The sequence below is a fragment of the Scyliorhinus canicula genome, chromosome 13 (assembly GCF_902713615.1).
Source record: "Scyliorhinus canicula chromosome 13, sScyCan1.1, whole genome shotgun sequence".
Classification (NCBI taxonomy): domain Eukaryota; kingdom Metazoa; phylum Chordata; class Chondrichthyes; order Carcharhiniformes; family Scyliorhinidae; genus Scyliorhinus; species Scyliorhinus canicula.
In genome coordinates this window covers 46828423-46972601 of record NC_052158.1, presented here as the reverse complement: position 1 = coordinate 46972601, position 144179 = coordinate 46828423, and the positions used below count along the sequence as shown (strand labels likewise).

The following is a 144179-nucleotide window of genomic DNA, read 5'->3' as shown; positions in this document are numbered from 1 at the left end:
TTCTCCCTCTCCACCTGTCCCTTTCCCCTGGGGTTATTACTGGTAGTCCTGATCGAGGCGATGCCCTTAATTAGCAGGTACTGAGGCAGTTTGCCGCTCATGAATGACGAGCCCCGGTCACTGTGAATGGACATGGGGGAACCAAACAGAGTGAAGACACTATATAGGGCTGTAATGACGGTGGCAGCGGTCATGTTGATGCAGGGGATTGCAAAGGGGAAGCGGGAGAATTTTTCATTGATGTTGAGGAAATATGTGTTGCGTTTGTGGAGGGGAGTGGCCCTTTGAAATTGATACTGAGGCGCTCAAAGGGCCGGGATGTCTTCACCAGATGGGCCTTATCCCATTGATAGAAGTGTGGCGTGCACTTCACACAGATCGGGCAGTCCCTGGTCATGGTTCTGACCTCAGTGGAGTAGGGCAGGTTGCGGGCTTTGATGTAATGGAGCAGCCGGGTGATCCCCGGGTGGCAGAGGTCATTGTGGATCGTCCGGAGTCGGTCATCTTGCGCGCTGGCGCACATGCCGCGGGACAGGGCACCTGGGGGCTCGTTGAGCTTCCCAGGATGATATACTATATCATAATTATAGGTGGAGAGTTTGATCCTCCACGTCAAGATCTTATTATTCTTGATTTTGCCCTGCTGTATATTGTCGAACATGAAGGCTACCAATTGTTGATCAGTGAGTTGCAGGAGGGGGCACATACGGTCGGGGTCGGGTCCTAGAACCCCATTAACCATGACATAGCCGCGGATGGCTGGTCTGGTTGTGCTGAAAACGCATTTCTCCTTGGTGTAAGCGAGGTTAAGGATTTGGGCAGTTTGGAGAAATCTCTGGAGGTTAGCATCGTGGTGCTGCTGATCATGGCTGCAGATGGTGACGTTGTCCAATTATGGAAATGTGACCCCCAGCCCGTACTGATCCACCATTCAGTCCATGTTTCTTTGAAAGGCCGGGACCCCGTTTGTGACGCCGAAGGGGACCTTTGTGACTTCCTCAAAGGTCGTTTAGTGGTGATCCTCCAGGCGGATTGGGAGCTGGTGGTTCGCAGACTTCAGATCCACCGTGGAGAACACCTGGTAGTGTGCGATCTGGTTAACCATGTCTGCAATCCGGGGAAGGGGGTACCGATCATGGTGCACGTACCAGTTATGGTTTGTCTGTAATCTACAACCATCTGGTTCTTTTCCCTGGTCCTGGTGACCACCACCTGAGCTCTCCAGGGGCTATTGCTGGCCTCAATGATTCCCTCCCACAAGAGTTGCTGGACCTTGGACCTGATAAAAGTCCTGTCCCGAATGATATACAGCCTGCTTCCGGTGGCGACTGGCTTACAGTCGGCGGTAAGATTTGCGAATAGCAGGGGACTTTTAGTGTCGCGAGACTACATACAGTGTGCGGGTAGGAGCCCGCCGAATTTCAGAGTTAGGCTCTTGAAGTTACATTGGAAATCCAATCACAACAGGAGAGGTCGGGGAGTACAGATAACTTAAAATAGGCGTACTCGGTGCCCTGTATTGCTAGGGTTGCGGTAGTGCACCCCCGGATCTGCACCGAGTGTGACCCAGAAGCGAGGGAGGTGGTTTGGTGCACCGGGAAGATTGGGAGTGAGCAGCGTCTTACCATGTTACATAGAATTTACAGTGCAGAAGGAGGCCATTCGGCCCATCGAGTCTGCACCGGCTCCTGGAAAGAGCACCCTATCCCCATAACCCAGTAACCCCACCCAACACCAATGGCAATTTTGGACACTAAGGGCAATTTATCATGGCCAATGAGGAGGAAACCCACGCACACACGGGGAGGATGTGCAGACTCCGCACAGACAGTGACCCAAGCCGGAATCGAACCTGGGACCCTGGAGCTGTGAAACAATTGTGCTATCCACAATGCTACCGTGCTGCATGTCTGGATGAATAAAGCTCTCCATTCTCCCGGAGTCGAACAGGCAAGTTATTTTGTATCCATTTACCCAGACGGTCATCATGGAGCTCCGGAGGTGTTTGGGTCGTGACTGGTCCAGGGTGACCGCGCTGAGTTGCGGTAGCCGGCGTGGTCGGAGGTGCCGGGGTGGTCCTAAGATGGCTGCCCCCGTCGGTCGCACGTGCTGGGCGACGGCGCAGATGGTGGCCAAGATGGCGGCCCCCATCGGTCGCACGTGTCAGGCTCTGCGACTGCTCTGCTACTGAGAGCCGCCAACAGAGCTACTGCTCTTATACCTCCCCTCAAGGGGAGGCGCCAGGGGCAGAGCCCACAAAGGCACCAATATGATACATCACAGGTAATACCTTACAATGGTCCATAGGTGGAGCCCTCTTGGGTAACAGCGCGGTACAGTTACATATATGGTGAATGGTTACTGCAATACGTTCACCACACACATTTTTCTAATATTTTACTCGTCTCACATTTTACTCAGTTTAACACACCATTTTCATGTTGTTGCATTGTTATTTTTTTCTCAATTTTTTGCAAAACATTTTGAATACGTTTGTCCGGGTGATTGCTGAGATGAAGTTTCAGTAGGAAATGCACATTAGCAATGACAGCCAGTTCCCGGTTAGTAAAGTAATGAATATCCCCACCATCTGTCCCAGAAAGGGCCGACGTGCGAAGCTCATAATTATAGAACATAGGAAATAGGAACATAGGAACAGGAGTCGGCTATTCATCCCCTCAAGCCTGTCCCACCATTCAATTATACCATGGCTGATTTGTGGCACTTTCATATACCTGCCTTTGGTGCACATCCTTCAATAACTTTGCTTGGCAAAAATCTATCTAAAAAAATTAATACCTGACCTAGCTTCAACTGCAGTTGAGTGAACGGGTTTCCCTAATTTTAGACTTGAGTGGCTGCAGCTGCTCTCGTTGTGTAGGGCAGCATGGTAGCATGGTGGTTAGCATAAATGCTTCACAGCTCGAGGATCCCAGGTTTGGTTCCCGGCTGGGTCACTGTCTGTGCGGAGTCTGCATGTCCTCCCCGTGTGTGCGTGGGTTTCCTCCGGGTGCTCCGGTTTCCTCCCACAGTCCAAAGATATGCAGGTTAGGTGGATTGGCCATGATAAATTGCCCGTAGTGTCCTAAAAAAAAAAGTAAGGTTAAGGGGGGGGTTGTTGGGTTACGGCACAACATCGAGGGCCGAAGGGCCTGTTCTGTGTTGTACTGTTCTATGTTCTATGTCTCTTGCTAAGTGCTGTTTCCAGTGATGTTTACTGCTGAATTGCCTGCAGGAAGGAGAGTGGAGAAAGGGAGGGGGAGAGAGGAAGGAGAGAATGAAAGAAGGAGGGAAAGAAAAACAATAACAGAAAGGTGGCTGCAAATACAAGATGGGAGTAAAACCCCTTTGGACAGTTTGTTTACTGGGCCCAGTTCTCTCAACTGTCAGGCCTTCCTCATTCCATCTGGTGAGCTTGTTCCGTACCGAGTAATTGCTGGGCACCTCCCGGGCTGAAGTACCCATACACCAGCAGGGAGGAGATTGGTTAGTTGGGTGGTTGTTCCTGGGTGTATTTTGCTGAGCCCTACTTGGGCCGAAAACTTCTTCAAACTAGCGTAACCTAGGGTTGGAGCACGGGTTGTGTGTTTTGCACGGCCCGTTCCTGGGCTGAAATCCCCAGTCTTCCCACCCTCCAGCTTCACCCAGAGTCTCAAGCGTTTCTCACCTCGGACACCATTCCATCCATGGTGCCCCACCCTGCTGTTTTGCTGACCTCCTCCCACTGGCTCCCTTGTTCTCTCTTCCCCTCCCTGCCTTGCTCCCCCGTATAACCATCCTAAGGGGCGAGTACATCATTCCACCTCACTCTTCCCCTAACAGCCCCCCTTTCCACTATCTATTTCATCGATTTTGGGCAGCACGGTAGCACAAGTGGATAGCACTGTGGCTTTACAGGGCCAGGGTCCCAGGTTCAATTCCCTGCTGGTTCACTGTCTGTGCGGAGTCTGCACGTTCTCCCCGTTTCTGCGTGGGTTTCCTCCGGGTGCTCCGGTTTCCTCCCACAGTCCAAAGACATGCAGGTTAGGTGGATTGGCCTTGATAAATTTTCCTTAGTGTCTAAAAAAAAGGTCCGGAAGGGTTATTGGGTTATGGGGATAGGGTGGAAGTGAGGATTTAAGTGGGTCAGTGCAGACCCGATGGACCAAATGGCCTCCTTCTGCACTGTATGTTCTGTGTTCTAATTAATTTCCAACGTGACAAAGCCCACATTGGGGTGGTCGTGGCTCTTGCCTTGATGGCCACTTCACCTACGCCAATAGCGGGGCTGACCAGAGCCAGCTATGCGGGTGGGGGTGGCCTCTTCAGCTTCCATCGCTCCCACAGCCCCACTACCTTTCTGATTGCTGACCCGAAAGCTAGGCGCAAAATGCTACGCTCACGCCACTGTCACCATAAAGGCATGCGTTTACGCGATGGCCGGGGTCGTCGGCCATTGTGTCCGCCTCTGGAATGTACGGGAAAGTCGTGTTCTTCCCGAGGGCTGAGGGAGAGCAGATCACCGTGCCTTTGAAAATGGGCTCACGGGTGGTGGTGGTGTGGACCCTCTTGAGGCAATGCTGAAAGGGTCATATTCTCCAATGTCCCATCCTACCTCCCTAAGGAGCTCCTCATCTCCCACCTCCAACTATGTTCTGAGGTAGCGCTGCTCCCTCTCAGCCAAAAGGACCCCCTCCTCAGGCACATGTACTCCTTCTGGCGCCGGGTTTGTGGGCAGAACGTCGGCATCTAGCGGAGACCATTCGCATCTTTGTCTGCAGATGGCATGAGGTGTCATGCCTGCAAGAAGGTGGGGCATGTGCCTGAGGACGTGCCAGAAGAACTGCCCTGCTTCCAAGCCACCACTGACACCAAAGCGGCTGTGGGTGGCACTGCTGCCCCCTCTCCCTCCAATGGCATTACCACACTGACCCTACAAGTGGACACTGCCGGCGCCTACGGTCAGTCAGCTTCCGGTGTGGACCAGGCCGCAAAGCCCAAAAGAAGGCAAGGCGGGGATCGGCTCCAAATACCACCAACCCATCAGTCTAGAGATCCCTGGCCCTGGAACACCGGCCGGGCAGCCAGCACAAAGGCTCAAACTCATCACAGGGCCATTGATGCTTCAGTGTTGGGTACTGGGCCCAGTGTCCTTTTGGCGTGGGTCAGCAAGGGGGAGGAGGCCGTGCTTCCAGGGCAGCATGAAAGACGCCAACATCTCAAACCTGGGGGCAGAGTGTTGAGAGAAGGAGGGGCGATGCGAGGATGGAAGTTTCTTGAGCGCAGACCACCCCCCGCAAGCAGCGCCATTCCTTGGAGGGGGAGAGAAACACCATGGCGCCCCTGCGGTGCAGAGAGTGTGGCACCCTGACCCCTGCTCCTCGACATTAGACTGCACACCTGGAAGAGATGAGACAAAGTCCATTCCTTTAGAGACCCTGAGTTATCACAGATCCCCCTAGCAGGACGCCTCATTGCTAGATGAGAGCGAGACCCCGGAGGGCTCGTTCTGCCTGGTGCCATTTTGCACCCCAGAGGCCTTTATGTCTGGAATGCTGGAGGGCTGTGGCAGATCTCTGACCTCAGGGTCATTGGGCGCTGGGACGAGGCGAGCCCCCTTTCCATTCGAGCCGCCGAAGCCGGGTGCCCCATCTCCACCCCGGTGCTCTTTCCAGCATCGCAAGAGAAGGGGGGTCTGAGCCGCCACCTCCCTCTGGCCTAATACAATTGGAGGAGTCTGTGAGGAACTTGCCTGCCAATGCTCAGGAGGTGAGCTCGACGCAAACCCAAGGCTAGTTGGTGAGACCGTGCCATCCGAAACACTCAATGTGGCAGAGAATTCGGTCCCAGGCGGTGACTGCCCACAGGGGACGGGCTGCTCGGTGAGGGGCATGGAGGATGAATTTGGGTCCATCTGCAGCGAGATGAGGACACCTTTGTGGCCAACACCGAGTCACTTCGCATCCCACGAGAGGATCTCCGGGATTTTCTGCTTGCAAACCACAGTCGCCGAAATCACGTGCAGCTAGCCCTCGACCAGTGGTCGGACATGATGCTGTTCATCCGGTCTTCCCAAACCTATGTTAAAGAGACAGGAGACACAGTCACCTCTGAGCAGTCCTGGCTCAAATCTTTGCTCGCCAGACTCCAAAGGGAACAGAGGGACCTGCTCTGCTCCTTCCGAGAACAGAAAAGGTGAAGGTACCACTTTACTACTGCCATTGAGGTGGCCATAGCTAGCCTTAACATTAACGGCAGCAGCAATGCGCTCTGCAGGTTCCAGAACTTCTCGGTCCTCAAGGTCGGAAAATATGCGACGTTCTTCCTGCAAGAAATCCACACCACTCTGGGAGACAAAGCCACTTGGCTCCTGGAGTGGCGGTGTGGTGGAGGGGTGGGGGGGGGTCTACATCAGTCACCTAACCTCAAGTTTAGGTGGGATGGCTATCTTGTTGGCCCCACATTTTCAGCCAGAGATCTTGGGGGGGGGGTCAAGGAGCCAGTGCCAGACTGGCTGCTGCACTTGATGGTCCGTGAGGGGGTCGAGGTACTTCACTTTGTGAATGGCTACGCTCCCCAGGCTGGCCAGCAGCAGTCGAATTTCTTTGAACAATTGCCCACTCACCTTGCCGCCACGGGCAATTTCATAGTCCTGACCGGGGGGGGGGGGTATTTTAATTGCACTCTCAGGACAAAGGCCTGCCATTGTACCCAGTGCAGCTCTCAAGCACTCATACGGTGGTGAAGTTAAGGAACCTGGTCGGGTTTTTGACTTGACAGACAGCTGGCATATTCTCCACCCTGACTCCAGCGTCTTCACTCTTGTAAGGCGTGGGGTTAGAGCGTCCAGAATTGACCACCTCTACATTTCAAGGGCGTACCTGCACCAGGTCGCAACAGATTCTGTGCAGCAGGTGCTGTGCTCAGACTACCGTCTTGTGTGGGCGTGGCTCACCCTGAGTCATGCACTGGCACTTTAACAGCCTGCTGCTGGAGGATGAGCAGTTCCTGGGCTCGTTTTGTCACTTTTGGAACGGTTGGAGAAGGAGGCAGCGAGGCTTCCCCTCTTTGATGCTGTGGTGGGACGTGGGCACGATTCACATGTGCACCTTCTGTCAGGAGTATGCGAGGGGGTCGACAAAGAGGCAGAAATCCAGGGGGAAGGAGTTGGCAAAGGAGATGCTCGACCTGGAGTCATGTCTCGGTCAGCCCGATGAGGACCGGGCACTGTGGTTGGTGTACAGAGAGAAGAAGGGCGCACTGCAGGACCTACAACTTGTCGGATCCCGGGGCCCGTATGTGAGGTTGCGGATAAAAATCCTGATGGATATGGACTGCATCTCCCCCTTCTTCTACTCGCTGGAAAAAAGGCGCCGGGTCCATCAGCAGCTCTTTAACCTGCTGGCCCTCGCCTTGGATCCAGAGGAGGGTTGGGCCCAAATTCAAAGCTTCTAAAGTGCCCTATTCTCTCCGGATCTGTCCAGCGAGGATGCTTGCAGAGGTTTGTGCGAGGATCTGCCGCAGGTCAGCCCAGAGGGTGCTGGAAAGCTTGATACTCCTATACGCCTGGGGTAGAGACTGGTGCTCTCGACGGCCTGTCCAGGGACAAAACTGCAGGGCTGGACGTGCTGACCATGGAGTTCTTCAGGGCATTCTGGGATGTCCTGGCATCCAACGTTTCAGGGGTCCGGAGGAATGTATCATGACCGGGGAGATGCCCCTCTCAAGATGCAGAGCCACCATTACCTTGCTGCCAAAGAGGGTGGATCTTTGCCATCTTAAAAACTGGCATCTAGTCTCCCTCCTCAGCATGGATTACAAGATTTTCACCAAGGCAATCTGTATGCGCCTTGGCACCATGCTGGCCAAATGATCCACCCTGACCAGTCCTACACGGTCCCGGGCAGCACGATCCATGACAACATCAATCTGGTTCGGGACCTGGTCCATCATTCCCAGAGGGCTGGTATGTCGAGCCCCTAACCCTAACCCTTGATCAGGAGAAGGCGTTTGACAGGGTGGATCACAAATATTTATTCAGGACTCTGCAAGCATTCGGGTTCGAGACACAATTTGTCACCTGGATTCGACTTCGCCACTGCCGCAGAGTTTCGTATTCAGTTTAACGGGTCCCTGACGGCGCCCCTTTGCTTTGGGAGAGGAGTGCATCAGAGCTGCCCTTTGTCTGGCCAACTTTTCCTATTTACATGGAGTATTTCCTGCATCTCCTGCGGAGGAGGCTGTCGGGACTGCCTCTGCATGGGCTGGGCATTGGGCTAGTCCTTTTGGCTTACGCTGATGATGTGCTCCTCATGTTTACTGACCCTGCCGACCTGCGGAGGATGCAAGAGTGCCAGGCTGTGTACTCCAACCCGTCCTCTGCCAAGATCAACTGGGCAAAATGTTCCAGACTCCTGGTGGGTCCATGGCAGATGGCCCCCCTCCCAGGGGAACGCAGGCCTCCAGGACCAGCCTCCTCTACTTGAGAGTCCATCTTTGCCCGGTTGATGAATCCTGGCTGGCTAACTGGCAGGAGCTGGAGACAAAGGTCACCGCTCGCTTGAGACACTGGACAGGACTGCTCCGAGCGCTGTCTTACAGGGGTCGAGTTCTCGTCATAAACCAGCTGATAACCTCCATGTTGTGGTTCCGGCTTGTCACTTTGACCCTCCCGCTGACTTTGCCATGAAGATCCAGAGAATGCTTGGAGTGTACTTCTGGGACAAGAGACTGCACTGGGTCGCTGCTGAGGTTCTGAGTCTCCCACTTATGGAGGGCGGCCAGGCACTGGTTTGCCTTCACACCCAGGTGGCAACCTTCCGCCTTCAGATCCTGCAGCAATACCTGAGCCCCCTCAACGATGGTGTGCCCTGGTGACGCATTTCATTCACCAGGTGCACGGCTTGAATTATGGCATTCAGCTCCTGTTCATAGATATGCTTTGTTACCCTCTGCAGACGCTCCCCAGCTTTTACCAGGACCTACTCAAAGTCTGGAACATGGTCGCCATGCACCGCAGCTCCCCCCCCCCCCCCCCCCCCCCCCCAACCCCACTACTCTCTACCCTCCCTTCCCCATCAGGAGTAGTGACTGTCATCAGGGAGCCATTGCTCAGGAATCCACTCCTCCACCAATATCATTTTGAGCAGCTGGCGGACGGTTAAGCTGTGGCTGCCGGCGTTACCAGGATCGGGGACGTGCTGGGTGACGGAGGAATGGGATGAATGACATCCCACGAGTTAGCACAACCTGCAGTGGTGGGCATCCAGTTCATGGCCAATGCCATCTGAGACCTCAAAACCGTCGTGCTCAGACACGATTGCACACGCGGTTTGAAAGACGTGCAGGTGTACGGTGCTATCCCATCTGGTTGAACCACTACCCGGATGGAATTCCACATTGGTCCCAGGCCCCAAAGCCTCACTTGGGGGCTGATGTCCCACAATACTAACCACCTCGCGGAAGTGTCCTCCTTGCCTTTTCGCACTGCGCGTAGGGGTTCCCTGTACAGGCTGTTGCTGCTCATCCTTCACGTCCTTACCCTCGTCCATCGTCCGGCCACGACATGGTGTGCCTTGTTGCCATCCGGTGGTGGAGGTCCCCACTGGAGATCCCTCTATGGAGGAGTCCTCCCACCTCAATCTTGGGGACTTGTGGTAAAGGATGTTGCATGCAGCAATGCCGTACAATAACTGGTTCACGGACTCGCAAGAAGCCTGCAATTTTTGCGGCCTTGTTGAGTTCGTGGACCATGTCTATGTTGCATGTTTTAGGCTGCACCCTTTTTAGGTTTCTAACCATTCTTTTCCAGGAGTTTGTTTACACTTCAGCCCATGCTCCTGATCTACGGGCACCTGGTGCAGAGGGGTGGGGAAGGCGAAGGACCTCCTTGTGAGCCTGCTCCTGGGCCTGGTAAAGTACGCATTTAGAAGTCCAGGGAGCGGATGACCAAGGGGGTCGACCAGCCAAACTGCCCCTCTTCCGCAGCTACATTCGCGGCCGGGCATCCCTGGAAAGGGAGCATGTGTGGTCCACGGGTTCCATCGAGGCCTTCTGTGCCCGTTGGGCACCGCAGGGGTTGGAGTGCTTTATTGACCCCTTTAACTGCACTCTTATTTGATGTTTTTAATTTCTATTGATCTTTGTTATGTTCGGTCAGTGCCTGTAACAGGAGCGGCCGTTTTTGTTTAGTCCCTCAGTTTGTTTTCTTTCTTCTGCTTTGCTGGTGACCTCAAAAGAGTGGCCAATCCACCTAACCTGCGCATCTTTGGGTTGTGGGGGTGAGACCAACAAAAACACAGGGAGAATGTGCAAACTTCACATGGACAGTGACCCGGGACCGGGATCGATCTCAGATCCTCAGCACCTTGAGACAGCAGTGCTAACCACTGCATCACCGTGCTGCCCTGCTTCCACTTTAGTTAACAGTTTCTTGTGTGGGACTTCTTTGTGCATTCTAGAAGTCCATATACATGACATCCATAGACATTCCCCTATCCACTACCTTAGTCACCTCTTCAAATAAGTCAGAAGATTAGTCAGGCAAGACCTTTTGTTCACAAGTCCACCCTGGCTTTCCCTGATCGACCAACATTTTTAAAGGTGTTCATTTACCCCATCCTTGATTGTAGACTCCAGCAATTTCTCCTCCGCAGGCTAACTAGTCTGTAATTCTCTGGTTTCCAACTTCTCACCTTTCTCAAAAAGTGGAGTGACATGTGCATTTTCCAATCCAGAGAGACTACTGAATCCCGGAAACTCTAGAAGGACATCTCCATCTACAGTGTGCTCACCTACTTCCTTTAACACCCTCAGGTGGAAACCATCAGGTCCTGGGCATTTGTCATCTTTAGTCTCATTAATTTCCTGTTAGTGGTGCTGTATTTCGTTAATTGTATTACGTCCCTGTCCTCTATCGGCAATTAAATTTTTATGGACATATGGCAAATTATCTTCCTATTCATCTGTAAATATAGCGGCAAAGTAATTCAGCATTACTGCCGTCATCCCATTCTCACTGACAATATCTCCATTTTCATCTTTCCGTGGACCTACTTTGCTCTTCACCACCCGCTTTCCCTTTATATATCTTTAACATCTACTTATTGATTTTGATGCCCCTTTCAAGTTTTGTTTAATAATCCCTCTTAGTTGGTCCTATTTTTAAGAAACATTTTATTAGAATTTTTCTCTAATACGCCATGTAAAATAAATAAACTACAATACACAAGTCTGTCCAAACCCATTATAGTTAGCAAAAGCCCTGTATTGGGGTTAGCCTCCAACACTTCACCCTTTTGATCTCCCAAGCCCACTCCCCTTTTTTCAATATATTATGTTCTCTTTATTGGTTTTCATTATCATTCATAATAGGGTTGCATGGCAACACACATATTACATCCTGGTAGGTTATTCCTCTTCGGCCACCTGTGCTTAAAAACTTTCGGTCGGGGCACCGCGTAGGGTGTGGTCTATGTGTCTCCCGATTAATCCCTCCTCCTCTCCATTTTCATTGCTGTTTGTGGTCTTTCCATGGGCACCTGCTCCCTTTGCTCTATTGGCTGTTAGCTGCAAACAGGTCCTGGTACAGGTTGGCGAATGGCCTCCATATCGTTTGGAAGCCCTCCTCCGACCCCCAAATATCAATTTGAATTTGAAAAAAATACAAATCGCTTATTGTCACGAGTAGGCTTAATGAAGTTACTGTGAAAAGCCCCTAGTCGCCACATTCCGGCGCCTGTCCGGGGAGGCTGGGGCGGGAATCGAACCGTGCTGCTGGCCTGCTTGGTCTGCTTTAAAAGCCAGCGATTTAGCCTAGTGAGCTAAGCGAGCCCCTATTTTCTCCAGTTGGAGAAAATCTGACAGGTCTGCCAGCTAGTCTGTAGCTTCGGATAATGCTGCCGATCGCCAGCTTAGAATTTTTCAGAGGGAGATTAGGGCGACAAAGTCTAGGTCACCTCCCCATCATCGTAAGGAGTTCTGAATGTTCTGATACCCTGAAGACTGCCACTTTCTGGAATGGCCCCACCCTCATCCCATAACCTCGGGCATTGCCTCGAAGGAGGCTGTCCTGAATCCAACCTCTTGGGCATTCCCCAGAATATGTGGGTGTGGTTAGCTGGACCTCCCTGGCACCTTTTGCATTTGTCCTTCACCTCCAGGAAGAACCTGCTCATTTGGGAATTGGTTAAATGTGCTCTGTGCATCATTTTCAGCTGTATTACCACATTCACCCCCTGTTTAAAAAAAGTCCGGCGGGGGTGAAAAATAATGTTACAAATTGAGTCTGTCGGGGGCTTTGACCCTCCGCCATGATCGCTGCAGTCCTGGTTGTGGTGTGGGCGCCGATGTCGGCACATGCGGGAGCGTGTTGTCCTCTCCTTCACCCAGTAGTGGATCCGGTGAGGGGACAGATGCTGCTGGGGTGGGGGCTGCGGTGAGGGTTGCTGGTCGGAGGTTGAACGGTGCAGGGGCAGGGGAGGCAACTGGAGGGGGAGGGGACGGTACCAGGTCAGGGGTGGTGGTGGTTGTAGGTGGGGCCCAGCGGGTGCCAGGTCCTGGAGGGAGACTGTGTCCTGTTCCCCGTCATGATGTGCCACATAGGCGTATTGTGGATTTGCGTGGAGGAGAAGGACCTTTTCGACAAGGGGATCCGACTTATGACTCCACGCATGCTTCCAGAGGAGGACGGGCCTAGGAACTGTCAGCCAGTTTGGGAGCGTGACCCCGGAGGTGGACTTCCTCGGGAAGGCAAGCACACATTCGTGAGGGGTCTCATTAGAAGCTGTGCACAGGAGCAATCGTATGGAGTAGAGCGCATCAGGGAGAACCTCCTCCCAGTGGGATACCGGGAGATTCCTAGACCGAAGGGCCAGCAGGACGGCCTTCCAGACCATCGCGTTCTCCCTCTCCACCTGCCCGTTTCCCCGGGGGTTGTAGTTGGTCGTTCTGCTCGAGATGATGCCCTTGCTGAGCAGGAACTGACGCAGCTCATCATTCATGAAGGAGGATCCCCGATCGCTATGGATATAGGTGGGGAAACCGAACAAGGTGAAGATGCTGTGTAGGGCCTTGATGACAGTGGCAGCCGTCATGTCGGGGCATGGGCTGGCAAAAGGGAAGCGGGAGTATTCATCAATGATATTGAAAAAGTACACGTTGCGGTCAGTGGAGGGGAGGGCCCTATGAAGTCCATGCTGAGGTGCTCAAAGGGGCGGGAGTCCTTCACCAGATGAGCTCTGTCTGGCCGGTAGTAGTGCGGCTTGCACGCCGCGCAGACTTAGCAGTCCCTGGTCACGGCCCTGGCCTCCTCGATGGAGTAGGGCAGGTTGCGGGCCTTGATAAAATAGAAGAACCGGGTGAACCCCCGAGTGGCAGAGGTCATTGTGGAGGGCCTGGAGTCGGTCCACTTGTGCGCTGGCACATGTACTGCGGGATAGGGCATCTGGGACTCATTGAGCTTCCCCGGGCGATATAAGATCTCATAGTTATAGGTGGAGGGCTGGATCCTCCACCTCAAGATCTTGTCATTCTTGATATTGCCCCGCTGTGTATTGCTAAACATGAAGGCAACCGACCGTTGATCAGTGAGGAGAGTGAATCTCCTGCCGGCCAGGTAATGCCGCCAATGTCGCACAGCTTCCACAATGGCTTGGGCTTCCTTTTCGACAGAGGAGTGCCGCATTACGGAGGCATGAAGGGTGCGGAAGAAGAAAGCCACGGGTCTGCCCGCCTGTTTGGGAGAGTCTCGTCAACCGCGTGCATTGTGGCTTTGGCCATGTCCGCCTTGATGTGGTTGAAGGCCCAGTGGGCATCAGCCGTCAGGGGAAAAACTGGACTTGATGAGTGGGCGGGCCTTGTCCGCATAATTAGGGACCCACTGGGTGCAATATGAGAAAAACCCCAGGCATTGTTTCAGAGCCTTGCAGCATTGGGGGAGGGAGAGTTCTATGGGGGCGCATGTGGTCGGGGTCAGGTGCTAGGACTCCATTTTTCACAACGTAGCCAAGAATGGCTAAGCGGGTGGTGCGGAAAATGCATTTCTCATTATTGTAGGTAAGGTTAAGGAATTTGACGCTATGGAGGAATTTCTGGAGATTTGCATTGTGGTCCTGCTGGTCGTGGCCGCAGATGGTGACATTATCTAGGTATGGGAACATGGCCCGCGGCCCGTACTGGTCAACCATTCAGTCCATCTCTTGCTGGAAGATCGGGACCCCATTGGTGACACCGAAGGGGACTCTAAGGAAGTGACAGAGACAGCCATCTGCTTCGAATGCAGTGTATTGGTGGTCCTCGGGGCGGATGAGGAGCTGGTGATAGGTGGACTTCAAGTCAACTGTGGAGACGTCTCGATACTGCGCAATCTGATTGACCATGTCAGATATGCGTTGGAGGGGATACGCATCGAGCTGCGTCTACCGGTTGATGGCCTGACTGTAGTCGATGACCATTCGGTGTTTCTCACCAGTCTTAACTTCCACCACTTGAGCTTTCCAGGGGCTGTTACTGGCCTCAATGACCCCCTCCCGCACAAGCCGTTGGACCTCCAACCTGATAAAGGTCCTGTCCTGTGCACTGTACCGTCTGCTCCTCATTGCGACGGGTTTGCAGTCCGGGGTGAGGTTTGCGAAAAGTGAGGGCGGATTGGCCTAAGGGTCGTGAGGCCACAGACGGTGAGGGGGGGGCAGGGGTCCGCTGAACTTCAGAGTAAGGCTTTGGAGGTGGCACTGAAAATCGAGACCTAGTAACAGGTCAACGGAGAGGTGGGGGAGTACATAGAGTCTGAAGTTGATGTACTCTACACCCTGTATGGAGAGGGTCAGAATGCAGTAGCCCTGGATCTGTACGGAATGAGATCCGGAGGCCAGGGAGATTTTCTGGGTGACGGGGAGGACCGGGAGGGAGAAGCGCCTTACCATAGCAGGGCGGGTGAAACTCTCTGTGCTCCCGGGGTCGAAGAGGCAGGTCACCGCATGCCCGTTGATCCTTACAGTCGTCGTAGTGGTCGCGAGGTTGCAGGGCCGAGACTGATCGAGGGTGATGGAGGCGAGCTGCGGCAGATGTTGGCAGTCGGTGGGCTGGTCGGCAGAGGTATCGGTGGCCTGCGAACGACCAGGTGAGCAAGGGTCCTGAGGCTAAGATGTCGGTACCCACGGACCACATGTGGCGGGCGGCGAAGATGGCAGCGCCCCTGGATCGCACGCGGGGGGTGGAGCGATGCTGGGCTTGGAAACGGCAGCGACCGATAGGGCCTGGCAAACGGAGACAAAGTGGCCCTCTTGCCACACCTGTTGCAGGTCGCACTCGGCGCTGGACAGCGTTGTCTGGGGTGTTTGTTCTGGCCACAAAAATAGCATTTGGGGCCTCCGGAGTTGGCTGGCTTGCGGTGTACTCGGGTCGGAAGATGGTGTGGCCCATGGTGCCCACATGGATGCCACGCAGTCAGAGGTGTAGGCCTCTAGATTGCAGTAGGCCACTTCTAGGGAGTTCGCGAGCTGCACAGTCTCCGTAATGTCGAGCGTACCCTCTTCCAATAACCGCTGGCGAACGTAATTGGACTTAATTCCTGTGACATAGGCATCTCTTATCAGCAGTTCTGTGTGTTAGACTGCCGACACTGCCTGGCAATTACAGTTCCTACCCAGTATCCGCAGAGCATGCAAGAAATCGTCCTGAGACTCCTCCGGGAGTTGCCGTTTCGTAGCCAGGAGGTGCCTGGCAGAATCCTGATTCACAGTCCTGATGTACTGTCCTTTTAGTAGCGACATCGCTTCCGTGTAGGTGAGCGCATCTGGAATGAGGGGGAAAACTTGTGGGCTCACCCGTGAGTAGAGGGTGAAGCTTCTGTGGGTCCGAGAGGGCTTCTGTGGATGCTTCAAAGCAGGCTAGCCAGTGCTCAAAGATGGATGTGCGCGAGGGTTCAGCTCCAGGCGATCAGGCATGATTAAGACGTTCATCTCTAAAATTCTAGTTTAATAAATTGATGTACCATCAATGACAATGAGACAAAATGGTGGAACTATTGAGGCTTTATTACACTAGATATTAAGCCTCCTGCAGCTGGAACCAGAATGGGAGCAGCGCAGGAGAGCATACACTTTTATACTACGCCTGCTGGGAAGAGCCAGCATGCTGGGATGTACTGTATTAACTGTAGTACAGTGGCAGTACCGTAATACACATAGTGTGTTACCAGTGGTGTTTACCACACTGTGTGAGATCCAGCTCATGATCTGTTTATTCTTTGTGCTGAACTGTTTGATTGGCTGTGTTTGGATATTGAGTGTGTTTAGTGGAAACATTTCTCTTCTGATTCTCAGACTGAGTTTTGTTGATGGGTTATTGTTGAATATGGGATGGTGAGGTCTAATTATCTGGGAGGGGCAAATACAAATTGATTTAAATGTCTTTCTTAAAAGATTTTACCTGAAGGCCTTGGCCTTTCCCAGAAGCCTGGACTTGGATTTTTTGCCCAGTGCTGTGTCTGAGAGCTAAATTTGGGATGGGCAGTCTGAGTAAGTGCAGTGTATCTAATTTCCCAGGATAAACCAGAATCCTTCAATCAGCTGCACTGAAGTAATATTTTCCTCAGCTTCCAGTACTTCCTTCCCAGAGTGTTTTCTTCAAATAAATTTGAAAACAAGATGATTAACAATTTTCCTGATTTTTTTTATTTTAAACACATACTTTGAGGGTAAAACTGGTCTTCACCAGCACAACTTGAGCACACTGTGAACTGATAGCCTGTTTTACACTGAGCCCAACTGTCTTTTCCATTTCCCTCAGTGCACGGAAAGATGGGGATCTGGCGGAGGAAAGAAAGTAGCTGCATTGTCTGTTTCTGGACCCAGTGTCACTGTTGGAAACAGAGGGTGTATCACAGTCAAGTGAGGAAAAAGAAAGGACTTGTATTTGATTCCCACACAGTGGAATAGTAGACTGGTACTCACTGTGGAACAGTCTCTCACAGGAAGCTGACAGTGGTACAATCTCTGAACCAGAAAATTAGATGCCCAGGGTCAGGCTCTGGTGTCATGGGTTCAAACTGCCCTTACGGTGGCTTGGGGAAATTAAATCAGATTATTAATTTTTAATTGGAAGCTCATCTCAGCAGTGGTGACCATGAAACCATTGTTAATTGTCATAAAAATTCATCTGCTTCATTAATGTCCTTTTTAGGGAAGGAAATCTGCCATCATTGTCGACATGTGGCTTGTCCCACTGCGATGTGGGTGATTCTTAAGTACCCTCTGAATTGGCTGAGCAAGCCACTGAATTGCAGCAAGACACTACAAATTCACAAAGCAGTAAACCCAGATGGAGCAGTTTGCATTGGCCGAGAAACTGGAAGTGACAATGGGCCACCCAGCCCTGTCAACCTTACAAAGCCCTCCTTGCGATAAACTGTCCTATTGACTAGCCAGGCAACAGCCTGACATTGTTTTTAATGTGTGCTGCTGTGAGTACGACTGCCTAGACACCACCATCACACTCCCCAGATATGCCCTGTCCTGCCACCAGAGAGGGGGCACAGTGGTAAACAGTCAGCTGGCAGTTACCTTTGAGTCCTTAATATTGACTTTGAACCTATGAGATGTTCACTGATGATTACACAATGTGCAACATCTTTCAAGACTCCTCCAATACTGAAGAAATCTGTGTCAACATGCAGAAAATCTTATGCAACATTCAAGGTTAGGCTGTGAGGTGACAAGTAAAATTCAGACCACACAAGAAAAGTTCTAGGTGTCAGTTAAAGTTAAATTCTAATTGTGCTCATTTGAGACCGTAACTATGTTGGCAATAGGAGAGAGTTTGGTGAAGTAACTGAGGAAATCTTTAATAAGTTGTAGATTTATGTCTATCAGAGACAGGGTGGGACTTGACTAGCGTACTCCAGCTCTTGCTTTCTGGTTCAGCTTTGGGTGCAGGTTGCCACTGTTCTCTCGCTGTAACCTCTGCTGCACAACTTGCTCAGCGAAAGCTGCTGTTTTTTAACTGCTTCCTAGCCACAACCACAGTGCGATCAAAGATGTTATTGCATTCTGATTGGTCTAAATGAGATGAGGCTAATTCTTAATTAGCTTAAGGATTGCGCAATCAAGGTTTGATTGGTCTTGGTGATGCATAATCAGTTTCTAATTGCTTTCTTGAGGGTGATGGCCATCTATTGATGTCATTTCCGTTTTCTGACTCATCCACCATCTTTCTCATTAACGTTTGTTTCTGTTACTCTTTATGACGTCTTACTAAGATAAAATAATGTTTCATGTTAATGATAGTTGGATTGGCCATGCTAAATTGCCCCTAGATGGGGTTATGTGGATAAGGGGGAGCGGGCCTAGGTGGGGTGCTCTTTCAGAGGGTTGGCGCAGACTTGAAGGGCCAAATAGCCTCCTTCTGTACTGTAGCGAGCCTGATACCTTCTTTGCCCATTTATTCAGGATGGGGAAAGGATGCTGTGTCCTCATGATTGTATCTTCAGCTCTACATCTCAAAATTAATTGAACTGGTGTTAAACCAGACTTCTATCAGTGACTCTCTATTTTGGACACGTTATTTGAAGGTTGATGTTCCTTCTCATTATGTTCACTTGGAATGAGTCACTCTATGTTGAAAACAAAGGGTAGAGTGGTAGAGGTACTTGTAACTAAAATTATTCAAGAAGTTTACAAAACAGGTTATGTAGTGTGTATAGAACACAAATGAAAATGGTTTAGATGTCTGCTTTAATTTGAGATAAGAAACCATGTAATGTCCAGGATCATGGATTAATTGACATGGACGAGAATTTGAATGGACGAGCCATATAAAGATATTTTATTCTAAACTTACACAACATGAACAAAATACACATTCCATCAAAGCATAATCAAAAGTTTGTACCGTTATTCGACTGGTGGGCATTGTTATCGTTATTTGAATTTGTAAGTTTCCTTTGTTTAGTTGCTCTTTTGTTAAAATCTTTCGTCTATTGAAGCTGGAAATCGAGGCAGGCATCAATATTAACACAAAAAGATGTATCAATCCCGAAACGGAAGGCAATACCTTCCGGCAACAAAAATAACCAAATCAATAAAGAAGCACCACACTCCAGTAATAGCTCCATAAGGCTGATAGCCTGAGCCATATAAATATTGTGGCTACAAGAGTTGTTCAGAGGCTCAGAACTCTGCGGTAATTAACTCACCTCCAGATTCTAACTCTAACTGTCCAACATCTACAAGGCAGAAGTCAGGAGTGTGGGGGAATACTGTCCACTTGCCTGGATGAATGCAGCTCTAACATCATTCGTGTAACTTGACACGATCCGGAACAAGCAGCCCAACTTGATTGGCACACCTTCCACCACCTTTAATATTCCCTCTCCCACCATTGGTGCACAGTGACAGCAGTGTGTACCACCGACAAGATACACGTCAGAAACTCAACAAAGCTCCTCCAACAGCCCCTCCCAAACCCACGACTTCTAACACCTAGACAAGGGCAGCAATGGATGGGAACACCAACACCCAAATATTCCCTTCTAAATCACACATGACCTGACATGAAAATATATCACCATTCCTTCACGGTTGCTGGAAGTCCCTCCCTAACAGCACTGTGGGTGGATCTACACCACATGGGTGGCAGTGATTCAATGAGGCAGCTCACAACCACCTTCCCGGCTGGGTCACTGTCTGTGCGGAGTCTGCACATCCTCCCCGTGTGTGCGTGGGTTTCCTCCGGGTGCTCCGGTTTCCTCCCACAGTCCAAAGATGTGCGGGTTAGGTGGATTGGCCAGGCTAAATTGCCCTTAGTGTCTGAAAAAATAAGGTTAATGGGGGTTGTTGGGTTACTGGTATAGGGTGGATACGTGGGCTTGAGTAGGGTGATCATTGCTCGGCACAACATCGAGGGCCGAAGGGCCTGTTCTGTGCTGTACTGTTCTAAATTCTAAAAAACCTTCTCAAGGACATTAGAGATGAGCAATAAATGTTGGCCTAGTCAGTGATGCATACATCCTTTGAAAGTATAAATAAAAACTGAGGAGTCAGACCCTTCAGCCAAAGGAGGAGAGGTAGTTTGAGGAAATCATACAACAAAGAACAAAGAAAAGTACAGAACAGGAACAGGCCCTTCAGCCCTCAAAGCCTGTGCCAACCATGCTGCCCGTCCAAACTAAAATCTTCTGCAATTCCGGAGTCCGTATCCCTCTATTCCCATCCTATTCATGTATTTGTCAATAAGTCCCTTAAACGTCACTATCATCCCTGCTTCCACCACCTCCTCCGGCAGCGGGTTTCAGGCACCCACTACCCTCTGTGTAAAAAACTTGCCTCTTACATCTCCTCTAAACCTTGCCCCTCAAACCTTAAACCTATTCCGCATAGTAATTGACCGCTGTACCCTAGGTGCACCCACTACCCTCTGTGTAAAAAACTTGCCTCTTACATCTCCTCTAAACCTTGCCCCTCACACCTTAAACCTATTCCGCCTAGTAATTGAAATGAAATGAAAATCACTTATTGTCACAAGTAGGCTTCAAATGAAGTTACTGTGAAAAGCCCCTAGTCGCCACATTCCGCGCCTGTTCAGGGAGGCTGGTACGGGAATCGAACCGTGCTGTTGGTCTGCCTTTGTCTGCTTTAAAAGCCAGTGATTTAGCCCTGTGTGCTAAACCAGCTGCTGTGACCCCTGTACCCTGGGAAAAGGCCTCTGACTATCCACACTGTCTATGCCCCTCAAAATTTATGAAGCTCTATCAGGTCGCCTCTCAACCTCCGTCATTCCCATCAGAACAAACCGAGTTTATTCAACCTCTAATAGAATTTACAGTGCAGAAGGAGGCCATTCGGCCCACTGAGTCTGCATTAGCCCTTGGAAAGAGCATCCACCCAAGCCCACACCTCCACCCCAACCCTACAACCCAGTAACCCGACCTTTGTTTGGACACTAAGGGCAATTTATCATGGCCAATCCACCTAACCTGTACATCTTTAGACTGTGAGAGGAAACTAGAGCACCTGGAGGAAACCCACGCAAATACGGGGAGAACGTGCAGACTCCGCACAGACAGTGACCCAAGCCGGGAATTGAACCGGAAATTGAGCTCTCCCCTCATAGCTAATGCCCTGCGTGCCAGGCAACATCTGGCAAATCTCTTCTGCACCCTCTCTAAAGCCTACACATCCTTCTGGTAGTGTGGCAACCAGAATTGAACACTATACTCCAAATGTGGCCAAAAAAAGGTTCTATACAGCTGCAACATGACTTGCCAATTGTTATACTCAATGCCCCGACCAATGAAGGCAAGCATGCCTTATGCCTTATTGACTACCTTCTCCACCTGTGTTGCCCCTTTCAGTGACCTGTGGACCTGTACACCAAGATCTCTCTGACTGTCAATACTCTTGAGGGTTCTATCATTCACTGTATATTCCCTACCTGCATTAGACCTTCCAAAATGCATCACCTCACATTTTTCCATATTAAGCTCCATCTGCCATCTCTCCACTCAAGTCTCCAAACAATCTAAATCCTGCTGTATCCTCTGACAGTCCTCATCACTATCCGTAATTCCACCAACCTTTGTGTCATCTGCAAACTTACTAATCAGACCAGTTACATTTTCCTCCAAATCATTTATATATACTACAAACAGCAAATGTCCCAGCTCTGATCCCTGTGGAACACCATTATTCACAGACCTCCAATCAGAAAAGCACCCTTCTATTGCTACTCACTGCCTTCTATGACCTAGCCATTTCTGTATCCATCTTGCCAGCTCACCCCTGATCCCGTGTAACTTCACCTTTTGTACCAGCGTGCAATGAGGGACTTTGTCAAAGGCCGTACTGAAGTCGATATAGACAACATCCCCTGCGCCACCTGCATCAATCATCTTTGTAACCTCTTCGAAAATCTTTATCAAGTTAGTGAGACATGACCTCCCCTTCACAAAACCATGCTGCCTCTCGCTAATGCGTCCATTTGCTTCCAAACGGGAGTAGATCCTGTCTCGAATAATTTTCTCCAGTAAATTCCCTACCACTGATGTAAGGCTCACCAGCCTGTAGTTTCTGGATTATCCTTGCTACCCTTCTTAAGGGAGATTGGCTATTCTCCAGTCCTCGTGGACATCACCTGAAGAAAATGAGGATCAAAGATTTCTGTCAAGGCCTCAGCAATTTCCTCTCAAGCCTCCTTCAGTATTCTGGGGTAGATCTCATCAGGCCCTAGGGACTTATCTATCTTAATAATTTTTAAGACATCCAACACCTAGGCCGGGATTCTCCCCTACCTGACGGGGCGGGGGGTCCCGGCGTATTGGAGTGCACCACTCCAGCGTTGAGCCTCCCCAAAGGTGCGGAGGGGCCAAGCCCTCAGATTGAGGGGCTAGGCCCATGCTGGAGTGGTTCCCGCTCCGCCGGCTGGTGGGAACAGCCTTTGGCACCCCGCCAGCCGGGGCCAAAAGGACTCCGCCGGCCGGCGGAGGTCCACGGATAGGCCGGAGCATCAGCGGATGCTGACGTCATCCCGGCACATGTGCAGGGGAGGGGGTCTCTTCCACCTCCGCCATGGTGAAGACAATGGTGAAGGCAGAAGAAAAAGAGTGCCCCCATTGCACAGGCCCGCCCGCCGATCAGTGGACCCCGATCGCGGGCCAGGCCAACGTGGGGGCACCCCCCGGGGTCAGATCGCCCAGTGCCCTACCTCCCCAGGACCCCGGCGCTTGCCCGCGCCGCCAATCCCGCCGGTACCAGGGGTGGTTTAATCCACGCCGGCAGGAGAGGCTTGTCAGCGGCGGGACTTCGGCCCATCTCGGGCCGGAGAATTGCCCGTGGGGCCCCGACCGGCGCAGTGCGAATCCCGCCCCCGCCGAATTTCGGATGGCGAAGAATTTGGGACTTGGCGGGGGCGGGATTGATACCCTTCCCCAGTATCAACATCCACCAATTCCTTCTCTTTGGTAAATACTGATGAAAGTATTCATTTAATACCTCGACCATTTCCTCTGGCTCCACAGATCCCTCGCCTGTACTTCAGTGGCCCCACCCTTTCCTTGGCTACCCTCTTGCTTTTTATGTACGTTTTCCTGTTTTACAGAAGGAGTACACCATGCTACACCAGAGATACAGCGAAGAGAGACACCTCAGTTAGATCCTGACCATCGCCCAAGGGACAACTGTACAACTGTGGGAAGATATCAAGTCCCTTCACAACATTGGTCAACATAGAGAACCCTTGAGCAATGAAAAAAATAATCTGGAAATCGGTCGGGTCAGGGAGCTTTGACATATTATCAGATTTGAAACTGGTCAGTGGTGTCAATCTTTCCATTAGAACTAACCTTTCCAAAGGTTTGGTTGGGGGTGATCGGTCAGGGTGAGACTGGGAAGAAGCGTGAGTGCCCTCCAAGTGTGTTAAGGTCTTCAATCCTTCATCGAGTGTCAAAAACTACAGACTGATTCCTTCAGGTCTGAGGCTGTTCAAGTGTGAGGCTACCTTCACAGGGACATATGATCTCTAATACACACAGGAGAGAAACCATTCACTTGCGAGGTGTGTGACAAATAATTCGTATCATCATCTAATCTCCATACACACCAACAAAGTGCATCAATTTTTCCACCTATCACACAACAACAAAAGCATGGGAGAGAAGCGATTCAAGTGTGACATGTGTGATCGAGCGTTCACATATCCATCGATATTTGAGAATCACCGACGCAGTCACACTGGGGAGAAGCCTTTCGAATGTGAGGTGTATGGCAAATCATTCTCACAGTCATCCAGCCTGCTGCACCATCAGAGGATTCACAGAGAGGAGAAACCATTCACGTGTAAGGTGTGTGACAAATCATTCTCGTCACTATCAGTACTTGGTGCACACCAACGCATTCATACAGGAGTGAAACCATTCAGCTGTAAGGTGTGTGAGAAATCATTTTCACGGTCATCCAATCTCTACGTACACCAGCGCAGTCACACAGGAGAAAAACCATTCACATGTAAGGAGTGTGAGAATTCATTCTCATCATCATCTAATCTCTGCGTACACCGATGCACTCACACAGGTGAAAGACCATTCAGGTGTGAGGTTTGCAGAAACTCATTCTCATCATCGTCAAGACTTTGCACACACCAACTCATTCATACAGGGGAGAAACCATTCAGGTGTGTGGTGTGTGATAAATCATTCTCATAATCATCCTGCCCACTGCATCATCAAAGGATTCACACTGAGGAGAAACAATTCAAATGTGAGGTGTGCAACAAAACATTCTCTATGTCAACATGTCTCCTGAAGCACCAGATGATTCACACTGGGGAGAAACAGTTCACGTGTGTGGTGTGTGACAAATCATTTTTGCAGCCATCAGATCTCCACATGCACCAACGCATTCACACGGGAAAAACCATTCACATGTCTTGTGTGTGACAAATCATTCTCATCATGGTCAGTACTTCATGCACACCAACACATTCACACAGGAGAGAAACCATTCACCTGTGAAGTGTGTGACAAATCATTCTCAGCATCATTTAATCTCCACACACACCAACGCACTCAAACAGGGGAGAAATTCAGGTGTGAGTTTTGCAAAATAGCATTTTCTTCATCATCGGGTCTCTGCAGACACCAACACATTCACAAAGGGAAGAAACCATTCAAGTGTAAGGTATGTGATAAATCATTTTCACAGTCATCAAGCCTCCTGCTCCATCAGAGGACTCACACCCTTCAAGTGTAATGTTCACGATGAAGCTTTTGTAGATCTTCAACACTCCTGCGTCACCAGTGGATTCACACAGGGGAGGAACTTTAGGTGCGGTGTTTGTGACAAGGTGGGCGGCACACTGGCACAGTGGTCAGCACTGCAGTCTCACAGCACCAGAGACCCGGATTCAATTCCAGCTTGGGATGACTGTGCGGAGTTTGCACATTCTCCCTGTGTCTGTCTGGGTTTTCTCAGAGTGCTCCGGTTTCCTTCCACAGTTCAAAGATGTGCAAGTTGGAAGGATTGATCATGCTGAATTGCCCCTTAGTGCCCAAAGGTTAGGTGGAGTTATGGGGATAGGGCAGGGGAGTGAGCCTAGGTTGGGTGCTTTTTCTGAGGCTCTGTACAGACTCAATGGGCTGAATGTTCTCCCTCTGCACTGTTGGCATTCTATGATTTTATGGAGGCAGAACCACTCCTCCCATCTCCTGAAGGACCAGTAGATCCACATTGGAAAAAAAACATTCAGTGTGAGGTGTGTGACAAGAATTTCACAGTCAGTGTATGCCCTGGTCCATAAACACACTCATAAGGGAGAAACGCTATCGGTGTGAGTTCTGTAATAAACCCTTCACATAGGTGTTGGACCTCATGAAACATCAGTGAACCCACACACAGCTGACCAAAATCAGCTTCTTGCTCATTTTTTTGTCAAGAGTGTTACTCTCTCTGCAGATCCACTGCAAAGGATGTTCAGTGGTGTTGGGGCACAGAATAAGCAGCTTTCACTCACATCAAACAATTAGTTACGACACTGCCAGTGCTGAGGTACTATGGTGTCAATAATGAAGTCACCCTGCAGTGAGATGCCAGTGAAACAGGACTTGGAGCAACTCTCATGCAGCAAGGCAACCAGTTGTGTTTGTATCCAGAGAATGAACAATGCTGTGTACAATTGAAAAGAGTGTCGCCTTGTGAGTATTTCACCCATAACCTATTTGGGAGAGTAATGTTGGTCCTATCTGCCCCTGAACTGATCTCAATGTCCAGGGAAAGCCCACAATCCAGCTCCATCTCGGCAGTCGGACATTCATCTGCTTTATCTTGCTCATTTCTATATTTGCTTGCACTTGGTACCTGGGGGAGTATGGCTCAAGCTTTTTAATTTCCTACCAATCTCCCTAAATTCTAATTGGGGGACCACATCCCTCTTTTTATATAGATTCTTGGTATTTATCAGGACCATGCACCCTTATTGTTCACCCCTTAGGTTACACTGCAGCCGTTCAATGGTACCCTTGACTTTGGTATCATGGAGGCAGCTAATCACCCTGGATTCACGTCTGCAGCAACAGCAATATTTGTCTGTTCCTCTAAGTATGGAATCTCCAATCACTATTACTCTCCCTGTCCTCTCTGTAACGCCTGTAACAGCTGAACCAGCTGTGGTGCCATGGACTTGGCTCTGGCTGCACTCCCCAGATCAAAGATCACTTTCATCAGTGTCCAGAACTGATTACTGGTTATAGAGTGAGATACACTCAGGGCTTACTGCTCTACCTGCCTTCCTGACATCACCAAGGGCAGCACGGTGACAAGTGGTTAACACTTCTGCCTCACAGCGCCAGGGACCTGGGTTCAATTTTAAATTTGGGTGACTGTGAAGTGTGTACATTCTCCCTGTGTCTGCATGGGTTTCCTCCAGATGTTCCAGTTTCCTCCCACAGTCCAAAGATGTGCAGCAGAGGTTGATTGGCCATGCTAAATTGTGTTCAAAGGTTCGGTGTGGATGTAGTGATTGGAAGGAAGTGGGCCTGGTCCATTATGCCGCAATGTGATATGTTCACCTTTCACTCTACCAAGATTCATTTCATGTTCTGGGAAAGATCTTGAGTCATTTTGAAATATTTTGTTATTTTGGTAGATTTGAAATTGGTGTACATTTTACTGTTGTTTACTTGATCTTTTGGTATTTGGTCCACAGATGTAAAGCTCACAAACCCACATTATTGATTTGTTTCTCTGCTGTTTTATCTCACCCCCACAACCCAAAAGATGTTAGGTGTAGGTGAATTTGTCACGCTAAATTCATAGAACCATAGAATTTACAGTGCAGAAGGAGGTCATTTGGCCCATCGAGTCTGCAACGGCCCTTGGAAAGAGCAGCATACATATCCCCGTAACTCAGTAACTCCAACTAACCTTTTTTGAAACGAAGGGCAATTTAGCATAGCCAATCGACCTAACCTGCACATCTTTGGACTGTGGAAACCGGAGCACCCGGAGGAAACCCATGCAGACATGGGGAGAACATGCAGACACCGCATAGACGACCCAAGCCAGGAATCGAACCTGGGACGCTGAAGTTGTGAAGCAACTGTGTTAACCACTGTGCTACCGTAATTCCCTTAAAGTGTTTCAGGCCTACGTTTGTGCGCAAAGTGACAGATTTGTAACCCGACAGTCGGCCAGAAGACGGCGATAAAATCATAGAATTTACAGTGCAGAAGGAGGCCATTCGGCTCATCGGGTTTGCACCGGCTCCTAAAAAGAGCACCCCACTATCCCAGTAACAACCCCAGTTAACCTTTTTGGACACTGAGGGAAATTTATCATGGCCAATCAACCTAACCACGTCTTTGGAATGTGGAAAGAAACCGGAGCACCCGAAGGAAAGCCACACAGATATGGGGAGAACGTACAGACTCCGCACAGACAGTGACCCAAGCGGGAATCGAACCTGGGACCCTGGAGCTGTGAAGCAACTGTGCTAACCACTGTGCTACAGCCCCTTAATTGAGAAAAAAAGAATTGGGTACTCTAAATTTATTTTAAAAAACTTCTCTACACACGTCCCAAGTTGCCCACTGAGCTGACTTTTATTGGGTGTGTTAAATGTTTTCACTCTGACCGGCTCGTCAACTCTCAGCTCTGGCAACAATGTGGTAGCTTCTGCAAAGTGAAATATGTTTCTGTCGTTTTACTTTGACCTTGTCACTCACTCCTGTTACTACTTATGGTCTCAGTCATGATTTAGCCATTGGAAGAGCAGTCTGGGTGCGGTGTGACATTAGTCACTGAACTGGGCAACTTTCCATGCCTTCAGTCGGTATGTTTCTCCACTCTAACATTGTCTTCTGCACATATCTGCTGGATTCAGTCAATTTCTTGATGACCCCTTTGACAATTTTTATCACTGCCTCAGCCATTCCTTTTGACTGGAGACAATGTGGAAATGATGTGTACAACTGAATTTGCAATCATTCATAAAGGTCTGAATTCGTCACTTGTGAATTGAGGGCCACTGTCACTCATCAAAATGTAAGGAATGCCATGATGACTGAAGCGTGCTTCAGGAATTCTATAATTTCGCTGATTGTCATTGGCGTCCGCTGGTTTAACTCTGAATCTGAATAATAGTCAACTGTGATGAGATAATCAGTTCCAGTGAGAGTGAAGAGATTGACTTGAAGCTTCATCTATCCTCTGTCATGAGTACCACTTTCTCTTGATTAGCTTGATGTTCATTACAACCACTGTACTAGCTGATCTGGTCCTAAATCTCATCACTCATGTTTGGTCACCAGAGAGTCTTTGGAGTTCTGATGACCCAAATAATGATTTCTCAAACACCTCACAGGCACCTAGGCTCAATTCCTTGAAAGTCTGAGTAGATGAGCCAACACGCATCCTGGGAGAAACTGTTCATGTGTATGTTGTGTAATAAGGACTTTACACAGTTATCAGGTCTGGTGAAGCATCAACACATTCATACAGGGGAACAGAAAAAAATCATGTGTGCGTGTGTAATAAGATCTTTGAACAATTATGGGGCATGTTGGATAACCGTCGTATGCACACGGCTGGAAGGACAAGAGAGATGTGTGACTGAGCCTCACAGTCAGCAACATACCTGCAGCACTGACATATCCGCACTGAGGAAACGATGTTGCAGTGAAATGTTTGACAAAGACTACATAAAGACAACATCCTTCCTGATTCACCAGAGGATTCACACAGCGGAGAAACCAATCAATTGGGAAGTATGGCAGGATTGTTTCACTTTCTCTTGCCAAACACCAACATTTCCACACAGACTTAATAACTTGGATGAGGGAAGTGAATATACTATTACCAAGTTAGTAGATGATGCAAAAATAGATGGGAAGGCAAATGATGAGGATGACAAAATGAACCTACAGAGGGATAGACAGGGAAATAGATGAATGGGCAAAAACATGGCAGACGGAATATAATGTAGTAAAAAGTCAAATTATACATTTTGGGAGGAAAAATAAAGGAACTGAATGTTATTTAACTGAAGAAAGACTGCAGAAAGCTGCAGCACAGGGGGATGCGGAAGTCCGTGTGCATGTCACAAAAGCTAGGATGCAAGTTCAGCAGATAATTGCGAAGGCAAATGGAATGTTGTCCTTATTTCAAAGGGAATGGAGTATAAAAATAGGGAAGTCCTGCTGAAACTATACAAGACAGCAGTTAAACCACACTTGGGATACTGTGAACAGTTTTGGTCCCCTTAGCTAAGAAAAGATGTACTGGCATTGGAGGCAGCCCACAGCAGGTTCACTAAGTTGATCGTGGGTATGAAGGGTATTTCTTATGAAGAGAGGTTGAGTAGGTTGGGACTGTACTCATTGGAGTTTAGAAGAATAAGAGGTGACCTTATTGAGACATAGGATTCTCTTCTGGGAAAATTATGGACCAGAGGGCATATTTCCACTTGTGGGAATGTCTAGGACAGAGGGCATAATTTCAGAGTAAGGGGTCACCCATGTAAGACCGAGATGAGAAACCTCTTCTCTCATAGGATAGTAAATCTGTGGATTTATTTACCACAGTGGCCTGGGTTGTTAAGGATGTTTCAGATAGGAAAGCGGAGTTGAGGATTATCATATCTATCATGATCTCATTGAATGGTGGAGGAGACTGAATGTGCCGAATGGCTTACTTATGCTCCTATATCTTATGAACTTGGAGTGAATCACCTGCTTCCTCACACTGGAGTTGTCTGTATTATTTACCCTCCAGTGCTCACACAGGGGAACTGTCCTTCCTCAGCAGTGACTGTCTCCAACCTCTCCCACTATTAGTCCATTTGTTTCAAGAAGGTCAATTTAATCTTTGACTAGATCGGCAAACTGCACCAAAAGAAGACAACGCATCGAGTTAGCCCTGCTGCCTCACGGCGCCGAGTTCTCAGGTTCGATCCCAGCTCTGAGTCACTATCCGCGTAGAGTTTGCACATTTTCCCCGTGTTTGCATGGGTTTTGCCCCCACAACCCAAAAGATGTGCAGGCTAGGTTGATTAGCCATGCTAAATTGCCCCTTAGTAGGAAAAATGAATTGGGTACTCTAAATTTATTTAAAAAGAAGACATCAATCTGGATAGAAGCTGCTGCTTATGCACAGATGTCACTGCATCTCTAAGAGGATTTCTTCAACAGGAAGTAGGCGACTCAGGGGAATGAGTATCATGATTTTCCCTGATATAGATAATTCTTTCCTCCTGTACAAAATAAAGGTAATTTTGGAAACAAGTGTGCTAAATCAAATTGATGCCTCCAGAAGCATTGTGGTGATGAAGGTGGATAAATCATCTGGACTGGATGGAGTCCACCCAGGGTTCTAAAAAAGATAGCTGAGAAGATTGTGGAGGCATTGGTGGTGATCTTTTAGTAATCACTGGAGGCAGAAAGGGTTCCAGAGAACTGGAAAGTGGCTAATGTAACACAGCTGTTTAAGAAAGAAGGGAGGCAGAAGATGGGAAATCATAGGGCGGTTAGCCTGACTTCAGACATTGGTAAGATTTAGTGTCCATTATTGATGACGAAATCGCAGAGTACTTGGGAGTGCATAATAAAATAGGACTGAGTCAGCACGGGTTCGTCAAGAGGAGGTCATGTCTGACAAATCTGTTAGAGTTCTTGAGGAAGTAACAAGGATGTTAGACAAAGTAGAACCAGTGGACACAATTTATTTAGATTTCCGGAAGGCCTTTGTGAAGGTGCCACATAGGAGACTGTTAAAAAAATTAAGAACCCATGGTGTTAAGGGTAAGATCCTGGCATGGACAGAGGATTGGCTGATTGGCCGAAGGCAGAGAGTGAGGATAAAAGGGTATTTTTCAGGATGGCAGCCTGTGTGCCTCATGGGTCGGTGCTGGTATAACATTTCACAATATACATTAATGATCTGGAAGAAGGAACTGAACACATTGTTGCGAAGTTTGCAGATGATACAAAAGATCTGTAGAGGGACAGGTAGTATTGAGGGAGCAAGCAAGCTGCAGAAGGACTTGGGCAGGCTAGGAGAGTGGGCAAAGAAGTGGCAGATGGAATACAATGGAAAAGTGTGAGGTTGTCCACTTTGGAAGGAGAATTGGGAGCATAGACTATTTTCTAAATGGGGAGATGCTTAGGAAATCAGAAGCACAAAGGGACTTAGGAGTCCTTGTTCACGATTCTCTTAAGGTTAACATGCAGGTTCAGTCGGCAGTTAGGAAGGCAAGTGCATTGCTAGCATTCATGTCGAGAGGGCTAGAATACAAGACCAGGGATGTACTTCTGAGGCTACATAAGGCTCTGGTCAGACCCCATTTGGAGTATTGTGAGCAATTTTGGGCCTCGCATCTAAGGAAGGATATGCTGGCCTTGGAAAGGATCCAGAGAAGATTCACAAGAATGATCCCTGGAATGAAGAGCTTGTCGTATGAGTAATGGTTGAGGATTCTGGGTCTATACTCGTTAGAGTTTAGAAGGATGAAGGGGGATCTTATTGAAACTCACAGGATACTGCGAGGCCTGGATAGAGTGGATGTGGAGAGGATGTTTCCACGAGTAGGAAAAACTAGAAGCAGAGGACACAATCTCAGACTAAAGGGACAATTTTTTAAAACAGAAATGAGGATGAATAACTTCAGCCAGAGCGTGGTAAATCTGTGGAACTTTTTGCCGCAGAACACTGTGGAGGCAAAATCACTGGGTGTCTTTAAGACAGAGAGATAGGTTCTTGATTAATAAGGGTATCAGTGGTTATGGAGAGAAGGCAGGAGAATGGGGATGAGAAAACTATCGGCCATATTTCATGACGGAGCAGACTTGATGGGCCTAGTGGTGAACAGAGGGTCAAAGGGCAGGAGTGATTAATTTCATGTATGGGCATGATCCTGAATCATTTTAAATTTTTTTGTTATTTTGGTTCATTCAAAGTTTGATGTGTGCTGAATAATGTGTTCTTTGTCTGCTGTTTCATCAATTTTCTGGAAAGAGCACCCCACTTTAGCCCACACCTCCACCATATCCCCGTTAACCCCACTCCATCAATGAACACTGAGGGCAATTTAGCATGGCCAATCCACCCAACCTGCACATATTTGGACTGTGGGAGGAAATCCACGCAAACACGGGAAGGACATGCAGACTCCGCACAGTTGCAAGCTGGGAATCGAACCTGGGACCTTGGAGCCATGAAACAGTGCTAACCACTGGGTCACCCTCAAAATAAATTCATTTTTTAAAAACATAACCCAAACTACCTGACTTGTGAGCATGCTGTGTTCCTACTGACTAAAACATTCAGGAGTCTACAGTAAGAGTCCTGTACACAATATATTGGTCAATGTCACTGTGGGCTGATATATTTTCTCCATCAATGGGTTTAGAATTTCTAGTTAACAGGAAGTACAATATTTTCCGAAAAAAGAAAGACGAATTTCATGAACAGAGGTCATCAAAAAGCAACTTACGCTAATGAAATGCTTTTTAAGTGTAGTTTTGAGTTGTAATATAAGAAATGTGGCAGCCAGTCTATGCACAGTGTGACGATCCTGTTAGGGGCCATTAACAGTTGAAGAATAATGTGAACACCCCGTGATAAACCAGAAGAATTCATGTTTTTAATCAAAAAAAACTTTATTGAATGAAGAATTAAACAAAGCAAGTATTGTGAACTTAAGTCATTTATCATTACTTCACTATCAACTCAATTCTGCTCCTTATTCCCCTTACACATTACAAGAATGTTGAAGATTCTAACACGTCTCTTGAAATCTAGATAAAGGTACGCCACAACCCTCTAAACTCTCTTTAATTCTCCTCCGCGTTTCTGCTCTTCCCCTTTTGACTGAGCGCCTCCCCGCAAGCTTTTCTTCAATGTCTCACAAAATTAGATGCTTCAGCTCCCTATTCGTGTTGGTGGCAAAAACCCAACTGCTTTTGCACAGCTTCCAAGCTAACCCTGCTGACTGCTTTCTGCCACAAGGCTCTGTGAGGACCAATGTAGATATGTGCTATGAGCTTCAAACTAGCCAGCTGCTTTACTCACAAAATCCCAACTTGTGCTCGAGCGTGACCCGCATTTCACATGGTGAACAATAAAGTTAAGATTTTCTCTGTTTATAATGCAGGCCTGATGAACTACCATCTCCTGTTGGCTCTCAATCCAATGAAGTGCTATCTACACAAAAGCAAAACTGCAACTGCCTTTTGTGAACAAACACGTGGCTAAATTAATTAAACTTCTACTCAACTCTTTGGTTTGGTAAACTATGCGAATAACTGACAATACTAATTTGCAATTATCTTCACCCTATACTCACTGGGTCCATGAAGAAAATGCCAATGTTCACTCAGGTGCTTTCAGCTTCTTTTCATCTGGAGAGAACAGACATAATTTAAATCCTGTATTCAAGGGTTCATATTTTGGCTCCATTCCAATCTGAAAGGTGACCCACTATTGTTACTGCTTCCTCAGACCTTGTAAGATAAACATAGGCTAGCTTTTTACTGTAATAAACTCCCATGTTTGTCTGAATTGTATTTACATTTGGATTATCAGTTTCTCAAACAGATGCTCCCATTGAAACACAATTCTTAAAACTAAACATTCAATTCTAAAACATATGAATTACGAGTTAGATTTTTGCAAGAACAGTGAGATCTCACAAACAGCAATGTGATAATGATCAAATAATCTTTTTTACTCATATTGACAAGGGTGTCTCAGTGGTTAGCACTGTTGCCTCACAGAGCAGAGACCCAGGTTCAATCCCGGCCTTGGGTCACTACCTGTGGAGTTTGCACGTTCTCCCCTTGCTTGTATGGGATTCCTCTGGGTGCACTTGTTTCCTCCCACAGTCCAAAGATGTGTAGGTTAGGTGGATTGGCCATGTTAAATTGTACTTATCTAAAGATGTGCTTGGTTAGATGGAGTTGCTGGTAGAGGGCAAGAGGACCCAGGTAGGGTACTCCTTCAGAGAGTCAGTACACTCGATTGGTCGAATGGCCTCCTTCTCCATTGGAAGGATTCTATGATTGTGGGATCCATATTGAACAGGACATCAGAAATAACTTCCTCACTCTTCTACACCATAATGTCATGGGATCTATAATGTCCAACTCCAGATTAATTAATCTATGAACATGAGTTAAAGTTGTTGTCAGGACCACACTAACAATTCTGGAAGTTCTGGGCTTCCTACAAACATCATACCCACTGCCACCATCACCGTTTATTGAAGCAGCTGAAATATGGGAAAATGGGTCAAGAAATTCTTCACGTTCACACATTTATGAAACCAAACAAATCAAAATCCTGAGATAAAACAGTTGGTCATAATTCAAAACTTCTTTATTAAAATTCCTTCATGCTTTAATCAGCGTAATCTGACTGAATTTGACTATGTCGGGAATTTTAAATGTGTTATGTCAAAAGTAAATTGAATTTTTGTGATCTTTAACAAGGGTTTATTAAACATCACCCAGGAAGCTGGTACCAACCACAGAAATGACCATGGCCCCAGATGGGAGTAAAGAAAGTGGTGAGTTTCTGTTGATTGGTCCTGTTTGAGGTGACTCTTCAAATTACACTCATAATTTTGGACGTTCAACACTAACAGTCAGTTATATTCATGATCCCATTGTGTATGCTGTGACCAGTAATTATTTCAGCAAACTACAGGTTCATAGATAATACATGATTTCAGTTGTGGCACCGAAACAGAAGCAATAGTTAAAATAGTTTAATGTAGTCATGAATACATTAATAATATTATATGGAGATCCTGCTTTGATTTCTTTCATTTATGGTGAAGTTTAAAATGGTGAACTTTCTCTGTATCCCTCTCATCTTTATAATGCCAGAGAAGGAGAGACATAGAGAAGAACGAGGAGGTAGATAGACAGACTTTGAGAAGGACAGAGAGAGGGGAGAGTAGTGACAGGCAGAAGAGAGAGACAAGAAGATGACAGCCAGGAGCAAAGAAGGAGGGAATTGAGGAGAGGTATTAGAAAGGAAGTAAAGGGATGATGGAAGTGTGGCAGGAGAGAGAGAGAGAGAGATAGGACAGTGGAAGAGAAGGAAAATAAAGGGTTGGGAGAAAGAAACACTTTACAGAATCATAGAATTTACAGTGCAGGAGGAAGCCATTCTGCCCATCGAGTCTGCATCGGCCCTCGGAAAGAATACCTTACTTCAGCCCACACCTCCACCCTATCCACATAATCCGACCTAACCTTTTGGACACAAAGGAGCAATTTAGCGTGGCCAATCCACCTAAACTGCACATCTTTGGATGGTGGGAGGAAACCGGAGCACCCGGAGGAAATCCATGCAGACACAGGGAAAAGTGCAAACTCCACACAGTCACCCAAGGCCGGAAGTGAACCTGGACCATGGAGCTGTGAGGCAGCAGCGCTAACCATTGTGCCTATCTTTATGAATAGTCTCTTTGTACAAGATGCCATCTTTGGTGATCATATCATCTCTGACTGCGCAATGCTCTCTTACAGGTATCTCCTTGATTTTTTTTTCAGGACATCCTTTTATCAAAACGTCCTGTAATATTTCAACAGTTGTATTTTGTTGATCATAGCAAGACACTGGTCTGCCAGATTCAATGCCTCTGCTTGTTGATGATTCCAGAACATGTCGTACTGTTGAATCTGGAAGATTTCATACTCTGGACCAGCATCATCACTTCCTTCAGAGAGCGCAGCCCTTGACAGTATGTTGGCGAAGTGATAGCTCTGCAAATGAATTAATTTCCTTTCTAAACACTTTGGAGTAGATAGAAAGCAGTTTGAGAAATATGCTTTGAAGTGTCTTGTGGTCAGACTCTACCATCACTTTCTCTCTCCCAACAGGTACTGGTTGAAATGCTCACAAAGACAATGTCCAGGCGTTCCTTCTCAATCTGTACATAGCATCGTTCGATTTGTGTTAATGCTCTGGATACAAATACAACTGTTTGTCCTTCCTGCATGAGGGTTGCTCCAAGTCCTGTTTCACTGGCATCTCACTGCAGTGACTTCATCATTGACATGAAATGAAAATCGCTTGTCACGAGTAGACTTCAATGAAGTTACTGTGAAAAGCCCCTAGTCGCCACATTCCGGCGCCTGTTCAGGGAGGCCGTTACGGGAATCAAACCGTGCTGCTGGCCTGCTTGGTCTGCTTTCAAAGCCAGCGATTTAGCCCAGTGTGCTAAACAGCCCCTCAATACCTCGGCACTGGCATTGTCGAACTAGTAGCTTGATGTGAATAAAAGTTGCTTCTTGTTTTGTGTCCAATACCACTGAACATCCTTTGCAGTGAACTTTCTTAGGAGGTTTACACAATGACACTTGGCTTGAACTTGGTTTCGGTTACCTGTGTGTGGCTTCGTTGATGTTCCAGGAGATCCAAAAATTGTGTGAAGGCTTCATTACGGAACTCGCATCAATAAGAGTTTCTCCCCTCTGTGAGTGTGTTGATGGACTCAGAGATACACTGACTGTGCCAATGTTTTGTCCCAAACATTACACCTGAATGGTTTCCCATCAGTGGGGATCCGCTGGTGCTTCAGGCGATTGGAGGAGTGGATGGAAGTCTTGTCACAAACATTGCACCCAAAGAGTTTTTCTTTTGTGTAAATCCACTGGTGATCCAGACGTGTTAAAGGTATCAGCACAAGCCTCACACTTGAAGGGTGTGGATCCTCTGATGGAGCAAGAGTTTAGATGACTGCGAGAATGATTTGTTGCAAATCCCACACCTACATGGTTTCTCCCCTGTGTGAATTCTCTGATGGAGTTGGAGCTTTGATGATGTTGAGAATGATTTATCGCAAATCTCACACCTGAATGGTTTCTCCCCTGTGTGAATCCTCCGATGCTGCAGGAGGTTGGATGACTTTGCAAATGATTTATCACACACCTCACATGTGAATGGCTTCTCTCCTGTGTGGATGCGTTGGTGCTCGCGGAGGTTTCCTGATCTGGCAAATGATTTGCCACATACGACACACGTGAATGGTTTCTCCCCTGTGTGAATGCGTTTGTGTGAGCGAAGTACTGATGATGATGAGAATGATTTATCACACACCTCACATCGGAATGGTTTCTCCCCAGTGTGTATCGTCTGATGCTGCAGGAGTTTTGATGACCTTGAGAATGATTTGTCACACACCTCACACCTGAATGGATTCTCGCCAATGTGAATCTTCTGGTGCAGCAGAAGTTTTGATGATTGTGAGAAGGATTTACCACACACCTCACACCTGAACGGTTTCTCGCCAGTGTGAATCCTCCGGTGGTGCAGGAGATTCGAAGAATGGGAGAATGATTTGTCGCACAGCTCACATGTGAATGGTTTCTCCCCTGTGTGAATCCTCTGGTGCTGCTGGAGTTTTGATGACTGTGAGAACGATTTGTCACACACCTCACATGTGAATAGTTTCTCCCCAGTGTGATTCCTCCGATGCTGCAGGAGTTTTGATGACTGTGAGAACAATTTGTCGCACAGCTCACATGCAAATGGTTTCACCCCAGTGTGAACTCTCTGATGCTGCAGGAGGCTCGATGAGTGTAAAAATGATTTGTCACACACCTCACAATTGAATGGCTTCTCTCCTGTGTGGATGCGCTGGTGATCGCGGAGGTTGTCTGTTCTGCCAAATGATCTGTCACATACGACACATGTGAATGGTTTCTCCCCTGTATGAATGAATTGGTGTTTATGGAGATCTGATGAGTGTGAGAATGTTTTGGTACAAACCTCACACTTGAATGGTTTGTCCCCTGTGTGAATGCGTTTGTGTGAGCGAAGCACTGATAATGATGAGAATGATTTACCACACACCTCACATGGGAATGGTTTCTCCCCAGTGTGAATCTTCTGGTGCAGAAGGAGTTTTGATGACTGTGAGAATAATTTGTCACACACCTCACACCCGAATGGTTTCTCCCCAGTGTGATTCTTCTGGTGCTGAAAGAGATTCGAAGATTGTGAGAATGATTTGTCACACAGCTCACACGTGAATGGTTTCTCCCCTGTGTGAACCCTCTGATGCTGCAGGAGGTTGGATGACTTTGCGAATGATTTGTCACATACCTCACACGTGAATGGCTTCTCTCCTGTGTGGATGCGTTGGTGCTCGCGGAGGTTTCCTGATCTGGCAAATGATTTGTTACATACGACACATGCGAATGGTTTGTCCCCTGTGTGAATGCGTTCGTGTGAGCGAAGTACTGATGATGATGAGAATGATTTGTCGCACACCTCACACGTGAATGGTTTCTCGCCAGTGTGAATCCTCCGGTGGTGCAGGAGATTCGAAGACTGGGAAAATGATTTGTCACACACCTCACACGTGAATGGTTTCTCCCCTGTGTGAATCCTCTGGTGGTGCAGGAGATTCGAAGACTGTGAGAATGATTTGTCGCACACCTCACACGTGAATGGTTTCTCCCCTGTGTGAATCCTTTGATGCTGCTGGAGTTTTGAAGACTGTGAGAATGATTTGTCACACACCTCACACGTGAATGGTTTCTCGCCAGTGTGATTCTTCTGATGCTGCAGGAGTTTTGCAGACTGTGAGAAAGATTTGTCGCACATTTCACACGCGAATGGTTTCTCCCCAGTGTGAATCCTCTGATGCTGTTGGAGTTTTGAAGACTGTGAGAATGATTTGTCACAGATCTCACACCTGAACGGTTTCTCCCCAGTGTGAATTCTCTGATGCTGCAGAAGGCTCGATGAGTGCAAGAATGATTTGTCACACACCTCACAATTGAATGGCTTCTCTCCTGTGTGGATGCGCTGGTGTTCGCGGAGGTTGTCTGATCTGCCAAATGATTTGTCACATATGTCACATGTGAATGGTTTCTCCCCTGTGTGAATTAATTGGTGTTTATGGAGATCTGATGAGTGTGAGAATGTTTTGTGACAGACCTCACACTCGAATGGTTTCTCCCCTGTGTGAATGCGTTCGTGTGAGCGAAGCACTGATAATGACGAGAACGATTTACCACACACCTCACATGGGAATGGTCTTTCCCCAGTGTGAATCCTCTGGTGCAGCAGGAGCTTTGAGGACAGTGAGAATGCTTTGTCACACACCTCACACCTGAATGGTTTCTCGCCAGTGTGATTCCTCTGGTGGTGAAGGAGATTCGAAGACTGTGAGAATGATTTGTCGCACAGCTCACACGTGAATGGTTTCTCCCCTGTGTGAATCCTCTGATGGTGAAAGAGATTTGAAGACTGTGAGAATGATTTGTCACACAGCTGACACGTGAATGGTTTCTCCCCTGTGTGAATCCGCTGATGCTGCAGGAGGTTCGATGACTTTGCAAATGATTTGTCACACACCTCACAACTGAATGGCTTCTCTCCTGTATGGACACGCTGGTGCTCGCGCAGGTTGTCTGATCTGGCAAATGATTTGTCACATATGACACAAGTGAATGGTTTCTCCCCTGTGTGAATGAATTGGTGTTTAAGGAGACCTGATGAGTATGAGAATGTTTTGCGACAGACTTCACACTTGAATGGTTTTTCCCTTGCTTGAATGCGTTCTTGTGACTGAACTACGGATAATGATAAGCATGCTTTGTCACATACTTCACTTGGGCATGATTTCTCCCCTCTGTGAATGGTCTTGTGCAGCAGGAGTTTTGATGACTCGAAGAATGTTTTGTCACACACCTCACACCTGAATGGTTTCTCCCCTGTGTCAATGCGTTGGTGATTGTGGAGATGATGTGACTGCAAAAATGATTTATCACACATCTCGCATTTGAATGGTTCTCCCCTGTGGGAAAGTATTGGTGTGAGTGAAGTACTGATGATAAGAAGAATGCTTTGTCACACACCTCACACCTGAATGGTTTCTCTTCCACGTTCCTGTTGTCTTCAGGTGGGAAAATTGATGTGCTTGTGTTCAGAGATCTTCTGAGCCTGTGGATCGCTCCTCACACTTCACACTGTAATAACCTCTCACCCAGCAGGAATGTCAGTGGTTCATGAGGCTCAATGCATGACTGAAACTCACACCACACTTGGAGCTCACTCACACTTCTTTCCAGCTCAACCTGACCGATCACCCACAGCTGAACCTTTGAAAGTTATCAGATTTGATGATATGGCAAAGCCTCCCTGACTGATTTCCAGATGATGGCTTCACTGCTCAACCTTCTCTGTGTTGAGCAATGGTGTGAAGGAACTAGATGTCTTCCCACAGTTGTGCAGTTGTTCCTTGGGTTATGGTCAGGATCTATCTGCAGTGTCTGTCCTCACTGAATTCTCAGGCATGGTACGGTGCAATTCTTCTGTAAAACAGGAAAGGGAAACATGATTTCCTCCAACTCCCTCTCCACCTTTAACTCAACTGGCTGGCTCCATAGTTAAAGACTGTTCCACATTGAGTACCAGCCTGCTATTCCCCTGTGTGAAGATCAGATACAAGTCCTTTCTTTTCCCTCACTGGACTGTCACACACTCACATTTGCAACCAGGACACTGGATAGTGACCAAGAGCAGACAATGTGGCTACTTTTTTTACTTCACCCAGTCCCATCTTCCACGCACAACGAGGGCAATTGAAAAGACATGTCGGGCGGAGTGTAAAATGGGCCGACAATTCACCATGAGCTTGTGTTGTGCTGGCAAAGACCAGTTTTACCGTTCGAGGATATGTCTCAAAAAAACAACTCAGGAAGAATGTTATTTCAATGGAGATTTTGACATTTCTCCCCTTTTCCCAAATTATTTGAAGAAAATAGGGCAGCACGGTAGCATGGTGGTTAGCATAAATGCTTCACAGCTCCAGGGTCCCAGGTTCGATTCCCAGCTGGGTCACTGTCTGTGCGGAGTCTGCACGTCCTCCCCGTGTGTGCGTGGGTTTCCTCCGGGTGCTCCGGTTTCCTCCCACAGTCCAAAGATGTGCGGGTTAGGTGGATTGGCCATGCTAAATTGCCCGCAGTGTCCTAAAAAGTAAGGTGGGGGGGGGGGGGGTTGTTGGGTTACGGGTATAGGGTGGATACGTGGGTTTGAGTAGGGTGATCATTGCTCGGCACAACATCGAGGGCCGAAGGGCCTGTTCTGTGCTGTACTGTTCTATGTTCTAAAACACACTGGACAGGAAATACTGGTAGCTCAGGAATACATTGCTTCAGTGTTGCTGACAAGGGTTCTGGTTTATCCTGGGAAACTAGATACAGTGCACTCAGTCAGACTACACATCCCAAATTCAGCTCTCACACACAGCACTGGGCTAAACTATCAAATCCAAGCCCTGGCTTCTGGGAAAAGCCAAGGCCTTCAGAAAAAATCTTTTAAGACATTAAAAGACGTTTTAAAAAATGTGTCTCTGGCCCGCCCAGATAATTCCACCTCACCTTCTCATATTCAGCAATGACCCGTCAACAAAACTCAGCCTGTAAATCAGAAGGGAAATGTTTCCAATAAACACCATCAATATCCAGCATAAAGCACCGAGTAAGCAGGTCTCTGAGCTGGATCTTCTCACACAGCATAAGGGGCATTTCCACACCTGATTACCCACAGGATAGTCAGACTGCCTGAACATTAGTGTGGATATTGTGCAATGTAATGATTGTAAATTCTGCTCCTTCACTCACCATCTCCTGACTTGGTTTTGAGTCCCTACAGGAAGTGAAGCAGCTGTGGTAGAGGAAGAGGAGAGAATGGGCAGAGTGGGTGGGCTCTCTGATTGACGTCTCTCACAGACAATCCAAATATTTCTGCAGTAACAGGAGTTTCCTGAAGTTTGGGAAACTGACCAAGGAAACGGAGGCGACTTTGAGTAGCAGATCAGGTGGGGATTTAAACTTGTCATTGTCCCATCTGAATAAAGTCTACCTAATTGCAGCTGCTTTCTCAGTTCCCCAACCCCCTCTGGTAAATGTTTGACAGAGATTTCTAGTGTGGGAATAGCATTTCAAATTGACAACATCAGTGTGGAATGTGTACAGCAGATCAGAAAAGATAGACCCTCTGTGGTGAATGTATAAATACTGTTAATTCACCAGTATACTGTATTACGTTATACTGTTATTAACCCTGTGGGCTCCATCTATGGGCCATTGTGTGGCTTCACCCACAGGGGGAGATGTTGGAGCATGTACGGGCTCTGCCCATGGCTCCACCCTTTAGAGGAAGTATAAGAGCAGGAGACCTGCGGGACCGCCTTCAGTATTGTACTGGTCGCAGGCAGGCTGAGTTGTAAGTTGATTAAAACCACTGTTTACTTCGACACGTGTCTTCGAGTGAATTGATGGTCGCGTCAATTTAATCAACTTAAAAAAACTACTGTGGAGTCAGCCCTCAAACCTGACAGACTGGAGCTCGATCCACAGGCCGCAGAGGCGAAATAAATTTTTTCACATTGGCTTCGGTGTTTCAAGGCCCACATTGCCGTGTCGTCGACGTCATCTGTCACGGATGAACAGAAATTGAGTCTCCTCCACGCACGGGTGAGCCATCGCATTTCTGCACAGCTCAACGAAGCCGCCTCCTATACAATACTTGAACGCATCTACGTGCGGCCTGTGAACGAGGTCTACGCGCGACATATCTTCACCACTAGCCACCAGCGCCCCGGGAAGTCGCTGGATGACTATCTGCGCAACCTCAAAGCCCTCGTGTGCAACTGTAACTCTCAGGCCGTTATGGCCACTCAGCACATGGAGCTTCCCGTCCGAGACGTTTACGTTGGGGGGGTCAGATCGAACAATGTGAGGCAGCGCCAGCTCGAATAAGGGGCCCAGGACCTGGATGACACAGTAAAACTGGCGACCTCGCTGGAGGTCGCTTTTCAGAGTCTCACTGCGTTCCTGGCATACCACGCGACTCCCTCGTGGGCCCCCGACCAGAGAGTACCCCAGGCCTGTGCCGCTCGGCCACCTGCTCATCTTGGGGGGCTACCTTGCTATTTTTGCGGCCAGCCTCAACACCCCCGGAAACACTGCCCAGCCCACAACGCGAACTGCAGCAGCTGCGGCTGAATAGGACACTTCGCCAAGGTCTGCCTGGCCAAGCCTAAACACTCGAACTCAGAGACCTGATCCACCGACTCTCAGGCCTGCAGACCCCCGTAATGTGGCAGGGTGTCTGCCAACTCTGACTCCGCACAACACGTGCGACTCACGGGGGCCCATCTTGGCCACCCTCCCCCACGCGGCCGGCCACGTGCGATCCATGGGGGCCGCCATCTTGGGTGCCATCTTCCTCACCGCCTGCCACGCTCAATCAACGGGGGCCGCCACCTTGGCCAGCATCTGCTACACCACTCAACGCGTGCGACCTGCACGGACAGACATCACGGGGCCGCCCCAGCACCGCCAATCACGCCGCCGATTACCCTCAACTCAGTGCAGTCACCTTGGACCAGTCGCGACCCAAGCACCTCAGGAGCCCCATGATGGCTGTCCGGGTTAACGGATATGAGACACCTTGCCTGTTTGACTCCGGGAGCTCCGAGAGTTTTATTCACCCGGATCTGGTAAGACGCTGCTTGCTCCCGATATTACCGACGCAACAAACAATCTCCCTCGCCTCTGGGTCGCACTCAGTACAAATGTAAAGGTGCACTACTGCAACCTTAGCGATACAGGGCGCCTAATAGTATACTAATACTAGAGTATACTAATTTTCAATTGTATGTGTTCCCAGACCTCTGCGCCTCTCTCCTTTTAGGACTCGACTTTCAGTGCAATCTCAGGAGCCTAAAGCTTAGTTTTGGCGGACCCCTGCCCCCACTCACCATATGCAGCCTCGCAACCCTAAAAGTTGACCCTCCTCCCCTCTCCGCTAACCTCACCGCTGATTGCAAGCCAGTAGCGACTCGAAGCAGGCGGTATAGTATGCAGGACAGGACATTTATTAGGTCCGAGATCCAGCATCTCTTGCAGGAAGGAGTCATAGGAGCCAGCAATAGCCCCGGGAGAGCTCAGGTGGTGGTCGTCAAGACCGGGAAAAAGTTCCGGATGGTGGTTGATTACAGCCAGACCATTAACCGGTTTACGCAACTTGATGCGTACCCCCTTCCCTAGATTGCAGACATGGTGAATCAGATCGTGCACTACCGCGTGTTGTCCACGGTGGATCTGAAGTCTGCAGACCACCACCTCCTAATCCGCCCGGAGGACCGCCACCACACGGTGTTTGAGGCAGACGGCCACCTTTTTCATTTCTTCCGGGGTTCCCTTTGGCGTCAGGAACGGGGTTTCGGTGTTCCAACGAGCGATGGACCGAATGGTGGATGAGTACGGGCTGCGGGCCACGTTTCCGCACTTGGACAACATCACCATCTGCAGCCATGATCAGCAGGACCACGACGCCAACGTCCACCGATTTCTCCAAACCGCCCAAAAACTTAACCTCACTTATAACAAGGAGAAATACGTTTTCCGCACAACCAGGCTAGCCATCCTCAGCTACGTCTTGGAAAACGGGGTCCTAGGGCCCGACCCTGACCGTATGCGCCCCCTCCTGCCACTCCCTCTCCTTCATTGTCCCAAGGCCCTCAAGCGGTGCCTTGGAATTGTTTCCCATTACACCCAGTTGGTCCCCCAGTATGCAGACAAAGCCCGCCCACTATTTAAGGCCACCCTTTTCCCACTGGCAACCGAGGCTCGCCAGGCCTTCAACTGCATCAAGGCGGACATCGCCAAAGCTGCCATGCGTGCGGTGGATGAGTCTGTTCCCTTCCAGGTAGAGAGCGACGCATCAGAGGTCGCTCTCGCCGCCACCCTTAACCAAGCAGGCAGGCCGGGAGCATTTTTTTCACACACTCTCACCACCTCTGAACTTCGACACTCCTCGGTCGAAAAAGAGGCCCAAGCCATCGTGGAAGCCGTGCGGCACTGGAGGCAATACCTCACTGGTAGGAGGTTTACCCTCGTCACCGACCAACAATCGGTTGCCTTCATGTTTGATAATACACAGCGGGGCAAGATCAAGAATGATAAGATCTTGAGGTGGAGGATCGAACTCTCCACCTATAATTACGATATAGTATATCGTCCTTGGAAGCTCAACGAGCCCCCAGATGCCCTGTCTTGCGGCACATGCGCCAGCGCAAGATGACCGACTACGTGATATCCACGACGACCTCTGCCACCCGGCGGTCACCCGGCTCGCCCATTACATCAAGGCGCGCAACCTGCCCTTTCCACCGAGGAGGTCAGAGCTGTAACCAGGGACTGCAAAATCTGTGCGGAGTGTAAAACGCACTTCTATCGACCAGATAAGGCCCACCTGTTAAAGGCATCCCGGCCCTTTGAATGCCTCAGTATTGATTTCAAAGGGCCCCTCCCCTTAAATAATCGCAATACCTATTTTCTCAACATTATAGATGAGTTCTCCCGTTTCCCGTTTGCCATCCCGTGCCCCGATATGACCACCCCCACTGTTATCAGAGCCCTGCACAGTGTCTTCACCCTGTTTGGTTCCCCCAATTATGTCCACAGTGACAGGAGCTTGTCATTCATGAGCGATGAACCGCGTCAGTACCTGTTCAGTAAGGGCATCACCTTGAGCAGGACTACCAGTTACAACCCCAGGGGAAACGGACAGGTGGAGAGGGAGAACGCGACGGTCTGGAAGACCGTCCTACTGACCCTACGGTCCAGGAATCACCCGGTTTCCCACTGGCAGGAGGTCCTCCCCGATGCGCTCCATGCTATTAGGTCCCTCCTTTGCACGGCCACAAACAAGACTCCTCATGACCGCTTGTTTGTCTTCCCTAGGGGAACTACCACAGGGGCCTCGCTTCCGTCCTGGATGATGACACCGGGTCCTGTCCTCCTCCGGAAACACGTTCGGACGCATAAGACCGACCCTTTGGTAAAGAGGATCCAGCTCCTGCACTCAAACCCACACTATGCATACGTCGAACACCCCGATGGCCGGCAGGATACCGTCTCCCTCCGAGACCTGGCACCCGCAGGCTCCTCCACCACTACCACTACTGTACCCCCCACACTATACCCCACCCAATCTCCCATGTCCAGCGCCCCCACACCTATTTGGTTCCCACGCTCCCTTCCACCCGGCACACCGGTCCGCAGGAATGAAGCTCCGGAAGAGCCGCCCCGGACTCCACCCTGGGCCCGCACCGGACCCACTTCCACAGCCACCCGAAATGGCTGCGACCCCAGTGCTTCGGCGGTCGTAACGTACGATCCGGGCGCTGGACCGACTGAATTTGTGAACCCGTCACCCCCGCCAGACTTAATTTTTTTTACAGGGGGTAAATGTGGTGAATGTATAAATACTGTTAATTCACCAGTATACTGTATTACATTATACTATGTCATTGACCCTGTGGGCTCCATCTGTGGGCCATTGTGTGGCTTCACCCACAGGGGGAGATGTTGGAACATAGAACAGTACAGCACAGAACAGGCCCTTCGGCCCTCGATGTTGTGCCGAGCAATGATCACCCTACTTAAACCCACGTAACCCGTATACCCGTAACCCAACAATCCCCCCATTAACCTTACACTACGGGCAATTTAGCATGGCCAATCCACCTAACCCGCACATCTTTGGACTGTGGGAGGAAACCGGAGCACCCGGAGGAAACCCACGCACACACGGGGAGGACGTGCAGACTCCACACAGACAGTGACCCAGCCGGGAATCGAACCTGGGACCCTGGAGCTGTGAAGCATTGATGCTAACCACCATGCTACCGTGAGGCCCCTAATGTACAGGCTCTGCCCTTTAGAGGAAGTATAAGAGCAGCAGACCTGCGGGACCGCCTTCAGTATTGTACCGGTCGCAGGCAGGCTAAGTTTTAAGTTGATTGAAACCACTGTTTACTTCGACACGTGTCTTCGAGTGAATTGATGGTCGCATCACCCTCTGCATCCAAGGCACTGATGATGGGCAGTGGTGGGATCAGCACAGGCACAGGAGAGAAGGGGGCAAAGGAGAAAGGGAATAAAATATTTCCTTGTGACTGGGTTTGTGACTCGATCCCTCACTCCTCGGCAACCTCACTGCTCACCTCTCATCCCTCACCCATATGACACCGCGCCAGACCCCTCATCACTTCTGGCCCCGTGGCCCTTTCCAGGATTTAGGAAGTGACAACATGTTCAAGGACTATGTAGAGAAAAGGCAGGTTGGAAATGGGGCAGTTGTTTGCAAAGAAGGAGGGGTCAAGGATTGTTTTTTTCAAGGAGGGGGAGATAACAGCAGATTTAGGGAGAGGGGGACAACATCTGAAGAGAGAGAACCGTGAATAATATTGGCCAACATGGGAACAAGAGGGGCAGTTGGGTTTCAGTTTAGTGAGAATATGGTGGAGCGAACAGGAGATGGGTCTCATGGACAAGATGAGTTCAGGGTGGACATGAAGGGAGATAGGAGAGAAACTAGAGAAAGATGTGACTTCAGGGCTGGGGCAGGAGGGAGTATTAATGGAAGTTTGTCTGGGCGGGCTAGGGGAAGAGGGAAGTGGGAGAGGCAGCTGATAGGTTTGTTTCCATCCCCCTGGGTCGGTAACTACCTTGGTTTCTGTAAACCTCGTCCTCTTACTAATTAATATTATTGCCCCCCTAGCCCTTGTCCCGTAGCATGAGTGGTATGTCTGTCCCACCCATCCCTTTCTTACCAGAAGTCAGTCCTTCTCCCTCAGGTGCATCTCTTGTGGGTAGATTATGTCTGCTTTTAGACTTCTTAGGTAGGTGAAGACTCTGGATCTTTTCACCGGGCCGTTGAGTCCCATTACGTTCCAGGTAACAATCCTGGTGGGGAGTTTTGACCCCCCGGTCCTGCGGGGTGACCCATAATTACCTGGTGGACGCGCCCCTGTCCTCCAGGGTTTCCCTTCTTTAGGGGACCATCCAAAATGGCCACGGTCATTGCTCTGACCATGAGGTTGGGCCCTAGGACTCCAGGGTTTCCTTTTGTCCAGGGGGCACCCAACATGGCCACCAGCTATGTGTACGCCATGTGGTTGCGCCTCTGCACTCTCGGGTCTCCCTTCGCCCTGAAGCCCTCCCGAGTGGTTGGTTTGTGGCACCATCATGGGGGTTACGGGTATTGGGTGGAGTTGTGGGCTTAAGTAGGGTGCTCTTTCCATGGGCCAGTGCTGGCTCGATGGGCTGAATGGCCTCTTTCTGCACTGCAAATTCTATATCTATGACAGATTCAAAAACAGCTTCTTTCCTGCTGTTATCAGACTCCTGAATGACCCTCTTCTGGACTCAACGCTTTACGCATCTTCTCTACTGTTGTAGTACTGTATTCCATATGCTTCACCCAATGTCAATGTATTTATATTATGTATTTATCGTATATCCAATGTTTTTCATGTATGGATTGATCTGTCTAGACTGTATGCAGAACAATACTTTTCACTGTACCTCAGTACACATGACAGTAAATGTAAATCAAACCCCTTAGAAACTTAATCTAATACAATTTAATCTAGAAATATTATGTGTTACTATCAATCGTGTCTGAGTTAGCACACTCGTCTCTGAGTCAGAATGCTGAGTTCAAGTCACACTCCACAGCCCACACCTTTGAGAAAGGTAGAGGCCTTCAGTTAAAAATGTTAAAGAAGACATTTAAAGACATTTTAATAAATATGTCTCTGCCCCTCCCAGATAATTACAGCTCACTTTATCATATGTATTGATGACCCATCAACAAAATTCAGCCTGTAAATCAAAAGGGAAATGCTTCCAATAAACATACAAAATCCAACACACAGCCAAACAACTAAACATTGATTGACGGCTCTCAGAGCCACTTATATAAAGAAGAATAGACCTTCCATAATGGAAATGTCAATCAATTCAGGCCGCCAATCACATATGAGAGGGCGGGACATCACCTTCTGCTCCGTCCAGTTCTGCGCAGACGCATTCCTGGAACCAGGGAGAGAGAGAGAGAGAGACAGCCCGCGGTGCCTGATGGGAGTTGCAGTTCTCCCGCGCGCAGAGGCGGTTGGCGCCCAGCGTTCGGGTGTTGGAATGTGAGGAAGCGCGAGCCCGAGCACCTGAATCGAATTGAAAAGCAGAGATTGACCCTTGGTAGGAACCAGAGCGATGCACGTGGGAAGATTCACCATTGCAGCAGATTCTCGGCATACAACTGAAGAGGAAAAAGTGCCACAAGTCAGTGAAGTCCCACTTACTACACAACACAGAAAAGACACAACACAACACAACCTCATTCACCTGAGGAAGGAGCTGCGCTCCGAAAGATCGTGTTTGAAACAAACCTGTTGGACTTTAACCTGGTGTTGTAAGACTTCTTACTGAACACAGAAAAGGACCAGGAAGTGGATAGTGTGGTCGGGCATGTCAAAGGCTCCAGAGAGATTAAAAGCAAATTACTGCGATCTGAAACCAAAAGAGAAAACGTTGGAAAATCTCAGCAGGTCTGGCAGCATCTGGAGGGAGACGAAAGGTCATCGAGTCCAGATGACCCTTTGTCAAAAATTTATAAGGATGATAAGAATTGAGAGGTTGTAACTGTCAGGAAAGAATGAACAGGCTGGCACTCTTCCCGAGAAAACAGAAGGCTGAGGGTGGACATCATAGAATTCTTTAAAAATTATGAATTATAAAATTGCAAATTTTGGGTAAATGGAAATATGTTCTCGCTTGTCTGGGGGAGTCCTAAACTAGGGTCCAGAAAGTTATAATGGACAATAATAAATCCAATGAATTTATTTCCCAAAGGAATTAGTAGAATGTGGAACTTTCTCCGACAGGGAATGGTTGAAGCAAATAATTTTGATGTATTTAATGGGAACCCAGGTAAGTAGGTGATAAAAATAAGGTTCTGCTGATAGGTTGGATAAAATAGGGAGAACGATCATGTGAAGCAGAAGCCCCTGTAGAAAGCAGATGGGCTGAACGGTCTGTTTTTTGTGCTAATGGGGTGAGACAAAAAGCTGCATTTGTTGCCAACACAGTTTTAGTGTTTTACTCCATTATCACATTGCAAGTGACAGATTCGGTAGCAGCCAGGAACAAAACTGGTGCTGCCCGAACAATCAAAACTATGTTTTAGCTTCAATTGTTTAATCCCCAATTGAAGTAGATTGGCCAGAGAGACTGTCATTGATGGAGAGGGAGCCAGTTTCCAGATCAGAGCCACAGACAGATTCAAGCATTGGGAATGAGTTTGGTCTGAGAGGGATGTTATGTTTCTTGTATTCTCCAAGATAGCCAAGGTCGCAGTGTTGACCAAGAACATAAAGCTAGATGTTTAAATCAAAACTAGTTTATTTTACACTACTTAAATTGGTTCATACACTCTACTGAGTAACAGCTAACAAAATAATAGTACAACTAACAAAATAATAGTATTGAATCTATGATACGGAATGAATTATCTTTCTAATATATGTAACGGGCACTCTAACTCAATTTCACACTGTCCTTCAACATCAACTTCTCCAGCAGCTTCTTCCATAATGCCGAGACGTAGCCTTTTACAAGACTACTCAGTGATGCCATCTCCTGTTGACAGACATGAACATCATCTTGTTAACCCTTTACTCTCCTGAGATTATACATATCACTATATCCCTTTTTTTTGACATTTTGTACAGTACAAAAAGGAAAATATGAGTAATATTATTACATGATACATTAATATGTATACCAAAAGTTAATAAGTGAGTTAAAATTTGTTAAACAGTTCATTTGTTTCACTTTATAAATTCAGTCTGTCGGGTTTCTTTCTGATTCTGGATGATCTCCTCAATCCAGTCAGTGGAATGGTAGATGTTTTTAACGGCTTCTGGAGGTCATCTTGTAGCTTAGAAGATGCTGTAAGTAGTACAAAATAAATTATCATCAAACTGAAGACTTGGAAATAACATACGAGAAGATTAAACTTTCAGAAGAGCACGTTGATTTCTTCTAAGAACAGAACTATCAGCCGCTTGAACAATGTACGAGGAAGGTGCTGCTTGATTTATGACCTTAGTTAGATCAGATCATCCTCCCATAGGAATCTGAATTCTCACTAACTCATCTGGATTAAGTGGTTCCAATGATTTTGCACGTTTGTTGTATTATTTCTCCTGAAGATGCTTTTGATGTTGCATTTTCTTTATTACTGGTTGAACATCAGGTATTTGTAGACATGGAAGAGTTGTATGCAATGTTCTGTTCATTAACAAGTGAGCAGGAGATAAATCAGTTTAGAGAGGAGTAGCTGCATAATTTTTTTTTTTTTAATTTGTTTTTAATAAATTTAGATTACCCAATTATTTTTTCCAATTAAGGGGCAATTTAGCGTGGCCAATCCACCTACTCTGCACATTTTTGGGTTGTGGGGGTGAAACCCATGCAGACACTGGGAGAATGTGCAAACTCCACACGGACAGTGACCCAGAGCCGGGATCGAACCTGGGACCTCAGCGCCGTGAGGCGGTTGTGCTAACCACTAGGCCACCGTGCTGCCCTTAGTAGCTGTATAATTCAATAAAGGTAAGAACATATCTGAGCCAGAGTCAAGTGGTTTCTTAAAAAGTTGTATCACAATGAAAACACCTTTTTCAACCTTGCCATTAGATTGCGGATAAAGAGGACTAGACGTGATATGAGTGAAATTGTAGCTAGGAGTAAATTCTGTCCAATCATTGCTATGAAAGCAATGTCCATTGTCTGTCATGACTGCAAGGGATCCCGTGATAAGCAAATATTTCTTAAGTCACTTTCATCACAGATTTTGAAGTAGAATCAGACAATTTTATTACTTCTGGGTAATTTGAAAAATAGTCGATGGTCAAGACATAATCGCGACCATGAAAATGAAAAAGATCAGTACCAGCTTTCAACCATGGAGTCTTCTCAAGGTCATGAGATGTGAGTTTTTCTTTAATCTGAGTCGATTGATTTCGCTGGCATGTCTCACGTTCTGGAAAAAAATTGGCTATGTCAGTATTTATTCCAAGCCAATACACTGCCTGTCTTGCTCGGCATTTGCACTTTTCTATTCCTAAATGACCTTCATGAACCTTCTGGAGTATCATGTGCCTTAGTGTCGTAGGAATAACAAGATGATCGAGACAAAGTAGAAAACTATCTACAACAGTGAGGACAGATTGAATATTTCTGTCATTCGAACAGTGTCCTTTCGGCCAACCATTTCTCATATGGCTGATGACTCTGAACATTTCATCTTTTTTAGTCTCCTCTCTGATGAGCTTGAGTTTTTCATCAGAGACAGGAAGAGTTTCAGCTCGAAGTTGCACTTGAGCTTCAATTAGTTGAGTGCTGCCGTGGCGAGGGCCTGGAGTGAGGTCCCCACGCAGGAGGCCTCCTCCGCGCGCACCCACTCAGCCTCCCAAAAAACACTCTAGCAGCCCGGTGGTATTTCCATTCGACTCTGTCGAAGGCCTTTTCTGTGTCCAGGGAGATGATCACTGAGGGGCAGCACGGTAGCATTGTGGATAGCACAATCGCCTCACAGCTCCAGGGTCCCAGGTTCGATTCCGGCTTGGGTCACTGTCTGTGCGGAGTCTGCACATCCTCCCCGTGTGTGAGTGAGTTTCCTCCGGGTGCTCCGGTTTCCTCCCACAGTCCAAAGATGCGCAGGTTAGGTGAATCGGCCATGATAAATTCCCCTTAGTGTCCAAAATTGCCCTTAGTATTGGGTTGGGTTGCTGGTTTATGGGGTTGTGGGGATAGGGTGGAGGTGTTAACCTTGGGTAGGGTGCTCTTTCCGAGAGCCGGTGCAGACTCGATGGGCCGAATAGCCTCCTTCTGCACTGTAAATTCTATGTAAAATTACCTCTTGTATTCTCTCCCCGGATGGGGTCATTATCACGTTCAGCAGGCGCCTGATGTTCGAGGTAAGCTGTCTACCTTTGATGAAGCCCGTCTGGTCCTCTGTGACCACCTCTGATACACAGTCCTCTAGCCTTTTGGCTAGGATTTTGGCCAGTATTTTGGCGTCTGCGTTCAGCAGTGAGATGGGCTGTATGACCCACATTCCGTTGGGTCTTTGTCTTTCTTAGGTATCAGCGAGATAGAGGCCTGTGCTAGCATGGGTGGCAGTGTGCCCCTAGCTAGCGAGTCTGTGAACTTCTCCCGCAGTTGCGGGACCAGTGCTGTCGCAAATTATTTGTAGAAGTCCGCCAGGAATCCATCCGGTCCTGGCGCCTTCCCCGTCTGCATGGAGCTAATGCTGTCCATGATCTCTCCCAGTGCTAGTGGTGCTACCAGGCCCCGTTTTCTGCCCTTCCCCATGACTGGAATGTCCAGTACATCAAGGAACCGGTTCATCCCAGCCTCCCACCTTAGAGGCTCTGAGGTGTACAGCTCTTGGTAGAAGGCCTTGAAGGTTTTGTTAATCTTCTCTAGTTCTGTTTCCAACGTGCCTCCGGTACCCCTGATTTGCGCAATTTCTCTGGTGGCTGCCTTCTTTCTCAGCTGGTGTGCCAACAGGCGGCTGGCTTTATCTCCGTGTTCGTACAGCGTCCCGCGCGCCTGGCGGAGTTGGTGCACTGCTTTCCTGGTGGAGAGCAAGTCAAAGTTCCTTTGTAGTTCTTTCCTCTATGCCAGAAACTCTAAGAGCCTCGAAGTATTTACGGTCTGCCTCCAGTATGGTGTCGATCAGCTGCTGCCTAGCTCCCTTTCCTCCCTATCTCTTTGCGCTTTGAAGACGATGATTTCCCCTCTTAATACGGCCTTTAGCGCTTCCCAGAACGTGGAGGGTGAGACTCCGTTTTGGTTGTTCTCCGTGTACTCTGCTATGGCCCGCACTATCCTTTCACTGAAGGCCTTGTCAGCTAGTAAGGCACTGTCCAACCTCCGTGTGGGGCGCTGGGCCCTTCCCGTCTCTATCCGCACGTCGATGTAATGTGGAGCGTGGTCTGATACCACAATTGCGGAGTATTCCACTTTGTCTATCCCTGGAAACACCATTTTCCCCACCACAAAGAAGTCAATTCTGGTGTATACGTTGTGTACTGGGGAGAAGAAGGAGAATTCCTTCTCCCCCGGGTGGACGAATCTCCAGGGGTCCACTGCTCCTATCTGCTCCATAAAGTGACTGAGTTCCCTTGCCATGCTTGAGGTTTTCCCCGTTTTGGGGTTTGATCTGTCCATCTTTGGATCCTGTACACAGTTGAAGTCCCCACCCCCAACCCCTCCACCCCCCCCCCCCCCCCCCCTCCACCCCATGATTAGTCGATGCGTCGCTGTGTCCGGGATGTCTGCCATGGTCTTTTTGATGAAACTCATGTCGTCCCAGTTGGGCGCGTACACGTTGACTAGAACTACCAGTGCCCCATCCAGGGCCCCGCTGACCATAACGTACCGCCCCCCCCCCGGGTCTGTAGCCGTCTTTGTCACCCTAAACATCGTCCTCTTGTGATTGCTGTTATGACATCTTGGGCTCGTGCGTAGTCATTCCAGCCCCACGTGCCCCAGTCACAATACAAGTAAATTATTGAATAATTCTTGTAAAAATACCCAAAGTCTTTGTTCCTTGGCCACCATATAATTAGAGTCACCAGGTTTGTAAGTTTAAACACACTTACTTTTTATTCATAAAAAGAACTATCATGAAAAAGTGCAGCAATACAACTGGTTCACTACTGTACAACTCCCGACTCCTACTTTAACTGCCCCACCCTATACACATACACCCAAGACAGACAAACACAGAGGGGGCCGGGGTGAAAAATAATAAGGGTTAAAGTCAAAAGATAAGTCTTTGCCTCAGATGGTGTTTTTTTAGTCATTTCTGATTCATCCTTGACCCTGAGGGAGTGCCCAAGAAGGAGACAGTTCTTCAGCACACTTTCTTCACAGCAAGCCTGCAGATTAGAGTTTTTGGTTTGCAGCCTGTAATGATCTTCTTTACAGTTTCATTCATTCAGGATCTTTGTAGTTTAGACAATGCAGTATTCAAAGGTAACAGGCCTTCAGATAAGACACCTTTTGCTGTTCAACTTTGCTTTCAGTTCGAGGTTTGCATTAAGCTTCTACCCTTCTGCAGAGAGAGCTTGTCAGTTCTGAATATTGCTTGTACAGACTGTAATGGTTCTCCTGTACATAGAGTCACCCAGGCACTCTGCCAATTCAGAAACACAGCTATTCTGGAGAAAAACAGAGGGGGAAGGATAGGAGGATCTTTCCTGGGGCTGCCAGGTTCAAAACTGAAATAAGACTCAATCCTTGAAGCTCTAAAACACATTGCAGTGGGACCAGATCTAATCATCACCTCTTACCAGGCAGAGCACAGCCTTTTAGACTACTTCATTGGCCACCAACCATTCAATCAAACAAAGTCTTCACTGATGCCAGCCAGTCTGCAATCACCAGTTTAAAGAGCACAGCTTCCAGATTCTTCTGTTTGAATTAAAGGTACAGGCTTCTCACAGGCTACCTGCCTTAAAGTGAGATGACCATTAATCATCCATGAATCAAAAATGTAACAGCTAAGAATAAAAGAAAGGGTAATAAGACAATAAACAGCGAACAAACAGGAAGGACCCTTACATTGCGGAGATTATGACCGTGAGAAGCATTTGTCAAACGCATCACACTTGTACAGATTCTGTACATTGTGGATGTGCTAGTGATTCATGAGAGTTGATAACTATGCACAATTTCGATCACACACCTTACAGTTGAATAGTTTCTCATCCATGTATTTACACTTGTTTGATACTACAGATGAATCTTGTGTATTGGGAGATCCTATCAGCGTGTGGAACGCCCCTTACACAACTTAAACTTGTTCAGTCACTCAGCTGTAGGATTGAGTCAGTGCTTCATGAGGATTGGTGAATGATTGAAGTTCTCACGACACTTACCTGTTTTGTCTCAATGTATCAGCAGATTCATCTATTCCTTTCTCCCTCATTTACTTACCTGGCTTCTCACCAAATACAGCAAAATTATTTACCTCAACCATTCCCTGTGGGACCAGGTACCAGATTCTAATCATTCACTTGGGAAAAAATTTCTTCTGAATTCATCATTGGATTTATTATTGACAACTTGTATTTGTGGTCTCTAGATTTGAACGCCTCCACACAAGTGGGAAATGTGGGCCAAACAGCTAGCTTGTAATGCATAACAATGCCAGCAGCGCGGATTCAATTCCCGTATCGGCCTCCCCAAACAGGCGTCGGAATGTGGCGACTAGGGGCTTTTCACAGCAACTTCATTGAAGCCTACTTGTTAGGTGTAAGTGATTATTATTATATTATTATCTTCTCTCCAGTTACCTCCCAAATTCTTAATTTTATAATGAAAAGTTTTTTAATGTAAATTTAGAGTACTCAATTCATTTTTTCCAATTAAGGGGCAATTTAGCATGGCCAATCCATCTACCCTACACATCTTTGGGTTGTGGGGCAAAACCCACGCAAACACGGGGAGAATGTGCAAACTCCATATGGACAGTGACCCAGAGCGGGATCGAACCTGGGAACTCGGAGCCATGAGGTAGCAATGCTAACCACTGCACCACCATGCTGCCCTGTAATTAATAATTTTAAAGATTTGTTATGGTGTCTTCCCCAGCCTTCTCGTTTCTAGGGAAAAGTGAGCCAGCCTGTTCAATCTTTCCTGATAATTACAAACTCAATTCTCAGTATCTTCCGGATCAATGTATTTTGCACCTTCTCCAGTTCCTTTTTCAGTATATTGATATGAATTGTGCACAGCTCTCCAAGTGTAATCTAAACAAGGTTCGAGACAGAAACCTAAAATGCTGGGCACTCTCAGCAGGCCAGACAGCATCTGTGAAGGGGCAACGAGGTTAATATTTTGAGTCTCGTTAACGTTTTGAGTCTCAATAACTCTTTGTCAAAGTTCCAGACAAACTCAACATCACTTCTCTGCTTTTCAATTCTATTCAAGGGTGTAACAAATACATTTCAGGCTCATCAATTCTCTGCAAATACCAACGCATTGACACAGGCAAGAAACCATTCATATGCAAGGAATGCCTCAAATCATCTCAGAATTACCGTACCTCTGCATTCACCAACGCATTCACACCGGGGAGAAACCATTTATGGGCAAAGTGTGCAACAAATCATTCGCCCAGCTATCAAACCTCCACACACACCAATGCATTCACAGAGGGGTGAAATCATACCCACGCAAGGTGTGTGACACATCATTCTCATGGTTAACAAATCTCCATGCACACCAAAGCATTCACACGGGAGGAAGCTGTCAAGTGTGAGACGTGTGACAAACCCTCCTTACAGTTGAGCCTCCTGCAACATTAGACAATTCATACAGGAGAGAAATCCTTCAATGTGAGATTTGTGATAAAGCTTTTGTGACATCTGTAAGCCTCCATATACACCAGAGAATTCACACGGGAGAAACCCTTCAAGTGTGAGGTTTGCGATAGAGGTTTTGCAGTATCTTCGAGCATCAGACACCAAAGGAATCACACCAGGGAGAAATATTTCAGGTGTGAATTTTGTGACATGGCTTTCACCCAATCTTCTGATCTCCAAATGCACCACAGGACTCACACAGGTGTGAAGCCCTTTAAGTGTGAGATGTGTGACCAATCCTTCACGGTCATCGAGACTTGCACAACACCGATGCATTCACACAAGGGAGAAATCAATCACGTGAGGTATGCAAAAAATCATTCACACATTCATTGACAATGGTGAAACACCAACACATTCACACTGGTGAGAAACCATTCAAGTGTGTGGTGTGTGACAAAGCCTTCACAAAGTCTTCGAAGCTCCTAGTTCATCAGACAACCCAAAAAGGGAAGAAACCATTCATGTGCAAAGTGTGAGATAAATCATTCACTGAATCAGTGACACTGCGTTCAGCAACGCATTCACACCGGAGAGAAAGCTTTTGCATGAATTGTGAGATAAATCATTTTCGTGCTGGTTGATTCTCCAAAGGCACCAACACATTCATGTGGGGAAAGACTGTGAGAGGTGGGAGACACATCATTCTTTGGGTCAATGTACCTCCTGCTTCATCATGGCAACCAAATAGCGGGGTAACCTTTCCAAGTGTGTGATTCACAATAAAGCCTTGCTTGAAGGAAACCAAGGTGTGACAAAACTTTCATACAGGCAGGGTATCTTCTGGTCTATCAATGCACTCACACATGGGAACTCTTGTAGGTTTTCCGGGCAAGATTCGAGCCTTTTACGAGCTGGGAAAAGGACTTTGAACTTTAAAGCAGTAAAAAACAGCCATGTTTGGGGCTGCAGGACCTTGACTAAACTTCCCAGCAGCCTCAGCCCTGTGTGTGTGTTTAGAGAGGCAACTCTCAAAATCCACAAGCAGCAGAAACCCAGACAGGCCGGTGATTAGTTTATCTGCAAGATAAAGGAGTTTGTGACATCACCAGACTAGACCGGCAGGAGAACAATGCACCTGGGTTAGTTTCAATACAGGCGCTGATGGCCCTGGCCCAGAGGGAAGATAGAACCCATTTCCTTAATGGGATAGCATTCAGCAACCTCTGGAGGCACAATAGGGTGCAATTAAGCCCACCTGATACCGAAGATAACGAGGTTAAGCCCACGTATGCTTCAATGGGGGCTGAAGATCACAGTAGCAGATAAGGCCGTAGCCTTTACTTGGTGTATAAAAAGAATGGTCAGACCTGCCAGCACTTCCTTTTTGTGACGCTGCTCGCCTCACTGCTGCTCATCATCATCGTGCTCCTGGTGCCTGCCTTTTCATTTGTTCCAGCACGCAGCCTGAGACCCACTGAGCAGTTTAAGTTTGAACTTGGATTGTGAGTATCCTCTGGAAGTTCGCGAAGTTCCCAAGATTACTATAGTGGATGAGGCTTTTGGGGAAAGGGGGTTGCATGCATCTATCATAGTTTTAAGACACTGCTAAAGTTGTGTAAAGTAAACTTTTACGTGGTGCCCGTTTAGTATTCCTTCCATAGTCATAGTTTTGAAAGCATAAGGCATTTTGTGGTGTTTTCTAGCATTTGGTGATATTGACCCTTGAACGTTTAATAAATACCTATATTTGGCTTTCAATTGGAGTCCGTTTTGAGTTTTCAATTCCTCACCAACTATCTCTGACCAAGTCACAATAGTAAATATCCATTACCATAATTCCGGTGTCTAGGACCGAGGGGTACCCTGGGCGCCTCGAAACCGCCCACTCAGGAAAGACTGCCAGATAAAGGTGGGCAGAGACTTTCCTTTCTTCTCTCTCCTGGGGGCGCTGCTCAAGTGGAGTAGGCGCAAGGTGGTTGTGAGTCAACCGGTAAGAGAGAGAGGATCACCTGGGTAGTGTGATCAAAGGGGTGGACAAAGGGGTGTCAAGCCCAATATAAGCCCGTTGGGTGGAGTTAGAAAGGGGGATCCCGCTACACTCTCGGTGTGAGTTCTGTAATAAAGCCTTCAGACAGATGTTGGATCTTCTGGAACATCAATGAACCCACATAGGAGTCAAATCCTTCAAATGTGATGTGTGCCAGGATTGCTTCACCTCCTCTCTTACCAAACATCTCCACATAGACTTGGAGTTGGCTCACCTGCTTCCCTTACAGAAATGTCTGCGTTGTTTAGCCTCCAGTGCTCACAGGGAAGCTGTCCTTCCAAAGCACTGTCTGTCTCAGCAGTATCTGTCTCCAACCTCTCCCATCATCAGTCGAATCGTTTCAAGAAGGTTAATTTAACCTTTGACCTTGTCACCAAACATCATTAAAAGAAGACATCAGTATGTGTCGAAGCGCTGTGTGTTATTCAGATACTGAGCCAGATTCCAACCTTTGTTAGAATCCCAGACAAGAGTCCCTAACATTTTTTTAATATGTAAACCTGAGGAAAGGATAATTCACCCCTGGGGTGATGACTCTGACCAATAGATATTTTATGTTAAAACAAACTTTAATTTAAATACAGAATTAACCACACTAACATCAAAGAAATAGCTTAACAATTATCAGTTAAACAATTCTTAAATAAAAGGAACAACTTGGACAAATTTCAATTAAGTACCCCAAGACAGTTCAAATACCATTTATAAGAAATGTTAACAAAATAAGTTACTAGCTTAGCTCTCCAGACCGTTGGAGAGAGTTCCTTCCAAGATGAGAGTACTAACGAAGTCACGGATGATTTCTGGTGTAATAGATTCAGTTTCTGAGGGTTACGTCCCAAGGGTGTGTCCAGAATGCTTTCTCCCTGTAAACTGGCAGTCTGAAAGTTTGATTTGATTTAAATTGGCAACTAGTTGGAGTTGCAGGTTTCAGTGTTGTCATTGTGTCTGGGTTCCTGAAGCTGTGAAATGTGGTAAAGTCCCTGGTACCAACTGGAATGGACATTTTAAGTGATTGGCTTCAATCAGTGCTGCTGATTAACCATTCTGCATTCATTCACTTATGAAAGTTCTGTTGTTCGGGCACAGTTTTTACACTCTGTCAGGATTAAAACTTGAGGAACAGCCCACTCTTCCCAGGAAAGCTCAATGTTAGTTTTAGTAAGGTTTTTGAGCTTGTTTTCAAACCCCTCATATTTCTCTCAGTACTGCACTGGAGTGTCAGTGAGAATTTTTTGTGCTCAAGACCAGGAGTGGGACTTGAACCCACACCACTACTGTATGACTCAGAGAACAAGGTTGTAGGTTCAAGTCTAACTCCAGTTGGATTATTCGAGCTGCATGGATTAAGATTGTTGTCAGGGCCACACAAATAATTCCTCAGACTCTGGACTCTCTATGCAAATCCGAACCACCATTTATTGAAACACAAGCACGTTGTAAAAAGAGGGAAGAACTTATCCTTGAATCTCGACAATGCACGTGTTGTGCATCCTGTAGATTTTCACACACTGCATGAAGCCAATCAGGTCACAATGTACCACTCTGACATAAAATTGCTTCAATTGGTCGCACACAATTTTCAATCATGTTTGCTTTAGTAAAACGCGTTGACAAATATGTGACAACCATAAATGACAGGTTGTGGCTGAAAGTTTAATCCAATTTGTGTTGATTTTTTCAATGTAATCCGGCTGAAATTGACCGTATCAGGAATTTTAACTGTAAATTATATCAAACATGAATTGAAATTTCGCGATCTTTATTACTGGTTTACTAACCATCACCCAGGAAACTGGTACCAATCACAAAAATGACCACAGCCCCAACTGAGAACAATGAGATGAACCGTTTTATGCCATTTACTGAAAGAGAAAAGTAGGAGAGCGGGAGGGATGGGAGATGGCAGATTGGAGGAGGGAAGGAGAAGATTGAGGAGGAAGGAGAGCAAGGTAAGAGGACGAGGAAGAAGAAAATGGAAGCAGAGCTAGGTAGGAAGAGGAGAGTAAGTTACTCCCTCTGTCCTGTGCCTCACTCTTCTGTGTCTGTGTTGATCCCACCACTGCATTGCTCTTTTGGATGCTGTTGGTCTTCCTGTTTTGATCTGCTGTCAACCATATCTGAAAGTACACAATCCCACAATGAGGTTGTCAGTTTGAAAGCCTCCGAAGATGAAGAATACTATTCGCACTCTAGAAATCTCTGTCAAACGTTTATCAGGAGAATTGAGACAGCAGCTGCAATAAGTGAGGTCTTATTCAGATGGAACAATGACAAGTTTAAATCCCCACCTGATCTGCTGCTCAAAGTCTCCTCCGTTTCCCCGGTCAGTTTCCCAAACTTCAGGAAACTCCTGTTACTGCAGAAATATTTGGACTGTCTGTGAGAGACGTCAATCAGAAAGCCCACCCACTCTGCCCATTCTCTCCTCTTCCTCTACCACAGCTGCTTCACTTCCTGTAGGGACTCAAAACCAACTCAGGAGATGGTGAGTGAAGGAACAGAATTTACAATCATTACATTGCACAATATCCACACTAATGTTCAGGCAGTCTGACTATCCTGTGGGCAATCAGCTGTGGAAATGCCCCTTATGCTGTGTGAGAAGATCCAGCTCACAGACCTGTTTACTCGGTGCTTTGTGCTGAACTGTTTGATTCGCTGTGTGTTGGATATTGTGTGTGTTTATTGGAAGCATTTCCCTTCTGATTTACAGGTTGAGTTTTGTTGATGGGTCATTGCTGAATATGAGAAGGTGAAGTGTAATTTTCTGGGAGGGACAGGGACACATTTATTTAAATTTATTTTAATGTCTTCTTTAAAGATTTTACCTCGACCTTTGCTGAAAGCCTGGGCTTGGATTTGCCCAATGCTGTGTGTGAAAGCTGAATTTGGGATGTGCAGTCTGACTGAGTGCAGTGTATCTAATTTCCCAGGATAAACCAGAACCCTTCAACCAGCTGCACTGAAGCAATATTTTCCTTAGCTTCTAGCACTTCCTTCCCAGTGTGTTTACTTCAAATAATTTGGGAAAACAAGGGGAGAAATTAAAAAATCTCCATTGATTTATCATTTCTCCTGAGTGTCAGCCCAACATGAGTTCATGGTGAATTGATAATCAGCTTTACACTCTGCCCAACTGTTTTTTCCATTGTCTCTCACGGTGCCGCGGTAGATTGGGACTGGGTGAAGTCAAGAAAGTAGCCACACTGTCTGTTTTTGGTTACTATCCAGTGACCCTGCTGGAAACCGAGGATGTGTGACATTCAGGTGAGAAAAAAGAAAGGACTTGTTGCTGTTCCCCCACACGAAAATAGCAGACTGACACTCACTGTGGAACAGTCTCTGACTGAGGAGTCAGACCCTTCAGCAATGGGAGAGAGAGAGTGTTGGAGGAAATCATGTTTCCCTTTCCTGTTTTACAGATGGATTGCACCATACTGCACCAGAGAATACAGAGGCTAGGCTCCGCAGATAGATACTGACCATTTCCGAAAGGACGTGAAAATTTGTGGAAAGACATCCTGTTCCTTCACAGCATTGCTCAACACAGCTAAGGTTGGGCAGTGAAGCCACCATCTGGATGTTGGTTAGATATTGAGAGCTTTGCCATATCATCAGATCTGAAACTGGTCAGTGGTGTGGAAACTTCCATCAGAACCAACCTTTCTGAAGGTTCAGCTGTGGATGATCAGTCAGAGTGAGGTTGGGAAGAAGTAGGAGTGGGCTCCAAGTGTGGTGAGAGCTTCCATCATTCATCAAGCCTCATTCCTACAAGTGGGAGGCCGTTCAACTGTGCGGGGACTCCACAGGTTTACAAGATCTTCCAAGGTGCATTTGTCATATCTACTGTTACCACAAGGACAGTCACATGGAAGGGAAAAAATTCAGGTGCAATATTTGTGACAACAGTTTTGTGAACTCTACAATATTCCTGAGGCACCAGTTGATTCACACAGGGGAAAAACCCTTTAAGTGTGATGTTTGTGACAAGTCCTTCTCACGATCATCGGCTCTCCATCAGCATCAACACATTCACACAGGTGAGAAACCCTTCATGTGCAAAATGTGTGATAGATCATTCTCGGAATCATCGGACCTCCATAAACACCAACGTATTCACACAGGGGAGAAACCATTCACGTGCGAGGTGTGCGATAAATCATTCACACTGTCATCGCACCTCAGTCAACACATGCGTCTTCACACAGGAGAGAAACCATTCAAATGTGATGTTTGTCAGATGACTTTCAATGAAAATAACAACCTTGTATCACACCAGAGGATTCACACAGGGGAGAAACCCTTCACCTGCAAAATGTGTGACAAATCATTCTCGCAGTTATCAAACCTCCACAGACACCAACGTATTCACACTGGGGAGAAACCCTTCACCTGCAAAATGTGTGACGAATCATTCTCGCAGTTATCAAACCTCCACAGACACCAACGTATTCACACTGGGGAGAAACCATTCGCATGTGAGGTGTGTGCCAAATCATTCTCACAGTCATCGACTCTCCGTAAACACCAACATGTTCACACAGAGGAGAAACCCTTCTGCTGTGATGTTTGTAAGATGACTTTCAAACGAAAAGACAACCTTCTATCTCACCAGAGGATTCACACAGAGGAAAATCCCTTCACGTGTGAGGTGTGTAACAAATCTTTTTCAAAATCACCAACACTCTGTAAACACCAATGCATTCACGCAGGGGAGAAATCGTTCACATGCGAGATATGTGAAAAATTATTCTTGAACTAATTGGCTTCTTGCGCATGTCAACATATTCGCATATAGGATATGTGACAAATCATTCACTGAGTCACCTTCATTCACTGAATTCACACAGGAGACAAACCATCAACATGTTTGGTGTGGGGCAACAAGGTGGCACAGTGATTAGCACTGCTGCCTCACAGCACCAGACCTGGGTTCAATTCTGGTCTTGGGCTACTGTCTATGTGGAATTCATGCATTCCCCCGTGTTTGCATGGGTTTCCTCCGTGCTCCCATAGTCCGACGTTGTGCGGGTTAGGTGGATTGACCATGCTCATTTGCCTCTTGGCATCCCGTGATGTGCAGGTTAGGTTAATGGGTTCAGGAGTGGAAGTGCCGAGAAACACAATGGTATACGGCACTTGCGTTAGATAGGGTAGGCCTCTGTGGGGAACGCGCGACTCAGGCATCACATAACCCCGTCTTATAAACTGAGGTGCTCTGCTCTGCAAAACTCCTCCATGTAACAAGAAATCAGGACGTCATTTAAAAATGGCTGTGATCTCGCACCCCTGAAACGATTCCCAACCACCCCCCCCCCCATAAGCCCCAATGAATTATGGGATGCTCCCAACCACAGGGCACACCAGGTCCAATTGAAATCATACAAAAAAATGGCATCTTGGCACCTTGCCAGTATCAACCTGGCAGTGCTCCTGACAGCTGACCATGTTAAGCTTCCCAGGTAGCACCAGCACTACCAGGGTACCACACATTCCAAAGGGCATGCATTTAGAAGCCTCCAGTTTTCTGGTCGAACCCCAAGAGTGCTGTTCCGTCTGGCCCCCATTTGTGGAGACCAGTACTAAACAGCCCTCACCCCAAGTCTCCGAGGCAAAGGTGATGGATTCCACGCTTCGGGTACCTCAGGAATCTGTACATTAAAGTGAGACTAGCTGTCTTGCTCTAATATGCAGATTTGCTAAAATGTGATCCCGTTCACAATGGGCGGGATTACACCACAAGGTCTCGTGAGATCTAATGTGATCTCGTGAGCTGGGTAGATTTCAGGAGTCGGTCTGTTGTCTTCTATTGGCCACACTCCATCATGGCTTTTCAGGAGCAGCATGAACGTAAAGTCACGCCTCGAACTATGTTATGTTACAAATTTTGAAGTTTTGTAAAATGCAGTAGATGGCTCTGACTTTGACGTAAGATTGATCTCTAATCAGACGTCCTCCTGGGTCCAGGCTAAAAGCTGTCTCCAACACTTAGAAACCGTGTCACAAGATAGCACAGCAAAGTTTGTAATCTACAGTAAAGATGTAATCTATGTAAAGTTGGGACCATGATTCAGTTTGCATTTTCATTTCTTCCTTTAGGTAAAGCTAGCACGTAACACCCAGGAGCGCTCATTGACTGGAGAACAGGTTCTGCACATCAAGGAGCTGACAGAACAGGAGGAGTTCACGAGGAAGCTGTTTGGCCTCTCCAACCCCACGATAACCAATGGTGGATCAGATATGGGGATGAGTGAAGGTGATGTCAGCAGCTGAGTGTTTAAACAGTTAGTTTATGTGACAAAAGATAATAATTATGATTTTCTTCCTCTGACAGATACACATGTATCCATGGACACATCAAATGGTGATGGAGGAGAGTTGGCAACAGCATCCGAGATTCCTGAAAGAGCTGATGAGAGAGGGACAGAGGTGAATACCTCACAGCAATGTGGGACGGCAGCTGCGATGGAGGAGGGAGAGGATTGTCAGGAGGGTAAGGTGTCTGATTTGGGGGGTAGTGTTGGTGAGTTCAAGTTAAATATTGTGGCTTCTGTGAAGGAGGAGGCCTGTGGTGAATTGGCTGATGTGGTGGAGGGAGGGTGCTCAGAACCTTCCGGATGTGAGGAACCTGCGGCTTTGGAAACAGAAGCTCCGCCGTCTCCACGAGTACACGGACAACATCAGGCCTATGCTGCTGGTGAAGAAAATGAAGATAATCTGAAAACTCTTGAGCGCTTGCATCAGGAACAGGTTCACAGTGCAGAGAGTTATCAGGCCACATCTAACTTGCTTCGCCAAACTTTGACTGAATTTAAGATGGATGTTAACCAGAATCTGCAAAGAAATACTGAGATTCTTCAGCATCTACAAAGAAATACTGAAATTGTTCAGCAGCAGAATGAGGTTCTAAGACAGCAGAATGAGATTCAAAACCAGCATCTACAAAGAACCAGTGAGATGCTTCAGCAAAAGAATGTGATTCTTTGTCAGCTTCTGCAAAGAAGCAATGAAACTTTGAATGAAATGAGACAGATTCTGTCTCAGATTGTTGTGCCTGCACCGTCTGGCCACCAGCAGCCCAGTGCAGAGACATCTGCTGAATATGCCTCTTGTACAGGACAGGTCACGTCACAAGGACAGGGGAGACACAACAGCTATTAGAGTCCCTCCTACACTCTCTCCTTGACAACATTATCTCCACCTGATGGATATTTTAATATCTGCACTACTGCCATGACAGTGAGCCTCTCCATCATATGGGTGGCACGGTAACATGTGGTTAGCACAGTTGCTTCACAGCTCCTGGATCCCTAGTTCGATTCCCGCTCTGGTTCACTGCCTGTGTGGAGTCTGCACATTCTCCCCGTGTCTGCGTGAGTTTCCTACGGATGCTTCGGTTTCCTCCCACAGTCCAAAGATGTGCAGGTTAGGTGGATTGGCCATGCTAAATTGCCCTTAGTGTCCAAAAAGATTACTGGGTTACAAGGATAGGGTGGAGGTGTCAGCTTAGGGAGGGTTCTCCTTCCAGGGGCCAGTGCAGACTCGATGTGCCAAATAGCCTCCTTCTACACTGTAGATTCTATGAAATGAGGACAATGGCGGCAGGTTCCCAAACCCTTGAGACCTGTCCCTCCGATGATAGTAAATCTGATTTTTGTGGGACCAGGAATGGGCCGGGTCGGGATTTCATAGAGGCAACTGTGCATAGAAATTTCAGATATATATCATATATGTAGTTTGGGAAATAATGGTTAAAAGCCTGAGATAGGTTGTTTATGTTACTGCTGCTGCAATGTTTTTTAAAAACTCCTGGTTTGAAAGACAGCCAAACCTTTATTCCAGATTTTTATTGAATTTCAATTTTGCCACCTGCAGTGGCGGGATTAGATCCTGGGACACCAGCCCCCACCCTCCCCGATCATTACTCTGGATCTTTGGATTACCAGTCCAAGGAGAATATCACTATGCCACCGTCTCCCCAATTTCGCCAAATGCAGGGAAGGCAAACAGTAGTTTCACACAGGCAAGTATCTACAGGCTGTTCCCTGAAGGATCTCTCTCTCTCAAAGCAGTTTCTCCAAGACCTCTCTGTACAGCAAGTGTTCCTGTGTCTGCTGACTGTATCTTAAAGTGGGGTTTGACCTGAGATGGGTTTCTTGATTGGCGATTAAAAGATAGTAGTAAGGGGTTCGAGTTTCATTTTGTTGTTAAGCATTGGTTGACTGATAATTGTAAGCTTTTTTATGATAAAGTTAGTTTAACATTGTGTTAATGATAGAGTTCGTTTTAAAACACCATATCCCTATTTGTACATGGAATACTTCGGGAGGATGTATCCTTTCCTCACAGTCTTACAAATTAAAAATAAATTATTTGGATTTCTGTCCCGTTTCCCAGCAGCTGTTGGGGTCTGGTCTGGGATCATAATATCAGCAGCCTTTTAAGGTATCCATTGGAAACACCTGCCCCTTTACCTCTTCCATGCTTAACATCCCAGGCCCAAAGGTGAAGCAGCGTTTCACTTGCATCTCTTTCAATCTGGTCTATTGCATTTGCTGCTCCCAATGTGGTCTCCTCTATATTGGAGAGACCAAACGCAAATGTGTGATCGCTTTGCTGAGCACCTTTGGTCTGTGCACATTCAGGACCCTGACCTTCCCGTTGCTTGCCATTTTAACACAAGACCCTGCTCCCATGCCCACATGTCTATCCTTGGCCTGCTGCAATGTTCCATTGAAGCTCAATGCAAACTGGAGGAACAACATCTCATCTTCCGGTTAGGCACACAACAGGCAGTCTTCTGGTCTCAACATCAAATTCAACAACTTCAGATGATTAGCTCTACGCCAACTCAACCCATTTGTTTTCATCCCATTTCATTTTAACTGTCTTTTACCATTTCTTTCTCTCTTGTCTTTCTTTATATATATTTAACCCACCCTCCATCTTAGCACCTTTCCTTACCCTTTCCCCCTTTGTTTCCCCCTCCCCCTACATCTACATCTGTCACAGTTTACCCTCTGTTGTTTGGCCTTTCCCATCTTTGCTCTCTCTGGAGACTGCCATTAGTACTCTTTCCCAGTGGTTTCTGTGGCTATTAGCACCGTTTCCCTGGGTTTCTGTGGCTTTGACTCGTCTTTCATTCTCACTCCAGAGTATAAATATTTCCCACTTCCTCTGTATTCTTGCTTTGACAAAGGGTCATCTGGACTCAACGTTAGCTCTTTTCTCTCCCTACAGATGCTGCCAAACCTGCTGAGATTTTCCAGCATTTTCTCTTTGGAAGGAGAATCTGTATACCTGTGAGGTATGTAGCAAAGCCTCACAGTCGTCGAACATCTTGGCCCATCAGCCAATCCACACAGGGAAAAAGCCTTTAAAAAATTATGTTTGCAAGAAAGCTTTTGCGACATCTACAAACTCCTGACTCACAGAGGGTTCACATTGGGAAGAAACACTTTCGGTGTGACTATTGTTTTTCATCCAATCTTCTGGGCTCCAGAGGCACAAGACGATACACACAGGGGAGAAAGCCATTCAAGTGTGAGAAATCATTCTCACTCATCCAACTTTGGCGTACATGTTCAGATGGGGAGAAAACAGTCACGTGCAAAATGTGTGACAAATCATTCTTACAGTCATCAGCCCTCTATGAACGTCAATGACTTTGCATTGGAGAAACTTTCACATGTGAGGTGTGTAATAAAGTCTTTGCACAATTATCAATGCTGTTAAATCACTGGCACGTTCACACAGTGGAGCAGCCACTGAAATGTGAGGTGCGTGACTGAGACATCACAAAGTGAATAACACTCGTGAAACACTGACACACCCACACTAAGGAGAATGTGTTCCAGTGTGAGGTGTGTCAAAGTTTTCACAAGATCCAGTTCTTCCTGATGCAGCATACACTTCACACAAGAGAGACAACATTCAATTGTGGGATGTGTGAGTGAGCCCTCAGTGACACTTGTGCAACACTGACTCATTCACACTGGGGCGAAGCCAAGTTTGATTCCTGGCTTGGGTCACTGTCTGTGCAGAGACTGCACGTTTTCCCCCGTGTCTGTGTGGGTTTCCTCCGGGTTCTCTGGTTTCCTCCCACAAGTCCCGAACACCAAGTTTTCTCCCACAAGTCCCGAAAGATATGCTTGTCAGGTAAATTGGACATTCTGAATTCTCCCTCAGTTTACCCAAACAGGTACCGGAGTGTGGTGACCAGGGGATTTTTAGAGTAACTTCATTGCAGCCGAACAATTGTAAGCCTCCTTGTGACACTAATAAAAAATTATTCTTATTATTCCTTCAAGTTCATATCCCAGTGTTTTTAAAATATGTTGATGGGTTCTGCCTCTATAACACTTTCAGATAGTGAATTCCAGACCCTCACCACTCTCCAGGTGAAAAAAAACTGTTCATCAATGACTTTATATCTCTGCTCCCTGGTTTGACTTCTCTGATCAGGGAAATAAGATTGAAACAATCCCATCTACTGCCTCTGTCACTTACCCCCATCCACTAGTTCACCTGGACAAACTTCAATTAATGCTCTCCCCCTGCCTGAGCTCTGAACTCATATCTTTCTCCAGTTTCTCTCCAATCTCCCCTCATGTCCTCTCTGAGCTCATCTTGTCCATGAGACCCACCTCCTGTTCCCTCCACCATATTCTCACTAAACTGATTACCCAACTTCCCCTCCTGGTTTCCACTATTATTCGATATTGTCCACGGTTCTCTATTCAGGTGTTTTCACTCTGCTGTTACTACCCCTCTGCTAAAAAATATAAACCCTTGCCCCTCTGCCCTTGCACAATACTACCCTATCTCCACCTTCATTTCTTCTCCAAAGTCTTTGAACATGTTGTTGCCGCCCAATCCTGGAAAGGGACATGGAGTCAGGGACAAAGCAAGGTGTTTGGAAAGGGGAGGTACTGATGTGAGGTGAGGAGGAAGAGGCCAGCAGGGAAATCTGGCGAGAATTGAAGGATTGCACTCCAAGTCATTCCATCAGTAACGGGGTCAGTAATTTCTTCTGCCTCTTCACTCTCTTCATGATCTAATTCCACCATGGGATGTCATCCCTGCCTTGGATGCTGTGGGCCTTCCTCTTATGTCTGCTGTCAAACACATCCGAGGCTACACATCCCACACTGATGTTGTCAGTTTGAAAGCCTCTCAGGATGAAGAATGCTATTCCCACACAAGAAATTTCTGTAAATGTTTACCAGGTGGAAGTGAGACAGCAAGTGCAGAGGGTGGTGGGAGTCTGGGACTTACTAAAAGGATGGTAAGAGTCAAAGACATTCATAACATTTAAGAAGTATTTCGATATGCATTTGCGACGCCAAGGCATACAAGGCTACGGAGTTCTGCAAAATGGGATTTGAAGTGGACAATTTGAGCATTTTTAGATACTAGATAGTATACTGCAACCATTTTAAAATCTACAGTTCCACCATTTTACTGAGGAAGCTGAATTCTTCAATTCAAAGTATCTCTGACAAGTGTAACAAATATTACAAGGACACAATGTATCTTTGAGAGGCCAGTTTTCAGGCAGAGAAACTGCACATGTTACAGTTCAAGGTCTATTCTGCAATGTGTAACAAGGTACCATTGTGATGGCCCACTATGTCTGATGATAGCAATAAGGAGAAAGAAATGAGTGATGGCTACACTACCAATATCACTAATTTCAGGACAACATACGTGCCTTTGTAATGATTGGATATATTAATTAAGTATGCAGACCTTTAATATGATTGGTTCATTATTTTTATAAACTATGCATTATGTAACCTTAATCGATAGTCATGATTGTGTAACAAATGATTGGTATATGCTAATGTCTTGTAATCGAATCTTAAGGTATAACTGCCTGTATTATCATCAAAACAAGGTTTTTTTAGTGTCCTAATCATAATGCCGAATGTCCTCGCTATAGCCCGTAAATAAAGACTAGTTTTTAAATGCAAGAATCTTCGTCTGGTCTCCCATGAAAGTGAGGGTGAAGTACATAACAGTTGAATAGATGTGTAATTTTTCTCAATAGGATTAAAGTAGACAGTCGTTTCTGCCGGCGCAGATACGATGGGACTAAGAGCTTTTTCTGTGCTGCAGACCTTCTTGGCTAATAAGTGAGGTTTTATTCAGATGGGACAATGACAAGTTTAAATCCCCACCTGAGCTGCTGCTCAAAGTCTCCTCCGTTTCCCCGGTCAGTTTCCCAAACTTCAGGAAACTCCTGTTACTGCAGAAATATTTGGATTGTCTGTGAGAGACGTCAATCAGAGAGCCCACCCACTTTGCCCATTCTCTCCTCTTCCTCTACCACAGCTGCTTCACTTCCTGTAGGGACTCAAACCAAGTCAGGAGATGGTGAGTGAAGGAGCAGAATTTACAATCATTACATTGCATAATATCTACACTAATGTTCAGGCAGTCTGACTATCCTGTGGGCAATCAGCTGTGGAAATGCCCCTTATGCTGTGTGAGAACATCCAGCTCAGAGACCTCTTTACTCGGTGTTTTGTGCTGAGCTGTTTGATTGGTTGTGTTGTTGGATACAGTATTGAGGGTGTTTATTGGAAACATTTCCCTTCTGATTTACAGGCTGAATTTTGTTGATGGGTCATTCGTGTATATGAGAAGGTGAGGTGTGATTATCTGGGAGGGGCAGAGACACATCTATTAATATGTCTTCTAATGTCTTTAAAAACTTTACCTTAAAGCTTCGGCCTTTCTCAAAAGCCTGGGCTTGGATTTAATAGTTTTGCCCAGTGCTGTGTTTGAGAGCTGAATTTGGGATGTGCAGTCTGAGTGAACGTACAAAGAAGTTCCCGGTGTAGTGAGAGAACTGTTAATAATAATAATAATAATAATAATCATTACTGCAAATCCCTAATGTTTCTGTTCTGGGGAGAGAGAGTTACACCAAGGGAGTTTAATGAACAGTGACCAAAAGAGAGGGGATTACCCCGAGGGGTTTAATGAACAGTGACCAAGCAAAATAGAGGGGATTACCCCGTAGGGTTTTAATGAGCTGTGAGAGGCAGACTGGAAGGTTACCCCAAGATGGTTTCATGAGCTATGATGGGAGAGGGGTTACCCTGAGGGGATTTAATAAGCTGAGACAGGCAGGGCTAAGGATCATTTTGTTTCTCCCTGTTGGTGGAAGTCTCCAAGATTCCTTTTTCCTCTCATTGGTATTTAAAGTTTTGTTCAGAGTATGAAAGTTTTAAGCTGTGAATACACCTCTTTATATATGTGCATGTTTGTTGGCAGTGACAAATTTGTGTGAGGTTTTATGCATTTTCTTTCTTAAATTGTCATTAGTGTAGAGTTTCAGCACTTTGAGTAACAGGCCTCACAGTGAGGATTGTGAGTTGGATGAAAGAATCCCATCAGACTGATTGTTATTGGCTAAATTTCCCATCATGTCAGAGGGACCTCTCATAACTACATTTGTCTATTCAAATGTCCATTCAAAGGGGCTGGTTTAGATCACTGGGCTAAATCGCTGGCTTTTAAAGCAGACCAAGCAAGCCAGCAGCATGGTTCAATTCCCGTACCAGCCTCCCCAGACAGGCGCTGGAATGTGGCGACTAGGGGCTTTTCACAGTGACTTCATTGAAGCCTACTCATGACAATAAGCGATTTTCATTTCATTTTCATTTCAAAAGGTTTTAATGTACAATTTAATGTCAATCTTAATATAAACCATTTCATCTATCCACTTCAAGGATTGTTCATTACATTTACTACTAGGATTTCCCCCCCCCCCCCTCCAAAAGCAGGTCCCCTCACAAGGAATCATGCCCCATTCCCCCTCACCAGTATATGACCCATAAAGTATACCACCCCTGGACCTGGAAACTTGTCAATATTCCCTTTTTCTGGGGGCTGCTTTCTTACTCCGTGTCAATAATATATCCAATGGACCTAGGACAAGTATCCAAACTGTCAGGATGTTTTTCAGTTTCCCTGTTTGACATGCTGCTTGAGGTCAATTTTTTAGTTTACATCCGACTGAGGTGATATACTGAGCCTTTCTAAACAATTACTTTTTTAAAAAATATTTTTATTGGCATTTGGAATTAGAAAAACAGTTTTGCATACCAATAACAATACAAGAACAACGGCAATGGTCATTAACAGAATAGAAACAACAAAACTTGAGCCGCTCATCATAACCGTGACTGACGTCCTCTGTCCATGTCCTATATGTGGCGCCTATCCTCGCCGGCGTGAACCTGTGATTATTGCAGATGCGGGCCCCCATGGACATCTCGCCAAGTTCAAAGTGGCGTTTAAACTGGTTCTATGACCTTTGGGTAGGTACTACCACTTGGCTTCTGGAGTGTGTGGGCAGGAGTGGCACAGTAGCCAGCACACAGAGACACATCCCATTGCAGGAAGCCTTCTCCATTCGGACCCAGTCTGCATCCGGCTCCCTTAGTCACCCCCTCACCCTCCACATTTGCTGCTGAGTGGCAAAATACAGGTTTTGGTCGGGCCAGCCCTCCCTTATGCCACCACCCTAGCTGTAAAATTCTCCCCCACCCCTCCCAGACAAAGGCTATGATATACTTGTCGACCCTGGTGAACAAGGATTTTGGGATGAACACAGGCACGTTCGTTTTGACCGTCTGTACCCTCCCGGTCAGGGAAAGAGGGAACAGGTCCATCTTTGCAGGTCCTTCTTCATCTTTTCCACCAGGCTGGAGGTTCCGCTTCTGGAGCCTCTTTCAGATGTGGGCCACCTTGATCCTTAGGTACCTGACATTGATCTGGGTTACTCCCGCTCCGCTCCTCCCTCTCCGAGGTTTACCGGAAAGGTTTTGCTCTTTCGCAGGTTGAGTTTGTCACCTGAAAAGACGCTGAACTCCCTGAGGAGTCTGGTTATCTTTCCCATAAAGGTGAGGGGGTTCAACATGAAGAGGAGCAGCTCATCCACATAGAGTGAGACTCTATGCTCTCTGCCCCCTCTCCGAACGCTCATCCACCAATCTGCTGATCTAAGGGCGATACTAGTGGCTTGACTGCCAGCATGAACAGGAGCGGGAATAGCGGGCACCCCAGCTTTGTTCCCCTGTGCAGCCGGACGTATTCAGAGCTTGTGGTGTTCATCTGTACGCTCGCCATAGGAGTGCTGTACGACTTCCAGTTGCGGCTATGCGGTGCTAAACCGCACGTTCGGCAGCTCCCGCCAGGAACGGACTTTTGGGCTCTTTTAAGGGCCCCCAGCGGTACTTGCTCGACGGTTCCCGACGTGGGAAGGTGTCTGCAGCGGGTCCCCAGGGGCCTATGGTTGTGACCAGGAGTGGGGACAGCAAAATAGCGGTGGCAGCGCCTCAGAAAAAGCGGGGGAAGAAAACCAAGATGGCGGCCGGCGGAGGCCTCGAGGAATGGAAGCAGTGGGCACAGGAGCAGCAGGAGACTCTCCAGCGCTGTTTTCGGGAGCTCCAAAAGGAGCTGCTAGACTCGCTAAAGGCGAATACGGACAAGCTGCTGGCGACGCAGGCAGGCCAGGGGGTGGAGATCCGGGAGTTCCGACAGCAAGCCTCCGACAGAGAGGATGAGGCCGTGGCCCTCGCGGTGAAGGTGGAGATGCATGAGGCGCTCCATAAGAAGTGGCAGGAGCGGTTCGAGGAGATGGAGAACCGGTCGAGGCGGAAAGATTTGCGGATCCTGGGCCTCACGGAGGGGCTGGAGGGGTCAGACCTGGGGGCCTATGTGGTAGTTTTGCTGAACACGCTGATGGGAGCTGGGTCCTTCCAGGTGCTGGAGTTGGCCCACAGAACACTGGCCAGGAGGCCCAATGAGCCGCCATGGGCGGTGCTGGTGCGGTTCCACCAGTTCGTTGACCGAGAGTGCATGCATAGGTGGGCCAAAAAGGAGCAGAGCAGCAGGTAGGAGAACACGGTAGTGCGGATCTACCAGAACTGGAGTGCGGAGGTGGCTAAGCGGAGGGCCGGGGACAACCGGGCGAAGGCGGTGCTCCACAGAAAGAGTGTGAAGTTTGGCATGTTACAGCCGGCGCGTCTGTGGGTCACGTACAAGGACCGGCACTTTTATTTTGAGTCCCCGGAGGAGGCATGGGCCTTTGTGCAGGCCGAGAAGTTGGACAACTGAGAGTAGGGGGTTTGTAAATAACTGTTAACTTTTGGTGGGAACGGTTTCTGTTTTGTGCTGTTTTATACTGTTTTAAGCTGGCTGTGTGGTGTTTCTCGGGTGGGTGGGGTGCGGTCTGTTTTGTGTGGGCGGGTCGGGCAGGGGGACAGTGCGGGCTTTTCTTCTGTTTCCCGCGTTGAGGGTGGATGGGGGCGGGGTCGGAGCTGAGAAGCGTGTGCCTTCGTCCCGCGCGGGAGTGGGGGCGGAGGAGGGTCTGCTGATGGGTCTGGGGAGGAGAAGTAGCCCCACGAGAGGTCGGAGGTGTCGCGGGAGCTGCCGGGGTCAGCAGAAGTTTGCTGGCTCACGGGAGTGCTACGGAGGGAGTAACGCGGCTGGGAGGGGTCCTAGCCTTCGGGTGGGGGGGTACCGGGTTGCTGCTCAAATGGCCAGGAAGGAGCTGGAGTATGCAGGGGGGTCCGGGGTGGGGGTTTGCCGCCGTGTGGAGCGGGCCGAGCGGAGGGTGCTGGCCTGGGGCGGGCAGGGGATGGGTTATGGCTAGTCGGCAGGGGAGGGGAGCAGGGAGCCCTCTGATCCGGCTGATAACTTGGAATGTGAGGGGGCTGGGGCTGAATGGGCCGGTCAAACGGGCCCGGGTGTTTACGCACCTGAAGGGGCTGAAGGCGGACGTGGCTATGCTCCGGGAGACGCACCTAAAGGTGGCGGACCAGGTTAAACTGAGGAGGGGTTGGGTGGGCCAAGTGTTTCATTCAGGGCTGGATGCAAAGAATCGGGGGGTGGCGATCCTGGTGGGAAAAAGGGTGTCGTTTGAGGTGTCAAAGGTGGTGGCTGACAGCGGCGGGAGGTATGTGATGGTGAGCGGCAAGCTGCAGGGGGAGCGGGTGGTGCTGGTGAATGTCTATGCCCCGAAATGGGACAATGCAGGTTTCATGCGGCGCATGTTGGGCCGCATCCCGGATCTGGAGTCTGATATTGGGGGGGGACTTTAATACGGTGATGGATCCCCCATTGGATCGATCCATGTCCAGGACGGGTAGGAGATCCACGGCGGCTAAGGTGTTGAGGGGGTTTATGGATCAGATGGGAGGGGTGGATCCTTGGAGGTTCGCGAGGCCGAGGGCCAGGGAGTGTTCATTTTTCTCCCATGTGCACAAAGCCTATTCCCGGATCGATTTTTTTGTTCTGATTAGGGTGCAGATTTCGAGGGTGGAGGATGCCGAGTATTCGGCCATAGTCATTTCGGATCATGCCCCGCATTGGGTGGATCTTGGGCTGGGGGAGGAGAGGGACCAGTGCCCGCTCTGGCACTTGGAGATGGGACTGTTGACGGATGAGAAGGTGGCGGGCGGGTTCGGGGGTGTATCCAGAGATACTTAAAGGCCAATGATAATGGGGAGTTCCGGGTGGGGACGGTTTGGGAGGCATTGAAGGTGGTGATTAGAGGGGAGTTGATTTCCATCCGAGCCCATAGGGAGAGGGGAGAGCAAAGAGAGAGGGAGAGGTTGGTGGGGGAGATAGTGAGGGTGGACAGGAGATACGCGGAGGCTCCGGAGGAGGGACTGTTGGGGGAGCGATGTAACCTGCAGGCCAAGTTTGACTTGTTGACCACCGGAAAGGCGGAAGCGCAGTGGAGGAAAGCACAGGGAGCGGTGTACGAATATGGGGAGAAGGAGAGTAGGATGCTGGCACATCAGTTCCGTAAGCGAGACGCGGCCAGGGAGATTGTTGGAGTGAAGGATAGGGGAGGAAATGTGGTGCAAAGGCGGGTAGACATCAATGGGGTCTTAAGGGACTCCTATGGGGAATTGTACCGGTCAGAAACCCCGGTGGAGGGGGGAGAATGGGGCGCTTTTTGGACAGGCTGAGATTTCTGAAGGTGGAGGAGGGACAGGTGGAGGGGCTGGGGCCGTCGATTGAGCTGGAGGAGCTGGTCAAGGGGATAGGCAGCATACAGTCGTGGAAGGCGCCGGGGCCGGATGGGTTCCCGGTTGAATTTTATAAAATGTACGCAGACCTGCTGGGCCCCCTGTTAGGACCTTTAACGGGGCAAGGGAGGGGGGGGCTTTACCCCCGACTATGTCACAGGCGCTGATTTCCTTGATCCTTAAACGAGACAAGGACCCCTGCAGTGTGGATCGTATAGGCCGATCTCGTTGTTAAACGTGGATGCCAAGCTGTTGGTGAAGATCTTGGCCACAAGAATAGAGGACTGTGTGCCGGGGGTCATTCACAAGGACCAGACGGGGTTTGTGAAGGGAAGGCAGTTGAACACCAATATACGTAGGCTTCTGAATGTTATAATGATGCCGGCGGTAGAAGGGGAGGCGGAGATAGTGGTAGCATTAGACGCGGAGAAGGCCTTTGATAGGGTTGAGTGGGGGTACTTGTGGGAGGTGCTGGAAAGGTTTGGGGTCGGGGAGGGGTTTGTCGGTTGGGTGGGGCTGTTATATGAGGCCCCGATGGCGAGCGTAGCCACTAATAGGAGGAGGTCGGAGTACTTTCGCTTGTACCGGGGGACGAGACAGGGGTGTCCCCTGTCCCCCTTGCTCTTTGTATTGGCAATTGAGCCCCTGGCCATGGCGTTGAGGGAGTTGATGAATTGGAGGGGTTTGGTGCGGGGTGGGGAGTGTCAACAACGAGTGTCATTATATGCGGATGATTTGTTGCTATATGTGGCGGACCCAGTGGGGGGAATGCCAGAGGTGATGAAGATTCTTAGAGAATTTGGGGGCTTTTCTGGGTACAAGCTCAATCTGGGTAAGAGTGAGCTGTTCGTCGTGCACCCGGGGGATCAAGAGGAGGGGATTGGTAGGCTCCCACTGAAAAGGGCGGGAGGAGCTTTCGGTACCTGGGAGTCCAGGTGGCTAGGAGCTGGGGGGCCCTTCACAAACTTAACCTCACTAGGCTGGTGGAGCAAATGGAGGAGGAGTTTAAAAGATGGGACATGTTGCCGATGTCGTTGGCGGGCAGGGTGCAGTCCGTCAAGATGACGGTGCTCCCGAGGTTTTTGTTCCTGTTTCAGTGCCTCCCCATCCTTATCCCAAAGGCCTTTTTTGGGAGGGTCAACAGGAGTATTACAGGATTTATATAGGCGCATGGGACTCCGAGGGTGAGAAGGGGGTTTTTGGAGCGGGGCAGGGATATGGGGGGGGCTGGTGTCGCCCAACCTCTGTGGGTACTATTGGGCGGCCAACGCAGCGATGGTGCCTCAATGGGTGATGGAGGAGGAGGGGGCAGCATGGAAGAGGATGGAGATGGCGTCCTCTGTGGGCACGAGCCTGGAGGCGCTGGTAACGGCGCCATTGCCGCTCCCTCCAACGAGGTATGCCACGAGCCCGGTATTGGCGGCTACCCTTAAAATTTGGGGGCAATGGAGACGGAATAGGGGGGAGGTGGGGGGGCTCGATGGAGTCCCCAATACGGGGAATCACCGGTTTGTACCAGGGAGCATCGATGGCGGGTTCCTTGGCTGGCACAGGGTAGGTATTAGGAGGTTGAAGGACCTGTTTGTGGATGGGAGGTTTGCGAGCCTGGGTGAGTTAGAGGAGAAGTTTGGGCTCCCCTTGGGGAACATGTTTAGGTACATGCAGGTTAAGGCGTTTGCCAGGCGGCAGGTGGAGGGGTTTCCTCTACTGTCCCCACGTGGGGTACGGGACAGGCTGGGTTGGAGGGGGGAGGATTTCGGATATGTACCACGTCATGCAGGAGGTGGATGAGGCCTCGGTGGAGGAGCTGATGGGTAAATGGGAAGAGGAGCTGGGTGAGGAGGGGACGTGGGCGGATGCCCTGGAAAGAGTGAATTTTCCCTCTTCCTGTGCAAGGCTTAGTCTCATACAGTTCAAGGTGCTACATAGGACACACATGACCGGGATGAGGATGAGTAGGTTTTCCGGGGGCGAAGACAGGTGTGCTAGGTGCTCGGGGAGCCCAGCGAACCATGCCCATATGTTCTGGGCATGCCCAGCGCTGGGGGAATTTTGGAAGGGGGTAGCAAGGACGGTGTCGAGGGTGGTAGGATCCAGGGTCAAGCCAGGCTGGGGACTCGCAATTTTTGGGGTTGCAGTGGAGCCGGGAGTGCAGGAGGTGAAAGAGGCCGGTATTCTGGCCTTTGCGTCCCTAGTAGCCCGGCGGAGGATTTTGCTTCAATGGAAGGATGCGAGGCCCCCAAGCGTGGAGACCTGGATAAATGATATGGCAGGGTTTATCATATTGCAGAGGGTGAAATTTGCCCTAAGGGGATCAGTACAGGGGTTCTTTAGGCGGTGGCAGCCTTTCCTTGACTTCCGGGCAGAATGGTAGGAAAATAGGCCGGCAGCAGCAGCAACCGGGGGGGGGGGGGGGGGGGGGGTGGGGGGGTTGTTTTGGGGGAGGGGAGGAATGTATATGTGTTTATTGAATATGCTGGGTGCTTATATATTTCTTCTTTTTGTAGCTACTGCGGGGGGGGGGGGGGTTGGGTTTGGGGGTTATTATGTTTTTCTTTTTGTTGCTGTTAATACTGTTTTTTTCTGTTGTTATTTTCTGTTTTGATATTTTTTGAAAATTTCAATAAAAATTATTTTAAAAAATAGGAGTGCTGTACAGGAGCTTCACCCACATGGTGAACCCTGCTCCGAACCTAAACCAGTCAAGCACTTCCATGAAGTACCTCCATTCTACTTGATCGAAGGCTTTCTCAGCATCCAGGGAGATGACCACCTCTGGTGTCCTCCCCCTGGATGGGGTCACTGTTACGTTCAGCAGGCGTCTGATGTTCACTGTTGACTCCCCTCAACAAACCGGCATGATCCTCCAGCTCTCCAGATGCCTCACCAGTGCTTTTGCTAGGACTTTCGCATCAGTGTTTAAGAGACAAATGCGTATGATCCACACGATCGGGTCTTTGTTCTTTTTGCGGATCATTGAAATCGAGGCCTGGGCCAGTGTGGGTGGCAAGGGCAGGGCCCCCTGTGACAGTGAGTTGTTGAACATCGCCCGCAGGTACAGGGCCAGCGCTGCTGATGATCTTTTGTAAAAGCCTACCAGGACCCCATCTAGTCCCGGCACTTACCCTGACTGCAAGGAGTTGATGCACTCCACAATTTTGTCCAGCCCTAATAGTACTTCCAGTGCCTGTTTCATCCCCTCCCCCCCCCACTGTTATTTCTGGTCTGTCGAGGACCTGTTCCATCTCTCTCCAGGGGATCGGAGGTAAAAGTTGGTAAAGGAGTTGACCTTGGTCGAGTATGCTACCATCTTTACCATTACTGACCCTAACTTGAGCTATCTCTTTCAAAGAACAAAGAAAATTACAGCACAGGAACAGGCCCTTCGGCCCTCCCAGCCTGCACCAATCCAGATCCTTTATCTAAACCTGTTGCCTATGTTTCAAGGTCTACTTTTCTCTGTTCCCCATCCGTTCATGTATCTGTCCAGATGCATCTTAAATGATGCTATCGTACCCGCCTCTACCACCTCCGCTGGCAAAGCATTCCTTTCGTGGCCACCTGCTTTTTTGGCTAATGAGCCAACATGTGGCTGGCTTTGTCCATGTTTGTAAAAGGCCCTTAGTGCCTGGTGGAGCTGGCGAACTGCCTTTTGTGTAGAGAGCAGGTCACAGGTCCAGCTTCTTCCTTCCCGCTAACAGTTCCACAGTTACGGCTGTGGATCCACCTCCAGTATGGAATCGATCAGCCACTGCTTGGCTGCCCTTTCTTTTCTGACCCTAATTACTGTAGGTTATGATTTTGCCCCTGAAAACTGCCTTCAGTGCCTCCAGAATGTGAAGGGTGAGACCTCTGTCTTCTGGTTACAGGATACGGCTTTGGATATTTTAATACAGAATTCCTTATTGGCGAGAACTGCATCCAGTCTCCCATGGGGGGGCATTAGGCCAGCCCTTCTCCAACCACATCTATATAGTACGGCACGCGGTCAGAAATTACAATCGTGGAGCATTCCGCCTTTGTTACGCCTGGAAGCATCCTCTTCCCTCACACGAAAAAGTCTATTCGTGAGTAGACCTCATGCATGTGGGAGAAGGAGAATTATTTTCTCTCTGTGGTGGGGGGCAGTGGGGGGGGGGGGGGGGGGGGGGGCGGGGGTGAAACCTCCATGAGTCCACCACCCCTTCTGCTCCATAAAGGTGTTCAATTCTCATGCAATGCCTGACATGTTACCTGTCCTGGGGTTGAATCTATCCAATGTCAGGTCCTGTACACAGTTAAAATCGCCCCCCCCCCCCCCCCCCCCCCCCCCACAATGATCAGTCGGTGGGTGTCCAAGACCAGCATTTTGGCCATCGTCTTCTTGAAGATCTCTGCATTGCCCCACCTCCCCGGATCCGTCATCGTGCCCGACGTCATAAAGGAAATGGTCGTGTTGATTAGTATGGCCACCCCCTTGTCCTAGTGTCAAAACATGAGAAATGTTTGTTCCACCCAGGCCTTCCTTACCTGCTGTCGGTCCCTCTCTCTTGGCTGTGTTTCCTGTAGGAAGGCTACGTCTATCCTCAGATTTGTTTTAAAAATTGATTTTTTAATAAATTTAGCATACCCAATTCATTTTTTCCACTTAAGGGGCAATTTAGCGTGGCCAATCTACCTAGCCTGCACATATTTGGGTTGTGTGGGCGAATCCCACGCAAACACTGGGAGAATGTGCAAACTCCACATGGATAGTGACCCAGAGACGGAATCGAACCTGGGGCCTTGCCACCGTGAGGCAACAGGGCTAACCCACTGCACCACCGTGCTGCCCCTCCTCAGATTTTTAAGACGGGCGAGGACTCTGAATCTCTTCACCAACAAGTTGAGGCCCCTCACATTCCATGTTACTATCTGGATGTAGGGGTGGTAGGGGTCAACCGCACTCACCTTGTGGGCCAGCCCTCTCTGATGGGACCTGCCTTTGCTCATGGACCTGTCAAAATTTCCGCCAACTACTTCCTCTTTTTCGCCATCTCCAAGTGTTATCTGTAGCAACCAGTGCTCTCCCCTCCCCCCCTCTGTTTTCCCCCCTGAGCCCCTCTGTCCTTTGTTTCCCCCGTCCTCCAGCCCTTGTTTTTACCCCCTTCTCTATAACCCCTGTCTCCCCCATCCTCTATTTCCAAACACTTCCTCCCTCCCTGGTGGTGCACGGTGGCCACCTCCTTTGCTGTACTCCCCTGTTTAACCCCCGTCTGCCTTTCCCCCACCTGCCCCGCTTTCTCCATACATCTGCCTGCATTCGGCCCTGCCCTCTCGCTTTTGCAGCCCACGTTCTGACCATTGCGATTTATCCATGTTTACCCGGACTGTTCTTTTGAAAAAACCTGTTGGCTTCCTCCGGGATGTCATAATAGTATTCCTTTCCCTCGTGCGTAACCCATAGCTTGGCAGGGTTGAGCATGCCAAACCACACTTTGCTTTTGTACAGGGCGAATTTAGCACACTTAAATTCAGCCCGACGCTTGGCCAGGTCTGCCCCAATGTATTGGTGCAAGCAAATGGAGTGTCCTTCCCACTTAGAGCCTCGCGCCTTTCATCCAGCTCAAGATCCGGACTTTGTCCTGGCACTTGTGGAGCCTCATGGTTATCGCCCGCAGTGGCTCTCCCACTTTGGGTTGCTGTCAACCTCCAAGGGCTTGGCGAAGCTCTCCTAGCTGGCCAGTTTGCTAATCATTGCCGCTGTAGATTCTGTGAGGTTCTTCCCTTTCGTTTCTTCCGGAGGCCACACGATACTTACATTCTATCAACGCAATTTGTTCCCCTGGTAGTCAAATTTTTCTCTTAGCCCCTTCTGGGTCCTGACCAGGCTCGCCACCTCTGCAGTCGAGTCCCGCGATCAGGTCCCCTTGTTCCGCGGTGGCCTTGCCAGGTGGGCCTCAAGCCTCAATCTTGACCATTGCTTCCCTCATGGGGGCTGTTGCAAGTTCCACTGCTGTCTTGTCAGCTTCAGCTCCTCCATGTGTATTTGAAGCTCAGAGGTGATGAAGCCCGTAAGTTCGTCCATCAGCACCTGGGTCTATGCTGGAAGCTCTGTGGGGTCTGCCCTTCCCAGTTCAATGTCACCTTGTGTGGCTGCCAACTCCAAAGCTGAGGTTTCCCTCCCCTCGCCTTTGCTGGCTTTTCGACTGGGGAGCTGATGTTTTTTCCCATTTTGTCTTGTGCGGTGCAGTTAAGGAAGGTTAGGCTGGGGCGGTTGTAGGTGTTTTTGGTGCCCATTTGCTCAGGTCGTAACCGAGGATTTCATGCAAGACGCACCTTTCATGTGACCGCTCAGCTCATGGCCGCCACTGGAAGACAACTCTTTCTAAATAATTACATAGAGAAGGAGGTGTATAGGATGGCATCTAACAGGCTTACCAATGTCAACCTGGCAGCAGAAAATCCTTTTATTAAAGACCTCCTATTTCTTACTCATCCAGGACCAAGCAGGCTGCTTGATTGGTCCCCATCCAACAACTTAAACATTCACCCGCTCCATCACTGACACACAGTGCACACTGTTGTCACTCACTATCTACAAGTTATACTGCAGGAACTCCCCAAAGCTGCTTTGACAGCACCTTCCAAACCAGCAACCTCTGCCACCTCGGACAAGGGCACTTATTGCATTGGAAAACTACCACCTGCAATTTTCACTCCAAGCCACATATCACCTTGACCCACTATTTCTTCATTATTGTTGTGTCAAAATCATTGAACTTGCTCCCGACCAGCACTGTGTGTATACCTATAGGTTCTGCAGCAGTTCAAGAAATCACCTCACCACCAGCAAAGGTAATTATGGACGGGCAATAAATGTTAATTAATGTTAAAATGTTACATAAACTCAACGACACCCACACCCCATGGAAACAAAGTAGGAGAGGAAATCATGTTTCTCTTTCCTGTTTTACAGAGGATTGCACCATACTGCACCGGAGAATACAGAGAGGATAGACACCACAGATAGATCCTGACCATCACCCAACGAACAACTGCACAACTATGGGAAGACATCCAGTCCCTTCACAGCGTTGCTCAGCACAGAGAAGTTTGAACAGTGAAACCTTCATCTGGAAATCTGTCACCTGTTGCTGATCGGTCAGGGTGAGGCTGAGAAGAAGTGTGAGTGGGCTCCAAGTGTAGTGAGAGCTTCATTCATTCGTCGATCCTCCTGTACCACAAACTCATTCCGAAAGGTGACAGGTTGTTCAAATGTGAGGTGTGTGAGGAGGACTGCACAGACTCGTACAATCTCCGAACACACAAGGTGCATCTGTTATCCCACCAGTAACCCGAGGACAGCACATGGCAGAGAAAAGATTCAAGTGTGAGGTGTGTGATCGAGCTTTCATACATCCATCAACACTCGAGAATCATCAACACATTCACACTGGGGAGAAGCCATTCACATGTGAGATGTGTGACAAATCATTCTCAACATCATCGTATCTGCATGTACACGAACGCATTCACAAAGGCAAGAAACTATTTACATGTGATGTGTGTGGCAAATCATTCGCAGTATCAGGGTACCTCCACCAACATAAAAGGACCCACACAGGGGAGAAACCTTTCACTTGCGAGGTGTGTAACAAATCATTCTCTCAATCATCGGCCCTCCGCCAACACCAACGGATCCACACAGGGGAGAAACCTTTCACTTGTGAGGTGTGTGACAAATCATTCTCACACCCATCGTCCTTCCGAGTACATGAACGCACCCACACCGGGGAGAAACCTTTCACATGTGAGGTGTGTGACAAATCATTCTCTTGGGCAGGCAGCCTCCGCGCACACAAACGCACCCACACAGGGGAGAAACCTTTCACTTGCGAGGTGTGTGACAAATCATTCTCACACTCACCGTCCCTCCGTCAACACCAGCATATCCACACAGGGGAGAAACAGTTCACATGTGAGGTGTGTGACAAATCATTCTCGTACTCAACCTCCCTCCGCCAGCACCAGCGGATCCACACAGGGGAGAAACGGTTCACGTGTGAGGTGTGTGACAAATCATTCTCGCAGGCAGGCAGTCTCCGTGCACACACACCCATCCACACAGGGGCGAGGCCATTCATCTGCAAGTTGTGTGGCCAATCGTTCTCACGGGCAGGAAACCTCCAGTCACATGTACGCACCCACACAGGGGAGAAACCATTCATCTGCAAGGTGTGTGGCCAATCATTCTCACAGACAGGAAACCTCAAGTCACATGAACGCACCCACACAGGGGAGAAACCATTCATCTGCAAGGTGTGTGGCCAATCATTCTCACAAGCAGGCAGCCTCCGCGCGCACAAACGCATCCATACAGGGGAGAGACCATTCAGCTGCAAGTTGTGTGGCCAGTCATTCTCACAGGCAGGGCACCTCCAGTCACATGAACGCAGTCACACAGGGGAGAAACCGTTCAACTGCAAGGTATGTGGCCAATTATTCTCTCATGCAGGGAGCCTTCGCGCACATGAAGGCATCCACACAGGGGAGAAACCATTTACATGTGCTGTGTGCAGCAAATCATTTTTGTGGTCATCTAGCCTTCTGGTCCATCAGAGGTACCACACAGGAGAGAAACCATTCAGGTGTGAAGTGTGTGACAAATCATTCTCACAGGCAGGGAACCTCCGCATCCATGAACGCATCCACACGGGGGAGAAACCGTACATCTGTGAATTTTGTGACAAATCATTCTCAATGTCAACAAGCCTCCTGCTCCATCAGAGGAGCCACAGCCTGGAGTAACCCTTCACAAGTGAGGTTTGTGATTAAATTTTTGTGACATCTTCGGCTCAAAGAGCAACCAGTAGACTCACACAGGTGGAAATCATCAGATTCAAAGTTTGTTACATGGTCAACATGTCTCCTGGACTCAGAAGTAATTGACTCAGACAGAGATAACCCAAGATGGCATCTTGTACAAAGACTAGGGTTGTTATCTCTAAAGAGATGAGAAAAGTGATTCTGCAGCACATCCACACAAATCATCAAGGAATGGAGTGTAGTCTGAGGAAGGAGAGAGAAGTGTTGTACTGGCCAAAAATGACCAATGCGATTAAGGACCACAGCAGCCAGTGCAGTGTTCAAAAATGAGCATCAAGCTAAGCATGATAAAGAGCTGTTCATGACTTATACCTCAGACAGGCCATGGATGAAGCTTGGAGATGTCTTCACTCTCACTACAACTGGTTGTCTTGTCACAGTCAACTACTATTCAGACCATTGACAGGTAGACCAACTGTCATCAGCAACTACCAATACAATTATAGAACTGAAAGCACACTTCAGTCGTCATGGCAGTCTTGACATTGTGATGAGAGACAATAGCCCTCAATTCATGAGTGAAGAATTCAGACACTTGATGAATGATTGGGAAATACAGAACTACATATCATCTCCACACTACCCCAATCAAATGGAAAGGTCGTGGCAGCAGAAGAAATGCCGGTGTTTATGTAATTACATTGTGTACCTTGTGTTGCCTTAATATGTATTTTCTTTTATTTTCATGTACACAATGATCTCTTGATGTATTCGCAGAAAAATACTTTTCACTGGACCTCAGTACACATGACAACAATCCAATCCAATAGTCACATGAATGACTAGATCTATTGTCACAATCTACGTACAACTGGAAAAGGTGCTACTTCACAGCAGACTGCCTATGAGACAAAAGAAAGCGACACAGGAGGGAGGATGACAGGGTGGAAGCACAGGAGGGAAGGAGGAATTTACTCTCCTCTGCTCTTCCACATCTATCTCCCCTCCTGCTCCTCCCTATCATTCCTCTCTTTCCTCCTTGTCCTCTTTCCTTTTCCGTTCTATTAATTCCTACGTCTCTCTCCCCCTCTTGTCCCTTCATTTTCCTCCTCTTCCACCGTCCTATTCTTCTTCCTTTCTGCTACCTCTCCTCAATTCTCTCCTCCTGGCTCTCATTTTCTTGACTTTCTTCTACCATTACTCACCCCACTCTTTTTTTCCTCCTCCAGTATTATAAAGATAAGAGATAGAAAGTTTGCCGTTTTAAACTATCACAAATGAAAAAGAAATTATTTTTGTGTTCCAACTGAAATAAACTATTCTCTGTGAGCCTGTTGTTTGCTGAAATAATTGCTGGCCACAGCATGTCGACTGGAGTCATGAATATAACTGACTGTTAGTGCCTGAACGCCCAAATTCCCTGAGTGTAATTTGAAGAGTCACCTCCACCAGGAGCAATCAGCAGAAACTCATCATTCCCATCTGGGGCCATGGTCATTTCTGTAGTTGGGACCAGCTTCCTGGGTGGTGTTAACGATCGCAAAAGTACAGTGCACGTTTGATGTTACTGCCATTTAAAATTCCTGATACAGTCAAATTCAGCCAGACTATACCAATTAAAGCAACAAGGAATTTTACCAAATAAAATATATTTTTTTAGTTGTGACAAATGAAAACTGTTTTATCTCCGGATTGATAATTGATCGGTTTCATGATCATGCAATGTAGGAACATGGAGAGTTTCTGTGCTCCTTTTCCAATATTCCAACTGCTTCAATACACAGTGATGGTGGAAGTGGTGGAATGTTTGTAGAGGGAACCCAGAATTTCAGAAATTCGTTAACCATGTTCATAGAATAATCCACCTGGAGTTGGACATTAAAGATCCCCATGATGCTGCGTTGTAAAAGAGCGAGGAAGTTATTTCCGATGTCCTGGTCAATATGGATCCAACAATCGATATCACAAAAACAGATTATTTGGTCACTATCACATTGCTGTGGGATCTCGCTATTGTTGCAAAAATCTAGTTCATAATTTATATGTTTTAGAAAATAACTTTTGGTTTCTGGAATTAATGTTAATTGTCTATAAACAGGAGCATATGTTTGAGGAACTGGTAATAATTCTGATGTAAATGTAATTTGAACAAGCTTCGAGTTAAAGCTAACCTATGTTTATCTTACAGAGTGAAGGGTAGCAGTGTGAAAGTATTAAATAATAGGTCAACTTTAAGTTTGAAATGGAGCCAAAAGGTCTACCGTTCAATAAATTATTAAAATTGTAGTTTCCAGAAGAAGCTGAAAGCAGCTGAATGAACATTGGGAGTTTCTTCATGCATCGAGTAAGTTTGGAGAGGAGACAATCACATCATTAGTGTTGTTAATTATGTATATGTGTCACCGAATCAGTTTTGGAAGGTTATTTTGTTTAATTTAGCTGGGTGCTCACAGAAGGCAATTGCAGTTTTGCTTTGGTGTAGACAGCACCACATTTGATTGAGAACCAATAGGAGATGTTTATTTTGCAGGTCTGCCCTTTATGCCAAGCAAAAATTAACCACCATGTGGAAAGCGGGCCTAACTCAAGCAAAAGTTGGGATTTTGTGAAAGAAAAACACATGGAAAATTTGCCTACTTTGAAACTAGTAGAAAACATCTACAGTGGTCTTCACAGAAACTTGAGAAAGCAATCAGACGTTAGCTTGGAAGTTCTGCAGAGGCAGGGTTTCAGCTGGAATGTTGTGCGGTATCAAGTAAAGGTTGCAGGGTCACTCAGTCAGCAAGCTAATGGAAGAATATTAGCTGAAACACTGAGGAGGATGAAAGAAAATCTTTGATCACTGGGTCTCAAAAAAAGTGAATTCAAGATTTTTGTCGTGTGAGGGAATTATTGGAGTGAGTAAAAAGGAGAACTGAGTTCAGAGCTTAAGTTAAGTCGCTACAGTCACAGATGACCATAAGCTGCTTTCCCCTTTGAGGGCACAGCTGACTGGTGGTGATTTAATCTGAGGATCACCACACCTCAGGCGCACGACAAGGTTCAGTAGGCAGGGACTTCAAGAAAAACATCAGGCGGTACGGGAATTGAATCCACGTTGTTGGCCTTGTTCTGCATCACAAATCAGAGTTCGAGGGTTGAATGAGCCGATTGAGAAGTTTTGCGTTTTCACTCATTTAAGGGGTTTAAAGGTGGACATAGTGTTTCTTCAGGAGATGTATTTGAAGACGGGGACCAGACACGTTGAGGAAGGGCTGGGTGGTGCAAGTATTCCATTCGGGTTTGGATATCATAGAATTTACAGTGCAGAAAGAGGCCATTCGGCCCATCGAGTCTGCACCAGCCCTTGGAAAGAGCACACTACTTAAGCCCCACGCCTCCACCCTATCCCCTTTATTCCCCATAGCCAAGTAACCCCACCAAACCTTTATGGACACTAAGGGCAATTTAAAATGGCCAATCCACCTAACCTGCACATATTTGGACTGGGAGGAAACTGGAGAAAACCCGGGGAGAACATGCAGACTCTGCACAGACATTGACCCAAGCCGGGAATCAAATCTGGAGCTGTAAAGCAACTGTGTTAACCACTATTCTACCGCGCTGCCCTAAAGACGAAGAGAGTGGCAGTGTTGATCAGTAAGAGGGTGGGAATTACAGTGACAGACGTGTGGGTAGATTTATGGGGGTGAGTGGGTGTCTGTGGATGTGTATTGGCCAAATTTGGACAGTGTAAGTTTTGAGGTGGGTGTCGACGAAGATTCCGGACCTGGACATGTACCGACTGATTATTTGGAAGGGGGGAAGCGGATTTTAATACAGGGCTGGACCGGTCGTGTCCCAGGTCCTTGAGGGTGTCAGACATGGCAGGAGAGCTGATGGGGTTTATGGAGCACATGGGAGGGGCTGGCCCCTGGCAGTTTGAGAGGCCGAAGGTGAAGGAATTCTCGCACGTCCACCGCTTGTACTGGATTTCTTGGTCCTGGGCAGGGCACTGTTGGCGGGATTGGTTGGATCGGAGTATTCGGCGATAGTGATGTCTGATCACGCGCCATATTGGATGGATTTGCGGGTGGCAAAGGGGAGTCCCAATGGCTGCAGTAGACGTTGGATGTGGCTGATTAAACATTTTGTGAGAAGATAGTGGTAGCAATAAAACCAGGGAGGTTTCTGCCTCCACGTTGTGGTAGGAGCTGAAGCCAGTGGTAAAGTGGGAGTTTATCTCGATCCCGGCACACAAGGAAATGGTGGAGAGGGCTGAGAGGTTGAGGGTGATGGAGGCCATTCTGAGGGTGACCAGAGGTATTCGGCGGTGCTGGAGGAGGCGCAGTTGAAGGCAAGACAAGGTCCAGGTGGAGTTTGGACTGGGTGAATGTGGTGGGGCAGGGGACCTGGGGGCAGTAAAGGGGGTGAAAGCCAGCAGAATGCTTGTGCATCAGTTGAGGAGGCAGGTGACGGCAAAGGGAATTGGGAGGATGACAGATGGTGGTGCAGAGTACTAATGGTGCTGGAGGAGGTGAATGGGATGTTTGAGGTGTTCTATCGGTAACTATATAGCTCGGAGTCTCCAGATTGGTCAAGAAAGTGAAAGCCCATGGGATACAGAGCAATGTGGCAAACTGGATAAAAAATTGGCTTTGTAATAGGAAACAATGAGTTAAGGTCAATGGCTACCCTTGCAATTTGAAAGTTATTTTGTGGTGTTTCATAGATTATCATAGAATTTATAGTGCAGAAGGAGGCCACTCGGCCCATCGAGTCTGCACTGGCTCTTGGAAAGAGCACACTACCCGAGGTCAACACCTCCACCCTATCCCCATAACCCAGTAACCCCACTCAACACTAAGGGCAATTTTGAACACTAAGGGCAATTTATCATGGCCAATCCACCTAACCTGCACATCTTGGAGACTGTGGGAGGAAACCGGAGCACCCGGAGGAAACCCACGCACACACGGGGAGGATGTGCAGACTCCACACAGATATTGACCCAAGCCGGAATCGAACCTGGGACCCTGGAGCTGTGAAGCGATTGTGCTATCCACAATGCTACCGTGCTGCCCCCCAGGTTCTACAAGGCTTGGTATTGGGACCCTTACTGTTTGTGTTATGTATTAACGATATAGATGTGAACGTCGGGAACGTGATTGGGAAATTTGCAGACGACACAAAGATTGGCCGAGTAGTCCACGGTGTAGAGGATAGTTATAACCTTAAAAACAATAAAAATGGATTGGCGGAGTAGACGATAAAGTGGCAGATGGAATTTAACACAGAGAAGTGTGAGATCATGCATTTCGGAGGGTCGAACAGTTGGAGGGAGTGCACAGTAAATGGGAATATACTAAGAGGGGTAGATGAAGTGAGTGATCTTGGCGTGCATGTACATAGGTCCCTAAAACCAGCTGCTCAAATAGACAAGGTTGTTAAGAAAGCAGATGGAATGCTCTTCCTTATTGGCAGAGATACAGAATATAAAAGAAAAGATATATTGCTAGAATTCTATAAAAACACTGGTGATGCCACAACTGGAGTATTATGTGCAGTTTTGGTCACCACATTACAGAAACAACATTATTGCTCTGGAGAATGCAGAGGAGGTTTACAGGAATGCTCCCAGGGCTAGAAAAGTGCGGTTACGAGGAGAGATTGGATAAGTTGGGGTTATTTTCTTTAACAAAGTAGGCTGGGGCAGCACGGTGGCACAGTGGTTAGCATTGCTGCCTACGGCGCTGAGGACCCGGGTTTGAATCCCGGTCCTGGGTCACTGTCCGTGAGGAGTTTCCACGTTCTCCCTGCGTCTGCGTGGGTTTCACCCCACAACCCAAAAGATGTGCCCGGTAGGTGGATTGGCCACGCTAAATTGCGCCTTAATTGGAAAATATAATTGGGTACTCTAAAAAATTTAAATTAAAAAAAAAACAATGTAGGCTGAGGGGTGACTTAACTGAGGTGTACAAAATTATGAGGGGAAGAGATAGAGTGGGCTGGAGAAAACTGTTCCCATGGAGAATTCTAGAGCCAAGGGACATAGAGTCAAGATAAGTGGCAGAAGTTTTAGAGGGGCATGAGGAAGAACTTTTCACTCAGAGGGTAGTGGGAATCTGGAATTCTGAAATGCCCGAGTTGGTGGTGGTTTAGGGTGGACCCTAAACTCTTTTAAAAGGTATCTGGATCTGCACCTGAAGTGTTCTGAGCTACAGGGCTATGGATCAGGTGCAGGAAGGTGGGATTAGAAAGGGCACCTGGGTGGCCTGGGCCTGCAATGGATAAGTTGGGCTGAATGGCCGCCTTCTGTGCTGTACATTTTCTATGATTCTATCTGTTGCCATTGACTTTCGCAGATCGGGTCCAGACGGTAAATATGACCATCTTGCCAAATTTCTTGTTTGTATTTCAGAACCTTCCCATCTTTGTGCCCAAGTCATTTTTTTTTAGGGAGGTCAATGAGATTATTTTGAGTTTCGTGTGGGTGGGCAACGCTCCATGGACTAGGAGGGTGTTCTTGGAGAGAGATCCATCAGGGGTGGGAATTAGTGTTGCCGAACTTGCAAAATGATTATTGGGCAGCAAATTATTTCAATCGTTAGGAAATGGGCAGTGGAGAAGCTGTCTGTATGGGGGCAGATGGAGGTATCCTCATGTAAAGGGACCAGTTGGAGGGCGCTATTGTTGGCGCCTCTTCTGTTCTCGCTGGACAAGTACTCCACGAGTGCGGTGGTGGTATCAGCGTTGAGGGTGTGGAACCAGTGCTGGCAGCGTTTTAGAATGGAAGGCACCCGCTCAGGCGGGGTTAGGTGCGAGGTGCCGGGGCTGGCAGCAGGTGGGGATAGTGTACTTTAGGTATTTATTTGTTGGAGGGATGTTTGAGGAGCTGGAGGGAAAATATCAGTTTCCGAAGGACAATGGGTTCAGATGTGGGGCAGATTTGGGGCAGCAGGGTAGCATGGTGGTTAGCATAAATGCTTCACAGCTCCAGGGTCCCAGGTTCGATTTCCGGCTGGGTCACTGTCTGTGTGGAGTCTGCACGTCCTCCCCCTGTGTGCGTGGGTTTCCTCCGGGTGCTCCAGTTTCCTCCCACAGTCCAAAGATGTGCGGGTTAGGTGGATTGGCCATGCTAAATTGCCCGTAGTGTCCTAATAAAAGTAAGGTTAAGGGGGGGTTGTTGGGTTACGGGTATAGGGTGGATACGTGGGTTTGAGTAGGGTGATCATGGCTCGGCACAACATTGAGGGCCGAAGGGCCTGTTCTGTGCTGTACTGTTCTATGTTCTATGTCTGCAAGCGAGGGACTTTTATGACGAAGGAGGTGTCTTCATTTCCGAACCTGCCACCCCCAGTGTTGCAGGATAAACTCCTGTCTGAGGAGGAAATAGGGAAGGGCAAGGTCTTGGATATATATGGGGGGCTGTTGAAGTGAGGTTAGGCGTAAGTGGAAGGAGAAGCTTGCATTGGGGGGGGGGGGATGTTTGTGGTGCTGGAGTATGGAGTGAAGCTTTGTGGAAGATGAATGCGTCCTCATCATTTGCAAGACCAAGTCTCCTCCAGTTTAAAATGGTACACAGGGCCTACATGACGGTGTCCAGGATGGGTGGTTCTTTTCAGGGTGGAGGTTAAGCAAGGGCGGTGTGGGGGAGGCCGGCGAACCACGTCCACATGTTTTGGGTGTGTGCAAGGCTGCGTGGGGGGTGGGGTTTGCACAGGGTTTGTAGGTATGATCTCAAAGATTTTGGGGTAAACGGTAGCTCCAAATCAAGAGGTGGCAATATTTGTAGTGGAGGATCCAGGAGTGCAGGTGGGGAGAGGACACTGTATTGGCCGTTGCCTCCTGATCGCCCGGAGACGGATTTGTTGTGCTGGTGGGACTCGGATCCGCTGAGATTCGAGAAAATCAAGTTCACCATTAGGGGTGCAGAGCAGTGGTTCACCTCGAGGTGGATGCTGCTCATCGGCTTTTTTAAGGAGTATTCAGTCGTCAGCGAGGGGGAAACAAGGGTTTTGATTGGGTTAAAAGTTTTTAAAAGGGGGGCATGCACTGGGGTGGCAGCAGGTAGAGTGATGGGGTGATATTTGCAGGGGTGTCAGAATGTTTTGACTGTTTACTGTCGCCGCGGTTGCTTTTTATGTTTCTTCTTTGTTATGTGTAGATTTGAAAACAGCTTTTAAACTGACCTCACATTTCTACAGCGGGATTTAAACATCAGTGAAAATAGAATTTTGGACATTGCAAGGGCAATGGGTTTAAAGATTCCAAAGAAAAAGGTGGATATGCCTGAATGTACTGCAGAGGATCATAAAATAGTTACATTGGCTACCATTGGCTGTGTGAAGTAAACCTCAAGGTCGCAAAAGGAAGAAAATGATGTAAAATAAAATGTTTTTCCAAAAATAAATCCCTCTGCTTTAGTCTAGCTCCCAATTCCGATGGTCAGGAATGACACCGAACTTTAGTGACACAAGATGGAGCTTATTTCCATCACACAAACACTGTGCCATGTGGGTCCATGGACCAATCAGTTTCCATTCCTGGACGTCACTCTTCCCCCAAGTGAGTTGGACAGCGTTTTCTAATTCTCAACTCTGCTTTTTGACCCTCCATTCACCACAATGCTCCTGTAACCTTCAATCTGGTTTAACCACACCTTCTAACCATTATTTCCAAAATTATCTTCATTTTCTTCCTTCCTGGTCGATCTCCCTGTTTCTCAAGCACAAAATGTAAGATCTAAGCATATCTGGTACACAACTGTTCTGTCCACCCATCATCAAATCTGACTGGACCACATCAAACATTAGTGTTCTGCTTTCCTCTGTCAAAACTGCTCATTACTCCAGGACCATCCTGAGGAGAAAAGATTATCTACAGTTTTTCCTCCCCAAAACCAACTGTGTCCTTGTGAAAGTTCTGTTCCAGCTGTACAGAGCTCTGTTTAGATCCTATCTGGAGAACTGTGTTCAGTTCTGGGCACCCCACCTCAGGAAGGATGCATTGTTCTTGGAGGGAATGCAGAGTATATTCAGCAGAATGTTCCTGGAATTAAAAGGATTAAATGATGAAGACAGGTTGTACAGACAGCGTCTATACAACCCTGAATGTAGATATTTCAGGGGTAATTCTGTTGAGTATTTAAGATGATTAAACAAGTTGATAGAGAAACTATTCCTCTGTGGTGAGAGACCAGGCGGCATAGCATTAAAAATAGAGGTCGGCAGCTCAGGGGTGATGCCTGCAAACACTTCTTCATAAAATGTGGATTTGAAATCAGGAACTCTCTCGTTGGAAATCTGTTGAGGCTGGGGGTCAATTAAAAATGTGAAAACTAAGATTGATAGGTTTATTGATACGCAAGGGGGTTACAAAGCCAAGGCAGGTAGATAGAGTTAAGATATGGATCAGCAATGATCTAATTGAATGATGTAACAGGCACAAGTGGTTACTCCAGTTCCTGAATTCCTTAAATTCCTCTTGATGTTCCTCTCCACTTATCTCCAACAATTGGTCAGTGTCATCCTCTTTGACCTCCAGCTGAGCCTCCAACCCCATACCCTCTCCATCACAAGGATCACCTATTTCCCCTTCTGTCACATCATCCATTTGCAACACTCCTACTCACCCCCTCATTATTCCATTTGAAATCCTCATCCATGCAAAGTGATGTCTTTGTCACACACCTCACACAAAAAAATTTTCCTGTGTGGATGAGTCAGTTTTTCATGAGCTGACTGTAGCTCTTTCACTCACCTCACTTGTTTTCCCCGCTGTGAGAAAGTGACGGTCATCCAACAAGCCCCATGATTGTTCAAAGACCGTTTTGCACACCTCATCCTGAATGTTAACTTCTCCGATATCAATATGCCAGTGATTCACCAGGCCTGGAAATTGTGCAAAGCCCTCATTACACACAACATACTTGAATGACTTCTCACCAGTGTGAAGATGTTGGTGTTCACACAGGTTCCATGACTGGGAGAAAGATTTCTCACACATTTTCCACTTGAATGGTTTCCTCCCGGTGTGAGTGTGATTGTGAACTCAGAGGTTTTATGACTGGGAGAACAACTCCTCGCACACTTCACAGCTGAACGGTTTTTCCCCAGTGTGAATACGTCAGTGTTGTCCTAGTGCCGATGAATGTGTGAACGCTCGGTCACAACTCACACCTGAAGGGATTCTGCTCTGTGTGAATGCTCTGGTGTATCAGGAAATCCGTAGATGTTGGAAAAGCTTTATCAGAAAATGCACACAGGCTGTGTTCTCATGATCTACTTTTTCCTACTAGTGGAAACAGCCTCTCCACACCCACTCTCTCTAGGCCGGTGTCCTGAAAGTTTCAATAAGATCCACCCTCATTCTAAACTCCAATGAGTACAGACCCAGAGTCCTCAAATGCTCCTCATATTACAAACCCTTCATTCCTGGGATAATTTTTGTGAACCCCTCTGGACCCTTTCCAAGGTCAGCATATCCTTCCTCAGATATGGTGTCCAAAACTTCTCACAATACTTCAAAGGGGTCTGACCAGATCCTTATACATCCTCAGAAACTGTCTCGAATCTTGGTTAGAGCACACTTGGAGAGCTCTGCACAGTTCAGATCAACTTATTCAAAAAGGACAGAACAGAACTGAAGGTGGTGCAAAAAAAATGATCAGGATGTTAAGAATTGAGAGATTGTAACTATCAGGAAGGCTGAACAGGCTGACACTCTTTTCCCCCAAAAACAGAAGGCTGAGGGGGGGGGGGGGGGGGGGGGGGGGCATCACAAAAATCTTTTAAAATTCTAAATTAAAAAATTAAAAATTTGGGCTAAATTGAGCTAAGATGTTCTCGCTTGTCTGGGGGAGTCCGAAACTAGGGTCGAGAAAGATAAGATGGTCAATAATAAATCCAATGAGCAATTCAGGAGAAACCTGTTTCCCAAGAGAATGATTAGAATGTGAAATTTACTCCCATGGCTAATGATTGAGGCAAATAGTTTTGATGGAAAGCTAGGAGTGAGTTTGGTCTGAGATGGAGTCAGGCATTTGTTTATCAGAGATGAGATTTTGTGGACATGAGAGAGATTATTCAACAAAAGAGATTTATATTGATTTTAGTTCCAAACTGTGAACATGCCTCTTAAAATACCAAGTTTCTAACCTGTGCCTGGCTACAACTTTAATGTGACAAGAAATATGGCAGAATCATTCTCATATTGACCTTTCATTGCTGCTTCTTTCAGTCTGATGTGTTGTACAGCAGCTCTCATTCCATTCAGCTTGTCTACCTTCAGCAGTTCCAGCATCTATTACTCAGAATAGTATGCATGTCCTGCAAAATTTAACTTCAGATTGTTTACAATCAAATCAATCCCAGATGCTGTAATTCAGACTTCCTTTTTGGCATATTGTTTGACTACGAGAAGCAAATGGCAGTTCTAGAAGCAGAGGATACTGTGTGAAATGGAACTTGCCACCTCTATAGGTTTCAGTTATTTCTCTTCCCAGACCTATTAATGCTGAAGGCAGACTTTTACCTGTTCCCAAAGCAAGGTATTTCATGGAAGAGGTCACTACCCCATCACCAGAGGCTTATAGCTTGAGGGGCGCCCTCCACTAAGCATGTCTGACCAGGAGTCTCTCCCACTCTTACTGCCAGCAATGGGTGAGTTGGAAGGATTTTGTAGGTTGATATTCAACCCGTTTGGTCGCGTTATGAATGCACCTTCCTTGGCCATCAAGTCCTGCTGCGAGATTTGAACCCAGAGCTTCTGTCTCAGGCAGGGACACTACACACTGCGCCACAAGAACACTTTGATCGGTGCTTTGTAGGATGGCCTTGTCATTAATGATTTTACAATGCTTTGGAGAGCACCTACGTGTGCTGCCTATCACTTTCCCCTGTTTCATTTTAAAAGTAGGAATTGTCACACCGTCAAACCATCAGAAAAAACTAAAATGAGGGCAACACAGTGGTGCAGTGGTTAGCACTGCTGCCTCACGAGACCGAGGTCCCAGGTTAGATCCTGGCTCTGGGTCACTGTCAGTGTGGAGTTTGCACATTCTCCCTGTGTTTGTGGGGTTTTGCCCACACAACCCAAAGATATGCAGGCTTGGTGGATTACATAGGCATAGATTTTACAGTGCAGAAGGAGGCCATTCAGCCCATCGAGTCTGCCCCGGCTCTTGGAAAGAGCACCCTACCCAAGGTCAACTCCTCCACCCCATCCCCATAACTCAGCAACCCCACCCAACACTAAGGCCAATTTATCATGGCCAATCCACCTAACCCGCACAACTTTGGACTGTGGGAGGAAACCGGAGCACCCGGAGGAAACCCACGCACACACGGGGAGGATGTGCAGACTCCGCACAGACAGTGACCCAAGCCGGAATCGAACCTGGGACCCTGGAGCTGTGAAGCGATTGTGCTATCCACAATGCTACCGTGCTTCCTAAATGAAAATCGCTTATTGTCACGAGTAGGATTCAATGAAGTTACTGTGAAAAGCCCCTAGTCGCCACATTCCGGCGCCTGTCAGGGGAGGCTTGTACGGGAATCGAACCGTGCTGCTGGCCTGCCTGGTCTGCTTTTAAGCCAGCGATTTAGCTCAGTGAGCTAAACCAGCCCCATTCATTGGACACACTAAATTGCCCCTTAATTGGAAAAAATTAATTGGGTACTCTAAATTCATAAAACAGAAAGAAAAAACTAAAATGAAGATGTAAGAGTTTAGATAGAAGCAGAAAAAACAAGGGCAGAAACTAATGGAACTAAATGAACATTCCAGATTATTTACAACGCAGAATCAGGAAGATGATGCATGTCCGCGGTGGTGTCATTGACACATGTGTAGAGGGTACCAGTAGGCTGGGAGCAGCGGTGTGAAATCATTAGATTTCTGCACAATCGCAGACCCATGTGCCTGTTTAGCCATGTATTGATGACCATCTTCTATTGGCAAGAGCCACAGTGTGAGAGAAAATAGGTAGGGAGAAAGCTCATGTGCAGCATGAGGAAAGTAGAAAGCAGATAGACTGAATGGTTTGTTTATGTGCTTTTAAAAGTTAGAATCAAATCAAAAGAACGCTGGAAATATTCAGCAGGTCAGGTAATAGCCTGACTCCTCCAACCCCAGTTGATGCATTGGAAGTGGGGAAAATTATTGCATCCATTATCAAAAACTTTATAGCGGAATATTTAAGAAGGCAGTGGCAGGATCAGTCAGTCAGCACGGATTTATGAAGGGGAAATCATGCTTGTCAATTCTTTGAAGATGTAAACAGTACAGTTGACAAGGGGGAGCCAGTCAATGTGGCACATTTGAACTTTCAGAAGGCATTTGACAAAGTCCCGCATAAGAGATTATTGTGCAAAATTAAAGCGCATGGGATTGGGGGAAGTGTATTGAGCTGGATAGAAAACTGGTTGGCAGAGAGGAAACAAAGAGTAGGAATTAATGGGTCCGTTTCAAATTGACAGGCAGTAACTAGTGGGGTACCATCGGGATCGGTGCTGGGACCCCATCTATTCACAATATATATTAATGATTTTGATGAGGGAACAAAATGTAACATCTCAAAGTTTGCAGGTGATACCACGTTGGGTGGGATGGTGAACTGTAACGAGAATGCAGGGATCCTACAGCACGATCTGGACAGGTTGGGCGAGTGGGCAAATCAATGGCAGATGCAGTATAATTTGGATGTGTGAGGTTATTCACTTTGGAAACAAAAACAGGAAGGCAGATTACTACCTGAATTTTTGTAAATTAGGAGAGGGGAGTGTGCACCGGGACATAGGTGTCCTTGTGCACCAGTCGCTGAAGGTAAACACGCAGGTGCAGCAGGCGGTAAAGAAGACTAATGGTATGTTGGCCTTCATCGCAAGAGGTTTTGAGTACAGAAGTAGGGATATGTTGTTGCAATTATACAGGGCCTTGGTGAGGCCACACCTGGAGTATTGTGTGCAGTTTTGGTCTCCTTTTCTGAGGAAGGATGTTCTTGCTCTCGAGGGAGTGCAGTGAAGGTTTACCAGACTGATTCCAGGAATGATGGGACTGTCATGATTGACTACATTAGGATTATTCTCACTGGAGGTCAGAAGAATGAGGGGGGGAATCTCATAGAGACTTATAAAATTCTAACAGGACTAGACAGGGTAGTTGCAGGGAAGCTATTACCAATGATGGGTGTGTCCAGAATCAGGGGTCACAGTCTGAGGATTCAAGGTAAACATTTCAGACAGAGATGAGGAGATACTTCTTCACCCAAAGTGTTGAGCCTGTGGAATTCATTAACACAGGAAGAAGTTGATGAGAAAACATTGAATATATTCAAGAGGCAGCTAGATATAGCACTTGGGGATAATGGGATCAAAGGCTATGGGGAGAAAGCAGGATTAGGCTTTAGATAGATAGAGAATAGATAGAGAAATACAGCACAAAACAGGCCCTTCGGCCCACGATGTTGCGCCGAACTTTTGTCCTAGGTTAATCATAGAATTTTGGACAATTTTTCATGGCCAATCCACCCAACCTGCACATCTTTGGACTGTGGGAGGAAACCGGAGTACCCGGAGGAAACCCATGCAGTCACGGGGAGGATGTGCAGACTCCACACAGACAGCGACCCAAGTCGAAATCGAACTTGGGACCCTGGAGCTGTGAAGCAATTGTGCTATCCACAATGCTACCATGCTGCCCTTAAGAAGTTAACCTACACTCCATTATTCTACCCTAATCCATGTACCTATCCAATAGCCGCTTGAAGGTCCCTAACTTTTCCGACTCAACTACTTCCAGTTGAGTTGGATGATCAGCCATGATCGCGATAAATGGCGGAGCAGGCTCAAAGGGCCAAAAGGCTGCCTCCTGCTCCTATCTTCTATGTATCTATATGTATCTGTGCATCCTGCCACTGCTACGATCACAACAACCCCACCCCCCACACACACAGTCTCTGTTGAGAGATCCCACAATCAAATATCCCCTATATTATTTCCTCTGAGATAGTCGCTTTCGAGCCAATCTCAGAGTTGTCACTTCCCAAGCAAGAGGAATCCCCGAGCAAAGTTTCTGCCCAAACACAGTCACTCCCCAAGTGATAGTGTTACTCCACATGTTCCTTTAACAGTCATTTCACAAGTATTCATTCACCTCTCCCGATCGCTTCTCTGCTCCTCCCCTCCTATCGCCCTATCTCCTGTTCCGCTCTCTCCTGTGTCTCTCTCTCTCCTGTGCATGTGCTGATCCCACCACTGTACAGCATCACTGCTTTGGATGCTCACAGTCTTCCTATTTGGATCTGCTGACAAACAAGGGCACATATCCCACACTGATGTTATCAGTTTGAAAGCCTCCGAGGATGCAGAATGCTGTTCCCACATGAGAAACCTGTCAAATGTTTACAGAAAAGAAGCAGTTTTTCAGAGATGGCATCCTGTAATATTCACACGCTTTCAGGAATAAATATTCAGTAACTGATCGTTCACAATTCCTCCAGATTAACTCCCATAATATCCACATTAATGTTCAGGCAGTCTGATGATCCTGTGGGCAATCAGGTGTGGAAATGTCCCTTCGGCAGTGTGAGAAGATCAAGGTGATAGACCTGTTTACTCAGTACTTTGTGCTGAACTGTTTTACTAGAGCAAACCTAACCCGGGAGAAAGGGCCTGGAAGTTGGAATGTATGTTCCAGGGTAGTGGAGTACTATGGGAGTCAGGCAAGGTGACCTTGGAACGAAAGGATGCTGGGTGAGGGTGCCTGTGCAGAAGGCCTTTCTTGGAGCACCGACACTATATCGAAGTTTGAAGAAAGGAAACATAAAACAGCATTCGCCCCTCACACCAGAGGTGCCAGATCAACCCTGACGCATGGCCGCCCATAGATCACCCTAGATCCTCTATATCATCCTACCGCAGCACGGTAGCACAAGTGGATAGCACCGTGGCTTCACAGCGCCAGGGCCCCAGGTTCTATTCCCCACTGGGTCTATATGTGCAGAGTGCACGTTCTCCCCGTGTCTACGTGGGTTTCCTCCGGGTGCTCCGGTTTCCTCCCACAGTCCAAAGACGCGCAGGTTAGGTGGATTGGCCATGATAAATTGCCCTTAGTATCCAAAACATAGTGTCACATAGTGTCCAAAAAGGTTAGGACGGGTTATTGGGTTATGGGGATAGGGGGGAAGTGAGGGCTTAAGTGCAGACCCGATGGGCTGAATGGCCTCCTTCTGCACTGTTTGTTCTATGTTCTATTCTCCCGACCTTTACTCCCCCATACATTCCATGCCAATTTATGCATCTAACCACTCCCATGGTTCATCATACCCGCTGTGTCCACCTCTTGTCTCCCACCCAGTCTGCAAGTTTATTTATAGCCTCTGTGCCAACTTTATGCTAATTCTAACCAGCCCATGCCCTCCACCCATGGCCATAATACCAGCTCATCCAGAATGGGCAGCCTTCAGGATCCATGCTGAGGATAAATAAAATGATGTTCCAAATGTCTGTCGCAAACTTCATTTTTTTTCAATCATTCATTTATATCTTTAAAAAAGCAATTAGTACATTTACATTCCTTATCCAGATAATTCAATTCCTTATTTCTATATAAACAAAAGCATTGAAATTCATTGTCCCACTCAGAGTGTCTGTTATGGAGTAACACTATCACTTTGGGAGTGACTGTGTTTAGAACTGTCAATCAAAATGATCTGGCAGCCACCCTACCCTAGCATGATAATGGATGGTTGTGAAATGTGTCATGGAACATTAATCCAGCAAATCCAAGCGGTTTATCTCAACAGGCAGAGTGAAAAGCAATAATTTAAACACTCAAGGTTCCTCAAAATGCAAGGCAAGAGGTATAAATGCCTTGATAGCTTGACAGGCCCCTTTGACAGTTCATCTGGACACTTATGAAAACTGTTTCTGCCAGTTCCTTGAGATTTCAGGTTTCTGCAATTTTCATGCACATTCACTTCTACTTTCAATAATCTCATTGGGCAGGTTACCTCCCACAAAGATGTCCTCTACAAAAGGGTACCCTATCTATCCAAACAAATCCACGGATTTCAGACACCACTCACCCAAAACCACACGGGTGGAGACAGCTTCTGATTCCTATGGTCAATTGCTCCTGTGAAATGTGCATACCCTGCCCCATTTCTGATCCCACTAAAATGAGGGATGCTATGATTGGGGGGACATAATTCACAGATTTGGGCTTCATCTGTCATTGTAGTCACAATCGAGAGGCTCTCTGTATTGGCAAAAATCCTGGCAGAATATCCCTCAGGAGGGGGAGATAATGGGGTCGAGGCGGTAGCGTTGGAGGGAAAGACTTATTACGATTCCAGACGAGACCACAACAATGACTGGGATAATGGACCAAGACCCAGTTGTAAGACTGTGTGGAAAGAATGATTTGCTCCAGGAGTGACTGCATGAAAAAAGTGCTTGGGTATTTTAAAACAAAACTTTATTACGAATACAATATAAAACTTTTTAACTTCACATCCAATGAGAACAGCTTACAATTACCCCTTAAACACTACTGCTCAATTCCCATTGAGTATTTCCCAGTGACAACAAAAAAAGAAACATACAGCTCTCAATCCATCTTAAGATCAGCATGGTATAGACTAATCACAGAACAGATTTGGACTCCTGTTACATCCCTTCAGACTCTGGCTGAATATCTTCAAAAATCTGGTTCACCTGGTGTATTTCATCTTCTTGTCCACAAACAAGACTAGTCTGCTTTAAAGATTATTCCTCTTTATGTAAATATTCTGTGAGGAAAATTGTGGACCCAGTGTCAGACAGGTCAGACTTCAACTCTTCTCCATAGCTTTCTCAAAATGGTTCTCCGAATCCCTTAGCTACACCCAGCAAATGACATAATCTCCCCATGCTGAAAAGTAAACTAACTTTACAGGTTGAAAACACATTAACTCCCCATTGACTTTCCCAGTCAAAACACAGCCCAGAGTGAACAATTTGGTCAATTTCACCTGGCTCCTGAAATGAAATGAAAATGAAAATCGCTTATTGTCACGAGTAGGCTTCAATGAAGTTACTGTGAAAAGCCCCTAGTCGCCTCATTCCGGCGCCTGTCCGGGGAGGCTGATACGGGAATCGAACCGTGCTGCTGGCCTGCTTGGTCTGCTTTAAAAGCCAGCGATTTAGCCGAGTGAGCTAAACCAGCCCCTCCTAAAAGCTCCTTGCCCTGCAAAACACAATCCTTTTTAAAAACATGGCACCGCAGTTAAGCACACTATAAGCCCAGGCTTTTAACCATTAAATTGCCCCAATATTTAGAATCTAATATTCCTAAAGTCCTCCATTTGTCACAGGACCCTAATGCCTTCTGCCATCTCTGTAACATGACCTCTCCTGTACCAGAGGAATGTCCAGCAGCAGATGTCTCTGCACTGGGCTGCTAATGCCCAGAAGATGCAGGCTTCACAGATTGATACAGAATCTGCCTAATTTCATTCAAAGTTTCATTGCTTCGCAGAAGCTGACTAAGAGCCTCATTCTGCTGCTGAAGAATCTCATTTTTGTAAATCATGCTAAAGAATCTCTTTGTTTCTTTTTAGATGCTCCTGAAGAGTCTCATTGTTTCTTTGCAGATTTAGTTAACATCTCTCGTAAATTCAGTCAAAGTTTGCTGATTTAGAATGACCTGATAACTGTCTGTAGTTTGAACCTGTTCCTGATGTAAGCGCTCAAGAGGTTTCAGATCATCTTCATTTTCTTTGCCAGCAGCATGAGCCTGATGTTGTCCGCATGCTCTTGGAGATGGTGGAGCTTCTGCTCTCAAAGCTGCAGGTTCCTCACGTCCAGTAGGTTACATGCGCCCTCCCTGCACACAACAGCCAGAGCTTCTCAAGCCTCCTCCTTTACACAAACCACAATATTTAATTTAAACTCATCAACACGACCTTCCAAATCAGACATCTTACCCTCCTGATGCTCCCCTCCCTCCTCCGCTGCAGCTGCCATGCCACATTGCTGTGAGGTATTCACCTCTGTCCCTTCCTCATCAGCCCTTTCAGGAATCTCGGCCGCTGCTGCCAACTCTCCTTCATCACCAGCTGATGTGTTCATGGACATCTGTGTATCTGTCAGAGGAAGAAAATCGCAATTATTATTTTGTCGCATAAATTAACTCCCCTCCTGATGGTTTAAACACTCAGCTGCTGACATCACCTTCGCTCATCCCCATATCTAATCCACCATTGGTTATCGGGGAGTTGGAGAGGCTAAACAACTTCCTCGTGAACTCCTCCTGTTCCGTCAGCTCCTTGATGTACGGAACCCGCCCTCCAGTCAACAAGCACTCCTGGGATTTATGGGTCAGCTTTACCTGAAGGAAGAAATGGAAATGAAAAATGAATCATGGCTCAGACTTTGCTGTGCTGTCGTGTGACACATTTTCAGAGTGCTGGAGACAGTTTTCAGCCTGCACCCAGGGGGACTTCTGATTTGAGATCAATCTCAGGATAAAGTTAGAGCCATCACCTAGGCAACTGCAATTTACAACACTTTATAAAATTAGTTTAAAAAATCTTGTGATTCTCTATTTTCAACTCAAAACTAAGATATAATTTTTCAAATATTAACATATAAATATGTATCTAAAATCAGATATTGCCCTCGTGTCCATGGCATGTATAAGCAGGGCTTTCCATACAGATTGATGTCTTTTAGTGATGTTCGGCAATCTGGTCAAAGATTAAATCGAATTTAAGATTGAATCTTAAACGATTGAACTGATGGTGGGACAAGTTAGAGACAGACACTGCTGAGACAGACAGTGCTTTGGGAGATCTGCTCCCCTGTGTGAACACTGAAGGGTAAAGACCACATACAACTCAGTGTGACTGAAGCAGTTGAGCTGCAGTGTGAATGCGCTTGTGTCTGTCGGGGTCTGATGACTGAGAGAATGATTTGTTGCATACCATACACGTGATCGGTTTGTCTTCTATGTGAATGTGTTGCTCTGCACAGAGGGAAGGTGACTCAGGGAATGATTTGTCACAGACCATATGTGCGAATATGTCTGTGTTTGCAGAAGCCAATGAGTCCGAGAATAAATAGTCACATACCTTGCATGGTAAGGGTTTCTCTCCTGTGTGAATGCGTTGATGTACACGCAGGGTCGATGACACAGAGAATGATTTGTCACACACATCGCACGTGAAGGGCTTCTCTCCTGTGTGAACGCGTTGGTGGACACGGAGGTTAGATGGCCTTGAGAATGATTGGTCACAGATCTGGCATGTGAAAGGTTTCTCCCCAGTGTGAATGCGTTGGTGTTTCTGGAGAGTCGATAACTGAGCGAATGATTTGTCACACACCTCGCATGTGAAGGGCTTCTCTCCTGTGTGAATGCGTTGGTGTTCACGGAGGGTCGATGACGCTGAGAATGATTTGTCACACACCTCGCACCTGAAGGGCTTCTCTCCTGTGTGAACACGATGGTGTTCACGAAGGGTCGATGGTCTTGAGAATGATTTGTCACACACCTTGCACTTGAAGGGTTGTTTTACCTAAAGGAATAAATGAAAATTAAAAATGAATCATGGTCCAGACTTTGCTATGACACATTTTCAGAGTGTTGGAGTGTTTGGACCCTGCACCCAGGGGAACTTCTGCTCAGAGATCAATCTTATGACAAAGTCAGAGCCATCTCCAAGATTTTACAAACCTGCACAAAATTAGTAAATAAACATAATGTGATCTTTCTGTATTGTCAACTCAAAAATTAGGATTTAAAGTTCCAAAAATATATATATATTCAGATATTTTTTAAAGTTAATTTACAGGATGTGGTTGTCGCTGGTAAGGCCACCATTTATTGCCCATCCCTTTGGGGAGGTCAGGAGGTGAGTTACTCACCTTAGGATACCTAGCCTTTGACCTGCCCTGGAAGCCACAGTGTCAATATGGCTAGTCCACTTCAGTTTCTAATCAATGGTAACCCCAAGAATGTTGACTGTGGGGATTCAGCGATGGTAATGCCATTGAATGTCAAGGGGCGCTGGTTAGATCCACTTTTGTAGATGGTCATTGCCTGGCACTTGTGTGGCGCGAATGTAACTTGCTACATTCTGTAGCAAGGTCTTGCTACATTTGGATATGGACTGCTTCATTATCTGAGGAGTCACGAATGTTGCTGAACATTGTGCAGACATCTGCAAACATCCCCACTTCTGACCTTATGATTGGAGGGAGCAGTGATGTCCTGGAGCAGAGATGATTAACCTCCAACCACCACAGCCATCTTCCTTTGTGCCACGTATGACTCCAACCAGCGGAGATTCTTTCCTTTGATTCCTCTGATTCCCATTGACTCAAGTTTAGCTAGGGCTCCTTAATGACACACTAGGTCAAATGCTGCCTTGATGTCAAGAGCAATCACTCTCACCTCACCTCTGGCACTCAGCTCTTTTGTCCATGCTTGAACCAAGGCTGTAATGACGTCAGGAGCTGAGTGACATTGGCAGAATCCAAATTGAGCGTCTGTGAGCAGGTTATTGCCGAAGTAAGTGCCGCTTGATAGCACTGTTGATCACTCCTTCCATCAATTTGCTGATGATGGGGAGTAGACTGATTGGGCAGTAATTGGCTGGGTTGGATTTGTCCTGTTTCTTGTTTACAGGACACATCTTGGCAATTTTCCACATTGGCGGGCCGATGCCAGTGTTGTAGCTGTACTGGAACAGCTTGGCTCGGGGTGCAGCAACTTCTGAAGCACAAGTCTTCAGTATCCAGCAGCTTCAGCCGTTTCTTGACATTATATGGAGTGATTCATAATAGAACATAGAACATAGAACAGTACAGCACAGAACAGGCCCTTCGGCCCTCAATGTTGTGCCGAGCCATGATCACCCTACTCAAACCCACGTATCCACTCGATACCCATAACCCAACAACCCCCCCCCCCAACCCAACCTTACTTTTATTAGGACACTACGGGCAATTTAGCATGGCCAATCCACCTAACCCGCACATCTTTGGACTGTGGGAGGAAACCGGAGCACCCAGAGGAAACCCACGCACACAGGGGGAGGACGTGCAGACTCCACACAGACAGTGACCCAGCCGGGAATCGAACCTGGGACCCTGGAGCTGTGAAGCATTTATGCTAACCACCATGCTACCCTGCTGCTACCCTGGGTGTCGACCGACGTTAAGTGATGCTGGGGACCTCTGGAGGAGACCGAGATTGATCATCCGCTCAGCACTTCTGGCTGAAGATTGTTGCAAATGCCTCAGCCTTGTCTTTGGCACATATGTGCTGGGCTCTTCCATCATTGAGGATTTGGATATTTGTGGAGCCTCCTCCTCCAGTGGCTTATTTGTCCACTACCATTCACAGCTGGATGTGGCAGGACTGCAGAGCTTAGATCTGATGCATTGGTTGTGGAATCGCTTAGCTTTGTCCACTACTTGCTAATTCTGCTGTTTGACACAGTCTTGTGTTGTAGTTTCACCAGGTTGCCTGATGTTGCTCATGGCATGCTCTCCTGCACTTTTCATTGAACCAGGGTTGATCCCTTGGCTTCATGATAATGGTAGAGTGAGGGAAATTACATAGAATTTACAGTGCAGAAGGAGGCAATTCGGCCCATCGAGTCTGCACCGGCTCTTGGAAAGAGCACCCTACCCAAGGTCAACACCTCCACCCTATCCCCATAACTCAGTAACCCCACCAAACACTAAGGGCAATTTTGGACACTAAGGGCAATTTATCATGGCCAATCCACCTAACCTGCACATCTTTGGACTGTGGGAGGAAACCGGAGCACCCGGAGGAAACCCACGCACACACGGGGAGGATGTGCAGACTCCGCACAGACAGTGACCCAAGCCGGATTCGAACCTGGGACCCTGGAGCTGTGAAGCGCTGTGCTATCCACAATGCTACCGTGCTGGGTCATGAGTTGCAGATTGTGGTTCAATACAATTCTGCTGCTGCTGATGACCCACAGAACCTCATGGATGTCCTGTCTTGAGTTGCTAGATCTGTTCGAAGTCTATCCCATTTAGCGCTAGTCACTTCTACCCACACTAATATGGTCAGACACATCTGCAGCAGGTTGATTGGTGAGGATGAGGTCAAGTATGTTTTTCCCTCTCACTGGTTCCCTCACCACCCGCTGCAGTCCCAGTCTGGCAGCCGTGTCCCTGAGGACCTGGGCAGCTCGGTCTCTGGTGGTACTAAATGAAATGAAATGAAAATGAAATGAAAATCGCTTATTGTCACGAGTAGGCTTCAATGAAGTTACTGTGAAAAGCCCCTAGTCGCCACATTCCGGCGCCTGTTCGGGGAGGCTGTTACGGGAATCGAACCGTGCTGCTGGCCTGCTTGGTCTGCTTTAAAAGCCAGCGATTTAGCCCTGTGCTAAACAGCCACTCTTGGTGATGGACATTGAAGTCCCCCACCCAGAGCAAGTTCTGCAACCTTGCCACCCTCAGTGCTTCCTCCAAGTGGTGTTCAACATGGAGGAGTACTGATTCATCAGCTGATGGTGGCTGGTACGAGGCAATCAGCAGGAGGTTTCCTTGCCTATGTTTAACCGGAAGCCATGAGACTTCATGGGGTCCAGAGTTGATGTTGAGGACTCCCAGGGCAACTCCCTCCCAACTGTATACCACTGTGCCGCCACCTCTGCTGAACCTGTCCTGCCGGTCCGACAGGACATGCCCAGGGATGGTGATAGACCAGATAAGGATGACAGATTTCCTTCCCTAAAGGACATTAGTGAACCAGATGGGTTTTTACGACAATCGACAATGGTTTCACAGTCATCGTTAGACTTTCAATTTCAGATATGCTACTGAGTTTAAATTCCACCACCTGCTGCGGTGGGATTCAAACCCGGGTCCCCAGATCATTATCCTGGTCTCTGAATTACTAGTCCAGTGACAACACCACAACGCAACTGCCTCCCCTCTTGTCCATCACAGGTAAACTTGTGTATAAACAGCAGCTACTATACTGTAGCCGCCTCGGGTGGCCACGTCCCTATTACAAAATGGCACTTTGCAAAGAATGCTGGGAAAATGGACAAGGCTGAGAAAGCAAGCAGGTGCAAGGTTTGTCTGTTGATTGGAGCTGTAGCTCCCAGACAAGACTGATACTGCAAATCCATTACCATACTAATGAGCCATCTCCAGGGACAAAAGAGAAACATTTTGGTAACAGATACTAAAGCAGACACCCCGGCGCCAGAGGAGACTAGAACAAAGCAGGCCAACGGCCACCTAGGGCCCGCCCAGCAATCAGGGCAGCCACCCCTTTATTGGAGGAAATCGATACCGATGATCAGGATACGGTCCAATTAATTGGGACCAAGTTCAAGGACCACCCAAAAGCGCGCGAAGCCCCCTTTGGGTATAAGAAGAAGCCCCCAAGAGAGAATCGCTCTTCTTGGCCTTGGCACTCAGCGACTAGAAGCCTGCCTAGCAGCTGCACCAGAACACGTAAGTCCAAAATCAACGCACGCTACGAGATAGACGCTCCTAGCTACTATTCCGTACCAGCTCAACCCCAGCAGCCTCAGAACCGGACAACGGCCATTGTTCCTCTGGCTGAGTGGGCGCCCGAAGCTAAGTATAGGCTTTAGTAGTAGTGATAGTTTAGTTGGTGGAGTTTGTGCATGAGTATAATTGACTGTGTGTGTAAATAAATGAGCATTGATTTCGAACTTACTAACTGGTGTATCGATTCTTTGATCAGTATTCGGTTTTGAACCTTGTAGCGGTATCGAAAGATACCTGGCGACTCTTGAGAAAACGTAGAATTAAGGAAGGCGACCATTCCCGCACCAGCCTCCCCGGACAGGCACCAGAATATGGCGACTAGGGCCTTTTCACAGTAACTTCATTGAAGCCTACTCGTGACAATAAAGCGATTTTCATTTCATTAACCGCCATAAACAGAGCCAATTAAAGAGAGAACACAACGAGCAACAATACATATTGTATCTTCTTTCAATGATGTTTGGTGATCTGATTAATGGTTAAATTAACCTTCCTGAAACAATTGGACTGATAGTGGGAGAGGTTGAAAACAGACACTGCTGAGACGATGCAGGACTGAGGGTGTTGTGCAGGGTAAATGAGCTTGTTTCGCACATTGAAATTGGCCATGTTGTGGGCATCACAGAGATGTGGCTGCAAGGTGATCAAAAGGACAGGAAGATGGGCAAAGCGGGCGTGGTTGCATTGTTAGTAAGGAATGAAGTTAAATCGATAGCAAAGATATAGGATCAGAAGGCATAAAATCTCTGTGGTTAGAGTTGAGGAATCGCAATGTTGAAAAGATGTGGAGCAGTCATCAGGATCTGGAGCTGAAAATAAATCAGGAGATAGGAAAGGCATGTAAAAAAGGCAATATTACAATAATCATGGGAGACTTCAATGTGCAGGTGGTCTGGGAGAATCAGGTTGGTAGTGGATCCCAAGAAAAGGAATTTGTGGAATGTCTAAGATATGGTTTATTTTTAACAGCTTGTGACAGAGCCTACTAAGCAACAGGCAATTCTGGATTTGGTGATGTGTAATGAGGCAGACTTGATTAGGGATCTAAAGGTGAAGGAACCCTTAGGGAGCAGTGACCACAATATGATAGAATTTATCCTGCATTTGAGAGGGAGAAGCTGCAATCAGGTCTAACGGTATTATAATTACATAAGGGTAACTACAAAGACATGAGGGAGGGGATGGCCAGAGTTCATTGGAAAAGGAGCCGAGCAGGGAAGACAGTAAAACTCCAGCAATGGCAGTAGTTTTGGGGGAAGCACAACAGAAATTCATCCCAAGGAGGAAGATGCTAATGGGAGGACAATGCATCCATGGCTGACGACAGAAGTCAAGAACAGCATAGAAGCAAAAGAAAAAGCATACAAAGTGGTGAAATTAGTGGGAAACCAGAGGATTGGGAAGCCTTTAAAAGCAAGCAGAGGACAACTAAAAAAGCAATAAGGGGGTAGAACGAAATATGAGTGCAAGACAGCGAGTAATATAAAAGAAGATACAAAGAGTTTTTCTCAATGTATAAAAAGTAAGAGAGAGGCAAAAATAGGAATTGGACGACTGGAAAATGTAGCTGGAGAAGTAATAATAGGAAACAAAGAAATGGCAGAAAAACTGAATAGTTACTTTGCATCAGTCTTCATGGTGGAAGACACCAGTGGGTTGCCAGAGCTCCAGGAGAATCAAGGGGCAGAGGTGAGTGCAGTGGCCATCACAAAGGAGAAGGTTCAGGGGAAATGGAAAGGTCTGAAGGTGGGTAAATTACCTCGACCAGATGCACGACACCCCAGGCCTTTAAAAGAGATAGGCGAGGAGATTGTGGAGGCATTGGTGATATTTCAGGAATTGCTGGAGACAGGAAGGGTCCCAGAGGACTGGAAAGTGGCTAATGTATCACCGCTGTTTAAAAATGGAGGGAGGCAGAATACGGAAAATTATAGGCCAGTTAACCTGACTTCAGTCACTGGTAAGATTTTGGAGTCCATTATGAAAGATGAAATTGCACAGTACTTGGAAGAGTACTGGGGAGGTCATGTCTGACAAGAGTTCTTTGAGGAACTAACAAGGAAGTTAAACAAAGGAGAACCAGTGGACATGATTTATTTAGATTTCCAGAAGGCCTTTGACAAGGTGCCGCAAAGGGGGTTGCTAAATAAGTTAAGAGCCCATGGTGTTAAGGGTAAGATCCTGGCATGGATAGAGGATTGGCTGACTGGCAGGCAGAGTGGGGATAAAGGGGTCTTTTTCAGGATGGCATCCGGTGGCTAGTGGTGTGCCTCAGTGGCCTGTGCTAGTGCCACAAGTTTTCACAATATAAATTAATGATCTGAATGAAGTAACTGAAGGCACTGTTGCTAAGTTTGCAGATGATACAAAGATCTGGGGACGGACAGGTAGTTTTGAGAAAGCAGGTGGGCTGCAGAAGGACTTGGACAGGCTAGGAGAGTGGGCAAAGAAGTGGCAGGTGGAATACAATGTGGAAAAATGTGGGGTTATGCACTTTGGAAGGAGAAATGGAGGCGTAGACTATTTTCAAAATGGGGAAATACTTAGGAAATCAGAAGCACAAAGGGACTTAGGATCTTTGTTCATAATTCTCTTAAGGTTGACGTGGAGGTTCAGTCGGCAGTTTGGAAGGTAAATGCAATGCAAGCATTTCTGAGAGGGCTGGAATACAAGACCAGGGTTGTACTTCTGAAGCTATGTAAGGCTCTGGTCAGACCCCATTTGAAGTGTTGAGAGCAGTTTTGAGTCCCGTATCTAAGGAAGGATGTGCTGGCCTTGGAAAGTGTCCAGAGGAGGTTCGCAAGAATGATCCCTGGAATGAAGAGCTTGTCGTATGAGGAACGGTTGAGGACTCTGGGTTTGTACTCGAAAGTCTGTCACGATGACATCGGACTCGAAGCATTGGCTCTTTTCTCTCCCTACAGATGCTGCCAACTTGCTGAGATTTTCCAGCATTTTCTCTTTTGTTTCAGATTCCAGCATCCGCAGTAATTTGCTTTTATCCTGGGTCTGTACTCGTTGGAGTTTAGATGGAGGAGGCTGGGGGGATCTTATTGAAACTTACAAGATACTGCGAGACCTGGATAGAGGGATGTCGGGCGGATGTTTCCACTAGGTGGAACACGACTAGGAAAAACAGAAGCAGTGGACACAATCTCAGACTAAAGGGACGATCCTTTAAAACAGAGATGAGGAGGAATTTCTTCAGCCAGAGGGTGATGAATCCGTGGAACTCTATGCCGCAGAAGACTGTGGAGGACAAATCACTGAGTGTCCTTAAGACAGAGATAGAGAGGTTCTTTATTAATAAGGGGATCAGGGGTTATGGGAGAAGGCAGGAGAACGGGGATGAGAAAAATATCAGCCATGATTGAATGGCGGAGCAGACTCGATGGGCCAAGGGCTCTAATTCTGCTCCTACGTCTTATGGTTTTATGAGACAGACGGTGCTTTGGAAGGACAGCTTCCCTGTGTGAGCACTGGAGGGTAAACAACACAGACAACTCTCAGTGTAAGGGAAGCAGATGAGCCGCAATGTGAATGTGCTGGACTCTGACGGTCTGATAGCTGTGAGAATGATTCGCCGCACCCCTCGCACGTGAATGGTTTCTCACCAGTGTTTGCAGAAGGCTGATTTGTCACATACCAGACATGTGAAATGGTTTGTCCCGTGTGAATGTTTTGCTGTGCGCAGAGGGAAGGTGACTTCGGGAATGATTTATCACATAGCGTATTTGCGAATATACGCATGAAGCCAGAGTCCAAGAATAATTTGTCACCTACCTTGCATGGGAAGGGTTTCTGCCCCGTATGAATACGCTGGTGCTTACGCAGGGTCGATGCCTGGAGGAATGATTTGTCACACACCTCACATGTGAAGAGCTTCTCACTTGTGTGAATACGTTGGTGATTACGGAGGTGCGATGACCATGAGAAAGATTTGCCACATATTTTGCACATGAAGGGTTTCTCCCCGGTGTGAAGGTGCTGGTGTTGACGGAGGGTCGATAACACCGAGAATGATTTGTCACACACCTGGCAAGTGAATGGTTTCTCCCCTGTGTGAATGCGTCGATGCTGACGGAGATTGGATGATTGTGAGAAGGACTTGTCACACACCTTACAGGTGAATGGTTTCTCCCCTGTGTGAATCAGCCGATGCTTCAGGAGGTTCGTAGACGTCACAAAACCTTTATCACAAACAACACACCTGAATCGTTTCTCTTCCATGTGGCTGCCCTTGTGGTAACAGTAGTTGAAACAAATGCACCTGAGAAAATCTTTTGAACCTGTGGAGTTCCCGAATCAGACCTCACTTGAACACTCTCCCACCTGTAGGAATGAGTCAGTGGTTCATGAGGCTCGATGAATGATTAAAGCTCTCACCACTCTTGGACCCCGCTCATACTTCTTTCCAGTCTCACTAACCAATCACCCACAGGCCAACCATCGGAAAGGATGGTTCTGATGGAAGGTTCAACACCACTGACAGTTTCAGATTTGATGACGTGTCAAAGGTCCCCTGACCCAACTGATTTCCAGATATGATTTCACTGTCCAATCTTCTGTGTTTTGCAATACTATGAAGGAACTAGATGTCTTCCCACAGTTGTGCAGTTGTTCCTTGGGTGATGTTCAGGATCTATATGTGGTGTCAATCCTCTCTGTATTCTCTGCAAATGCGGTACAATCCTTCTGTAAAACAGGAAAAGGAAAAATGATTGCCTCTAACTATCTCTCTTCCTTTGTTGAAGTGTCTGATTCCTCAGAGAATGTTCCACAGTGAGTGTCAGTCTACTATTCCCGTGTGGAAAGATCAGATTCAAGTCCTTTCTTTTTCCTCACTTGACTGTCCCACACCCTTTGTTTCCAGCAGGGATACTGAATAATGACCAGGAGCAGACAGCGTGGCTACTTTCTTTCCGACACCCAGACCCATCTTCCCAGGCACCATGAGGACAATGGAAAAGACAGCCAGGCAGAGTGTAAAACAGGCTATCTGTGCGCCCGCATTGCGCTGGCAAAGACCAGAGGCGCGATTCAACAAAAGGGAACAAAGTCCGATAGCGAGCGTATTTAGCCACGTGTTTCCTGGCTTTCACAGCACCGAGGAAGGCAATGCTATAAATTGGCACCTCAGAGGGGAACCAAGGCCCGTTTTGAGCACTGAGGAGTTCAGCTCACTGGAACTCCTGTGCAGCAAGAGTTAGGGACGCGACTTAAAAATGGCTCCGATCTCTGGAGCCCTCGATTCAATCCTCAACCCCTACCCAAGCCCTAATGCATGATGAGGACCCACCCACAATCTCCCCAACATCGCCCCAGGGTACCTCTGGTTCAATCGCCACTGTGCAAAAACACCAGCTTGGCACCTTGGCAGTGCCTCTTACAGTTGACAGTGCCACCTCATAATAATAATCTTCATCGTCTTAAGCAGGCTGACATTAACACTGGAATGAAGTTACTATGAAAAGCCCCTAGTCGCCACGTTCCGGCACCAGTTCAGGTACATGGAGGGAGAATTCAGAATGTCCAATTCACCAAACAGCACATCATTCAGTACTTGTGGGAGGAAACTGGAGCATCCAGAGGAAACCCACGCAGACACAAGGAGAATGTGCAGACTCCACACAGGCAGTAACCCCAGCAGGGAATCCAACCTGGTACCCTGGTGCTGTGAAGCAACAGTGCTAACCACCGTGCAATTGGGCAACCTGGCTGTGCTAGCCTGGCACAGTTGGCACCAGCAGTGACAGGGTACCACCCTGCCCAAAGGGCATGCACCTGGTCCCCCTGATCTCCTGGGAGACCCTACGTGCCGTTCTGTCTGGTCCCCATTTGTGGAGACCAGTACTGAATGCCACTCACCCGAGGTCTCTGAGGCGAAGGAGATAGATTCCACATTTCAGATGTCTCATGAATCTGCACATTAAAGAATAGCTGTCTCTCTTTAATATGCAATTTGCTAAAATGTGGGTGGAATTTGCATCGCAACATCTCGCGTGATCATGTTCGAGCTGGATAGATCTCGGGAGCAGGGTTTCCTGGCTTCTTTCAGCCACGTCGTGTCGCTACGAATTGCTTTTCGGGTGCAGCGTACCCGTACAATTGCACCCCAGGTTTACAATTTGAGTTTGTGTTCAATCTAAAAACTCTCAGGAGAAATGTTAATTCTCTTTTTTTCACCAAATTATTTGAACGATGGGCAGGAAGTACTGATCGAAGGGTTCTGGTTTATCCTGCACTCACTCAGACTGCACATCCCGATTCAGCTCAGACACAGCACTGGGCAAAACTATCAAATCCAAGCCCAGGCTTCTGGGAAAGGCTGAGGCCCAAGAGAAATTTTAAAGAAGACATTTCAGTAAATGTGTCTCTGCCCCTCCCAGATAATTACACCTCACCTTCTCATATTCAGCAATGACCATCAACAAAACTCAGCCTGTAAATCAGAAGGGGAATGCTTCCAATAAACACCCTCAATATCCAACACACAGCCAATCAAACAGCTCAGCACAAAGCACCGAGTAAACAGGTCTGTGAGCTGGATCTTCTCACACAGCATAAGGGGCATTTATTTCCACAGCTGATTGCCCACAGGATAGTCAGACTGCCTGAACATTAGTGTGGATATTGTGCAATGTAATGATTGTAAATTCTGCTCCTTCACTCACCATCTCCTGACTTGGTTTTGAGTCCCTACAGGAAGTGAAGCAGCTGTGGTAGAGGAAGAGGAGAGAATGGGCAGAGTGGGTGGGCTCTCTGATTGACGTCTCTCACAGCCAATCCAAATATTTCTGCAGTAACAGGAGTTTCCTGAAGTTTGGGAAACTGACCGAGGAAACGGAGGTGACTTTGAGCAGCAGATCAGGTGGGGATTTAAACTTGTCATCGTCCCATCTGAAAAAAAACCTCACTTATTGCAGCTGCTGTCTCAGTTCCCCCGATAAACGTTTAACAGAGATTTCTAGTGTGGGAATAGCAATCTTCATCCCCGGGGGCTTTCAAACTGGCAATATCAGTGTGAGATGTATACCCTGGAATGAATTTGAGAGCAGATGAGAAGAAGACTCACAGCATCCAAAGCAGTGATGATATGCATTGGTGGGAACAGCACAGGAGAGAGCAACACAGGAGACGGACACCTGGGAGAGGTCTAAGGAGCGGGGATCCACCGTGTGATCTGGGCGTGCCTCTATTCCTGGAAGAGTGACTTGGTGCACAGCTCCAGGGTCCCAGGTTTGATTCCCGGCTGGGTCACTGTCTGTGTGGAGTCTGCACGTTCACCCTGTGTCTGCGTGGGTTTCCTCCGGGTGCTCCGGTTTCCTCCCACAGTCTAAAGATGTGCGGGTTAGGTGGAATGGCCATGCTAAATTGCCCTTAGTGTCCAAAAAATGTTAAGTGGGAGTTACTGGGTTACGGGGATAGGATAGATACGTGGGCTTCAGTCGGGTGCTCTTTGTAAGGGCCTATGCAGACTCGATGGGCCGAATGGCCTCCTTCTGCACTGTCAATTCTATGACTGAAGCAGTGCACTGGGGTTCCTTGTGTGAATAGACGCCACAGGGTCTGATATCTTACAGCTCTGCCCGGTCCAGCAGTCGCATATTGTGGATGTTCAGCTTCCCTCAGCTCCAGTTTGTCAGAGTAATTCACCCTTCTGGTATTGTCCTGGCATATCCTGATCTATTCACCTCTCCTGGAATGTCCCAGTTCATTCTCCTCTCCCGCGATGTCCAATCTCAGGCAGTTGGTGCCTGAAAGATCAAAACCTCTTGACTGTAATTTGAAGAACTTCCTCAAACAGGCACAATCGCCATGAACTCACCACTCTCGTTATTCCCATCTGGAGATGTGGTAATTTCTGTGGTTGGTGCCAACTTCCTGGGCGATGTTTAATAAAACAGGGTTAAAGATCACAAAAGTTCAATTTACATTCTAACTTACATTGAAAATTCCTGATACGGTCAGTTTCAGCTGGTTACACTGACAAAATCAACACAAAGTAGTGAAAACTCTCAATCGCAAGCTGTGCATTTGTGATTGTTGCATATTTGTCAAGGGGCTTAACTGAAGTAATTTTATTTTAAATTGTGTGTACCAATTGAGCAGTATTTAAAAGTGGCGTATTTTGATCTGATTGGCTTCATGATCAATGCAGTGTGTAAACATCTATGGGATAATTTCCTCACTCATTTTACAACATGTTACTATTTCAATAAATGGTGGGTGGGGTTTGTACAGGGACCCCAGAATCTGAGCAATTATTTGTGTTGCCCTGACAACAACTTTAATCTATGTTCTTGTTCTCTGAGTCAGAGGGCTGTGGGTTGAAGTCCCGCTCCAGGACCTGAGTACAAAAAATCCTGGCTGAGACTCCAGTGCAGTACTGAGGGATAGAAGAGATTCCAGAGATAGGGAGGGAAGAGGCTATGGAGGGAATTGAAAACATAGAACATAGAACGATACAGCGCAGTACAGGCCCTTCGGCCCTCGATGTTGCACCGACATGGAAAAAAAAACTAAAGGACATCTAACCTACACTATGCCCTTATCATCCATATGCTTATCCAATAAACTTTTAAATGCCCTCAATGTTGGCGAGTTCACTACTGTTGCAGGTAGGGCAAACCTCATGGTGGACCTTCAATTCACTGAGAGGCAGAGAGAGCGAGTGAACAGTATGCTTTATTAGTCATGAACTTGTCTAGCCAGTCAGTCGTACAGATGAATACGCCCACAGGCGGCCGGTCTATTTTTGGCCCCGGTGAGGGCGGAGCCATACCGGGGTTACAGTACAGCACCTGGAAGCAGTTCATATCACCACTTCCAGGTCACAGGTTACAGTATCATGCATGCATTATGGTGAATACATTCACCACATTCACCCCCTGTTAAAAAAATCAAGTCCAGTGGGGATGACATGGGGTCATTAGATATTCAGTCTAACTGGAGGCCGGATCATTCTCTTCAATCTCCGCAGCTCTGGCGGTGTGGCGGGCACAGTTGTCGCAGGTGGTGACACCAGGGGCATTGTGTCTGGAGCTTGAGCATCAGTCCGGGGTGTTGGAGACGGTTGGGGTGCGGGGGTAGGCAGGGGGGCGATGGGTGGTGGCAGTGTCGGCACGGAGCAATACAGGAGACCCAGGGGAGTGTACGGGGCACTGTGGGTGGTGGCAGGCAGCGGGGAGGGAGAGGATGTAGGAGGGTGGGGCGCATTGGCGGGGGAACCAGCTGCCGCCAGATCCCGTAGGAAGACCGTATCTTGCTATCCGTCCTGGTGTGCGATGTAAGCACTGGGGGTTAGCGTGGAGCAGCTGGACCCTCTCGACCAGGGGGTTGGTCTTATGGCTCCTCATGTGCCTCCGGAGAAGGACTGGTCCCGGAGTTTTCAGACAAGATGGAAGCGAGACCCCGGAGATGGACTTCCTGGGGAAGACAAACAAACAATCGTGAGGGGTCTCGTTCATGGCTGTGCAGAGGAGCGATCTGATGGAGTGGAGGGCATCGGGGAGGACTTCCTGCCAGCCGGGGATCGGGAGACTTCTAGACCTAAGGGCCAGTAGAACGGCCTTCCATACCGTCGCGTTCTCCCTCTCCACCTGCCTGTTTCCCTGCGGGTTATAGCTCATAGTCCTGCTCGAGGCGATGCCTTTGTTGAGCAGGTACTGACGTAGCTCATCGCTCATGAACGATGTGCCTCGTTCGCTGTGGACGTAGGCAGGGAAACCGAACGGTGCGAAGATGTTGTGCAGTGCCTTTATTACGGTGGCTGAGGTTATTTCAGGGCAGGGGACAGCGAAGGGGAAGTGGGAGTACTCATCAATGACGGTGAGAAAGTATATATTCCGGTTGCTGAAGTCAATGCTTAGGCGCTCAAAGGGCCGGGAGGCTTTTACCAGGCGGGCCTTGTCTCGCCGGTAGAAGTGCGGTTTGCACTCCGCGCAGACTTGGCAGTCCCTGGTCATGGCCTTGACCTCCTCGGTGGAGAAGGGCAGATTGCGGGCCTTAATGAAGTGGGTAAGCTGGGTGACCCCCGGGGTGGCAGAGGTCATTGTGGATAGCCCGAAGTCGGTCATCTTGCGTCTGGCGCATTTGCCGTGGGACAGGGCATCTGTGGGCTCGTTGAGCTTCCCAGGACGATACTTGATATCATAATTGTAGGTGGAGAGTTTGATCCTCCACCTCAAGATTTTATCATATTTTGCCCCGTTGTGCATTGTCAAACATGAAGGTGACCGATCGTTGGTCGGTGACGAAGGTGAACCTCCTACCAGCTAGGTAGTGCCTCCAGTGCCGCACGGCTTCCACTATGGCTTGTGCTTCCTTCTCGACCCAGGGGTGGCGAATTTTGGAAGCATAGAGGGTCCTAGAGAAGACTGCTACTGGCCTGCCGCCTGGTTGAGTGTGGTGGCCAGTGCGATGTCTGACGCATCGCTCTCTAGCTGAAGAGGGATGGACTCATCCATGGCGTGCATTGTGGCCTTGGTGATGTCAGCCTTGATGCGGCTGAAGGCCGCACAGTTCTCGTCCGTCAGGGGAAAAGTGGTTGTTTGAATAAGTAGGCGGGCTTTGTCCGCCTAGTTGTGGACCCATTGGGCATAGTAGGAGACTAGCCCCGGGCATCGTTTTAGGGCCTTGAGGATGTGGGGAGGGGAGACTCAACAGTCGCCGGACCTCTGCGGGTAGTCTGTGTGGTCGGTAGAGTCACGAGATGGCAGCTCCCATGAGTCGTACGTGTCAGGCTGGGGTGAAGATGGCGACCAAGATGGCCGCCCCTATCGGTCCCACGTGTTGGTCGGGGCCGGCGGCCAAGATGGCGGCTCCCATGATTCGCATGTGTCGGTCGGTGTTGGGGCCGGTGACCAAGATGGCGACCTCCACGCATTGCACGATACCGATGACGCATCTGACGGGGGGCGTTCGAGCAGGCGCAGCCGCATTGCGGATTCTGTGGGGCTGCGAGCCCACAGGTCGAGCTTGGTCCATTTTTGAATTTCTGGGCCTTAGGCCGGCCCAGACAGACTCTAGCGAAGTGCCCCTTTTTCCCACAATCGGTACATGTCGCTGTGCGGGCTGGGCAGCGCTGCCGGGGGTGTTGACCCTGGCCGCAGAAGTAGCACTGCGGTGCCCCGGGCTGGGCTGGCAGACGCACAGCACAGGCCTGCGACGTAATCGGGTCCGACGGGGCAGCGACGAGGGTGTCCACAAGTGGTTCGCCAGACCTGCGGGGAATGCACTGAGGTTCTGGTAGGCCACCTCTAGCGAGGTAGCTAGCTTTACCGTGTCCCACAGATCAGAGGTCCCGTTCTCCAGCAGGCACTGCCTGATATAGTTCGAGCGGACCCCCGCCACGTAGCTGTCCCGAGTTCATGTGTTCCTCCGCCGTCACATCTTGATAGCTGCAGTTCCTCGCGTGTAGGGTCAGGGTTTCGAGATACTTGTCCAGCAATTCTCCAGCACGTTGACAGCGAGTAGTGAGGAGGTGTCTGGCGAACACCTCATTTACAGGCTTCAGAAGTGTGCCTTGAGAGTTGCGACCACTGCCTCGTACATGGCCGCTTTCTCGATCATTACTGACAATCGATGGCTCATCCGAGTGTGGAGTAGTCGTAGCTTGAGAGTCTCTGAAAGAGGTGTTATGGAGGAGTTGAGCTAGACCTCGAAGCATCAGAGCCAATGTTAGAATATTTCCTTGGCTTCAGACGTGCGGGCGTTGAGTTCCAGTCTGTCTGGCTTTAGAGCGGCTTCCATAGTGCTGTCTCTGACTAATAAATTGATTTACCTTTGATTCACTGAGAGGCAGAGAAAGCGAGTAAACAGAAGGCTTAATTAGTCATGAACTTGCCTAGCCAGAGTCAGTAGTACAGATGAATGCCGCCCATAGGCAGCCTGTCTATATATGGCCCCGGTGAGGGCGGAGCCAGAGGCGTAGCCATACCTGGATTACTGTACAGTACCTGGAAGCAGTTCATTTCACCACTTCTAGGTCATAGGTCACAAGTTACAGTATCATGCATGCATTATGGTGAATACATTCACCACACCTCACTAAAACTAACACTGAGCTTTCCAGGGAAAGTGGGGTATTCCTCGAGTATTATTCCTGACAGACTGTTAGAACTGTCCCTAAACAATAGAACCTTAATGAATGAATGAAAGCAGAATGGTTAATCAGCAGCACTGATTGAAGATAATCCCTTAAAATGTCCATTCCAGCTGATACCTGGAACTGTACCACCTTTCACAGCTTCAGGAACCCAGACACAAAGACAACACTGACAACTGCAGCTTGAATGAGTTCCCACTTGAGACGATTGGTGGATTTTAGGAATATTGACTTTAGTATATTGGGACTCTGTTTGGCTGCGGTGGTCATGGTTTCAAAAACAATTTTGCTTTGCTTCCAAGATACAGCAGGTGAAATTGACATGGGGAATGTGGATTGATTGGGGAGGTCCCTGGGGAGTTAATGTGCTTTTGCAGCTTGCAGAGATCATTTATTTTCAAGCTTTGAGAGATGAGGTAATTAGAACAGTACAGCACAGAACAGGTCCTTCGGCCCTCGATGTTGTGCCGAGCAATGATCTCCCTACTCAAACCCTATACCCTATCCACCCTATACCCGTAACCCTTAACCTTACTTTTAGGACACTACGGGCAATTTTAGCATGGCCAATCCACCTAACCCGCACATCTTTGGACTGTAGGAGGAAACCGGAGCACCCGGAGGAAACCCACGCACACACGGGGAGGACGTGCAGACTCCACACAGACAGTGACCCAGCTGGGAATCGAACCTGGGACCCTGGAGCTGTGAAGCATTTATGCTAACCACCATGCTACTGTGCTCCCCTAATTGCTGGGTGGAACCCGGAAAGGCGGAGAGGCCATGAGTTTTGGAAAAGCTTTGGGAGAGAGAAGAGGTCTGATCAGGCTATCACAGAGTTCACAAGTAAAGGAAGTTTTATTTCCAAGCAGGATTGTTTTAAAAAAAGAGGAATCAGATTTTAAAGTAGAGCACTCTTGTTTGAAGACGAGAAAGAGGCTGAAACAATCCAGTCGAAGCAGCTATTTGAAGCTATTCAGCCCGAATCTGCAAGGGTCTAACCAGGGCCCGAATCTGTTTTATAAACCAAGTATTATTCTGTGCTCTACTAATTTTAAGATAGATTAAGGCCTGTATGTTTCTTTGCTTGTTGTTTAATGGGAAATTGTATAGTAGTGTCAAGGATTAATTATAAGCTGTTCTTTTTGGGTGCAAAGTTAAAAAGTTTCACATTGTATTCATAATAAAAGTTTGTTTCAGAAAATATCAAAGCCCTATTTTTTTTCATGAAATGACTCCTGGAGTGAATCATTCTTCTGCACAGTCTTAAACTAAAATATTTGAGTTTCGGTCCAGTATCCTAGACACTGTTAGGGTCTTGTCCGGGATCGTAATACACTTTAAATCAAATGAAACTTTGAGGCTGCTGCCGGTTGACAGCAGAAAAAGCATTCTGTACACAGTCTTGTGACTTAACTTTATCGCAGTGTTAATGTAAGCCTACTTGTGACATAAGAACATAAGAATTAGGAGCAGGAGTAGGCCATTTGGCCCCTCGAGCCTGCTCCGCTGTCCAATGAGATCATGGCTGATCTTTTGTGGACTCAGCTCCACTTTCCGGCCCGAACACCATAAACCTTAATCCCTTTATTCTTCAAAAAACTATCTATCTTTATCTTAAAAACATTGAATGAAGGAGCCTCAACTGCTTCACTGGGCAAGGAATTCCATAGATTCACAACCCTTTGGGTGAAGAATTTCCTCCTAAACTCAGTCCTAATAAAGAATCTTATTAGAAACTGAATCTAATCCAACAGAAATATTGTCAGTTATTGCTGGCCATGGCTTCGTTAACACTCCCATCTCTGAGTCAGAATGTTGTGGGATCAAGTCTCACTACAGTGATTTAAGCACTGAGCCGAGCACTGAGGTTGACATTCCAGTGCAGGACTGAGAGAGTGCTACACTAACAGAGGTACCATCTTTCACATCAGGTAAATGTAAAAAAAATCCCATGTCACTCTGCTGTATAACAGCAGGGGAGTTATCACTAGTGTCTTGGTCAATATGGATCCTGCAATCAACATCTCAAAAGCAGATTATCTGGTTGTAATGTCTTAGATCAGCCTTTGAGATTGGCCAATTGGAATAAGACTTCCCTGATAATCGGCCCAGTCAGGGAATCCCTTTCTCTGTATATAACAGGGAGTGTCAGATCCTCTGAACTCCCAGTGTAGACGGCAAGCTGAATCCACCTAGTTGTACTGTTGCTGGTTTTGTGAATAAAATTAATTATGGTGAAGGGAATTCTGCCCCCATGGACTTATTACAGTGGCGACGACGAAAATTGAATGACCCGAAGGAACCTGCTCATTAGCAGCTGCTGAATATTGAGGGTAAGCCACTGACAGGCAAAATGCCTTTATTTGGGAAGTTGGATTTTTTTGACCCTGCAGTGGAAGACTGGGTCCAATATGTAGAGTGGATGAAGTACTTTTTCAGTGCAAACGATATAGTTCCGGGTGAAAAACAATGCTGACCATGTGTGGGCTGGAAGCTTTTGCCATTATGCGCAGTCTCACTTTTCCGGAGGCACCAGACCTGAAAGCTTTCCAGGAATTGACGGACCTAGTAAAAGAGTACTTTGACCCTGAGCCACCTCTGATCCTGCGGAGGTACCGGTTTTATTCAGCATTCCGAGACACAAGGGAGTCGGTCACTATTTTTTTCACAGGGTTAAGGCGATTAGCAGAGGCTTGCAAATTTGGCCTGACGCTAAATGAGATGCTCCGAGGTGGGCGGAATAAATAATTTAGCAATACAAAAACGTCTGTTAGCAGAGGCCGAGCTGGATTGCAAACAAGCATTGCAGCTGGCTTTGTCCTTGGAAAAAGCGGCGAGCGGAGCATATGAGTTACAAGGTACTCTGATGGAGGTAGACACCCACACCAGTGCAACTGAGTTAAGGGACGACCACTGAGGGATAGGCAACTGCATAGCCACCATGGGGAATGACTCAAATCTAAGGAACCCAGGCCCACTCCAGAACTGCTTCCAAGTAAGGAACAATTAGGACCAGACAGACAGCATGCCCTGCATTCTTCTGCCTGGCAAGGTATTGTAGGTCTTGCCAGAGTTCAGAGCCAGAGAGGAGAAATAGAAGTCCAAAACCAACATTTCGGAGGACACTTAGGCCGGGGTACAGGTTAATGCACACCCTGGAAGGCCCTCCTACCTCTGACGAGGAACAACTAAATTGTGTACCAATGGTTGAATCAAAACCCGTTAAATTAAATAAGGCTGAACTGACGTCCAACATTAATGGAGGTCGACACAAGAGCAGCCATATCAGATAGGAGAAACAGTGTTTCACAAAATTCGCACTGGACTGCAACCCTTATCTCTAACCAGGCAAAACTGAGGACATACACAGGGGAACCGGAACAGCACATGTACCTGTGGTTAGGATGCCTTTAAGAACAAAGAAGAAGAACAAAGAAAAATTACAGCACAGGACCAGGCCCTTCGGCTCTCCAAGTCTGCGCTGATCCAAACCCTCTACCACCTCTGCCGGCAATGTGTTCCAGGCACCCACCACCCTCTGCGAAAAGAACTTTCCACGCATATCTCCCTTAAACTTTTCCCCTCTCACCTTGAACTCGTGACTCCTAGTAATTGAGTCCCCAACTCTGGGGAAAAAGCTTCTTGCTATCCACCCTGTCTGTACCTCTCATGATTTTGTAGACCTCAATGAGGTCCCCCTTCAACCTCCGTCTTTCTAATGAAAATAATCCTCATCTACTCAACCTCTCTTCATAGCTAGTGCCCTCCATAGCAGGCAACATCCTGGTGAACCTCCTCTGCACCTTCTCCAATGCATCCACATCCTTTTGGTAATGTGGCGACCAGAACTGTACTCAGTATTACAAATGTGGCCGAACCAAAGTCTTATACAACTGTAACATGACCTGCCAACTCTTGTGCTCAACACCCCTTCCGATGAAGGAACGCATGCCGTGTGCCTTCCTGACCACTCTATCGACATGTGCAGCCACGTTCAGGGTACAATGGACCCGAACACCCAGATCTCTCTGTGCACCAATATTCCCCAGGGCTTTTTCATTTACCATATAGTTCGCTCTTGAATTAGATCTTCCAAAATGCATCACCTCGCATTTGCCCAGATTGAACTCCATCTGCATAATGGTAGTGGAAGGTTCGGGACCGAGCTTATTGGGACAAAACTGACTAAAAGAGATCTAACTGGATTGGGTAAACATTTTCCAGCTGGTAATTGTCGGCCTGAGCGAAGTCCTGTGCATATTCCCAGACGTTTTCTGTGAAGGGCTCGGAACAATGAAGGAAGCAAAGGCGACATTAAACATAGATCCAGAGGCAGTCCCAAAATTCTACAAGACCCGACCAGTATCCTTAGCGGTAAGGGTGAAAGTCGATACGGAAGTCAAGTGATTGAAGCGTGAAGGAAGAATAAAACCGGTCCAGTTTTCAGAATGAGCGGCATCCGTGGTGCCTATTCTTAAGCCGGATGGCTCGGTCTGTGGAGACTTCAAAGAAACAATTAATCGCTATTCACAACTGAACAAATACTCAATTTCCCCGGATTGAGGATTTATATGCAAAGCTGGCTGGAGGACTCCTATTCTCAAAGCTAGATATGAGCCACGCATATCTACAGCTGAAGCTGGACAAGGGTCCCAAAAATTCTCAATGGAGAATATATTGCAAGGGCTACCACAAGTCGACGTCCTCATTACAGGAAAAACAAAGGTAGAACACTTGCAAAATCTGGAGGAAGTCCTTTGGCGGTTTTCAGCATTAGGCAACTGTCTAAAGAGGGAGAAATATGTTTTCTAGTACCTCGAGTAACTTATCTGGGACCCACTACACCAATTACTAAAAAAGGGGCAAACCTCGGAATGGTTCGGCAGTCAAGAGAGGGCTTTCAAGATGATCAGACAACAGCTCTTCTCAGAAAACGTCTGGGTACACTATGACTCCCGGAAACAGTTGGTGCTCACTTGCGACCCGCCTCCATATGGCAATGGGACAGTTCTGGCACACAGGGCAAAACTGACAGGAATTTGTCTCCATTTGCCTCCAGCGCTTTTGCAATGGCAGAACAAAATTATGCCCAAATTGAAAAAGAAGGACTGGCTGTGATCTTTGCAGTGAAGAAATTTCACCAGTACTTGTATGGGTGGAAATTTATGATAATCACAGACCAAAAGCCATTGCTGGGCTTGCTGAAAGAAGACAAAGCAGTGTTACCAATAGCTGCAGCCCAGACCCAAAGCTGGGCCCTACTACTGGCAACGTACAAAAATTAACTGAAGTACAAGCCGGGAACCCGGTTGGAACATGCCGAAGCAGGCTGCCATTAACGGACACCCCGCCATTGGTACCCAGAGTAGAAGAAACGGTGATGACACTACATTTCCTAGACACCCTTCTGGTGGCCGCACAAAACATTCATTTGTGAACACAAAGAGACCTAGTTTTATCACTTGTAAATGGTTTCTCCCTGTTAAACATAAATACCTTGTGAATGTGTTGTGCAAGGAGGATGACTGTAAGAGTGATTTATTGTACACATCACACATGAATGGTTGACCCTCAGTAGGAATTTGTTGGTGGTATTTGCAGAGATTGTGACCGTAAGAAGCATTGTCACACACATCATACGTGCATGACTTCCGCCTAGTGCGAATGCGCCAGTTATTCACGAGTGCGCCAGTTATTAACTGTGCAAAGGCTCAATCACACACCTCATACTTGAATTGTTTCTCATCCATGAATCAGTCCTTGTGTGATATTACAGATGCATCTTGTGTATTTGGGGGATTCTATCAACCTGTGGGCCCACTCACAACTCACACTTGTTCAGTCTCTCACGTCGGAATGAGTCAGTGAATGATTGAAGCTCTCTCCATACGTGCCTGTTTTACATCACCACATCAGCAAATCCTTCTATTCGTTTCTCCCTCATCTACTTACCTGGCTTCCCATTCAAACACATAGAAATGGCTTTCCTCAACTATTCCCTGTGGGAGCAAGTTTCACATCATTCACTCAAGAAAGTGGTTTCTCCTGAATAACTCATTGGATTTATTATTGACCATCTTTTCTGGTCCCCAGTTTTGGACTCCCCCACAAAGGTGGAAACATCTCTCCATTTACCCCCAAATCCTACATTACATAATTAATAATTTACAGATGTCTACAATATCCACGTCAGTCTTCTCTTTTCCAGGGAAGAGTCCTTGTCTGTTCAGTCTTTCCTGATAGTTAACATATCTCAATAATCAATATCATCTTCATCAATGTTTTTTTGCACCTCTCCAGTTCCCTTCTGACCTTTTTCAATTTGTAAAGTACTTTTATTCCAGTTTTTAACATTTGACATGTTACAATAACATAGAACACACCCAAACTATAACGCCCATAAACAATAAACTACCCCTCCTTGCTCTTCGCCCCCCTTTGTTGTCAGACAAATCCAAGAAAAATGTAAAACTCTTCAATATATTCATCGATCATTCTCATTTACCTCAGTCACCTCCATGTGAAAACTATTGACCATCATAGATACACATGATCTCCAGTTTGTAGATGACTGCAGTCATTGTCCACTCTGCAACAAATTTGAAAACCTCTCACAATCTCTTTAATTCTGCACATAAAAAACTTGGTGTATCCCTAATATAAAACTGATCGATCAACCCACACCTGGTCAACAAATATTCCTCCTTCCATATATGTTGAAGTAAAGACTCTGGAATATGGTGAGCGCTTCCCTGACCTCAATAGCCACTCCTCAAAAAGTCCTCTATTGATCAAGATCCAACACTGCGACAGATCAGCCTGTGAGAAGCTATCAGGTGACTATGGGAATCTTGCATTCAGTACTGTTGCCTTATTTGGTCATATATGTGAAACTTGATGCCACTTGAATGTGAATGTAAGAAACGTTCTGTTTCCTTTGTTCCCACGCGCTCTGGAAGATACAGGAGACCAAGGTTGTGTCCTGTCCCTTAATAGAGTGGGTCCTACTTGCAAGTTGATTGTTCTGAAGGAACATTGCGATCTGCAAAGGACGCTGCGGACCCCAACACATGGACCCGGCCATCGCCTCATCTGCAACCATGATCCTAGAGACATCATCCACTTACCAACACACAGACACGGCCATCGCCTCATCCACAACCGCGATCCTAGGGATGTCATCCACTTACCGGCCTTCACCCCATCCACGCCGGAGAATGGTCTGCTCATCCACTGACCTGTGAAGACAAACCACAGTACAACAGCATCCCGGAACGGTCGACAGTGCAGACCCACCTACCGATGCAGGAACCGCAAGCAAGGCAACAAATCCTCCATCCACACACCGACCAGAGAGAATAACATCATTGGACACAACTATTCCCTGAACACTGCATACTCTCGCCGATTCCCAGGCTCGAAAAGAAGCAGTCACTCCAGGGAACGTGGAAAACGTACAGGCCTGCAGGTGAGAGTGAAACAACGCGGCCCCAAAGCCCTTCTGCCTAGCTTACTCCTACGTAATGTCCAATCTCTAGACAACAAGCTAGACGAACTTAAAGCCAGACTCACTTTTCAAAGAGAACTAAGGAACTGCTGTGTGCTCTGCTTCACGGACACATGGCTCACTCCTGCTTCACTGGACTGTGCCCTACAACCAGAGGGCTTCTCAATCCACCGAATGGACCATACGGCAGCCTCAGGCAAGACAAGGGGCGGTGAGGTCTGCCTTCTAATCAACACCTCCTGGTCCCTGTATGTAGCAACACTGGCGAGTTTCTGCTCCCCGGACCTAGAATACCTGATGCTAAAATGCCGCCCCATCTCCCTTCCGCGGGAGTTCAGCTCCGTTATCCTGACGGCAGTTTACATCCCAACCCATGCAAATGTGCAAATCGCACTGGACGAAATATTCAACACCACAAATAGCCTTGAAACGAAACATCCCGAGGCCTTGTTCATTGTAGCTGCGGACTTCAATCAGGCCATGCTCAAGAGCATACTACCAAGTTACCACCAACACGTCACCTGTTCCACCAGAGGCCCAAACATCCTGGACCACTGCTACACAAATATCAAACATGCTTACTGCTCTATCGCTCACCCACACTTAAGCAAATCTGACCACAAGGCTGAGCTACTGCTCCCGGCTTATTAAAATCACTGAAGCGGAAGAATCCGTCAAAGAAGGTTTTTTGCATTGTTGGTCTGAGGAATCGGATGATCTCCTACAGGACGGCTTAGAATCAGTGGACTGGTCAGTATTTAAAAACTCTGCGACCGGCCTGAATGAGTATGCCAGTAACTGACTTCATTAGTAAGTGTGCAGAAGACTGCGTGCCAAAGAAGCAAATCCGTGTGTTTCTCAACCGGAAACCCTGAGTGAACAGGGATATCCACTGCTGGCTGAAGTCTAGGTCTGAGGCATTCAAGTCAGGCGACACTGACCTCTACAATAAAGTTAGATATGATCTAAAGAAATCCATCAAAGATGCCAAAAAACAGTACTGGGCAAAGCTCGAGTCCCAGGCTAGCCACGTATGGCAAGGTCTGTAAGAAATAACAGGCTACAAGATGTAGGCATGTAAAATCGGCGGCTCCAACGCACACCTCCCTGATGAGCTCAACGCATTCTGTGCCCGCTTTGAGCAAGAGGTCAACGAGAGCGAGCCCTCCATCCCAGAAGCCACGGATGAACTTGTATCTGAGATCACCACTGCAGACGTCAGAGCAGCCTTTGCGATGGTCAACCCACGGAAAGCCAGTGTCCCGGTTGGGGTACCCAGACGAGCACTCAGGTCTTGCGCGGGTCAGCTGGCGGGGGTATTCACAGAAATCTTCAACTTCTCTTTCCAACAATCTGAGGTCCAGTTCTGCTTCAAGAAGGTGACCATCATTCCTGGACCGAAAAAAAGTCAAGCAGCGTACCTTAATGACTATCGTCCAGTGGCTCTGACATCCATCATCATGAAGTGCTTCGAAGTGCAGCAGGGTAGCATGGTGGTTAGCATAAATGCTTCACAGCTCCAGGGTCCCAGGTTCGATTCCCGGCTGGGTCACTGTCTGTGTGGAGTCTGCACGTCCTCCCCCTGTGTGCGTGGGTTTCCTCCGGGTGCTCCGGTTTCTTCCCACAGTCCAAAGATGTGCGGGTTAGGTGGATTGGCCATGCTAAATTGCCCGTAGTGTCCTAATAAAAAAAGTAAGGTTAAGGGGGGGGGTTGTTGGGTTACGGGTATAGGGTGGATACGTGGGTTTGAGTAGGGTGATCATGGCTCGGCACAACATTGAGGGCCGAAGGGCCTGTTCTGAGCTGTACTGTTCTATGTTAGTCATGGCAAGAATCAACTCCAACCTCCCAGATTGCCTTGATCCTCTACAGTTCGCCAACTACTGCAACAGATCCACAGCAGACGCCATCTCCATGGCTCTGCACTCTACCCTGGAACACCTGGATAACAAAGACACCTATGTCAGACTCCTATTTATCGACTACAGCTCAGCCTTCAACACCATAATTCCTATGAAACTCATCTCCAAACTCCATGGCCTTGGCCCCGGCTTCTCACTCTGCGACTGGATCCTGAACTTTCTAACCCACAGACCACAATCAGTAAAGATAGGCAACAACAACTCCTCCACGATCATCCTCAACACTGGTGCCCCACAAAGATGTGTCCTCAGCCCCCTACTATACTCCTTATATAACTATGACTGTGTGGCAGAATTCCCCTCCAACTCGATTTTCAAATTTGCTGATGACACCACCGTAGTGGGTCTTATTTCAAACAACGATGAGACAGAGTATAGTAATTAGATAGAGAATCTGGTGAACTGGTGCGACGACAAAAATCTCTCCCTTGGTGTCAACAAAACGAAGAAGATTAGCATCGACTTCAGGAAGCGTAATGGAGAACATGCCCCTGTCTACATCAATGGGAACGAAGTAGAAAGCGTCGAGAGCTTCAAGTTTTTTAGGTGTGCACATCACCAACAGCCTGTCTTGGGCGCACCATGCGGACACTATAGTTAAAAACCCACCAACGACTACTTTCTCTGAAGACCTGAGGAAATTTAGATGTCATCTACGACCCTCACGAACTTATGCAGATGCAGAATAGAAAGCATTCTTTCTGGTTGTTTCACAGCTTGGTATGGAGCCTGTTCTACCCAAGACCGCAGCAAACAACAAAAGGTCTGAATGTAGCCCAGTCCATCATGCAAACCTGCCTCCCATCCATTGACACTATAATTCCAGCTGCCTCAGCCAGCATAATTAAGGACCCCACGCACCCCGGACATACTCTCTTCCACCTCCTACCGTCAGGAAAAAGATACCAAAGTTTGAGGTCACATACCAACCGACTCAAGAACAGCTTCTTCCCTACTGCCATCAGACTTTTGAATGGACCTACCTCGTATTAAGTTGATCTTTTTCCTGCACCTTGCTATAACTGTAACATTATCTTCTGCAGTCTCTCCTTCCTTCCTTATGCACGATATGCATTATTTGTACAGCATGCAAGAAACAATACTTTTCACTGAATACTAATACATGTGACAATAATAAATCAAACCAAATCAAATCAAATCAAACCCATTTCTTAACGGTACTCTCACATGACAATTGGAAAACTAACGACGTGATTTTCCCAAAAAATGTCTAAGTTAATTTATGATGTGGAGATGCCAGCGTTGGACTGGGGTGAGCATAGTAAGTAGTCTGACAACACCAGGTTAAAGTCCAACAGGTTTGTTTCAAACACGAGTTTCGGAGCACTGCTCCTTCCTCAGGTGAATCATTTCTCATTCACCTGAGGAAGGAGCTGTGCTCCGAAACTCGTGTTTGAAACAAACCTGTTGGACTTTAACTTGATGAAAATGAAAATGAAAATCGCTTATTGTCACGAGTAGGCTTCAATGAAGTTACTGTGAAAAGCCCCTAGTCGCCACATTCCGGCGCCTGTCCGGGGAGGCTGGTACGGGAATCGAACCGTGCTGCTGGCCTGCTTGGTCTGCTTTAAAAGCCAGCGATTTAGCTCAGTGAGCTAAACCAGCCCCTGATGTTGTAAGACTTACATAAGAACATAAGAACTGGGAGCAGGAGTAGGCCATCTGGCCCCTCGAGCCTGCTCCGCCATTCAATTAGATCATGGCTGATCTTTTGTGGACTCAGCTCCACTTTCCGGCCCGAACACCATAACCCTTAATCCCTTTATTCTTCAAAAAACTATCTATATTTACCTTAAAAACATGTAATGAAGGAGCCTCAACTGCTTCACTGGGCAAGGAATTCCATAGATTCACAACCCTTTGGGTGAAGAAGTTCCTCCTAAACTCAGTCCTAAATCTACTTCACCTTATTTTGAGGCTATGTCCCCTAGTTCTGCTGTCACCCGCCAGTGGAAACAACCTGCCCGCATCTATCCTATCTATTCCCTTCATAATTTTAACTGTTTCTATAAGATCCCCCCTCATCCTTCTAAATTCCAATGAGTACAGTCCCAGTCTACTCAACCTCTCCTCATAATCCAACCACTTCAACTCTGGGATTAACCTAGTGAATCTCCTCTGCACACCCTCCAGCGCCAGTACGTCCTTTCTCAAGTAAGGAGACCAAAACTGAACACAATACTCCAGGTGTGGCCTCACTAACACCTTATACAATTGCAACATAACCTCCCTAGTCTTAAACTCCATCCCTCTAGCAATGAAGGACAAAATTCCATTTGCCTTCTTAGTCACCTGTTGCACTTGTAAACCAACCTTCTGTGACTCATGCACTGGCACACCCAAGTGTCTCTGAACAGCGGCATGCTTTAATATTTTATCGTTTAAATAATAATCCCGTTTGCTGTTATTCCTACCAAAATGGATAACCTCACATTTGTCAACATTGTATTCCATCTGCCAGACCCTAGCCCATTCACTTAACCTATCCAAATCCCTCTGCAGACTTGCAGTATCCTCTGCACTTTTCGCTTTACCACTCATCTTAGTGTCAAATTTGGACACATTGCCCTTGGTCCCCAACTCCAAATCATCTATGTAAATTGTGAACAATTGTGGGCCCAACACGGATCCCTGAGGGACACCACTAGCTACTGATTGCCAACCAGAGAAACACCCATTAATCCCAACTCTTTGCTTTCTATTAATTAACCAATCGAGTTAATTAACCAAGACTTCTTACTAAGTTAATTTATGACAGGTTTTTCAGAGCGGGCGAGACCCGCACAGCTGTTCAATGACACTTCCTCACTTTTATGGGCCCGGGGGAGTTTCTCACTGGTTTAGCCCACACTTTGGCCACCGTCTTCCCAAAGTGAGCAAATTTCCTAAACAAGCGAGTTTAACTGCGTGTTTCATGGCACTGGCAGTGCCAAGAAACACATGGCTATTCAATGCGACTCGCGTAGAATAAGGGGCACAAACAGGGAACGTGTGGCTGAGGCAGCACATAGCCCCATTTTTTTTACAACGGGGAACTCTGCTTGCCGGAACTCTCCATTGTGGCAAGAGATCAACTACCTCCAAGACCCACAAAAAACATCCCCAATCTCCCCACCCTCGCACCCACGTGCAAACCCCGGCCCAATCGCACATGCACACAAAAATGCTATCTTGGTGCCAGCATGCTGGCAGCACCCCTACCAGCTGGCAATGCCACCTGGCCCCCGTTTGTGGGGTCCAGTACAAAATAGCACTCGCCCAAGTGGAAGGAATTGAATCCCGGATACTCAGATATCTCGGAAATCTGCAGATTAAAGTGAGGCTTCCTGCGTCACTCTAATATGCAGATTTGCCAATAACTGATCCCGCCCATTGTGGGTGGGATTCCCCTTGTAATGTCGCGTGAGATTGCGATGAATCGCGCGAGGTGTTGCGAGCTGGGTAGATCCTGATTGGGTAGATGCTGATTGTCATTTTTATAGTATTGAGGGAACCGCGTTTTTTATCGAAAGGAAATACGGAATGTACTTTTTCTTTTACATTTCAATACTTGTCATTCTTATGATCGGCTCATTGGTTCTGTCAAATTGGAGGATGAATCGGCATGGAGTTCATGGAGTGGGGCTGGACAATGTGGAACCAGAATATAGATTATCGATGGTAGCAAATGTAGCATGGGCGCATTAACATCATGATAGAATGGAAGGGGCATGGATTTGTTTGTTTATTGTCACGTGTACAATGAAAAGTATTTTTCTGCAAGCAGCTCAAACAGATTATTTAGTACATGAAAAGAAAAGGAATATACATAATAGGGCAACACAAGGTATACAATGTAAATACATAGAATGCAGCATCAGGTAAAGCATACATGAGTGTAGTATTAATCAAGTCAGTCCATAAGAGGGTTGTTTAGGAGTCTGCTAACAGCGGGGAAGAAGCTGTATTTGAATCTGTTCGTGCATGTTCTCAGACTTTTGTATTTCCTGCCCGATGGAAGAAGTTGGACGAGTGAGTAAGCTGTGAGTGGTGAAGGATAGAGGCCTCAAACACCTTTAATACAACTTGGAAATGCCCCAGAGAAGGCAGCAGGGCCTTGGCAAAGAGGGCCAGCAAAGAGGTGAGATATTGAGATTAATGCTGCCTCCACCCATGTTAAATATTCGAAGTGGGAGGAGAGACTGAGTTGGCTATTTTGTGTTTTATTAAACATTCACAGAGCAGATCCAAACCAGGACAATCTAGTATAAATACCCATCTATAATGTCCCATTACATAGCTCAGTGCGCACACAAAATGGAGTGTCAATATTTTACAGCTTCTCTAACATTGGGCCATTGCTGGGAGGAAGATTCAGGATCATCCGAATTCCAGACGATGGAAAAACCAAACAAAGGTCAAGGGTGATTCATTTCCAACTATCTTCAGCCAGAAAGGCAGAATGTATCCGAGGATCACAGGGTACAGATTACATCAAATTCGACTCTCTCTCCTGGAGACTCTGTTTCATGGTGATAAATGTCAGTGGACAGTAATATATTGACCCATGTTAATGTTCTGGGTACAGGGGTTCAAAGTCCATCATGAAAAATAATATCTGGAATTGAAAGCTGTTCTTGGCAATGATGTGCATTTAACAACCATTAATTGTCGTTAAAAATCCATCTGATTCACTAATGACATTTAGGGAAGGAACTGTGGTCCTTACCCGCCGTGGCTATCATATATCTTCAGACTTGCAGCAATATTCTAACTTAACTGCTCTTGACAATGGTCAGCAAGTCACTCAAATCAAGGGTAATTAGGGATGAACAGCAAAATGCTGGCCTTCCTGACGACCCCAAAAATCTTATAAAAAGAGCAAAAACAATGTGTGTGGTTATGAAGCAGCTAAATGCACACAATACAATAAGGAGCATGAGCACTGGGAACATCCAGTTCTCATACAATTTAACTGTTCTCCAGAACTAGTCCCACCTTTAGCCTTAATGCTCCAGTACATTGTTAACACTGACATCTACCTGATAGTGTGGAGAATTACCCAGGTAATGTCAGACTAGGAACGCTGGATCAATACAATCCTATCAATTACCCTAATGAGCCTATTCCCAATCATCAGCAAAGTGATGAGAAATGTGACTTACCCTTGACATGAAGGAGGGTTTACTGTGTGTGACATCAACTGCCCCATCAAACATGATCTGTGAGATGGCCCAACACAGGAGCGAAGGAGAGAATCCATAGATACATTGGAGAGATCTTGATGATATCTACCCTATGGTTAAGTGTAGTCTCGTATAGACTTAGACTCAGTAGAAATTTGCACTACACGTCTCGGATGCGAAATGTAATCATTATTGTGTCTATTGATTATGATTGAGGGTTTGAAATCTTCTTGTGGTTACAAATCAAATATTCTCAATAAAGCCCCTGCCAGTAGAAGACTTTAAGAGATATAATTAGACTTAGTAGCGTACAAACAAATTGGACTTTCAAAATACAGTAATGGCTTCTTGCTCAAAGATAAACAGCTCGTGCAGACTGAGAGTTAGAGTAGAAATATGAAAATATGAAATAAAGATAATAGACAGTCAAGCATACAGTATAGAATGATTCCGGAATGGAAAATGGCTGCCCGGACCCCTATCTTTAAGGAAAATTTTATCAATCTGAGTCCATCTGTTCCTACTCTTGTAACATCTGATTGGCTTGGATGAGTCTTAAATGCATTTGATTGGATGGTTAGTTGTTAATCATCAATGTGGAACCTAGGTATGACTATGTTGCATCTTTGGGTGTTTTCTATGTGTTGGATTGTAAACTTACACTTATTATCAGGTCCGATATTTGCTGACTGCTATACTATTCACATTTTGAACAATCGTAGATTCGTGTTAACTATGGTGCTCAGTTTGACGTTGATCAGTTTGTTGTACTGTTCAGTACTTTTGCAAATGTTTCAAATGAATTCTGTATGCTTTACAGATTTCGCTGTAAGCTGTGTGTTTTTTTAAATTGTAATTAAACTAATTCAACTCTTGTTTAGGACAGAAAGCATTTTAAAAATGATTTTTGAACTGGGCTTTAGTATTTATAACAAAATGACTAAATCAATGATTCTTTCACCTATCAGAAATAGCAGGTTTCCTTCAGATCTCCTCAGACACATTAACGAGACGCCCACAGATACATTGGAGACACCCTCACAGATACATTGCAGAGATCCCCCAGATACATCAGAGAGATCTTCACAGATCACAGAGAGATCTCCGTACATACAGAAGGCAATAGAAAGGTTTTGGGCGGCTAGATTAGGTACATGAGCATGAAAGAAGTGCTGGAGGATTTTTTTCAGTTACAGCAGTGCGGAACAGGGGGCGGGACCTCCCTGTTACAGATGTGTAAGTGAAGAGTGTGAGCGAGGACGTGGAGGAATTTTCAGATACAGGGATTAATTCATGCCTCTGCAATGGGATTGAATGATGACACCGATGTGCCTGGATTCAAGCTGCCAGATAACATCAGCTAATGATTTAACATACCCTTCACTTTCTCAAACCTAAGCAATTATTTCCTGTCAAAAATCAATTTGGCAGCAATTCTACTGTACAAAGGGCAGAGCTGATTGTATACAAAAGATCATATTAATGTTACTTAACTTTTTCCTTCTTTCAACTTGAGCATGAATTTCAGAGTAGTTCAGGTTAGTCACAGTTCAATGGGTGAATGTCATCGCTCAGTGCAGCTCTACTGGAGTTCTCAATTGAATAGCATCATCCAACAAACCTCATCAATCATTTCTGAGATGCTGACATAGTCATACTCACCAGACCATATCTTAAAGTGAAAACTCCAGAATCCTCCTTCACCGACCCTGAGTAACACCAGTCTCACTGGCAGAAGAACATACCCAGCAGAGGTGGTGGGGAAAAGTGATGTACAAGTGGAAAAGAGTGGCCCTGTGAGTCCCTAACATTGACTCTGGACCCCATGTAGTCTCATGGCATCAGGAAACTGGCTCCCACTCTCTCTCAGTTGATTAATCTTTTTTTTCTCCCTGTTAAATGTTAAGTAGCATTGAGAGTAACACGGAGAGAGAATATATTTTAGGTGGTGGACTTCAATGTCCATCACCGAGAACAGACCAGTAGTAGTTGCCAAGCTGGAGCAGTCATGAAGGAGATACCTGCCAGACATGTCCTTCAAAAAGGTGGCGAGAGAGCCAGCAAGTCTGCAGCAAACCTAATTTAACCCTTCCACATCAATCTACCTGTCACTGTTACATCTGTCTTACACAGTATTGGTAAGGGTGAGCACTGCACCACCTTTCTGGAGACAAAGCTCCGTCTTAACACTGAACACATTGTGTAGTGTACCGTGCGGCATTATCACTGTGTTCAATGGAAGCAATCTAGTTCAGAAGTAGGTGCTCAAAATTAGGCATCTCAAGAGGCACCGGACCCAACTGCAGCAACAAAATGGAACTCAATCACAATTTGTAATCCCCACATTGCAGGATTCCTCTCACTCCGTCGTGACTATCAAGTCTGCAGATTGTTTCTGGTTCAATGAAGAGCACAGGACAGCATGCCAGGAGCAGTCTCAGGCATACCTGAACATGAGGTGCCAACCTGATGAAGCTACAAGAAAGGACTACATGTCTGTAAAACAGCAGAAGTATCATGGCAGCACTGAGCAATCCAGTAACCAATCAGATCCACTGTTCTGCAGCCCCCCCCCCCCACCCCAGCATCAGTCATGAATGATGGCGGACAATTAAATAACACATGTGAGGAAAAGGCTACAATTAGATCCCCATGGTCAATGATCAAATTTGTCAATCTTGCAAATAATTGCAAGAAGAAAACAGGAATGGATCATTTGAAATTACTTTTAAACAGACGTGTCTGGTATTTGGTCCACTTCACTCTCCTCCTGAGGGCCTGGCTTCACATATGACAGTCATCAGCAAGTTGGATACAGTCCACATGATATCAGGAACAGGCTAAATATCCTGGATACGCCAAAGCCTATGGGCGCTGACCATATCCCGGCTTTACTGCTGAAGACTGGAGTTCCAAAACTAGTAACACACTTAACCGAGCTACTAAGGACCAGTTTTTAGCACTATTGTCTACCTGAGAATGTAGAAAGTCGATCAGCTATGCCCGTTGGGAATGGGTTCCCATATCTGCAAGTGAGGGACTTTGTGTGGAGGCAGGTTCCGAACTTCCTGTACCTGCCGTCCCAAGGGCTACAGGATAAGGTGGTGACCAGAGCAGGAGTAGGGTCGGGGAAGGTTTCAGAGATCTATAGGGAGCTGATGGAGTGGAAGGAAAGTCCTGTTTGTGTAAACCATGTTGGCTAGCTTTGTTTCTGGGGAGAGGGGATTGCGCGGGGGAGGGAGGTTGGTTATATTGTTTTGTTCTTGTTGAAGACTGCTGGTTAAAAATGTTAAAATTATAAATGGCTCAATAAAATATTTTCTAATAAAAGAATCGATCCGGTATGCCCTGTTCACAAAAACGATCAAATGGAATATTCATTACCTGGTACACAATGGCTGAATGTACAAGATTTATTGCTGCAACTCACAAGTCATCTGTGAATGTACCTTCCAAACACACATGGCCTCTGCTTCCTTGAAGAAGAAAGTTAGGAGTACATGGAAACACCAGCACCTGCAAGCGATCACAATCCACACACTCTTCTGTCTTGAAATCTATCTGGGCAGAAGATCTTCTCATCCGAACTGGTTAAAAAGTCTTACAACACCAGGTTAAAGTCCAACAGGTTTGTTTCAAATGACTAGCTTTCGGAGCACTGCTCCTTCCTCAGGCGAATGAAGTGGAATGTTCCAGAAACATATATGTATATAGACAAAGTCAAAGATGCAAGACAATGCTTTGAATGCGAGCATTTGCTGGTAATTAAGCCTGTACAGATCCAGAAATTGGGATAACCCCATGTTAAAGAGGTGTCAATTGTCTCAAGCCAGGACAGTTGATAGGACTTCACAAGCCCAGGCAGATGGTGAGGGGTGACTGTAATGCAACATGAATCCAAGGTCCTGGTTGAGGCTGTACTCATGTGTGCGGACTTGGCTACAAGTTTCTGCTCGGCCACTTTGCATTGTTGCACGTCCTGAAGGCCACCTTGGAGAACGCTTACCCGGAGATCAGAGGCTGAATGCCCTTGTGCTGAAGTGTTCCACAACTGGAAGGGAACATTCCTGCCTGGCGATTGTCATGTGATGCCCATTCATCCATTGTCGCAGCGTCTGCATGGTCTCACGAACGTACCATGCTTTTGGGACATCCTTTCTGCAGCGTATGAGGTGGACAACTTTGGCCGAGTCGCACGGGTATGTACCGCATACCTGGTGGGTGGTGTTCTCATGTGTAATGCTGGTATCCATGTTGATGATCTGGCACATCTTGCAGAGATTGCCATGGCAGGGTTATGTGGTGCCATGGTCGCTGTTCTGAAAGTTTGCTGCAAACAATGGTTTGTTTGAGGTTGCCTAGTTGTTTGAAGGCAAGTACTGGGGGTGTTGGGATGACCTTGGCAAAATATTCATCTTCATCGATGACGTGTTGAAGGTGTTATGGGCCGGGGTTTAGAGAACTCCAAAGTCTATTATGGAGTTCACCTGACCCACAACATTTAATAGATTATGGTATGGGGAGCACACGACCCACTCTACAGGTGTGGTGCAGCAGAAATGGAAATGTAATTTTTAAAGCAAAACAATGTTTATTCTATGAATTCAAGTGAACCTTTTTGAAATATACAGTGAAAATCTTAGCAACCATCAATTCAAATACAACCACCAAAGAATACAACAGTCAGTAATCCTTTAAGCTTTCCTTTTAACATCCATAAGACTTAAAACACCTTTTATCAGAAGCACATCAGGTTAAAGTCTGTTATTAGTTTTAAATCACCAGGATCAGTTTACAGTCTTTAGATTACAGAGAGAGGCTCTAATACACCTTCTGGCTGTGACTGCAGCTATCCAGCTCTGAAAAAGAAACTAAAACACATCCGACAGCAAACAGCCCAAAACGAAAGTAAAAAGCTGACAGACAGCCCAGCTCCACCCACTCTCTGACATCACTGTAGTAATAAACACCCATTTCTTAAGGTTACTCTTGCTACAGATATTTATATACACACATTTATAAACAATAATTTCTTAAAGGTACTCTCACATGACACCTTCCCCAAGAAAAAAAAATAAACCATCAACTTCAAAATGGTTTCGTTTTTCACCTTTTTACTATCCTTTAACAAATGCACACAGTAAATATACTTTTTCGTTTCAAAAAATAACACACGCAAACAGGTATAATAATATAGTCCATTTTTTGTCATTCTTCCTCCTCCAACTGAAATTCTTCCTGATTGGCAGTCTCTTTGAACAACAAGGTCTCTGCATGATCCGTCCATTTCTCTACGCCACGGCATTTCTCTTTAAAGTCAGATATTTTAGTTCAATCTGATCACAGAGTCCCTTGTAATTCTCCAACACAGGCGCATTGGTTATCACAGCTTTCAGGCCACAAATGCCTGTTGAAAGTCCGCTGTCCATTGAAATTTTCACATTTCTTCAGCAAGTCCATCAGTAGAGCAATCACGCTACTAAACTTTTGCACAAATGTTTGATCAAATGCACTTATGCCAAGATCTTCTGTTCACAGAAGATGGCGCTGGAGCAACGCAACTCTCTGTGAGCTCTCCCCAGCAGATCCACTTTTTACTTAACTTATATTCGTTCTAATCTTTTTAAATTTAATTGTAAGACTAACATGATTACTAACCTCTCTTTTATCTTTTATTGCAGGCTAGAACATCCTCTGAGGCCCGTGGAGACTTTTTGACCCGACCCGACCCGAACTGACCTCTATGACCTGGAGGTGGAACAGTCCCAAACCGGAAGTGAACTCTGACCTCGATTTGGAACCGACCCGGACCTCGAAGCTCCAAACCCGGCCTAACCTTCGCGAGCCCCCGAATTGCCCGGCCCAGAGGTGGATGCGAGAATTACGCGAGCCACCCCGACGCCGGATTCCCGATTACCCCCGCCAATTCTCGGGCACCAGTGGGATTCCCGCCACGCCAGTCAGGGGCCGTTGAGTGTGCCCCCCCTCCCGGATGATTCTCCGGGCCCGGATGGTCCGAGTGGCCGACGAGTTCTGCCAAGTCCCTTTGGTGTGGATTACTCAGGTCCTACACGGTGGGACCTGGATTGTGAGTCTGCTGGGCCGGTCCTGGAGGGAGGGGGCGGTGGTCCGACCCCGGGGGGGAGCCCCCTAGTTGCCTGGCCCACGATCGGGGCCTATTGATTGGCGGGCGGGCTGGTTCTGTGGGGGAGAATTCCTCACTTTCAGAGACCGTTGATGCCGGAGTGGTTGGCGCCGGTTTTCAAGACAGAGTGGGGATGTAGCCCCATTATTACAGAATCCCACCCCTCATCTTTCGGTCAGGCATGCTACAGCCTTCCAGTCTCAATATCGAATTCAACAACTTCAGATGATTAGCTCTACCCCACCTCTACCCATTTGTTTTCATCCCATTTCATTTTAAATGTCCTTACCATTTTTTTCTTTCTTGTCTTTCTTAATATATATTTACGCCCTCCCAATCTTTCCTTACCCAACTCTTCTTTGCTTCCCCTTCCCCTCCCAACACATCTACATCTATCACGGTTTACCCTCTGACATTAGTTTATCTGGGGGTTTGGCCTTTCACACCTTTTGTTCTCTCTGGAGACTGCCATTAGCACTCTTTTCCCTTGGTTTCTGTGGCTATTAGCACCCCGTTTCCCTGGGTTTCTGTGGTTATGACTCATCTACCATTCTCACCACACTTTGACTGTTAGCTTTGACAAAGAGTCATTGGACTCGAAACATTACCTCTTTTCACTCCCTACAGATGCTGCCAGATCTGCTAAG

At 47.3% G+C, this 144179-nt stretch overlaps 4 protein-coding genes across 9 annotated transcripts; 2 read left to right on the top strand and 2 right to left on the bottom strand.

Moving 5' to 3' along the window:
* Positions 1–23617: 23617 nt before the first annotated feature.
* On the top strand, positions 23618–24172 carry LOC119975592 (gastrula zinc finger protein XlCGF71.1-like). Its single transcript, XM_038815378.1, has one exon. The coding sequence runs from the start codon at positions 23618–23620 to the stop codon at positions 24170–24172; it is 555 nt and encodes a 184-aa protein (XP_038671306.1).
* An 11126-nt stretch (positions 24173–35298) lies between these two features.
* LOC119976635 (zinc finger protein 208-like) lies at positions 35299–42078 on the bottom strand. Of its 2 annotated transcripts, none has more exons than XM_038817271.1 (2): positions 41363–42078; positions 35299–40294 (listed from the first exon to the last, which is right to left on the bottom strand). In XM_038817271.1, the coding sequence occupies exon 2, from the start codon at positions 39753–39755 to the stop codon at positions 36660–36662; it is 3096 nt and encodes a 1031-aa protein (XP_038673199.1). In that variant the 5' UTR covers positions 39756–40294; positions 41363–42078; the 3' UTR covers positions 35299–36659. The 2 variants fall into 2 exon arrangements, with proteins under 2 accessions (XP_038673199.1, XP_038673201.1); XM_038817273.1 differs by having other exon boundaries at positions 41606–42078.
* Positions 42079–59825: 17747 nt separating this feature from the next.
* LOC119976668 (zinc finger protein 271-like) lies at positions 59826–117380 on the bottom strand. 3 transcript variants are annotated; one of them, XM_038817348.1, is made up of 6 exons: positions 117335–117380; positions 114444–115355; positions 106217–106660; positions 105318–105474; positions 105071–105229; positions 59826–61395 (listed from the first exon to the last, which is right to left on the bottom strand). In XM_038817348.1, exons 2-6 carry the CDS (start codon positions 114888–114890, stop codon positions 61307–61309), a joined length of 1296 nt encoding a protein of 431 aa, XP_038673276.1. In that variant the 5' UTR covers positions 114891–115355; positions 117335–117380; the 3' UTR covers positions 59826–61306. The 3 variants fall into 3 exon arrangements, with proteins under 3 accessions (XP_038673276.1, XP_038673277.1, XP_038673278.1); XM_038817349.1 differs by lacking the exon at positions 117335–117380 and adding an exon at positions 117065–117216; XM_038817350.1 differs by lacking the exon at positions 59826–61395 and adding an exon at positions 103560–104970.
* LOC119976649 (zinc finger protein 658B-like) lies at positions 61760–87450 on the top strand. 3 transcript variants are annotated; one of them, XM_038817306.1, is made up of 4 exons: positions 61760–61991; positions 62701–63929; positions 65378–65534; positions 65613–66612. In XM_038817306.1, the coding sequence occupies exons 2-4, from the start codon at positions 63147–63149 to the stop codon at positions 66437–66439; spliced, it is 1767 nt and encodes a 588-aa protein (XP_038673234.1). In that variant the 5' UTR covers positions 61760–61991; positions 62701–63146; the 3' UTR covers positions 66440–66612. The 3 variants fall into 3 exon arrangements, with proteins under 3 accessions (XP_038673234.1, XP_038673236.1, XP_038673235.1); XM_038817308.1 differs by lacking the exons at positions 61760–61991; positions 62701–63929; positions 65378–65534; positions 65613–66612 and adding exons at positions 71632–71656; positions 84272–87450; XM_038817307.1 differs by lacking the exons at positions 61760–61991; positions 62701–63929; positions 65378–65534; positions 65613–66612 and adding exons at positions 82107–84150; positions 84272–87450.
* Positions 117381–144179: the final 26799 nt, after the last annotated feature.

Excerpts from the sequence above, each read along its gene's own strand:
- LOC119976668 (XM_038817348.1), bottom strand. The coding sequence starts at position 114,890 with ATGGAAGAGAAACGATTCAGGTGTGTTGTTTGTGATAAAGGTTTTGTG. Across the intron at positions 105,230-105,317 it reads AGATATGGGGATGAGCGAAG|ATACACAGATGTCCATGAAC; the intron begins GTGATGTCAGCA and ends TTCCTCTGACAG. Across the intron at positions 61,396-105,070 it reads GGGAGGGGAGCATCAGGAGG|ATATGGTTGACAGCAGATCA; the intron begins GTAAGATGTCTG and ends GTGTACTTTCAG.
- LOC119976635 (XM_038817271.1), bottom strand. The coding sequence starts at position 39,755 with ATGTGTGATAAATCATTTTTGCAGTCACATCATCTCCACAATCACCAA.
- LOC119976649 (XM_038817306.1), top strand. The coding sequence starts at position 63,147 with ATGGAAGGGAAAAAATTCAGGTGCAATATTTGTGACAACAGTTTTGTG. Across the intron at positions 63,930-65,377 it reads AAAATCCCTTCACGTGTGAG|GTAAAGCTAGCACGTAACAC; the intron begins GTGTGTAACAAA and ends TTCTTCCTTTAG. Across the intron at positions 65,535-65,612 it reads AGATATGGGGATGAGTGAAG|ATACACATGTATCCATGGAC; the intron begins GTGATGTCAGCA and ends TTCCTCTGACAG.
- LOC119975592 (XM_038815378.1), top strand. The coding sequence starts at position 23,618 with ATGGGAGAGAAGCGATTCAAGTGTGACATGTGTGATCGAGCGTTCACA.